Source organism: Erithacus rubecula (genome assembly GCF_903797595.1).
Source record: "Erithacus rubecula genome assembly, chromosome: 3".
In the NCBI taxonomy this organism is placed as follows: domain Eukaryota; kingdom Metazoa; phylum Chordata; class Aves; order Passeriformes; family Muscicapidae; genus Erithacus; species Erithacus rubecula.
Genome location: NC_136689.1, coordinates 54513824 through 54658002, shown reverse-complemented (window position 1 = coordinate 54658002; position 144179 = coordinate 54513824). Strand labels below are relative to the sequence as shown.

At 36.7% G+C, this 144179-nt stretch overlaps 2 protein-coding genes across 5 annotated transcripts in view; both read left to right on the top strand.

Annotated features, from left to right (window-relative positions):
* NFX1 (nuclear transcription factor, X-box binding 1) overlaps positions 1–67602 on the top strand; it is a 68441-nt gene extending 839 nt beyond the window's left edge. The window contains exons 1-24 of one of the 3 annotated variants that reach the window (XM_079301985.1): positions 5774–5878; positions 8310–9359; positions 13175–13336; positions 21258–21335; positions 23496–23601; positions 29402–29473; positions 31118–31257; positions 32190–32289; positions 32425–32642; positions 33345–33442; positions 34810–34840; positions 36025–36107; positions 36640–36748; positions 38717–38836; positions 39527–39606; positions 39940–40170; positions 40459–40532; positions 43098–43199; positions 45390–45431; positions 45796–45894; positions 48990–49056; positions 55706–55851; positions 62349–62450; positions 63784–67602. In XM_079301985.1, the coding sequence (XP_079158111.1) occupies positions 5869–5878; positions 8310–9359; positions 13175–13336; positions 21258–21335; positions 23496–23601; positions 29402–29473; positions 31118–31257; positions 32190–32289; positions 32425–32642; positions 33345–33442; positions 34810–34840; positions 36025–36107; positions 36640–36748; positions 38717–38836; positions 39527–39606; positions 39940–40170; positions 40459–40532; positions 43098–43199; positions 45390–45431; positions 45796–45894; positions 48990–49056; positions 55706–55851; positions 62349–62450; positions 63784–63859 (3396 nt within the window). In that variant the 5' untranslated portion in view covers positions 5774–5868 and the 3' untranslated portion in view covers positions 63860–67602. Of the gene's footprint in view, positions 1–5773; positions 5879–8309; positions 9360–13174; positions 13337–21257; positions 21336–23495; positions 23602–29401; positions 29474–31117; positions 31258–32189; positions 32290–32424; positions 32643–33344; positions 33443–34809; positions 34841–36024; positions 36108–36639; positions 36749–38716; positions 38837–39526; positions 39607–39939; positions 40171–40458; positions 40533–43097; positions 43200–45389; positions 45432–45795; positions 45895–48989; positions 49057–55705; positions 55852–62348; positions 62451–63783 lie in introns of those variants that run through there. The other 2 variants (XM_079301984.1, XR_013773765.1) reach the window with 2 other exon arrangements.
* Positions 67603–87127: 19525 nt separating this feature from the next.
* LOC306800142 (solute carrier family 12 member 7-like) lies at positions 87128–143869 on the top strand. Of its 2 annotated transcripts, XM_079301988.1 has the most exons (25): positions 87128–87342; positions 99860–99954; positions 102051–102173; positions 104633–104779; positions 105485–105539; positions 106443–106573; positions 108659–108900; positions 111152–111363; positions 113529–113696; positions 115091–115189; positions 115848–115905; positions 117880–118054; positions 119423–119541; positions 120225–120323; positions 121806–121925; positions 123592–123696; positions 125790–125958; positions 128563–128758; positions 131871–132040; positions 132191–132322; positions 134206–134313; positions 137269–137385; positions 139587–139768; positions 142904–143037; positions 143489–143869. In XM_079301988.1, the coding sequence occupies exons 1-25, from the start codon at positions 87228–87230 to the stop codon at positions 143578–143580; spliced, it is 3363 nt and encodes a 1120-aa protein (XP_079158114.1). In that variant the 5' UTR covers positions 87128–87227; the 3' UTR covers positions 143581–143869. The 2 variants fall into 2 exon arrangements, with proteins under 2 accessions (XP_079158114.1, XP_079158115.1); XM_079301989.1 differs by lacking the exon at positions 137269–137385 and having other exon boundaries at positions 87131–87342.
* Positions 143870–144179: the final 310 nt, after the last annotated feature.

The window sequence follows — 144179 nt, the reverse complement described above, 5'->3', positions numbered from 1 at the left end:
GAGTAGGGAGGAAACCTTTCAAGATCGATATTTCAGCCTTGCATTTAGTTATTTGTCCTGTATTCCGGGTACTTAACAATAGAAGAACCCTTATGTAATTTTGTCACGAGTATGTATCTAGAAATAACACTGTTGCTGAGAGTAATTAACGATACTTAGTTTTTTCATCATGTTACTTATTTTTGTTGTAGTCCAGGTAGACCTTCTCTGGTAATCAATGTCATACTGAGGTCAATTTATGAGCTGGCTAATTTCTTTGTTCATAGAGTTGTTGGATTTCTGTCAGGGAGAATCCTGGGCTTTTGTGTTTTTGATAAAGAAGAAAGTGTCATTCTCTACTTTTGTAGCATCCTGATGTTAATTCAGATTAAGATTATCAACAGCCAATGTCCTTAATAGCATCCCCTACTCTTGGCAGCCTGGCTATCATGATGGAGAAGTTATTTGAGTTCATTTTTTGGGGGTATGAGAATGGGTCCACAAGCTGCCTTGTCAGAAGTGAAATGATATAGGACATGGTACAGAGAGCACAGACACAGCTTCAGTAAAGCTGCTGCAGTCGAATTTCTTCTTGTCTGTTTTATCTTTCAGCTGTCAGGCTGCAGGTCAGCTCTGATTGTGAAATCTTTTTAGAGTGTATATGTATTGGAATGAAGAGTCTTAGGTACAGTGGGCTAAAAATTGCTTTACTGTAAGGCAGTAGATTAGTCTGGATGGGGCACCATTTCCACACTTGCCTTATAATACTTAAAATAACACAGATATTGTTACTTGGGATTAAGTTCTGGAGCTGGTTCATTTTTTGTGGTAATTTCTGTGCTCTCAAGAAAAATCTCATAGGTAGGTCTTGAGTTGTACATGTGCAGTATTAGAATGGTAACTGGGTTTTGCAACTTCAACTTCATGGATGGCGCAAGTGTCTGATTTTGAAAGCTTAAAATGGAAAGATGTTTCTGCTCTCAGAGTAGAATAGGGGGTCAAAGAGTGACAGTTTTGGGTCATTGCAGATGTGCTGTCCATGTAGAATATTTTGTCAATAGTGAAGAATTATTGAGACCCAGGAAATCGTTGTAAAGAGAAAGAGAAAAATAAAAGCAGCAAGGCAATTGTATAATAATTGTTCACATTGATGCATCTTTCTAGTTTTGCTCCCTGTGCCCCTAGAAGGGACAAGTGTATTGTATTTAATAACTGTTAATGGATTTTTTTTTTCCCATCAGTTGCTGTAATTACTGTTGAATGTAGTTTTGGTTTTTTGCCATCACAGTGACAGCTGGGTGTTATACATAGTACAATGCATCATTAAGCTGAAGATAATAATGGAATTGCTATAAAAAAATTGTGTAGCCCACTGTAAGGGGGAAGAGAAAAGTGAAAACTTAAAATATATTTGTTTACCATGTGCAAAATCCATAACCCATTTTGTTAGGATGACGAAACTACTTATCACAGAATCCTGCTTTTGAATTCTCTCTCATGTCGTCTTGAAATGGGCTGGCTAAAACTTTAAAGTTCCATTTAAAGTGTGGATGCACTGAACTGGACATGAAACTGGATGATAGCATAGAAAGACAATAACACTGTACACCAATATACACAGGGGACTTACTAGCTGGAAAATAGCTTTGCAGAAAAGGTGAGATGAGGCCACACCTGGAGCACTGTGTCCAGACATGTACATACTGGACTGAGTCCAGCAAAGAGCCATGAAGATGATTAAGAAATTGGAGCATCCCTCACATGAGGAGAGGTAGAGAGAGATGTATATGTTTAGTCTTAAGTCTCAAAGTGAACTTAGTGCTGTGTACAAATATTGAAAGGGTGGGAATAAAGAATATGGAAGCAGATTCTTCTTAGTGGTATTAAATTAAAGGACAAGAGGCCACAGGAACAAAACATACAAAATTCCAGGTGGAGACAAGGAAGAGTGAATGGTAATAACACTGGAACAGGTTGCTCAGAGAGGCATGGCCTCTCTGCCCTTGGAGGTACTCAAAATCCAGCTGGTCACAGTTAAGAGCAACTGACCCTTTTTGGGCAGAATTTTTGGACTAGGTGATCTGTAGAAGACTCAAAATGAGCCATTCTGTAATTCTATGGTTAGACTGATTTTGCATGTTATTCTCTAATAATTCTGGCAAGAGTTGTAGGAAGGGAACATATCTTTTATGACATGAGCTAATACAGTTGAAATAAACAATGAGTTTTGGGCATGCAGGTTTTTTTGCCTGGAAATGGGTTGTGCTGCTTGAGTTGTTAAGCCTGAAACAATGTAACACCTGTTTAGGAAGAAATTCAACGTTCTGTAAATCTGTGTCATCTTGAAAATGGTAAGATGCTGTAGGTGAATGTATGAAGTGGTCAGAGATGACAAAAAATATAAACTTGGTAGTCTGGTTTAAAGCTTCCAGTGCTATAGGGAAAGCTTCAGATTTCTAGAATGCACCATTCTTTTTTTGTTTGTTTGTGCTTTTGTTTTTTGTTTGTTTGTTTGTTTGTTTGTGGGTTTTTCTTTTGGTTTATTTTTGTTGTTGTTGTTGTTGTACTGTTTAATGCAGGCATTTTAAGAGCTGCAGGAAGTGTCTTCCATGTAACTTGCTCTTCGTGTGCAGCTGACTGAATCATCTCTTGTCTGGATGTATGTAATGCTGACACAAATAGATTGTTGTGTGCACATTGTACTGTTTTCTATCTTTAGGTGAAAGAATAGGTTATTAGAATTGCTTTAAAACTGAAGAAATCCATCCTGAAATTTGCTTTGTTGTATAGTGAGAGACAGTATATAAGTTCTATTACAAATATTATAATATAATATATATAATATTCAATCTATTCATAGAATATTCTAAGTGGAAGGGGACTCACAAGAGTCATTGAGTCAAATGCTTGACATCATACAGGGCAATGTGAAAATTAAATCAGATATCTAAGCGTATTATTAAAACAGTTCTTGAGTACTGAAGAGCTTGGGGTCATGACCACTTTCCTATAAAGCTTTTTCCAGTACTTGACCACCCTTTAATTGAAGTTTTTCCTCATACTATCCAATCTGACCTCTCTGTGACCAAGCTTTAAGCTTTCCTTCATGTCCTATCACTGGCTGCTGGGGAGGGGAAATCACTGCCACTCCACTTCTTCTCATGAGAGAACTGTAGGTCACTCTTCAATGTCCTCCAAGCTCAACAAAATATTTTCAGCTGGTCCTCATGTCATTTAGTCCTTTCACCATCTTTGTTGTTCTCCTTTGGGCACCTAATACTTTCATATTCATTTTGCATTGTGGAGCCAGGCACACAGAAACTACTGAAAAAACTATTTTTGCACACAGTGTAAGGCACTATTTTTGACTGAATTTATAGGTGTCTCATTAACAGCAGTCAGTTGAAAGATGTCTGAAGTCCATTCAGAAAGAATGGTAATCAATATTTTTTGTTTCACTCCAATTTTGTATTGATAGGAAACTTTAGAAGGAAATCAGTTCTTCCTGTCTGGGAGATAAAGCTGAGTTAATTTAAGAATAAAGTACTAACTCTAATGCCCAAGAGGCTGTTCTGTGGACTGTGTTATATTTTTTTCTGATTAAGTTTTTCATATTAACTTTTTTTTCTGATTAACTAATAGATTTTTTTCTCTTATATTCATTTTTAATTATCAACTTCATACTAATTAAAGTACATTATTTAATGGTTCTTAAAAATATAATTGAATCTAGCTTCCTGAAACTGTGAAACTGTTCTAAAATATGTCACTTAGGCATAATGTCTTTAAGTGGCACCTTCAAATGTTATCCTTAATGTATTCATAAAACAGCTACCTAAGCTATTTGCTGTACTGTTCCCAAGTATAAATTTTGTTTTTGAAGATGAGCTTGTACTTACTAAAATTAGATTATTTATTAATTTGCTTCATATTTTTAAATGTGTCCTTATCAAATTATTTTTCTGAAAGATAGTTCACAAGGACAACCTTGCCAGGGCATTCTGGCTTTGTCAGCAGTTAATGCTGAAGGGGTTTAATGCTATGGCCCAACAGGCATGAAACCATATGGCTTTCATATGCTTCATTCTAATTCAAGCCAAAGTTCCTAGGGATGTTAAAATTATAGAATCAGGTTGGCTTGGGCTAGAAGGGACCTTAAAAATCATCTAGTTTCAACCCCCTGTGATGGGCAGGAACATCTTCCATTAGACCTGCTTGTTCAGAGGCCCATCCAGTGTGGCCTTAAACATTTCCAGGGGTGAGATGTCTGCTTTAGGCAACCTGTTCCAGTGCCTTACCACTTCACAGTGAAGATTTTCTTCTTTATGTCTAACCTGAATATCTCCTCTTCCAGTTTGAAGCCGGACCCCCTTGTCCTGTCTCTACATGTCTTTGTAAAAAGTTTCTGTCCATTTTTCTTGTGGCTTCCCTTCAGGTGCAGGAAGGTTGCAGTTAGGTCACCTTGGAGCCTCTTCTCCAGGCTGAACAAATCCAATTCTCTTAGCCTTTCCTCACAGGAGATATGCTCCATCCTTCTAGCCAACCTTGTGGCCTCCTCCACACTTGCTTCAGTTCAAGTTGATGTCCTTCATGTGCCAGGGACCCCATAGCTGGATGCAACACTCCAGGTGCAGAGTACTCAGAGCAGAGTAGAGGGGATGAATGAACTCATTTGACCTGCTGGCCACACTTCTTTTGATGCAGGCCAGGATGCAGTTGGTGTTTTGGGCTGTGATCACGTGTTATCAGGTCATGCCTGCCTCTCATTCACCAAGTCCTTCTTGGCAGTGCTGTTCTTGATCTGTTCATCCCCCAGCCTTTATTGATGTTAGGGGTTGCCTTGACCCAGGTGCAGCACTTTGCCCTTGGTCTTGTTAAGCCTCATGAGATTCCTGTGGGCCCACTTCTTGAGCTTGTCCAGGTCCCTCAGGGTGTCATCCCATCCTTCAGGTGTGCCAGTTCCACCACTGAGCTTGGTGGCATCTGCAAATTTGCTGACGGTACAATGTAGCTCTTTGACTATATAATAAATGAAGATATTAAGCAGCTGCAGTGGCTGCAATAGAGACCCCTGAGGGATACTACTTGTCATTGATGTCCATCAGGGCTCTGAGCCATTTACCACTACCCTCTGGATGTGACTTCTCAGCAAAATTCTTATATGCCTAATAGTCCACCCATCTCTCTGATTGTGAGAGGAGGATATTGGGCGAGACTGTATCAAAGTCTTTACAAAAGTCCAGCTAAATAATATCTGCAGCCCTTCCTTGTCCACTTATGTAGTCACTCCATCCTAGAAAGCCACTAGGTTGGTCAGGTGGGACTTGTCCTTGGTGAAGCTGTGCTGGCTGTCCCAAATCATCTCCTTATCCTCCATGTGCCTTAGCATAACTTCTAGGAGGATCTGTTCCATGATGCTCTCAGGCACAGAGGTGAGGCAATATAGAAGTTTTTTCTAAAGGTACTATGGTATTATGTGTTTATTTTATAGAAATATGGGCTGGAATTTAGCTTTGCAGTATCCCTTTTACTTTGAATTTTTGTGTGTGTATGTGTAAACATGACAGAGACAATTTCATCCAGTGTTATATACTTATTATTACACTTGTACATTTATTTTGCAGTTTCTTGTCTTGGCAGACAGAAATCAGTTTTAGTAGAATTTACCATGCTGGAATTTTCTTCATTATTTAGAAGCTGACAGCAGGAATAGGAATCTTAGTGATGTAAAAAGTTCTAATGCATTATTCGTATTTTGGAGGTGCTTTTAAATATCTGAATCCCAGTTTCTCATTTTTTTCTGCAGACTTAATAGATTATTTGAAAAGTTCTTTCAAAGTATTACTTCCACAGTTACATTTCAAATCCTGATTAGACTTCTTGGAGGCCATGCCCAAAGGTCAGTCTGACTGTAATTCCTTCATTCGTTTTACATACCACATCTCACAACCAAAGCAACAGCAATCTTTAAAAATAGAATATGCTTTTTAGAGGCAAGCTGTGTGGGTTTTGCAAAACCTATTTATATTAAACTTAAGCTATCCATCAGACTTTAAAATTTAGAGAATACAAAAGAAAACTTAAAGCAGCTAATAAAATGGTAGTTTCAAAAAAGTTTTGCATGTAATTATAGGATTGCATTTTGTTTTCAAATAAAAACTTAAGTAGTCTATACTGAATGGCTGCTGTTAACATTATAGTGTAGAAGAACCATAGTTTATGATTGTACTGCTCTTTGTTAGTGATAGAAAAGAAACTGTCAAAACACTGGGAAAACTGAAAGGAAGCATAGCTGCAGAAAATGGACAACTTTACATTTGGAGTTCTTTGCACAGGATGCATATGCTGAGAAAAATAGATGTTTCTAGCAGAGGCTTGCAGTCCAGGTTCTTTCATATGTATAAGCCTGATGTTGGTACCTACTTGGGTTTGCACTCCTGATGATTAGTTCAACTGGAAGGCACTTAGAGTGATTGTTGAATTCAGACCTGACCACTTCAGGGTCACCAAAAGCTGAAGCATCTTGAGAGTGTTGTCCAATTGCCTCTTGGACACTGGCAGACATGGGGTATTGACCACCCTTCTGGATAGCCTGTTAAAGGTTTTGACCACATTCTTGGCAAAGAAATGTTCCCTCAGGTTGAGATAAACACCTCCCCATCCCTCCCCCTAACCCCCCTGGAGGTCACAGCTCTGAACCATTCCCACATGTGCTGGCACTGGGTAGTGGGAAGAAGAGGTCAGCACTGCATCTCTACTTTCATTTTGCCTGAGTTAAGATTGGTTCTTAACTCAGTCTCAGACTGTTTTGAAGACCAGACTTCTGTCTGGTTTTCTCATTCTGTTGTCTCAAAATCAGGTTAGTATTTCAGCTTAAAAACCCCCATATTTGTATTTGAATCTAGTTTTTTTATAACCTATAATACCAAATAGAGTAGCATGTAATAATATATAATATAGTATACTAATAACATCTACTGTCGTGTAATGTAACATTGTAATGTTAATATATATGGATATAGTAAATATAGGTAGTATGAAATTATATTATATATATTATGTAATAATATATAATGGAGTTTTTGCAAAGACAAAAATCCTCAAAGTAATTTCACCTGTTCTTTAAAACCTGAAGTATGAATTAGGCAATGTGGTTAAAACATCCTGAAATTGGATTTTAAATTCTTAATTTTTATTAAGTTTAAGGCTTCACTCCCACGAAGTTTTATGTTATATTTTTTCCTTTGGCCACCAGCTTTTACATTGCATCTATGACCATTCCTACAGATTTTAAAAAAACTTGTTTTGTTCAAAAGCAAATTAAATTCACTGGGGAAAAAAAAAGGTCCATTAGTGCCTTGAAATGTCCTGTGTTATTCTTCCTTTCAAAATGTTGATCTCCACAATCTTTGTAGAAAAAGTAGTAGGTAGTTCAGGAACCTAGATTATGTTAGCTTTTTGGGGAATCTCTTGGCCTAAGTGCTTGATTATTTGTTTCAATTGTTATGAAACCATTGTTATGTGCTCTGCCCTACCATTGTAGTTAACATACCCAACCAGTAAAATGGGCACTATTTCTATGAGATTTTATAAACTACTTTTTTTTACATTCTTGTGTGAGATTTAACCAATCTGCCACAGCAAATTAAACTATCCCTGATATTCACCTAATAATTTCTGTTGCAGGCAGGCACTACTGGCACAATGTCACAGGAAATTGAGTTACATGGGATTTCTCTTTCTTTTGTCTAGAGACATAGAAGTTACACAAGACCTCTGAAGTAGAAGCATGGTTCGTGTTGATGGCCTCAGAAAAATAATTTTGCACAGTTGCCCTGTGCCGTTTAGCATGTCTGTAGAACAGTGTAATCAGAATTGGTGCACATATTTACTACTGCTATTTTAAATTTATATTCAGAGTTCTGTATAATATCAAAATATCAGATGTAGACATTGTATTTAAAGTACCCTTTTTTTCCAGGTTCTTGTATGTATGTAAATATGCTAGAAAAAACTTTAGATATTAGTGATTATCACACTTGCGTATCTTGTACCAAAATTTTTCCTTCATCTTCTATTTTTATGTTCTTAACTCTGGGTCATCATAGTCCTTCTGTAAAGATGACAAGACAAGAAGGCTTCTGCAAATCACTGTATGATTCAATTCTAGTTTCTGGACACTTGTTTGTGGTTGTTCTGTCAAGTGTGGGATTGAGTGAGCTTCTGGACTTTTGCATGCATGGTAATTTGGTTGAAAAGAAATATTTACTGTTTAAGTTTTATGAATTTGTTTTTATTTTGTTTTATTTTGTTTTATTTTGTTTTTTTAGGTACATTGAATTTCAGTTCTGATGCTGCTGATTCTATTCCTGGAGAAAGACAACCTACAGATACAAACTGGGTAAATAAAGATAGAAAAGGCTCTAACAGCAATCCGAACAGAACTAATATACCAATTCCTAGTCTGTCTTCTGAAAGAAGTACTGATTATGAAAGCTCTTCTACAAAGCATCATGGCCTTTGCAATCCAGAAAGTCAGTATGGGAATTCTGAAGACTTCCACCAATATTTTGGTACCAGCAAAAGTTTGAAGAATCGCAGCTTGCAAAGTCAGAGATTACACAGATTAAGAAATGATAGCGCGTGTGCTAGAAATAAGATAAGGCAAAGTACTACTGATGCTGCTGCAGGTCCAGGAATTTCAGATGCTGCCCTAGTACCTGGTAGAAGAGCACCTCCTAGAGGATACAGCGATTTCCTCTCCTCAGAGAGTGACAGGGAGGTACCTAATGCGGATAGCAGAGGGGCAAAACCAAAGAAAACACATCTGATGCATACATCTGGAAGAGGTTTCAGGGAGAAGGGAAAGCAGGTACACGACCGTGATAAGCGAGTGAGCTCTAAACAGAAAGTAGAGCTGTTTGAAAGTTTTCCATCTTTGGATTTGACGCAGTCTGACTCTTCAGAATCATCTGTTGGAAAGGCATTCTGTGATGCACCTTTTGGAAGTGGGGATGAGCAAAAAGGCTACAATAATGTAAACAAAAGATATCCCCGGAAGCCTGTGTGGAATAAACCCCCAGCAGAAAAGGATTGTCAGAAAAGACATGATTCTCATCGTAGTAAAAATACAAAAGTAGGTAAGAAGTCTTCTGTTGCGTATACCCCAAAAGATAAAAATGAAAGGAAGAAAGAACTCGTTGCTCACAAAAATGATGAAAACTTGACCAGTGAAGTCAGACATCAGATGTCTGAGTCTCTCAGGTTCAGTGGAAGAAAGTTCCTGCTAAAGGGGGATCAAGTACCTTCACTTCATTTCAGCTGGACCCAGTACTGGAAAAAGCAAAGTGATGTACCAAAAAACAAAGAAACTCATACAGGTAAGTTTTTGAGACTGTTTTGGACTGCTGTATGAAAGATATGATCTTGAATAATTTAAACATAAATTCTTCACTTCAGCTTCTGCCTTGAATAGCTGAAGAGGCTTATTATTTCACATTAAATTGGTATTGGTTTACAGAGGGTAGAATTGAATGTAAGTACATGGTTTCTCAGTAGGAACATATCCTGTAAGTTTAAAGTTTTCTTCTGTTTTGCTGCCAAACTGCAGACAATAACCTAGTCAGGTACCATATTAAAATGTGTATCTTATGGGAGTAAAATTCTGAGCATTCTGAACAATGGGACTTGAGAAGGATAATGCTGAAACTGACTTTTGCAGAATGTGTCTTCTCATGTCCTCCTTTATGTAGGAGTAGGAAAATGCTTGACAGAGAAACAGTATTCTGCTGTTCTAATTGACTTTTAGGTGCTTTTTTTTTGCACCTTTGCTGCCTTAAAGAACATATAAATGAAACACATGCTTCTGAGATAATATTAGTATAGGAGATAATATAAAAGCTGGTCTTTATTGTAGGAGGCCTCCAGAGATGAATATGGAAAATGTCCACAAAAGCCCCTCCACCCCCAAGGGGAGGGTATGGTTTTCTAAGTTTAGAAAAATAGCATACTTTACAAAAATTACCAATTAGGAGCACAAATGGTGATGCAATTCCTCCCCCAGTTCAAGCCCCTTCTAAAAACTCCCACTTCAGATGGGACTGAACCTTGTTGATGAAAATGTGTCTCGAAGAGCTGTTTTTCAAGCTTGGTTTCTAAGGAGAACTAAGATAGCATAGAGGTCTTGGAATGTGTTTTGTCTTTCTGCCTGTCAGGGCAGGGAAAGGTACTGGGAAAACTAGCTATGAATGCAATAATAGTCTACAGAGTTTCAAATCTATGTGTGAAGAATACAGAGAATTATATTAAAAAAAAAAAAAGACATATGTTAGGTATCACCTCAAAAGGTAATTAGAAATAGAGGTAATATCTGGATACTATTTTTGGAAGTTTAAGGATAGAAACATGCTGTTGACAGTGTAAACCAGACCCACAGTTTTTGGCTGAGTGAATTTTATGCTGACTCATACCACTAGTGACTGAAAAACATTAAATGGAAATCAGCTCAATATTTTCAGTGCTATGATACTGATTTCTGTTTCAACAACTTAGGTAGCTTATTACTGTTTTTAAGAGGCTTAAATGTTCAGAAGGAATAAGGAGAAACAACCATTAATTATATTTATTTGTCTTTTACAAAGCATCTCAACCTTATCTTCTGCAGCACAGAATGATATAGGTAGACTAGTTCCAATTATCTTAACTGTGATATCAAATGTATTGAAGACTTTGCTTCTCAGCGTCTCCTGTTTCTCAGCTGAGAAAGCAATAGCATAATCAGGAACCATAAGACATGTCTAGTTGGAAACTTTCTTCTTTTAGGAGGATCAAGATGTTCCTTGATCCTCTCTAACCTAAGTAAATTAACTGTCATGCTCCTGGGTTCTATTTGAATCATAAAATTGAAGATACCTCAGTCTTTTCCCCAGCATTATTATTAAATGAAAAATATCACATGCACTAAGCAGAAAGATAAGTAATAGTCTTTCCTGGGGAGCTTAAGGAACTTCTCCCTCCAAAATATCTGCATGCTTTATTTGGGAACTCTTTTGGAAACACTGTCTGCCACTGTTTCCAGGGGACTAGGATTGTGGGTTTTTAACTGTTTCTGGGAGAGCTACAGTTTCTGTATGGTGTACCTTTAGTCTTCTGGAGAAAAGAAGTATGTTTTTTACATGAGAATTTTCCTTTACAGCAGATAATAATTACGGGATAACAACTAGAAATTACTCTTAATCCTAAATGTTGTGGGGCTTGATGCAGGAGAGCTAGAAAACAAACTTGAAAATCGTATTGAGGAGGGCAAGCAATGTTAACACTTGCAAGTCATAGACTTGTTTGCAGTCACATGTGGTACAAGCACATTTTGAATTGACAGTAATTTTTATCTATTATTTTCCTTTTGTATTTCCTTCATTATGAATTTGAACTTTCCTTATTGTTGTGATCCAGTCTAATCACAGAGGAGCAAAGAGAACTCTTGGAGCATACTTGGATTTGAATGTTCCTAAGAATGAGATTAAAACACATACGAGGTTAGATGTTGATACCAAAAAAGATATATTTTACTTAATAGTAAAAAAGGCAAAGAGAAAGAAAGAAATAGAAAAAGAGGGCTGGCAGGGGAGGACAGGGTGACAGAGACAGAGTGAGTAGAAACATATCACCCCTCTCTGGGTTCCAACAACATCTTGTTGTTCTCCTCCCTCTGGTCTTCTTGGTGGTGAGGGTCCCCTTCGGAAAAGTATAGAATCAAATGGATTAATCATGGGCCAGGTGGGAACACCCAGGTGCCTCCCCTGAGGGGGGCAGATTTGACATTGTCCCCTGCAAGACTGTGGATCTGTTGCATCATGTGCAGTGCTCTCTGGTGCAGGATCTGGGACCCCTAGTGGACCTTTGATGGGCCGTGACATCTCCTTTTCTGTCCTTCACACAGATGTCCATTAGATTTGGCTTTCCCGGGGCGGGGTGCCCTGTATTTGGGCAAGTCTGCACAGCAGTGGATTGGCATTCACTGCCTCTGACTAGAGGCTATGTCATGCATCCAAAGCCTCTCCTCCTTGCCTGGTTTGGTGTTGGGGTCTGTGCAAGTCTGGCAGCAGATAAAACTGGGACTGTAGCCTCCACCTCAAAGCTTCTGGACATTCCTGCATCCTGGGGGTACATGCTCTTCCAGTTTTATCCATAATTTCCCAGATGCTTTGGACAACAGTTTTCTTATCTCTATCCCTTAGGCAGTTTAACTGTCAGTTGAGGGCCTCAGCTCAGGGACTCCATTCAGAGGGCAGTGGTCTTCCGTGCAGTTTTTGTTATACAATTCGCTATAATAGGTAAAAATCCATAGAAATGTTTAAGCCATAAACAATAACATTTCAGTCTCTGACACTTGTATTGGCGCAATCTTAAAATGGTACATTTTTACACTGTACATTTGTAGTTAATATATTTTAAAATCCTATGGACATTTCTAAAGTGTGTTTGGTAGTCTTGCCTTGATGACTGATAAGTAATCTGACAGAAATTAAGCTTTATGTGGTGCCTTTTTTATGGTTGTGTATCAGGCTGTTTTGACTTTAATGTGGGGCTCTTGTGTTATATTCAAAGTACTTTTTTGCATTTGTTCATATGGCTCAAAAGACCCTGTACTTTGACTGTTGTTCCCAGTAATTCCTCTCCTAAAGCACTCATTTTATTAAGGGCTTATTCCCATAATCCAGACCCTTCACTATTAATATTTGTTGTATCTCCTGGGAGTACTTAAGGATATGAATTAAATGTAATTTTGGCAGAGTTTTCTGTATTTAAGAGCTTTCATCTCTTTGATTTAATGTGTATGCAAAGATGAATTTCCAATATTAAGTGATGAGTAAAATCTCAAACTTCTGCCAGTCTTAACACTATTAATTAATTCATTCATTTATCAATTCAAGATCAGAATAATTGCTGTTTGTTAAAGTGGAATTTGCATTGCCACTTTAACAGCAATCTTATACTCCTTCTTCCTGCTCTGAAGCTAAAAAATTGCATAGCAAGTATCAAACTAGAATCTTCCAGGAGTAAACTAGTGCCTTATTTGTAGCCACATAGGTAAAATAAGTTTTGCTATCATTTAAATGAAATCTTGATATTTAACTTGAGCTTTGTTTCTCAGCTAGCTGTTCATTTATGCACAAGTAATATATTTTATTTGCAGGTTCATTGATTGAACAGCTGACCACAGAGAAGTATGAGTGCATGGTATGCTGTGAGGTGGTCCGAATAGTAGCCCCAGTATGGAGCTGTCAGAATTGTTACCATGTATTCCACCTGAATTGCATCAAGAAGTGGGCACGATCACCAGCTTCACAAGCTGAAGGTTGGTATTTTCTCAAATATATATTTTATATATATCCTACATTATGTATATGTATTGTATATGTAATATATATTGTATATTATGAAGTATATATAATAGCCAAATTCATGTGTTGCTTATGTGGTGAAAACTATTTAGAAATATTGTTTGAGATAGCAATGTGACCCATCTCTGAGGCAAGGCAATCAATATTGTTGTTAAAGGGATCCCTGTGGGTAGATTAAAGCAAAACAATACCAACTAAGTGATGCAACAACAAATTTTGTTAGAACTGCTTTGAAACCTTAAGTGGAAAAAAAATTAATGGAGAAGGGGTATTGTACCCATTCTGAAGTTTATGATCACACTGAGAGAGGAAAATAGGAGAGGGAAAAACAGGAAAAGAGAGATCTGTCACGACCTATAGCTCCACTGACATAGCAGGGGGGAATGGGCCATGGTCATGATGTGCAGTCCAAGTCCATTGGTGATGGGGGCATTCATACACATCAAAAACTGGGGGATTTATAACCCTGGTTCTTCTAGTAAAACTCCAGTTCCTCCTCCAGGAAGTATGCAGAGTCTTCTTTCTTTCTGCAAGGTTCTGGAAGTCTGGCAGTGTCAAAGAGGGGGCCTGGAGTGTATGTGTCCAGGTGTACCTGGAAAAATTTTCTGAACAAAGATGCCAAGTTCAGAGTTCTGCGGCTGCATGGTGGTGGCTTGTGGTGCAGGAGAGAAATTGGCATAAAAAACCACCTCTATCCTGCCTCTGTAGTATCCGTTGCTTAACAGAGATTTCTCCTTTAGTTCAAAATTTCTCCTTTAGTTAAATAAGCTTACACAGCTTAAGGCAGAATTTATCCATAAGTTGCAAGTGGTTCACTACAAGCAGTAAGCTGTACACTAGTTTTAAATCAGTTTTTTTTTCATTGTCCTGTGTATGCCTTATTCAGTCCTCATAACTTATCTCTTTCCAGTGTTCTAGCTGAACCTGATTTACAGATTTGGATGTATAAGATCATTCAATGAAATCAGTGCATCAGGACACAAAATGCAGTGGCTGTGTTTTTACACACCATTTTACATCTCTCATCTCTTCTTTACTGAGCAGTCAAGCAGAAGATGCATTTCATGCATTATTTGTCTGCTTTTACTCAACCATTTTTTAGTTTGTTTCTCAGATAAAATACTCCTGAAATCCATCCCTCATGCCATGCAATGAAAGGGAATTCAAAGAAAACAGAAAGCTTCAGCCTTTTTCATCAGCTTAAACTATTTCAGATTCCTTTTATTACACTGCTTTTTGAAACTGAAACCAGTATGTATGCCCTTTGAATCCTTTGATGGAAGCTGAGGCTAAATTGCAGCTGCTGCTCAGTTTAGTTGAGTGGTGTAGACACACTCTGAAGATGATAATTCTTATTTTTTTCTATAACTTGCTTGTTCAGTATTTGCCATTCTTTGTGTGTCTTTCTGTATCTCTCTGGGCAGGCTGTGGAAATGCATCACCCAGTTCCAAATGTTTGACAGAAGTTCTTACAGACTGTAAATCTCCTTCAGAAAGGATTGGTTGCAAAGTTCTTTTTGCAGGAGATGCGTAGTCAGAATTCTGGGTAGGGCTGGTGGTGAGCCCCAGTTCTCACTTGATGAGTTTATTTTGAAGGGGCTTGAGCTACTACTTCACCTTGAGGTGAGCACACAGGAGAAATGTGGCAGCATTCTCAGTAGGTTAAAACCCAAACTTCATTGGCAAACTTTCTGAGCCAAACTCAGAGTGACTGTTGAGTGACTCACCTTAAGTGGGCTTTTATCTTTGAAGACAGTACCCTTAGATGCTTGAATCCTGAAAGCTTTTAAAATAGCAAAATTTTGGGCCATTTGCTTTTCATGTAAGAATTTGTGGACTAAATATATTATTGTATTCTGCATATGAGAGAACTAGAGCCTCATCATAAACTGAAGTTAAAGGTTGTGGCCTCAGTAGTTGGTTGTAACTGAAGTATGATTGTGGCCATAGCTCCAATAAAAACACCAGTATATATTTCTTGAGCTGCAAGGCTCTGCTCCCCTATCTTGTTTAGATTTTGTACTTCAGAGTGTATTTGTTTTACCACAGGTTGTTTCAGTGTATGTTCTACTTTTCAGACTTTGGATAATGAGGAATTCACTAGAATCCTGGTAGTTATTATTATCTACTGTAGGAGAAATGGGACACTGTAGTCTACCTAATTCCATAATTTGCTGGATTTTGGAAGGGGAAAAAATGCTTCCTTTTTTTTTGGGACACCATTTCCTTTGATTCTGCAAATGTTATAATGAATTCCAGAAAATCCTACCTAATTCTGTGACCAAACTTTTCACAGGTACGTTTCATTTCCAGCCTATTTTGCTGGTAAGATGTGTTTTGAATGTTCATTTTATGTTTCACAGGAACTGAGCGTGTCTTGGTTTGAAAGACAAGGAGAGGCAGGAACCTTCCTTGGAGTGGAAAATATGACTCCCTTCCCTCCAAATTATTATAACTTTGAAATTAAAGGGCTTTCAGGCAAACGTATGGGGAAAGGAATTACAGTTCTCTATACTAGTATGTATAACAAGGTGAACAACAACAACTGTAGCATTGACAACAATCAGAGCCCCAGGCACAGTGCCAGCCTTGTCTGGGCTGTGGGGCGCTTTCCCCTCTGGTGCAGTTCCGGTCACAGCCGCCAGGGGCGCTGGTGGCTCCCGGCCGGGCAGGGCGGGTGCGATGATTCCCCCGCTCCTGCAGGGGGCGCTGTGGCGCGGGCCCAGCTGGGTTTCCCTATTGATAATGGTCGGCAGGCTGGATGGTGAAATGGGCTGCAGCAGGAACCTTGCAGCAGCAGCTGGGATGGCAGAAACAAGCACACCCCCTGGGGTGGCAAACAAAATGTAACAGAAAACTTCACAGACTTCAAAGGGTCTGCAGGAGTTGTGTGGACACAGTGTGCTGATTAGAGTGTATAAAAAAGTGGAAGGCAGTAGCAACCACTGGGGCTGGGCAGTGGCAGCTAGACTTTTCCATAGCAGCTGTCATGGGCAGTCAGGGAGATGTACCCTCTGGGATGGAGGAGGGGATCAGGGTCCTGGATTTTTCCAAGGCACCCAAATAAATGGTGCAGGTCCTTTCCAATCAGATCAGGTGTTAGTAAGTTCCCAGTTCAATGACTGCTCTTAGGAGCAAAGGCTCACCCACAATAAGGAAGAAACAGTTCAGGGCTGAGTGCTGCAGTGGCAATGAATTCTCCCCACAGTAAGCAGCAGCTCAACTGTCCTCATCAGATGCCAAGAGTGCGAGAGAGCTAGGGGCTAAACCAGGCCACTCAGCCCCAGCCAAAATATCAAAGTATCTCTGCCCTGTCCCAAGAGAAAGGCCCTCGGGTAACAGAGCAGTCAGCTGTGCCCTTCTGCCACCTTGGCCATTTCTTTTGTCTCTTTTAGGTACCAGTTGTTATTTTCTCTTAGCAACAAATGGGACAAAATCCATGAGAGAAAGAAAATGAAAAAAGCAAGGAAAAATCCTAACCTTCAATAGTGTTTCAGTGAGAGTGGCTCTCCATGTAGGGCCTTTCACAGAGAGCAGTTCTTAACCTCTGTGATTCATAGTAGAAGGGTGAAAGTCTTTGTGTGTGTGCATAATTTCTCACTATTTTTTGTGATCACCAAATTGGATCAGAGAAATCCTGAATACTTGGATGAAGTAGATAACATCCCTCGTGGGGATCTCATATAGTCCATATTCCAGAACAATAGTGACCTGTGTCTGTTACAAGAGAAAAGTAGGTATGGATCCTTTGGGGACAAGGTACAATGCTCAGCAAGGGGAAGCTTTGGCATTAATGAAAGCAAAGTATTACCAGAATGGGAGCCCTGGAATACCAACAATAATTAAATATTGGGACACTATGCAACAGAACACTTAGTGGAACTGAAAAAAGGAGTGGACAGGTCTACTTTATAATTTGTGCATATTACACATTGTACTTATATTTTGCTCATACCAGACTCACTGATGTAATGCAGGTGTTATTGTCTGAATTTTGAGATCCACAGCAGGCCATCAGATTGGTATTGATGGGTGAGTGCAGTTGAAAAGGAAAGGGAGGTATTCTGGATTATCATGTCAGTGTGATAAAACGTGCTTAATGGCTCTATGTACTCATATGGGAGGAAGCAATGAACTGTTTTGGATCTACATTTCTAGGTTCCAGAAACCAGGTTTCTGTGTTTCTAGAACCAGGTTACTGTAACGAAGTTTTCTCACACTCTGCTGTATCTCTCTGCTTGGGCTACATTGAAGATGTTTTCCCTCAGAGAATTCTTTTCCTTCTCTTGTTTTGACAGTTGCCTCAAAAATGACAGCTGGTTTGGCCAAGGCAGGTGAAAGTGTCTCCTGATCATCTCTGGGGAGTCATAAGGCTTTGCTCTCTTCTTGGTCTGCTTGCTCTGTGGTGTGTTAAGGAACCTTCCCAGTTCTCCCATTCACAAGACCCTCTAGCAGTCGTACTCTCAACACCATGATGGGCCCAAAGCCCGTTCACCTTGGACAGCTGCAGTGAGAGCCAGTGGGTGCTTTACTTGACTCCCTACTCTGCAGAAAATCACACTGTGAAAAGCCAGTGGCCATAAAGGAGACAGAAGAGTCGTGCAGCTTTATTCAGATGGAGAGAGTCCACTAGGCCATACTCCCATAGGATCTCTTGAATTTTTGGAGGATGCAGCCTCCTTTATCCTAAACTCCCAGCTCCATGTTGCCTTCCTCCTTTTCCCATTTGATTTGAGGTGCTAAGAAGGTACAGACTTCCCAAGCTGCCTACAAAATATTCCCCCTTAAAAATGTATTCCCCCCACCCCCATCACACATTGTATGACCATTAAGATTAGCTGTAAGCCCATCCTAGGTGAAGAAGCTAATTTCTGTAAATCTATTTAGCCCGTGCATTTTTCCCCAAAGTGCAGAAGTTTAAGCTGAGCTTGGCTCTGCAACAAACTTGGGTGGCTTGATGTTTCCATGATGTGACCACCACACCCATTCTTCCAGAACCTGATTGGTCCTTTCAGATCGAGTCATTTGTGAAGACCTTAGTACTCATTTCTCATATCATTAGGTTTGTAATGACTTCCACACCCATTCGTCCAGGTGAAGTAATTTGTGAAGACATGAACACACGTTCCCCATCTTTATTTTTACAGTGTGGACTATCAACAGCACTCAGAATGAGAGAACGGATTTTTATTGTTTCTTAGAGATGTCCTGGTCAGGAGGAGGAGCTCTGCTGTGCATCACTTTGCCATCATGTGGCATGATTCTTTCCAATAAGGAAGCAAGCATTTTATAACATTTTAAATTATGTCTTGAAGGAATGTGACCTTAAGGTATCACGTAGTTAAGGTCAATCTGACAAAAATACCTGCACTGCACACAAGATCTTTGTTTATATAGGGAAAATTGTAGTTGCTTGCCCCTTTTCTTCTGCTTTTAAAAACTGATATTTAAGTAGTGTTTAACTTGTGTCCTTAATTTGGTAGGATAAAATTACTTAAATGTTTGTTCTTTCTTTGTAGAGAAGATAGTTTTACTGGTATTTTCATTTTGACTGGAAGGACTGATGATATTTGAGGTATTACACATGTCTTTTTCTGTTCTGCCCTTGGGCTCCACTTTCAAGTGTATCAGATCTGTAGGAGTCCAGTGCTGGCCTCTAACACAGCACTTCTAAACTTCTGAGTTTCAGTGCTCAAAATAGAAGTTACCAAATTTTTTGGTAAATAGTTTCAAGTAAGGAATCTTTTTATCCCAAAAGGAAGGAGCGGATAGCAATTACTAAAACAATCGCTAGTAAAAGGGAATAAGGTGTCTTGATTCTGCTTAGATGACTGTCCTTTTGGTATCTTTGGTTGGAGTTTTGCCTACTTCACTTCTGTTCATGAGAAGATTCATAGAAGTGGAATGTTCTTTCTGTAGGATTATCCTCATTCTCTCTTTAGTAATCAGGATTTGTAAGGAGTTCTTATAGGAACACTTCATACAAATATATATGTCAGGAGTCCTACCATCATTCTATACTACCGTAATTGCACCTGAATCCTGGAACAAAACTTACTACTTCTAATTTTGAGGGAGGACAACCATGCATGTCTCTTGGGGGTGAACACACATTGATTTGCTTTGAGCAAAGATAATCAGTGACAATGAAGAAGAAAATACGTCTTGCAAGACTGTTTTTAATAGGTTCCTATTTTTGGGGGACCTTCATTGTACTCTAGAGAAACTGTTGCTTGTAGAGGACTAGGCATCCAACTCCAGGGGAGTTGTTGATAGGAGAGGTCTTCTGCTGGCCTTCTGAAGCTTTTAGGGTAGACTTACTTCACAGCTTTTGAAAACATAACATGGAATAAGAATGAAAGAAATCATTAGTGCAGTAATTAAGTATAATGTACTATACTATACTGCAATCTCATAAGGAATCCTGTAGTATTTAGTGCGCTGGCTTTAGGAGGAGCCACATGAGGCACTTACAGTTTTGTCAACAAACACACCCTTAGGTGTTTACTGTCTGTTTTGCCTGTAACTTTCAACACTTCTCTTTGAATCGCTTCTTCTGAGATCCTTCAGTTTCTAGCAGTCAAAAGAAAAAAAGTCTGGGTCAGGAAATGCAGATTGGTCTTGACCATGAATATGAGAGTATGTGCCTTGTGCCACTATCCTTGAGCTGCTCACCCATAATTGTACAGATCTCTGCAGCAATCTTGGTGGCACAGTAATATGAGCTGGGATAAAGAGGGGTATGTATAAGCATGAAGTATTGGAAAGAACAGATATGCATTAGGTTTGCATTTGTGGACTCTCAAGGCAGTCTGTAATTTGACTCATTTCAGTTTGTGAAAATAATTTCCATTGTACATTATGAAGGGTAACATAAATTGTTCAATCCTATTGAAGGTGAGCTGAAGTGTGCCTCTCCTTGCACTGCAGTTCTTTTGTCTTAGAGTTTCCTATTTGCAATCCCTTCTGCTTTCATAACATGAAATGATCATGAATCTTGGTCAGAATTCTTCATAGTGAAGAGCAGTTCTAAAATCAGTTTTATTAATTTACTAGCACTGAATTGATTAAGAGAGACAGAAAGTGTTAATCAATTATTTTCTTTTTAATATCTATATATAGAAAAAACATATATCTCTTGTTTATGACCCCTTTTGTGTTTGGTAGTGCTCTCAGATTCATATTCTTAATAGCAAGATGTGCACTGAATGAAAAGTCTTCATTAGTGTCGCTTTTCTTCTACTTTACTATTCTTCCTTTACTGCTAACCAGCACCCTCCTGAAACACAGAAACAAGAAAACTTCTATCTAATAAAATAACAACTTGAAGAATAATGTCTTAGTCAATATCTAGATATTATCAACTGTAAATAAATAAATGACATTATTCTGGTTCATATAACACTAGTTTATTCTGGATGTGAAGCAGCACTAGATTAGTCTTGTACAAAACACATGAACTCATGAGAGGATAGTGAAAATGATAGTACAGGGTGTGCTTTGTGAGGTAATTATGTTTTCTTCACCAGTTTCCCTTTCTTAACAATTTTTTTTTTTCTCAGCTTTAGATATGGTGAAGACTGTCTGTATTCTAGCTGTGTGTCTTATAACAAAGCATATGATAATAGAAAAACTGGAAGTTTAAAATCTGGCTTTGCTTCAATGAAAAGTTGTAGCCTATGGAAATGAAACATCACAGCTGTGTTGATGTATAAAATGTATTTTTATTAATGTATTTTCTCACCACTTCTGAGTAAGTGGAAAAATTAATTTATTTGCAACTGTGGCAAAAAGAAAAGTAGAAGAACTTGTTCTCAGCTTGCACTTAGGTATTTTATTTACTTCAGCTATTTTTTATCTTCTTTTAATTTACAGATGGCAATAGTGGTTGGAGATGTCCAGCTTGTCAGAATGCTTCTGTGCAAGTTCCTAAAACTTACACTTGTTTCTGTGGTGAGTTTCTCACTTTCTTTTGCAAAGAAAAACAGTTTTGTCTTTTTTATTATTTTTTGTTAATATGGATTTCAGTATTGGTGCTCGTTTGCTTACTTGCCTGAAATTCAGTTTTTAAAAAATTATCTTGGTACTGGAAGGTGACTGCACAGAGAATCATGCGTATGTTGCTTGAAAAATAAAAGGAAAATACTAAGTCCCAAGTGGTAAATATTTTCATACCATTATGTAAAAATTTTTTATGATTTTTATGGAATAATGATAGATTTTGGCTGGTATCTTGTGAGTTTTTCATTCTGTAGAAATAGTAGAATAACCTGCATGTGTTATGTCTTTCTTTGTGGCAAGATACACCAAAAAAAATACGCAACTCAAGGATGCAGCTACCTAAACCTTTAAATTGATTTAGCAGTTTTGTAATTTATGTTGTTCAGAGATACATGGAGCTTAAATAGGAAAGAATATTTATATACTCTGTGTAGATATGTATTTAATAAAAAAGGTAAATGGCATGAGTAACAGCACTCACCAAGCAATAAATACAAAACAAAAAGGTGAAATGAATTATGTTACTTAATTGCTTATGCGTATAAGTTTTGTTTGGAATCTTTACTTTTATGATCTGTATTGTTTTGACATAGCTTTCTTTTCCTTGAATTATAGACAATGAAAACTTTCACCTCACTTTCTAGGAAAGTGTTCTGAAGTTGAGACAGAAACTGTCAGTAAATTTGCCCTAAAGAAGCTAGATTTGCTAAAATAGGAGAGTTTTATCTTTTTATCTGAATGTGTCAGTGAATCAGTTAGGAACAGTGCAATGCACTGTTAAGTTTTTGTATGACAATGCATGAAATCTTATGAATATAGAGACAATAATTCAGTTATTAGGAATAACAGTGCAGTCAATTAGAATAAAATTACCATGAATTAAAATTAGATCAAATGAAAATTGGACTTTTTACGACAGGACATCTTTCTGTTAAATAGGGAGGAAATTCTCCTGAGCTAAAGATAGTTTCATGGTTTAGGAGATCTACAGTAAAAACCTTAAATTGTCTGCAGAATTATTACTCACAGAGCATCATGTAGTAACATAAGAGTTTAATCTTCTGTAGATAATTTTGCATTAATGATATATAGTTTGGACATCATCAGTCACTTATGAAAAGCTATCTTCTATTTGATGCAAGGTACTGACTATGTGTGGTTAAGTGTGATTTTTTTTTTTTTTTTTTTTACCCTTTCACCCATGAGGAAATTCCTAGCTTATTTTTCTTCTGAAACTTCAGATTTTTGTGACTTTGCTGGGTATTCAATTAGTTTAATTGGAACTCAGGTGAATAAATGTTATCTGTAGTATTTACTCATATTTTCCTAACTTAATGCTGTATAATATGCAAAGGTATATTAAAAAATTAAAATTATGTAGCTATGTCACCAAAAATACATTTTCTTGCGGCTTTTGATTGCCACAACTCAAATTTGTAATGTTGGCTCAGTTGCTTCACTGTTAATTTAATTCCTCTTTTGCAGAAAGCCAAGGGAGTGGTAATGATGGCAGTTTACCCTGATGGCCATCTCATGCACTTAGAGCTATTAGAGATTTGATGACAATATACCAGATTAATAAAAATACGGTTTAGTGTTTATCTCAAATACAGAATACTTGACGCTAACATACTTCTTCTTTAAGACTTCTGCTTCTGTCATCAAAATTCATGAATCTTTAATGTTTTGATTAATGTAGAGCCTGCTTCTTTTTATAGAAGTGACTTTCATAATTTACCCATTCATTTAATTCCCAATTCCCCATCACCATACCAGGTAGATCATACTTTCTGGGATTGCTATTTTTTACTTTGTTGCTTTTTTCTACCTCCCTGCTGCATTGAGACAGAAGGGACTTTCACCTTCCAGTTTTCTTAGCCACTGTGCAGCCTAACCAGCTACAGGGGGCTTTTGGTTTTCAGTGGTACATTCTTTTAAAGAAGTTGAGTGTGCATCAGTACAGAAAAACATAAACATTTGTGCAATTTTTTTGTCAAAGAAGACTACTTGCCAGTATTTAAAATAACACTTGTCTCTTTGGTATGATGTTTTTCACAAGTGTAGTCTGGTATTCAAAGCAATAAATATCTTTTTGTCTTTGCCATGGTTTAGGTAAGGTGCAAAATCCTGAATGGAATAGAAATGAGATCCCACATAGCTGTGGGGAGCTTTGTGGAAAGAAGAGGCAGGGTTTGGACTGTCCACATCTCTGCAACATGTAAGTAAATGTTTATCATACAAACATTGAAATGATTGAGAGAAAATTTCTGAAGGACTGTATTTGCTTATTTTTTGACTCCAGGATAGAGATTTAAAACCTATAGAGGTTTATAGTTCAGCTGAAACCGGAAAGAAGTGAAAAGCCTGAAAGCCATTTGTGTTGGTATGTCTAAAGTGAGTTAATAACAGAGCATGAACAGGGGGTCTACAATAGTTGTAGCAACATTTCTATCATGTTTTAGGAACTGAACCAGCTGTCTGACTTGGTCTCAAGAATTTTCATTGAAGTAGATAAGTAATAGTATCTGAAAGACCACTTCTTTGTTTCCTTTTTTTTTTTTTTTAATTTTTTTAATTTTTTTTTTTTTTTGGCTTGCAAACTGTTGAGAATAGGAGGGCATTTTTACTTCTTTATTTGTTGAGACCATCAGGTAGTTTAACCAGAATCTCTCATGGAGATTTTAATCAGTATATCTCAGTCGGATTGGTTTTGCTAACATTTTATTAGTGTAATTCAGTGAAGAAAGGCAAAGGAGAGCTCTGTTCAATTCTGGATGTTTTACATTAGTTTTTTTTAGTAGTGTAGCATTGCTGAGATTAACACCATTACATGATCTTTTTCAATGTATAGATATGCTTGTTAATCAGAAACAAATGATATGTTGTTCCTATTGTATCTAGCTTCAATTTCCATGGAAGTTGGTCCTTAGCATCTATTCATATTTCTGGTTTTAGAAATTTGTGATAGCAGCAGTTGTTTCTGCTCTTGATACACAGTCAAAAACTTCAAATGGATTGTTGTCTGACACTTTTTCCAAGATTTGCTAAAGCTTGGGACTTTCCTGGAACTTTACTCTGAACTTTACATTTAATGTGTTCTGTTTAAAATATATTTCAGCATTTTATTGAATTTCAAAATACTTTAATACTACTTTCCTGTACATGAAGACGTTCTATTAGATTTCTTTTCAATATTCAATTTCATTTGTATTTATGCATTATGCATGCACAGAGATTTGCATTTTATTTCATTTAAGTGTCTTAGCTGTTTGCCTAATCATGCTAGATCAGATCAACTTTCAGACTACACTTGATGTAGCTGATACCCTGAACAGAACACTGATTTTCTTGGAGACCAGCTGCAGGCCTCTGTCTCAGGAGAGGCTTATGTTTATGGACATATCTTTTGCCCAGTCAGAAATAAGCAAACTTCTTAACCACTTTGAGAACTACCTGTCTGCAATTTGTTGCCTGACAAACTTTCTTGTAGGGCCTGGAAGCAGATGTTCTTCTCCTTTCCTGTCCTCGTCTACAGCAGAGGCTCAGTCTTTGGAATTCTCTTCTGGGAGTTCTTCTTGAAGAGTAGTGACAATATTGTGACATTGGGGGTGCTACAAATTCTTAATACGTGAAAGTCTGATCGCATAAAAGCTGTGAAAATTTAGTTCAAATTTGTGACCAGTTAGAGCATGTTTTAAAATGTTATCTATTCAGCTTTATGTTTGACATTAATAAAACTGTGATGAGATCATCCAGTCCAGGATTTAAGGTAACAGTAGGCATGCAGATCAAGATAATAGATGTTCTTGACACTCTCTAACTTACGATAGTGAAATGGAGGGGAATGAACTTTCAACATCAGGGTTACCCAGTTTTGGACATTCCTCAGTATATTTTGGGCACTTCTTTTTCCCATACTGGAATCTTCAGTGTCTGTGAGGACACAGGCTGCCATCATCTGCTGTATCAAAAAGCAAGTAGAAACTTGGTTCCCTCTTGCAGTATCAGTGGTGGAGTTAGAGATGCAGAGCTCTATTATTTGGATGCAGGTGATAAGTCTGGATCATGATCTATGTCTGCACAGAGATTTTCCTTAAGAGAGTGCTCAAGGTTAGATGTTGCCATCTGAAGCAGGATTCTGTTTCATAATTCTTGCTTAAATTTAAATGGTGTCAGAACTTTTTCTTGCAAGCATTTTTTTCTTTGGATTGTGGATTTGCTGTGTGCCATTTTCCCTTCCTCCCACATGTTGCCATAAGGTGATAAGGTTTGAATCAGAACTGTCATTCCGTTTGCAGATATCGTAAAAGCTGTTTTGTTTTCCTTTTCAACATCACACCCCATTTTGGTGAAAATGAGTAATTTACACTGGTGTTCTGCCAATCGAGCATTTAAAGGACACAGACAGCAATGGAAAGAATGATCTTCTTTTTTTGCAATGAATATTAGGGTAATACAAAAGTAAAATTATACATTCAATTAAATCACATGCTTGACTTTAGCATCAAGCAAAAATAAGCAAAGTAATGCACCTAGTCATTACTATATGATAGGAAAGGATAGTGATTGAGAAAGGTACATCATCAATTGCCTACATACTTTACCATCATCCAGAGTCCACAGTCACTGGGAAGTCCTGTTTCACAGCGAGGACCTGGAGAGCCTTTCCCAGCAATTCAGAAAATTCCTACATGGTGAGTCCACCTGTAGGTGAGGTTCCCCAAACTGTCCCCAAAACTGGGTCCAGCTTTTATAAGCCCAAATCGATAAGTCACAGCCACTTGATTATATTTTTAGCACAGAAGCACCTGAATCTGATGGCACAGTTCCTGGCCAGACAGAGCACAGGCCTTGGCTGGGAGGGTTTTCCACAGAAATACTCTACAAGCAAGTCTCTATTCATGTCAGTTGGGAAAATTTCTTAAAATGATACATTTCTTGCAGATAGCTACACAAGGTTATGTGGCAGTTTCTAAAGCAGGCAGTTTCGTGTTAAACAGTGAGCATGAGCTCGAGGTCATCTGGTTTTAGCTAAATAAAGCTGATAGTGTTAGTCACACAATGCTTGGGATCCAGCTGGTAAGTCAGTTCTGGCTTAGGCCTGCTGCTCAGGCCTGAGCACAACTGGTTCAATAATGAAACTAATTTACTCAGATTTATTGAAATGGTAACCATTTATACAAACAGATGATTTGGCTGTTAAGGAACAGACAAGCAGCTGTTTGAAAGGGGAATGTTTTGCAGACCTTTTGCTAGTGTCATGCTATGGCGAATTCTCTTCACATTTTTAGTCTAAAAACACTGAAATTGATTTTACAGTGTTAGGTTCTACATCAAAGAAACATCTAGTTTAGCCTTCAATAAAATGTTCCTGATAATAAACTTCATGACAAAGCAAAACTTCTCTTAAGTTCTCCTGCTAACTGGAACTAAGCAGGGCCTTGAGAGCATTTGAAAAAGGTCTTACAAAGGCAGTAAATGAAATTTTGTCTCTGATAATTTGAATTTTTGTAGCTGGAATTCCTTCAAAAGTCTTTGGTGCTGTAACCTTTTCTACAGTGGTAGAGGTGCCTTTTTTGCTCTGTTATAGTATCTAGTATTTTCACTGTCAGGCAAATGGAAGTTTAATTTTTCCTCCATCTAGATCTGTCTATCTTCACAATGTTTCTTATATGGTGGTTCTCTAGAGCAGCAGCAACAAATTGCAAAATTATCCTCCATGCTAATGATAGATAATGAAATGTCAGTTAAAAAAACCTCTGCATTCACCAAACAGAAGTTAATACTGAAGTCTTCAGCCTGTCTTTTTGAGTTTAGTTTGCAACACTGTCATTTAAATTAGCTCTTTGCTTAATCCCCTAAACCAGGATTAAGACTCTAAAGGTATCACCCATCTTTATCATCTAAGGTGCATTTTCTGCACTTTCTGTGCATATCTCTGTGCTGAATGAAGTTTGAATTTCAATCTTAATTGCTGTTGTATGGATCAAGTATATCCTAGAACTATAGCCATACTGTAGCTTCTGCCTGAGCTAAATTGTACCAGAGACTTTTGCGTGTGTATCTGTAGAGATGCATAAAGAATAATTATCTCAAAAGTCAGAAGTTTGATTTAAAAAAATTAGTTTTTGCATTACTAGAATTTTTTTTCGTACTAACAAAAGGTCAGAAAACTGTCTCAAACATGAGACGTCTGAAAATTAACTGTGCTAGCAAAATGAATTCTGCTATAAGACTGCAGCCTACTATTACCGGTGCTTACAATTTTAAAATATTTGTGATCAATATGAATTGCTATTGTGTGATACAGTGTCATCAGAAAGTGTGCTAGGAGTGGAGTTAAGGAAGAAGTCTTAACATTGCTTGTATATGAGAGTGTTGGGAGAAATAATACACCAGGTAAAAAACTTAACATGGCAAGACTAATGAAGATGATGTACCTTCTTACTTCTCCAAGTTATGATCTAGATCATAGTATTTAGAATTTATATCTAGTTTAGTCTGATTCCTACGTTCATAAGTTGGTATCTAGCTGGGTGAGGCTAGAATTCTACGTGGATCTGTGAGAAATGAAGTCAAGACAGTGATATATATGGTGCAGTCCTTTTAGAAGAGGTTTTCTTGTAAGATGGGTTTGCTTATATGTTCCAGAATGCATGTTAATTCTCGTTATTTGAAGTTCCACAATATAGTTTTAATTAATTCAGTGGTTTTGCTTTCTTCCTGCTGTACTGTATATCCATCTAGCTTTTCTTTTCGTCTCCATTTCCTTGTGCCTGCTCTGGTGCTTTTTCAACACTTCACTGTGTCATAAACCTGACCAATCAAAAGACAGAGAGTTATGGTTGTTTTGGTTGGTTGTTTTCTGGATTTGCTTTGTGATGCGGGATTTTTTATTGTTTTGATTTAGTTTATTGTGTAATTGCTTAGCTTTGCCAGTTAGAGCTGGCATAGGTTGAGTGATAGATTGGGCCTTATTGTCAACTGGGAGGAGTGGTAGAGGAAGAAGGGAAGCCAGACCACTCTTGACAAGCTGGAGGCATGACTCATCTATATTGTGTATGACTGTAATAACTGGTGTACTAATTAGTGCTTATATAGTTACTGTACTTGAGGAATTTAGTAGTTACCATGTAGGTGGGTAGTCTGTGTTTATGAGTTTTCTGTTATTTCTGGGTTTTTTCTTTTTCTTTTGGCTAGGATGTCTGTGCTGGTCAGTCCTGGCCATAATAATTGCTCAAGATGAGAGCTGCTGTTTTTGCAAATGAAGGGAACTGGGAGCTGGCTATGAAAGAGTACAGACAAGATAGTTAAGTATAATTTACAAACCTGAGCTTGCCTGTACCCAGCTAAGGTCTTACATCCAGATAGGGAGCATCTAGTGTTCAGCAGTGTTTCTTGAAGGCAAGATCTGATATGTAAAGGATTGGCGTTGATGTCACTCACAGGAAATTGCTCCTGATAGTAGGAAAAAATCTGAGGCAGAATTGCTGAGTCTCCCATGTGTTACCTTACAGAAGAGGAGCAACACCTCTTACTGGTGGCACTAGAAGTGCTGAGTTCTGAGATAAAACCACTGGCTCAAAAGAAGAAAATGTTAGAGAAGTTTTTATCTCTATTGTGTTTAAGATCACTGAAGAAGTAAATATGTTAATAGTTTGGACAAAAGATGGTTGTTTTGGGTGTTATCAATGATGAACACAGTTGAGTTGATGCACGTTTCCTGGTGAAATGAAAAACGTCCAATGTGTCAGTGGCAGAGTTGATTTGTTAGTAGTACTGCTGATTTGACAGCATCAGGAATACAGTTTTTCCTTCAACATTACTGGTCTTTGAGACTGATACAATTCTAATAATCAAATATTATTTTTCTTGTGTTAAGACTGCTTTCACACCCTTCGGGAGTGAGTGTGAGAGTCCTGTGTGATGTTCTGGTAATGCAATGGTGTTGAGTCTTGGTGGATTGTGTCTCTGGGAGTGTAATAATGTTAACTTTGCTTTTTTTACTTACTTCCAAGTCTGTGCCACCCAGGACCATGCCCTTCATGTCCAGCCTTTGTGACAAAAACGTGTGAATGTGGACAAACAAGGTAAGAATACTTCTATGCAAACAAAAGTTTAGTTATTATAAACAAACAAAAGAACAGTTTAAAGTTTTATATACTATTTTTTTTTCTTAATTTATTAAAAATATGCTGAACAAGGTTTAATCTGAGCTGTAACTATTATTTGTGATTTAAATGATTTGGAGAATTTTTATTTTGAAATAATGCAGTTACTTTAAATTTTTCAAGAAAGTAAAAGTAACAAGAGACTTGTCAATTTATGATACATGTAGCTGAATTGTCCTAGCAGTCAGTGGGTTGATTTTTGAAATCCCATACTGGTATTTATTCATTTTAATTGCTAGAAGACTCAAAGAATTTAGCATAAAAAGGTTCTCATCTTTTCTATCTGAATGAAATGATGTCTTTAATTACTTAATTTATAAAACAACATGCTTATCTCAGAAACTGTACAGAGAAGTCTGTAGTGTATTCCAGACTTGAAAGTGATCTTTTCCTTGCATGTCTGGTGCATATAGTGTCATTGCCAATAGCAGTGTGGTACTGCCTATACTATGTGTGATCTCTCATCATCATTTGGCCTGAGTCTTTAGAATCCATTTTTGAAGTTATCTAGAACTGATTCTATATAACAAATTGCTTGCCTGAGCTTTTTTACAGAACCAACCCATTCTTGCTCTGGGAAAAACATTTTTTCAGATTTTTACAATTATTTTTCAGAGTTTGAATCTAACACTACACAATCTTAATTTTTCCGAATTCAATTTCTGAATTTCTGTGGCAGTATTTGTAGATAAAAGCACTTTGTCTTCAGCAGAAAAATGGATTGCTTGTAGATTACTGAATTTTATCTTCCATAGTAATATTATCTCCTTTTATTGCTTAGGGGTGTTACTTTTTTTTGTTTTGGTTTTGTTTGTCTTGGTGTTGTTTTTCTGACTTCTTTCATTTTAAAGTTTAATAGATGCAACTTAATTTTATTTTTTTTCCCAGATATCAGTTACTCCACCAGATTGCTGATTTTGTAATAGTACTTTGATACTTAAAACCTGCTTCAAAAATAGCTTTTCATATGTACTGTATAAGCATCTAGGGTGTATGGCATGGCATCACCAAGTTTAGGATGTTTTAAAATTACTGTTTCAAGTGCACCTTTTACAGCCATTGTATGGGCCAACCAGAGTTGGAAAAAATAGGAGAATTGATTTTGTCCATGTTTTGACAAATTAATTAAAAACTCAGTTGTTTTCATAGACATCTGACCTACTGTTAAGGCCCATATCCCTATCTTCATTGCATTCAATGGATTTAGGATGTTTAAATCTTCAGAAACATGTCTGTAATGGAAATACCTCCTTTTCTGACAATGCATACATGGGTTCATATATTAGGTTCAAGTTTTAGTGTCACCTTGAGTTGTTTTCCCCTGTTTTCTTCAGGAAAAATTCTGTAGACTAACTACTGTGATAGGTGTTTACTTTAGTGAAGTGGAAGAGAGGAAGCAAAGAAAAAACTAAGGGTGTTATTTCCTAAAACTTTCGTTAATAAATTATGCCAGCATTTGAAGATTCTGGCATTTTACTGAAAATATATTTCCCTTTTTATGAAATACTGTATAGATGTTAAGGTAGCTGACATGTACATTGCTGTGGTGTCATTTCTTTACAGTCATTCCGTTCGCTGTGGCCAATCAACAAAAATCCATTGTTCTAATGTATGTGGAAATACTTTAAACTGTGGAAAGCACAGCTGTACTCAAGTGTGCCATGCAGGAAAGTGTTCACCTTGCCAGTTAACCGTACAGCAAGGTAAGTACTGAAATGCTTTGCAGATATCCACCCTTATACAATTAAAACAAGAGGGTGGAAAAGGTCAGTACCAAGAGGCAAGTGCCAGTTAACACAACCAAAATCTGTTGTTGGAATCCTGCCATGATGTTTGGGCTGTTGGAGCATGTGCCTTAGTGGACAGGCTGGTGATACTGGAGTTCCTTAGCTTGAGAGGGCTGAGTAGTGGCCTTGCAGTAGCTATTAAATAGTTTAAGAAGATAGAGGCTGGCTATGCATGTATGGAGGATGAGAGACAATGAGCTTAAATTCCTTGTAACCAGCTGTTAGGGAACTATTTTCTTGGAGTTTCCAAGACCAATTGAATAAAACACTTGAATAATGTGGTCTGATCTCATGTGCTGAGTGCTTTTGGTAAGGGTTTGGACTAACTGATCCTTTCTTACCTGAATTGTCCTCTGATCCTACAGAATCTTTTACTATAATTATAGGAATTAATTAGACAGTACATGGAAAAAAAAAACAGAAAAAAAAATAGGAAAGCATATTTCAACAAGCTTCTCATAATTTCTATTAAAAGTTTTCTAAACTTAGTCTTGAATAGAAATTAAATTTACTGAGTATGTGTGCCAGTATATAAATAACTTTATAGAATAGTTTATACAGAAAATCACAAGTTAATTATCTCAACTTTTAAGGTAATTATTAACTTGTTATGTATACTGCTTTAATAAATAAACCTTTTGTGTACATAGTACTATTTTATTAATAAAAATAATGATAGAGTTCCAGCTTCTGTGGGTCAAAAAACTTCCATTGATTGAATAGATCTAAAGAGGAGCAACAACTTCTATCCTTCTAACATTTTTTTTTACCTTTTTGTATTTGCTGGAAGTGTTTTCTCACTGATATTCTCTTATGTTGTTTTCTTATGGAACATTGCTTTCTTTCAGTGTGTTACTGTGGCAGCAACTTTAAAGAAGTATTGTGTGGGTCAAAGGAAGAATTCTCTGACGGTTTTGGCAGTTTCTCATGTCAGAATATATGTGGCAAGTAAGATCACTATAACTTAGGCTATTATAAAGAAAAAGATCATTTATTCACAATGACTTATTGTGATACTCTTAGATAATTCCCTTTTTAATTTTTTTGTGTTTTCTATTTTGTTTCTTTGATTTTTTTTTCCAGAAAATTAAATTGTGGGAGGCACAACTGTAAGCAAGTATGCCATCCTCAGCCTTGCCAGCTCTGTCCACGACTTCCACAAGTTGTATATCGTTGTCCCTGTGGTCAGACTCCTCTCAGCAAGTTACTGGAACTAGGATGTGTTGAACGTAAAATTTGCACAGATCCTATCCCATCGTGTGGAAAAACGTGTGGCAAACCTCTTTCTTGTGGTAGCTATGGTAATTAGAAATTTCAGTATCAGAGTATTCAAAGTATCTCATAGTGTCACCAAAAGTCAGGTGAATAGAACTCCTTAACAGGAATGCAGCATTAAGAAGCAGGCATTCTTTATTGTGGTGCCAGCTGCAGGGGGGATAACTTCAGCTAGTGTGCATTCCAATTCTCTGCAAGCTTACCTTAATTACATAATATGCTTCACAATTTGCAGAATTCTCATACATACTACAATTGCTCATTACCTTAAAACTCTCTTCCTGGCTCAGTCTTTTTATGGTCTTATTTTGGCTGTGGTTGCATTCCTTAGCCAGATGAACTCACTCCCCCAGTCCCTTTATCTTCCCTCTTTCTTTGCTCTGGAAGCAGGGCACACCTGTTTCTTTGTTAAAAGTACACAGACACAGTCTTTGTTCTTAGATTAACCCTTTGATGTCAGTAGTTTTGAAAACAGAACAAAAAGTGATCTTTAAATCTTTAATTTCAAGAAATAAGTATTTCACGATTTTGAGTTTCAACCAGTTATTGTAAAAACCACTGCAGAGCCTGCAGTCTGGCTGTACGTTCATAATAATGCTTCAAAATAAGGAAATGAAACCCAGCTGTGCATAAACTTAGTATCATTGACCAGTAATGCTCCTAATAAATATGAAGTTCTAGGTCATAGATTTTTAAAATTCTTAATATGTGTATTTTCATTTTGCTAGAGTTCGTTCATACGTGTGAAAGCCTTTGCCACGAAGGAGACTGTAAACCATGTTCTCACACATCGAATATTTATTGTAGGTGTGGCTTCAAAAAAAAGGTGAGTGTGTAACCATGGAAACAGGTGATCTTTGCTGCTTTTTAAACTGTGGAGACAAGGAGCTGAAGAAGCATAAAGAAGTTCATGTTCCTTAGTTACAAGAACCAATGTTGTATATTAACTGATAGATAGTATCTAGTTTATACTGTGAGGTAGTAACATGTTTTTTACTATTAAGGCAATTTTTAAAGTATTTTGGCAGAGTTTGAACAGAGTTCTATTAGTGTAAACATTCTGCAGAATCCTATATTATTCTGGAATATTTTTGTACCATAAAGAATTGGTAGTGTTGCCAAGAGTAAACTGAGAGAAGAAAGGCAGCCTAATTAAAACTTTATAGTAATAGCTTGTAGTCTCCTTGTAGAAGTTTTTGTAGAGACTATGTTGTTACTGATTCCTATTCTTTGTACATTTATACAGTCATCCTGCTGATCCTCAGCTGTTGTTATTTAGTAATTATTATATTTTTAGACTATGCTACTTTCTGTAATCATAGCTTTTTGAAATTTTTGGTTACTGTCACAGAAGCTTTGATAACTTTTCTAAACTGTTATATATCATCTGCAGGTAGAGGTTGCTTTTGAATATATAAGTCTGTAGGTGCATTGAAATGACTGAAATTTTGCTAGAGGTTGAAACAGTTTTCTCCTATGAGTTTGATGAAGGTAGTTATGGGATAGAAGACTTTAGATTGCATTTTGAATCCTGAAATAAAGTAGTGAGTTTTGAGTTTAGTTTATGAAGTTTATCACATGCCAGGAAGATCCTGCTTTAAAAAGAGTGAACTACAGTGATAATTTAAATAAATTATGAGAAATGATACTCAGAAATGACAGCTTAGGATATAAAGCTGTGGTGAATGGTTCAAATGTCAACAACATTATTTTCATCCACCACATGTTGTTTTTATGTTGAGGTCTTTAGGTATAACTTTGTAGATTGTAACATTTGGCTTCTTCCTTTCTTCTGTCAGAAGAAAGGGGCAATTTTTGGGGCAATTGGTCAAAGCACAAATTTATACACTCTTGTCAGTATTCTCTGGGAGAGCTCCTTTGGTTTCCATTATGCAGATTGCTGATTTCTTGGGACAAGCCTGATTCTTTCAGTTTACAGTGACAATTCTGCTGAATTAAGTGGAGAATACAAAACTACATTTTTTAAAATTGGTATTGTATCTTTAAGGAACGAATATGATGTTAAAAGATTTGAGGATATTTTTTTCCAGTTTTTATTTCACTTTTGTATACAGATGTGTTATACACATAGAAACTGAGTGTACTTCTTTCATGTGTCCAAGTGTTTTCTAGATAAGTATATTTCAATTGTTTAATCTATTTTAATCTAATGGCCCCTTGTTTGTTTCCTAGGAAATCCCATGTGCTCTTCTCAGAAATAAAGGTACAAGGTTTTGATACATAAGTAATGAAAAAAATGTTTAAAAATTATCACAGCCCATAGTTTGACTGACAAAGTTGGCAAACAGCTGTTCTGTACTGCATCTTTTTTCCATACTTCTATGCCAAGTTGGTTACTTCTGCTGCTCTTTAATGCTATTGATTGTGCTGCTGTGTTTGGGAAAAGGTTGGAAATAAACATATTTAGTTTTCATTCACCTTCTACATAAGGAAAGACTTTTTCACATTTGATCTCAGAGATTTCAGACAATGTCTGTTTTGTTTACTGCAGTTTGTTATGTCACCTGCCATATTCAATAGGTTGCCATCCCCCTTCTACTCCCCCATCATCTTGTATAACTTTTGGTCAACTTGCACAGCTCAGATTCAGTGTAACAGTTTTGCTCTGATCTTGCCTATGTTTCTGGGGAAATACAAGCTTTGATTCTGCTTCACATTGTACGGTGCTGATCTTTGCAGCTGGTCTTTGTTCTGACCATGGCAGAGAATTCCCATTTGATGCTTCTTGATATTCTGGATGTAACATCTTAAAATTCCCCTCAGTGAAAATTTTTACTTGATTGGCCCCTGTCTACTGAGATACTTATTTACAAGATATATAAGGAAGTAATATGTATATTTTCTAATTTGAGCTTTTGTCTATGAAGACTTTCCTCTTATGGAATCCATAAGAGTGATTCCCCATCAGAAGTGATTCCCTTTTGTTAGCTGTGTATGGTAATAGGATGTTCTTTGCTAGCAGCAGTTTCATGAGCATATAACAGTAGTTGTTTTTAGCTGACTTTTACTGCCCCACCAATTTAAGCAGTCTTAAATTGCATGTTCATGGTACTTCATTGTATCAGAATATCCTGTTTTCTTTGTTCTATTGTGCGGAGTTTATGGTGTGAAGGTTAAGGGGAAATAAACTAGCTTCATGTATTCTGCTTTCCAAAATCCTTTTGAATAAGGCTTTCTTTAAAGAAAGCCAAGTGCCCACATGGGGATAATTGTGAGAGAGAACAAGTAATTGAAAAGTTTGCTTGCTGGCTTATCCTGTGTTACTGTCTCCTAGACCATGCCCAGCAACAGCCTTCGCAGAATACCGTGATTGCAGGTTTTATCCTCTTTGCATACACAAAACCCTAAAAGTTAGGACTTTGGGGAACTTTCTTTTTTTTTTAATAGCTGCTATTACATTCATGTGTGACAAGCGATGCAACAAGAAGAGATCATGTGGACGACACAAGTGTAATGAAGTTTGCTGTGTGGTAAGTGTATCTGTCGTTTTATAAAGTTGCTTGATGTGATGTGTGTTTGATTTTGGTTGTGATGTCAACAGTCTTTTTTTCTTTTGTATCTTTCCATTTTTGTGCATCTTCATTCTCTGTTAGCTGTGTGTCATGCTCAAAAAGTTTGTGTGTGTGCAGTTATTTTGCAAGTTTTGTTTTATAGGTATCATTATAAATGTCAAACCACCTTTCAGCCTAAATGCAGTTAAATTGGTGTCAAGGTGCTTTTTGTCAATGCAGTGATTCCAGGAAGAATGGAGAGGGAAAGCATATTTAATAGAAGAAGCATAAACCTTTTAGATATGTCTGTAACAGAAGTTTTGGCAGAATCTACTTTAAAAATTGTGTATCCATACAGTAATGGGAAAACTGTATAGATCTGGCCTAAGCTATTTTTATACTATACAGTTTTGTCAATCTATTATTAGAAGTAGATTGCAATGTCAAAGAGAAAAAAATGAACCAAATGTTTATAGTTAAATTCTGCTTTTTCTTTTTTGTCATCTCTTAGGACACAGAACATAAGTGCTCTTTGGTTTGTGGTCGTAAACTCAACTGTGGGCTTCACAGATGTGAAGAACCTTGTCATCGGGGCAGTTGTCAAACATGCTGGCAAACAAGTGAGTTATGTGCAAAAATACATAATTGCTATTTATTCTACATGGATATCTCTGTCAGACTCAAACCAGTTAATGTCATGTGTTTCACACTGGCAAAAAAGAGAAAGACAGGTGATGTGGTTTGTAAGGATACTGTTTACAGCTCAAAGTGGTTTAGCTGCGGTAATACTTGTGTCTCTCCTATATTATATGCACATGACATAGTCAAAGACCTCCATTTTATGGAGACCAATGTTTCATGGAAACATCCTGGAAAAGAGAAAGTGCTAGAGCTTCTGAAGCTCACTGTGCTTGAAATGGCATTGTAGTCTGTCTTAGTAGCCTATGAATATGACGTGCATGTTGACTGCATCTCTCTTGACAAAGCAGAATAGTAATCTTAATGTCTCAGAGGTCCTGTTAGTAACTTCTGGTCTTACAGAAGTTTCATTTGGCTTAAACCTCTGTGTCCTTGAAGTTTCCCATTCTGAATCTGTCCAGAGGTTAATCAAATAAGTAGTATCTTTAAAGATTTCATTCTTGCTATCTCTGGATGCTGCTTATTGAGATTTCAGAGGCATACATTGTATGATTCTTACCCTGTAGTTGATGGTGATTCCTTCTCAGTGCTCAGAAGGCCATTGTAAACTCTGATTCACCTGTCTAACCAGCACTTTGCAGTTGGTTTATGTTAGCCATGGTATCAAATGCTGTGGTATGGTCAGCTGTAAGTCATTTGCCTACTCATTAGATTAGATTTCTTGCCCCTGCATTCTTCTTCACTGCTGTCTTTGCTAGGAATGGTGAGGGCTGACATCAAGGTGCAATACTACATTACATAGTACAATACTACATACACAGAGTGCATCTACACCTCTCTGTGCTTCCCAGGTGCTTTACTTTTCCAGTGTCATTTCCTCAGTGCTGATATGTGTGGTCCCCTTCTTGGCCAGGGACTCTTCATGCCTACACAATCTACTTCAAGACAGGAATACATCTCTTGGGGAAAAGAAATAATGCCAACCTTAGAGACAGTGCATTTAAAAAAAAAAAAAAAAAAAAAAAAAAAAAGGTTTCAGATACTGTATTTCTGCCCTTTGGATCAGACCTCTCTGCACTCTGTCCCCATTGTCCTGATTAGTGCAAGTAAGGGACTTTGCATTACAAAATTCTTCACTTGTCATTTCTCATCAATAGAAAGCAACCAGTGTAGCTGTCTAACATTCATGTCTTCAAAAAACCTTGGTGTCTACTCTTTCATCTTCCTGGACTAAAGAAGATTTTTAGCTTTGAAGCATAAAGTGTTATAGGTTATTTCCTCTAGTGAGGGACAACAAAGCACTACTCCTTCCCATGCTTCCTTCCCACAGGAAGTCCATAGACATTCTGAACCTTTTCTACTTTTGCTTTCTACTTTTTTCTTCTAACCCATAACAATTTGTTCTCCCTAGCATTCTTATTTGCTGTAATTTATTGTAATTTAGTCTCCTTAGACAAAAATTTCAGTTCTTTTCACTGGCTGCTGTACTTCAAGATACATGGGCAAATAACTAGGATCTGGCCTGAGATTTAACTGATGGAACAAATCACAAAAAAATAACCAGACTTGAGAAATTTCTGAACATAACAAAAAACATTGAAAGCTGGAAAAGTTTCAGATAGGAAATTTCACATCTGTTCCTCACCCAAACGGGTGAGAGATATCTGAGCAAAGGTAAAATAGCAAGGCTTTCAACTTGACAGGAGCATTTTGTTTGCTCTGGTTTAAAATATTGATGTGAAAGAGCCACTCTAAAAGGCAAAGCATAATTCCTAACCAAGTCATCATAGTTTTCTTGTAGGAACATGAAAGCTATTTTCAAATATTAGTCCTTAATATTAAAAAAAATGAAGCTGGAGTAAATCATCTGCATGTTATGTAAAGATTTCTCATAGACAAAACATGCAAGTAGATGTAGCTATTAGGATCTTTTTGACTTTTTTTTCCAGGTTTTGACGAGTTAACTTGTTATTGTGGTGAATCTGTGATTTACCCCCCTGTTCCCTGTGGCACTCAGCCACCAGAGTGTAAAAAAACATGCACCAGGCCACATGATTGTGATCATCCAGGTAAGTCAAGTTATTCAGTTTTGATTGGGGTTTTTTTGGGTTTTGGTTTTTTTTGTTATTTGTTTGGGTTTTTTGTTTTTTTGGGTTTTTTTGTTTGGTTGGTTGGTAGTGGGTATTTTTTATTATTTTTTTAATTTGGGGTTCTTTGAATTAAAATGTAGAAAAGTGTACATAGGTGTATTTGAAAATATATATCCAAGGGTCTACACTTAAAAGCCAACCAGCTAAAGAATGAATACTACTAGTGGTACTTCTCACTGGTAAAAGCACTGGCTTTTTCTCTTTTATTAGTCACACATTAAATGCTGTATTCCAAAGATCAAGTGCTCTGTTGAAACAGTAGGACAATCTAGGGAACAGTTACTTTCTATGTTCCTTGGAATTACGTTGGCTGATCACAAAATATATAGTATGGGTCAGTTTCTGTGCCTGAGAGTTTAACCCTACTCATAAGCTAAAAGATTGCCTGCTTTTTAACTTAGACTGTGTAGAGAATATTCCCCTAAACACTTGGCATCATAATTTTAAAAGAATACATTATTGTTTCATGATGCATCATCCTTCCCATAAATTGTATAGTTTTGAAATTGCACACTCACATTTAATGTGAGTCTTTACTGCCGCCTTTTATGCATTCAACTGAAATATGCTAATAAAACTGTTATGACTTTCATATTTCTGTGACTGCAGTGTACCATTCGTGTCACAGTGAGGAGAAATGTCCCCCCTGTACCTATCTCACTCAGAAATGGTGTATGGGCAAACATGAAGTAAGTCTGGACAAGTAATGTTTTTGAATACTAAACAATTTTTAGCACTGTAAGCTTAGATTTTTGTGTTTTCTTTGAAATGGAATATGCTTCTGGAGTTGGTGTTTAATGTGATTAAATTGGAGAAGTGTGTCTTTTATTCCATATGCGTTTAAACCAACTGCTGTATTGGACTATAGTATAAAACAAAACTCATTCTTTGACCTAAGATTGTTTAGAATTAAGTTTCTTATGTGGACAGTGCCAAATGAAGATGTGAACAGTAAAAGCACTTCGACATGTTCATTGATAATTTTTACTGTTAGTTGTCATCTTCTTCCGTTCACTTTTCAGCTGCGAAGTAATATTCCTTGTCATCTCACTGACATTTCCTGTGGACTTCGCTGCAATCAGATGTTAAAATGTGGGATGCACAAATGTAAAAGAATCTGTCACAAAGGAGAATGTCTTATAGATGAAGAGTGTAAACAGCCATGTATTATTCCAAGGCTATATTGTAATCATCCGTGTATGGCTCCGTGTCATCCTTCTTCACCCTGCCCAACAACAGCCTGCTCTGCAAAGGTTAGATACCCAAAGAAAATTCACTGCAAGGTCACAGGTGAATTGTATGGTATAATTAGCAGCCAGTAACAGTTGTGACATGTTTATATATTGATAGCATTATATTTTTTCTGTGAACTTAAAATACTGATTTTTTTGAAAAATAAAACTATTCTTCATATTCAGTTAGTCATTATGCCACTAAAGTAGGACTTCTAAAATGAATAAGTATAAACTTACCCTTCACACCTCTCCATGGCCATAAAAAGACAAAACTTTAAAAAGCTGCTCACTTGTGTGATATGGCAGGTTGATCTTCAGTGTGAATGTGGAAGAAGGAAGGAAAGTATGATTTGCTCAGAAGCATCCAATACATATCAAAGGTTGGTACAGTAATAATTCTTTCAATTCCTTACTGGACTTACTGCTTTGCAGTTTGATTAAATTGCAAACTTGACTGAATATATTTAGTTCACAAGCTTTTTCATGGTTTTTTTTTGTACTTTGACATATGGTGATTTTGGTGGGGGAGGGTTGGTATTTGCCTGAGCTTTTGTGCTAGCTATGCTGTATTAGAACACATTTATTTTTTTTCACTGTTGTTAGTCTAACTGTGGTGGTGTGTCAAAGTTTGACTCTCCCACATGTGGGACTCTATTCTACCCACAAAGAGCAATTAGATACAGATGAATTTGTCAAGTCCAGATTCAGGCTCCTGAGTATAGGTGGTTGCAGTCCATGTGTGACTTGCTGTCCAAGTTTCCAATCATATGTGATAGAAGCTAGTCAATAGAGATGAGAGATGCTGAAGAGTGATTTAAAGTAATTCTGAAATAGGTAAATTTAGGCAAGAGAGCTTAAATCTTGGGTCTTAATATGCAAACTGAGCCCTACCCAACTCTATTTATAGTAACAATCTCCAGATCCTATGTTGAAACTTCCTTTTCACTCCCATAGGAGAGAGAACAAGGAATGGACAAGAAAAAGAAGAAAAATGGGGCTTTGGAACTTTTGAAATGAATATAGCAAAACACTAGTAATAATAATAATAATAATAATAATAGTATTCTGAGGCTGTGATTGAAAGGGAGTAAAAAAAGTTAGTCTAGAGAGTTGGTATGTGGTCAGAGTTCTGCTCTGTTTCCTACTTGTTAGGCAACAAAGTCTGAGATTCTTCTTGTCTTTCAAAGAAAGCTTCTTAATGATGGTTTTATTTGGAACTGGTATCTGAGGGCCTTTTTTTTAATCCTAGCCCAGCTTAGGGTATGATGCTTGGTTTCTGCTGAATACTGTCCATATGTAAGTTCTGACAGAAAACAGCTTAGCTTAGGTACTTAATATTACCTAATGAAAACAAGGATAAAAATGTGCTAATTAGAAACAAACAAGTACAGTTTAGGCAGTACTAAGTTGAATGCAAGATACATGTACAGAAGTTTGGTATTTTTGGTATTTTCACGATGAATACAAATCAGATAATTACCTGAACTTTAAAATGCCAGTTTAAATTGACAAATGCATGTCATTAATGATAAGTTCAGAAGATAATGTACGAGTCCAGATTTTTGAAGGCTGTTATTTCTCTGCTGTTTTATAGCTCAGGCACTGCAAAAATATTCATGCAGGGAAAATGGTTCTTTGAAGCCAGTGAGAATTCTTGCATGTGTAAGGTGAATACATACGTATTTATTTCTCTAATCAGAGCCCAAATCTAAAGGAAGGGAAAGAAACTGTTCTGTTTAAAGCAAGTGTTTGTATCAGTTAAAATGCATTCGTATGTTCTTACAAGTTAGTCTTGACTTGTCATGGTAATGTGCCAGCTCAATTTGGTAACTCCAGCAGTTCAGGTTCCTGAAAGATTATTCTGATTTCATAGAGATAAGTTTGCCCTTTCTTTCCAACCTATCACCAGACCAAAACAACAACAAAAAACCATAAACAAAAAAAAAAAAAAACTGCGGTAAAGATCAGCAAATTAGGGGAGTATCCAAGTTTTTCCAGAGATTTTACAGAATTTGTCAAACAGCTTTGGGCTTTGTCAGTGAATAAACGGTGAAAGAATGTCCAAAGGTACAGGAAATATCTGTGCTGCTATTTTTGTACATGTGGCACAAATGGTAATGTCATATCATCTAATGTCCCATTACCTAGACTTTGGCATCAGATGATTAGTATGAAGTACCTCTCAATGATTTTTTTTTTTTATGTAGTGTGATTAGCCTCCTTCCTGATAGGTGGTTGGTTCTTTGAATGTGATGAAAAGCATAAACATATAGAAACAAACATATCATTTTATGTGAATGGAAAAGAAGAGAGAGTTAAAAGAGGATACAGTGTTTCATTTTTAGGAGTTTGTTTGACAGTTATGTGGCATATTTCCATTAAAAATTCCTTTATATTTTAATTATACAATTTTTAACATGCAAAGAGACTGGAAAGACTTATTGAAGAGAATTGGGAAGAATTTTTATTAAGAAAATAGTAATGATCTCTGTAGGCATTTTGTCCTTTCCTTGTGGATTCTGTTAACCGTATTTTCCAAGCAAATTTCTAAGTACTTTATGAATTCACTTTACAGGTTTTAGTTACACACAGTTAAGGAAGAATCAGATAAAAGGGTAGTTAAAGCTGTATGATCAGCAGTCATTTGTATAATTAACAAGTGAGGAGAAAAAGTATTTGCTTTGCATAATTTCAACTCGCATAAGAAGCATGTCCATTTGTTAGTGTTACTCCTAGTTGAGGGAGATGAGAGTAAACTCTTGATTTGTGTAACTAGATTAGACTGCTGAAACTTGGTGATGTAGAAATAGAGTTCCATTCTGTAATCTAATGTGAAAACCATCAATCTGTCTTACTTCTTCCACCTAGAGGTTAAATCTGCACCCCTGTATACCTTTTTAGAAGTTTGTGTTGCCTCAAACGAAATCTACCACATTCTTTTTCAGAATAGCTGCTATATCTATAGCAACTAAGCTAACAGACCTTCAGCTTGGGGATTCAGTGGAAATCAGTAGGCTTATTACGAAAAAAGAAATGAAGCAGGCCAGGTAAGGAGATACATGTAGTAATGTACTTGAAGCCTTTGTGTGTACCTGAAGCATAGGTGACATGTAAAATACATTAATGTAGTGATAAAAATGCCAGACTGTAAGTCTTCCTATGCAGCCTGACTCTACTTTAGCAATATTGCTAAAGAGTATATTGCAGCTCCGTGCTGGTCATGGTTTTGCTTTCACGTAGAATGAGTTCTCTGTCATTGTATAATTACTTGTTATAATTAAGTATGGAACAATAGAACAGTGGTTTCAGAGTTTCTTCCTACTCAGCCAACTCATTGGAGTTCCTCTGGGGTTTTTATTCAGACTTCTAGGCAGGACAACAGACTTTATCTTTGTGTTCCTTTCTGGATTATTGATAGGCCATATTTTCTCCTAGTCATCATCTTACTATTTACAATATTTTTGTGTTTCCCCTTTTAGAATTTTTGTATTTTGGTTTGATTGGTGTTTTGGTGTTGTCATCCTGGTTGGCACCACAATCTGATGTTAATTTTGTAACATAATTTTTTGTGATGTTCCTCAGGATTGAAATAGCCTGTCCTTTTACTTTTCATATAATTTCTTGATGAAGTTGTCAACTTTCTGCAACATCCTTCTGTCAGAACCTTGACTTACTGAAGTCTTTGCCTTTGAAGTCCCTAATCTCTGGTTTTAGTTTATTTCTATTACCATTTCTTCTTTTTTTTTATATTGAATTTGATTATTTCAAAGTCAGTCTATTATGTTTGTTAAAATTGAATGTTCCTTTATCTTGTGTAAAGTCAAAATAATGGCATTTCCCATATAGTTGCTTCATGACTTCCTGAATCAGAAGCTAGTGCCAGCATACTCAAGAACTTTTGCGGTTGTGTTGTAGTCACTAACACATACCTTTCTGTGTGGGCAGACACTGCCCTTTCCTTGAACAGTTGAAATTACTAGAGATGACTTTTTTTTGTACAAGTCTTTCCTAATATGATACCTAAACTGTGGTAGATAGCCTTTATTCAAGGACTGTCAGAGGAAGTATTCTCCCTTCCCTCTTTTTGTCTGCCGAATACTGAGGGAAAAGAAATGGTGGCACATAAAATATTTAGTCTGAAATTTCTAGTTTATTGTCAAACTCCAGTATTTTCAACATCATGTACAAATCTGCTTATTCATTTGCAATAACAGAATGTTTTCTGCAAGCTGCAGGAATTTTCTTTCTTTGTTTCACTGTCTTTTCCTGTCTGTAGACATTTCATACTTCACCTTAGGTTTCTTACTAGAGCTTGGGATTTGACAAATTTCATTCGACCTAGAGTAGCTCCTCTAAGTTGGCTACATTCCTCTTTTAGTAGAGGAGAAAATTCTTCAAGTGAAGGAATTTAAACAGTACCAGGTTGATGTTAAGAGTGCAATTATGTTAGTTTTCCTCTGTCTCCTTCAAGAAAGCAATCAGAAGTTCTGGATCCAGGAACTATTTATGTCCAAAGATAATACATGCCACTGAATAAACCAGTTTGAACCAGTTTCCCCTGTAGTTTTGTTTTGGGATTGTTTTTTTGTTTTAATGTAAGGAATTACTATAAAGATGATTAATTAACTTATGCAGTCTGGAGGAATCAGATTGTAGCTGCCACTGAAATTCTGGGAAACTCCTCACTCTCTTATATTTTAATCCCTCAAAGTAAAATTATGAAATACCTTTCAAAGATGAGACAGAAATCTGAAGTTCATAACTCTGCTGACACTAGAAATTAGGGGTTCAGTTGAAATACTGGTGTTTATGGTTCACTGTAATCCTCCATAGACATGTCTGATTTTCCTCTTTTTCCTGATTCATAGGAGTGACATCTTCTATTGCTGATTTCCAGTCCTTCTTAGCATCCCCTCAGTGTTCCTATCAACTTCATTCTTCTCTTAATTGATAAAATTTGCCAGTATAACATCTAGTTTAGAACACTTTTTTCTCAGTTCCTGTACGACTTTGGTTATTGCTGCTCCTGTTCAAGACCTAGAGAAGGGATTGGGTACTCAAAGATCTTTGCTTGTTGCTTATTTGTTTATTTTTATCTCTGTCTGTGCCAATATGATAAAATATTTTTAGATATTTTTGTTAGTCTTTTAGACTGTGATAATGACACCAACAAGCTACAGCTTGATAAGTATGAGTAGCAGCAGTGATTCTAATTGTATTTTTCTTTCATAATTCAGGTTGCAATGTGACGAAGAATGCTTAGCTCTTCAGAGGAACAGGTGGGAAATTAACTGGCTTTTTTTTTTTATTTAACAGAAGTACTCGGGATTTGGAAAGTTAATATATGGAGGAGAAATCTTTTTCTACATGACCTAGAGAACAGATAAATGTGGAGATGGTTCCTGTTATAAAGATCTATATTTAGTGATCAGAAATCTTGCTAGAATATTTTAGTTCTAAATGAGTGGTTTCAAATGTAGAGACCATATCTTTTGCAAAGTTATTAATTTGTATTAGTAACCTGTAACTTTATTCTTTGATGACATATGTGGAAGGTTTGGGGGATTTCTTTGGGTTTTTTTTTTTTCTTTGCCTATGTTTTTGTTATATTTTGGTTTTTTTTCATGCTACCCTCAAATTTAGGCGCCTTGCTGAAGCTCTTGAAATAGATGATAATTCAGATCCTTTTAATATCCGTTCTTCTGGACCAAAGTACAGTGACCTTTTAAAAGAAGATGCAAGGTATGTGTTTTAATGATGGCAGGTGTCATGAGTCAACTATGTTGAGGGCAAGATGGGAAATGCAGAACAGTTCTATTTACTCTTCTAAAAAAAGCTGCCTTGGCAGTAGATGGCAGTTGAGGCAAAGGAGTTGATGTGCACTTCTCAGGATCTCCCAAATGAGAACCTGAAAAGTAAAAAGTGCCTGACAGGTTGCTTTTTTCTGTAATCAGACTAGATTTAGAATGGCAACATCATTTTACACCATTCTCATTGGGAATCAGTACCTGTACTTCTTGCTTTTCTACTGCTTTTACTCAGAGCCAACTTCCACCTCAGTGCTCCTTATCAACATTTTGAAACAAAGACAAGAGTGATGGCTAAATAATGAAATATGCTCTCATAGCTGGCTGTTCTTTCTGCCAGTAGCATTTATTTTTTTGCCTTACTGCTTTTATTTTAAAAATAAAGAGATGGAATTAGTAAAAGATTGGATGCAGAGTAAAGCCTGTGCCAATGTGACTGCATAGAGGGTTGATAGACTAAAACATCCTAAAATGAATAAATATTTTGCAATCTGGAATGACAGGGAAGGGTCAAACACATTTTTTAAAATATATTTAGATGATGTGTCATTTAAGAGTTTTTACTCCTGTATGTGTGTGTAGGCATGACATTAGTTTTTACCAGGTCTAAGTTTTTTAGAACATCTGAGTATGTTTTGTTCTTGTTACAGTATTCTAATACTGCATAAATTACATGGTTCTGTAAGGCTATTTGCTGCTTGAAAATGCTTTATTTGATTTGCTGATATGTTGAGATAAGTGAAAATTTTACATTACCAGCCATTCAGAATATGAGTAAGTTATGTCTTCTTTACTTCCAACTGATGAGCCTACTGCAAGATAGGACCTGAATGTTTTCATTGTGGAGCTACTGTTTTATAAGTATTTGCATTTAAAAGGGCTATTTTATAAGGACTATCTCTTAGTTGTGTGTGGAATATGTTTTACTTCATCTTTTTCAGAAAACACAGCACACACTTTCAGTACAATAAGAAGGTGAAAATTTTGCATAATTTATGTAGTCTGCTGTGACTTTTGGAGTACAATTCTGTCTTGCCTTTCTGCCAGCCACTACCCAATAGTGCACTGTTTATCTTTCTTGTACAGAACTGACCAGGGTCATGCACTGTACTGCAGATGGCAAAAAGATATCTTGAAAAGTAGCCTTAATGCTTCCACACTCCTCCACTTCTCATTCTTTCAGTGTTTTTACTTGTGTTCTCTTTGCAGCCACTTTACACTGATAGTTTACAATAAACTAATACACCGAGATGATTCTTACTGATTCATAGCTGAAGCAAAAGATCAGGTCTATTATTTTGTACTTTGAATTACTGGATTACATTTATGTGATTTTAAAGATAAGTGAGTTTCTCCTTATAGTACCAGCTCTCTTTACAAGAGCTGCAATCTGCAATTTGTGAATCTATGACTTTATAAATGCTTCACTACTTCACAGATTAATTTATTTTTGCATGAGTGCATCACTCCAGTAATGCAGGAGTTCAGGGCTTGTGGCTTTCTGCAGAGCATAAGTTACATATGGGATCTTAGAACAGTTGAGGAACATGACAGCTGCCTCCCTGTGCTTTCAGTCACTGCCTCAAGAAGGTAGCACCTGCCAAAGTCATTACTAGGATGCCATATTATTTTCTTTAGGCAGTTAATTTATCTGTATAGCTGATATACTGTCAAGAGCTGACAATGAAGAAAATTTGAGGTATAATCTTTAATGACAAAACCCTAAAGCTCCCAAAATGCAGTATAACTCCAGGTAACAGGAAGAAGATAAGCAAGTGTTAGCATGCCAGGATAATATGTCTCCTTTGTACTACAGTGACAGGAGAAGGGGGCACCAGGAATAGTGTGGTAATGCTTCTGCATGCTAACCCAGCTGATGTGTCAGGATCTGATAAGGAGTCAAAAGAAGTCTCTCCACCATATAGCTTTACATGAGGAGATTTTCTGCTGCCAAGGGGAATCCATCTTGTAGTATGGAGATGACTACCAACTGAGCATGGATCGGGGGGGTACAGATGCACTGGCTGGTCACCTTAGCACTGACCTTTCTAAGAAGCTCCAGAAATACACACAGAGAGTAAGAAAATGCTCAAGTTAATCTGTTGACTGGAAATTGGAAGATAGACCAGCACAAGTATCACTGTCCAATTAGACATTGATGATGTTGAGGCTGCTATTTGATGAATTAAAACTACTGGAGAAAGAACATCTGGAGTTTCTAGCCACAGAAGAGGCGTTTCTTATTTTGTCACTGGCTGTGCAGGACCTCTCTGTATGGACTATGAAAATCTCTTGTAAATTTCTTGTTTTATAGGCTCTTGAAGGGCTTTTTCTTTTTAATGCATCCCCCAGTGTCTTAGCTGGTTCCTTAGTGTGCTTTTAAAGATTATGCATCAGATATTTGAGGATCCTCTGATTGGATTGTTGATACATTTTTTTTTAATCTGCCATGATCACTTCACCTTGAAATTTGGGTGTTCATAGTTGTCATACTGTGTAGTATGTGCTTTTTAACCCTCTGAATCCTGAAGGCATCAGTGGGTTTGGTTGAATTTTTTGTCGAAAAAATTTGGGTTTTTTTGTTTGGGGATTGGGTTTTTTTGCTTCTTGCATTCTTAATAATTTGTTATGCTAAGTGAGCCAAACCCCAAAATCAGTCAACTTTGTCTTGGAAAAGAATTCCACTTTGTTTACCCTATCCCATTTTGTGTCACGTTATATATTGTAATTAAGTAAATTAATGATAAGTAATTTAAAAATGTCAACATGGTAACTTTAAAATCTACATTATTCATTTGTAAGTGTAGAATTGTCTGACAGTAGAACCATATCATAGAATTTTATTCTTGGTTCCAGTTGTTGAAGAGGAAATAATTATTTTTGTAATAGTGATGACATGCTATTTTAATGTGAATGAAGCTTCTGCTTCAGTCAGTTGTGTTCTTTAATTTTGTTCTTGTTGAGAAATATGAAGATATTTTATCTTTGTACACTCTCTTGCCTTGTTAACCTAGAATGCTGTTCTTGCAGGAAAGATATAAAATTTGTCAGTGACATTGAGAAGGAAATGAGAATGCTTGTGGAAGCTGTGAATAAGGTCAGTATACAAGTTATTACTAAACATTACTAATATTACTAAACATTATTAATACTCATAGTTATGAGTTGACAATAGATCTGCTTGGGCTCCAATATAGTGCACAGTTCATTGTAAACTGAACAAAAGTTTTGGGAGACCTAGTAATTCAGGATCACTTTGGTGCCAAATAGCTTTTAAGGATTTAAGCAGTGCTAGGATCTCTATTAATAAAATATTGTCAAAGATGTTATTTAAATATTCAGACTTTTAGAAGGATAGCCTAGGTACTTTTGATCCCTCTAGTGGAACTTGCTCACAAATTTTTTTATACCTTCCTATATTTGCCAGTGCATGAGTTATTTTATTTATTATTGTCTTCTGTAAGAAAACCTGGATTCAACCACAGTGTTTGAGAGACTCCAGTATACTTAGAGAGGCTGATACCACAGATGCAATTATATGTTTTTCAGTGATACCACCTTCAGGTATCGGGTTAGCTTGCTGCTGCTTCATAAAAGACCCAATATATGTGGTTCAAAGGACCATGTAAACTATAATATTCGCAGTTGCCCTTAGCTCAGGAAGGAGCTAATATTCTGTAAAAAGCATAATTTTGATACCCCTAGGCCCTAAAGACACTTACCTAACTTTATTCCTTCCAAAAATCATGGATGATGTTTCTTTAACAATCTTGGTGCTTGTCTATCTGCCTAATGTTCTTGCTCATTGTTTTCGTCATTAGAATGAAAGACTGAAATGAGTCAGTATGTGTCTAGTTATCAAAGGGGCCCCATTAGGGTCATCCAGTCCAAGCTCCCTGCTCAAGCAGGGTCATCCTAGAGCACATTGCATGGGATTGCATCCAGACAGTTTTCTGTAATATCTCCAGTGAGAGAGACTCCACAACCTCTCTAGGCAATCTGTTTCAGTCCTCAGTCACCTGCACAGTAAAGAAGTTCTTTCTCATGTTCATGTGGAACTTCCTGTGCATCAGTTTCTACCTAATGCCTCTTCTCCTGTTGGTGGCACTATTAAGTGGCCAACTATTAAGTTGCTGGTTCCATCCTCCTGACATCCTATTTTCAGATACTTATTGACAAAAGAAATAATAAAAAGTGAAATCCTATTTGTCATCTCTTCTTGAGGCACAATAGACCCAACTGTCTCAGCCTATCCTTGTGAGATGGTCCAGTTCCCTATCATTTTTGTAGCTTTCTGATGGACTTGCTCCAGGAACTCCATTCCTCTCTTGTACTGAGGAGCACAGTACTGGATATAGAATTCCAGGTGAGGCCTCATGAGGGCTGAGTAGAGGAGCAGGATCACCTCTCATGACCTCCTGGTCACACTCTTCCTGGTGTACCATGTTATTGGTCTTGCACCACAAGGGCATAATGCTGTCTCATGACAGCTGGTTGCCTACCAGAGCCTCCAGATCCTTGTCTGAAGATCTGCTTTCCAGCAGGTCAGCCTATACTGGTGCATGAGGTTCTTCCCCAAGTGCAGGTCTCTGTACTTGCCTTTAAAGAATTTCAGGAGATTCCTCTCTGCCCATCCCTTCCACTTGTTGAGATATTTTTGAAGGGTTGCACAATGTTGGCCCCTCCTTCCAGCTTTGGGTCATCAGTGAACTTGCTGAGGAGGTATCTGCCCCTTCATCCAAGTCACTGATGAGTAAGTTAAAACAATATTATAGCCAGTACTGACCACTGGGGAGCTCCACTAGTTACAGCCCTCCAGCTTGACTCTCTGCCACTGATCACAGTTCTCTGAGATCTGCGGTTCAGCCTGTTCTCAATACCCCTCACTGTCTAATCATACAGGCTGCACTTCCTGACTTAACCTATGAGGATGTCATAAGACAATGTCAAAAATCTTCCTGAAGTCCAGGCAGACAATATTCAGTGCTCACACCTTATCTGTCCAGCAGATAGATAGTTGTTTTGTCATACAGACAGATTAGTTAAGCATGATTTTCCTTTGGTGAATCCATAATAACTAACCTGATCACCTTCATGTCTTCCCACAATGACCTTGAGGGTGAACCATTCCCATCACCTCTCCAGAGACTGATGTGAGACTGTGTGTTGGTTTTGCATGCCCTGGTTTTTGGTAGTGGTGGGGGACCACAGAAGTGTCTTCTGTGAGAAACTGCTACAAACTTGTGCCATGCCCAGCAGAGCCAATCCTTGGTGGCTCTGAAGATGCCACTGGCCAAGGCTGGCCAATTAAAAATGATGGTAATATCTCTGTGATAACATATTTAAGAAGAAATCAAAACAAAGGTGGTGGCACAGTGTTAATTCCAGCTAGAGGAGAGGAGGAGGAGATGAGAGCTTGTGAGAGAAACAACATGGAGACACCAAGGTCAGTGGAGAAGGAGGGGCAGGAGGTGCTCCAGGTGCCAGAGCTGAGATTCCTCAGCAGGCCGTAGTGATGACCATGGTGAAGCAGGTGTGCCCCTGCAGCCCATGGAGTTCCATGGGTGATGCAGAGATCCATCTGCAACCTGTGTGATGGGTGCCCACGCCAGAGTAGGTGGATGCCTGGAGGAGGCTGTGATCCAGTGGGAGACCTGGTGGAGAGAGGGGTCCCTGCTGCCAGGCTGGAGCAGTCTGTCCTTGGAAGACTGCACCCTGTGGAAGAGTGGCCTCAATTTTGGAAGAACTGTTTGCCTGCATGAGGAATTTACATTGAGGACTGCTGCTCATGAGAGCAGCCATGCTGGAGAAATTCGTAGAGAGATGTCTACGTGGAAAGAGACTCCACAGTTTTACAGGGGAGCAACTTCTCTCCCTGAGCCAAGCGGAAGAAAAGCTTGTTTCTGAAGTTGAGCCTGTTATACCCTTGGAATGCTTTCTTCTGGTCCTTAACTTATGGACCCTTTGTTAAATTTTCTCTCCTCTGCCCAGCTGTTGCGGGCAGGTGATGCATCAGGATAGTGAATGAGTGGCTTTTCATAGGTGCCTGGCATTTGGCCAGGGTCAAACCATGACAGACTGACTGGCCTTTAGTTCCTCAGAGTCCTTCTTGCCCTTTAAGAAAGGATAAGACATCATTGGGGTGATGTTTGGTTTCTTTCTGTTTTCATGCACCCCTCCTGACCACCATGACCTTTCAAATATGATCATAAACAACCTCACTATGATGTGTCTCAGCACTCTTGGATGCATTCCATCAGGGCCCATGGATTTGCGAACATCAAATTTGCCTAGATGTTCTCTAACTCCAGTACTTGACCAACAGAAACTCCTCCTTCTCGTATTCCTTTACATTGGTCTCCTGAGTCAGAGGTTCTTGAGGGCTTGTCAGTGAAGACTGATGCAAAGAAGGTGTTCACATACTCCATCTTCTCTATGTCCTCTTACAAGGGTCCCCCCTCTGTTTGGTAATAGGTCCACATTATCCTTAGTTTGTCTTTTGTTTTTGTTTATATATGTGAAGCCCTTATTTCTGTCCTTGGCCAGATGTAATTCCAGATGGGCCTTGGCCTTTACGGAGTAATTTCTTCTTACTCTTAAAACTGATATTCATTCCAAGTAGCCTGACTGACACTCCTTGAGTCTCCTGTGTATTTACTGCATGAGTATTAATAGGAGTTCCTAGTTCATTTGTCTTTTGTCCCTGTGCTCAGTTTCTTGTTCATTGGGGTGCAGATTATGCTAATTGTACTCAGGTTGCTCCAATGTCAGACACTTGGAAGTAGATGCATAGAATAGTTGTTTGTTATCTATATCATTTTACCTATATTGTTTCACACTTGCCTAATGTTGCATTGCCTGTGGTTATCCTATTTTACATATTCCTTTATACATTACTTTTATCATACACACAAGTGTGTACACATATATCTTTCTATATATAATTGCATATACCAAATATATGCTTATTCTAATATCAAACCAAGAGATGTAATTATATTAAAAAAGGGGCAGCTGTAAGTCTTGAATCTGCAATTGAATTGCAACATGAAATATGCCAGAACCAGAGTACCAGAGAGCTCAAGAGCATCTCCAGTGCTTTAGTTTTCAGTGTACACCAGCTATTTGTTCAATTATGATTCTACAAAGCAGACAAATAGTGTCTGTTAAGGAGCATCTACATTGCCAAAGACAAGGTAAATATGAAAACAAACCGCATGTCAGTCTTTTCCTTGTCTGACCAAAGTGGGGCATGACTCAGTATACCCAGCTTTTGTCATTATCAGGATGAACCATTTAGGACCACATGACAGTTGAGTACCTCAAGGATCAGTTCCTTACCATCCTACTCATCAGGCTGTAGAGAATTGCTGTTCCATAAAGGTGTGAGAAGTTTCCAGAAAGCTCCCAGAAATCAAGTTATATTTCAGAAGGGAGGAGATTTCCCAGGGACACTGAGGTGAGGCTGACCAACCTGAAGTTCCCTGTGTCTTCCTAGCCTGTTTTGAAGCTCAAGTGACAGTGTGTGGAGGCTGTGTTCTGACTCTCTCAAAATTGTGGCATATAGTGTGTAAAATGGGGTATTTCCCATGCACTGTAGAGTTAACTTGCCCTAGAACTCAATTCTTCTTGCATAACTTTTCTTTATATTTCTGTGGAAGACTCAGAGGCTTTCTTCTTCATCTTACGAGAGTCAGGTTTCATCTTCCCACCCATGGGTTTATGTAGCTAAAGACTGAATTAACATGTGCAACATGGCATTATGCAGGGAGACCGGTTTTAGTTGCTCTTCTGCTGTGATCTTCAAGTCCTCTTTATTTGTGAGTCTGTTTGTTATTATGATTCCTAAATTTCTCTGACTTGATATGTGGCTTGTTTTCTTTGTTTCTAGATGTAGAACTTTCTTGCATTAAAAGTATTTTGCATGCTAATCTAGCAAGCATTCATGTAGCTCTGCCTGTATCAGTACTATATCTTTCACACTGATTACTGTTACTTAGGCTTATACGTTTTGCTTCTGCTTTTTAATCCATCTTAACTGGATAAATGAATAAGAAAAAGGATTTTGGTACTGAAAAGTTTTAGCATTAACATGATTCCACTCTATCACATATGACCTTGCTTGCCTCATCTCTTGCCCTACACTTACCAGTATGTATTCTATCTAGGATAGCAGAATTTTCATGGTTAATATATGTAAACAGAAAAGACAGAGGATATATATATCCAGCTCTGTCTTCATAGGGACAAGAATTTTAGAGCATGGAACCATCACCACTTTTAAAAGCAAGCATACTAGTTATCATAAATAGGTACAGAATGAGTTCTTCAAATTCTTGTATCTATGCTGGAAGTGTTGTAATAGCTGGGAGGTTTATTACTGTTAGTTGCAGAGTAAATATAATCTGTCATCATGTGATTACCCTGAAGACTTATAGAAATGGTGTACCAGTTTCTGATCCAGTTGTTATTTGTAACTTAGCAATTTCATAATCTAAGAGACAGATATTAAGCCTCTATTTTCAGGGTAGCTGCAATGTACCCCTGGTGACTTGTTCTATTACATGTGGTTGTTTTTACATTAATTTTGGAGGGTGACCTTTTGTAAATCGATGCTGATTGTTCTCAGGCACTTTTCTCCTCCATGTAGCTAAAAACAGATTTGAATTTTAGCTAATCAGACAATAGTTCTTGGGTTCTTCCTGTTTGTTTGTCTGTTTATATATATATATATATATATATATATATATATATATATATATCTCAACAATTACCTTTCTCTAGTCATTGGGTTCCTGCCCCATTCTTACAATCTTTCAGAGGTGATAGAGAAGTGGGATATCATCCTGGTCTCTCAGTGACCTTAAATGTACTGCCTGCAGTCCTAGGAACCTGTATAGGTTGGGATTTCTCTAGAAGTCACTGACTCAAACTTATTCTACTATGGGCAGTTTGTTTTCCCCTTGAATCCCTTCTATTGACCCAGAGACCTAGAAGACTTAACTGATGATCATGAAGGCAAAAGTTGAACCAGTGTCCTGAATCTATGAAAGCACTGACTGACATCTTTATATGCATTTGTTGTTAAAAATTCATCCAACCTGTTAAAGGCATGAGCTCATAGGGCTCTGCTTTTTTTGTTTATTCTTTTACTGTTGATTTAATAATCAGTTTTGAATCAAGCATTATCAGTCTTTGTTAACTGATTAAAAATAGAACTTTGTGGTTTTATTTAATAAAGAATCTACATGAGGGACTTGGAGATAAATAGCTTCTTTGGTAGAGGGAAATTATTTATAAATTTGGTATCTTTGTAGCTATCTGAAATAGGTGAATTGCTAAGCAGTCTGCAAAATAGAATTGGATCTGATGTGAACTTGGCAGATAATTTTGAAAAATACAAATTCTGATAAAAATAATTTTGTATTGCTTTTTGGGATTGAAGTAGAATGACTGTAATCACGATTAGTATTTCAAACTAAAAATACCCCTATGTGGGTGTGTGTGAAATTCGAGGTGATGAAAATATACAGTTTAATTTTGGAAATTTAAATGAATAATTTCAGATTAGCTTAATGTCAGTAGTGAAGTCTTAGCAATTTTTGGTTTTGATTTTGTTATACTAGCAAAATTTTAGATGTAGAAACACTTTTTTAACTTGTTTTGTTCCCCCTGGCTCTCATGAAGGAAAACTTCACCTTTTTTTTTTTTTCTTCTTCTTTCTTAACCTCTTCTGTTGAATTCAGGGCAAGCATACAAAGAAGAGTCATTGTTACCCACCAATGAACAGAGATCACCGCAGAATCATCCATGAATTAGCTCAGGTTTATGGCATTGAAAGTGTGAGCTATGACAACGAACCAAAGCGCAATGTTGTTATCACTGCAGTGAAGTATGTAATTCATTGTTGTTTTCAAATCTTTACAGTACAGTTTAAAGAATTGGATGGGTTTTATCACTTACCAGAAGGAGTTTATTTACAGTGCAATTTGCAAAATGTGGTAATTTCCGGTAGAAAAATTTTTAAAGCAATTTTTGAATTTATAGTTTCATGGGGTCATTTACTCAAGTAAATCTTTAGAGAAGAAAACACTATTAGAAGTAAAAAAGCTAGGAAAATACTTTGCAAGATTGTTTTCCATTCATCTTAGCAGTGATTTTTTGTCATCAGCTAGATTTGATAGAGGTATCAAAAATAATGTATGTGATAAAATTTTGTGAAAACTGATTGTTGAGAAATCATACTTAAATTTACACCACCTTTGGAAAAAATGTGGTTATTTTAACATGTTTCTCCATCTGTGTGAACCTCTTCCCTCTTTAGTTAATGGACAGAGAGGGAGCTGGAATTACTGCAAATGGAAGAGATTTCATAGCAAAAATGAAATGTTTTGGAGAACACTCACAGAAGGCAGTTCATAGTAGAGAAGAAAATGAAGGGAACGTAGGTAGGGAAGAAACAAGGTGATTGCCCTGGAGACATAGTGTAGGAAAGCTTCTGATGTCAGGGCTTCATTGATTGTGCTCCTTATTCAGCAACATTTAGTTTAGTGCTGTCAAATTGTGATTATTTGACAACCAGTTGTTTCTAACTGTAAATATTGACTGCAGTCATAAGAAATCTTTCATCTATCATGCTATTAGAGTGCCATGAGCTATTCCTGAACTTGTTCATCAGTTGGTATGTTAGCTACAATCTTGATTTCTTCCAAGAGTGACAGAATATTACTTTGATCTTAAAATATAAGATACTTTTGGTTTCAGATGAGCAAAGAGTTTATATTTGGCAAAGCTTATTTAAGAAAAATAAAGAAATAGGGGGAGAGGGGCAGATGAGAAATTAGTAAGGAAGATAAAAGGAGCAGGGCAGATGATTATGCTTTAAAAGTGAAGGGATATTCTGCAACTTGAGGATGGGAGGCCTTCCTCTATATGGTTTTAGGACAGATGGTGCACTTGCTCCTTCCCTTGTGTTTTTCAGGGAATAGCATACTGTGTAGAATGCATATGCTTCTATTTCAATACTGCCACTCTAAAAGGACACTTGAGACTGTTCTTCAGCTGCATAACAGTATTTCTTATTTTAATGGATTCCTCCAAAGCTTATTTGAATTTTCTTTTGATTTGCCACTTATTCAAGATACAAAAAACGTATCCTCACATGAGTAATAGTTCAAGTTCTAGGATGATATTTTTTGAGTATTTCACAATGGCTTCTTCAACTTGAGGAGCTAGTAATCACCAGAAGGTCAAAGTGCTACTGTTTCATTCTGTCTCAGAAATGCCTTTGGATTTCTCTTATGGGCTCTTTCACATATAAATGAAAAAAAAAAAAAAAAAATATATATATATATAAATGAAAATCAGGCAAAAAGACCATTCCTTCTCTTCACACTCACTATTGTGTCATTCAAATGTTAACATCCCTATACAGGTCCATTAGAAGGGTGAGAAAGTCTCCTTGGTGCTAAGAAAGCTTCCTCCAACCAGGCTTTGTCCTATTGCAGAGACCTAGGGGCAAACTTTGCCCTCTGCCTCTGTCACCATGAGTAAAAGTTGGTCATATTACCTGCATTGGAATCACTCAATCATTGATTAGCATTGCCCATATATAACCACAGAGAAGATCATTCCCAGTATTGACTGTTAAGCTTAATCTGAATTATAGTTCTGGTGTCATTTGAAATGTAAGCCCCAGAGTGAATACTTGCAAGTGCCTTTCTCTGTGCTTACCTGTTGGTCAGCTGTGCAGTCACCATCCTTTGAAAGGTTGCAACACCAGATTTTTTCTGAACTAGGTTCAGACTGCTATGATGAGAAGGGTAAAGCCTTCCTTTCAAAGTACACACTTGTGTTTCACTGTACCTTTCAGTAGTTTTTTACTCATGTGAATAAAAATTTCCTCCTTCTCCAAAAGACTCCGGATTCCAGAGCCTGTTAATAGGGTGTCTGCTTGTTTTTATGTAGTAGCCAGTGTTTAAGCAGCTTGTATGGATTTGAGACACCCTAGAAGTGATTTTGAGGCCAGTCATCCCTGAAAGACCCATCCTTTTCCTGTAATTTTCAGGAAGAACATTAGGCTCAGTTTTTCCTCATGAACAAGGGGAGGACTTCTCAAGAACGTGACAAAGTCCCACATGGTTCTCACTGAGAAAGTCACATGCTGCCATAATTCTTTTGACGTGCCCTGTGTAATTTTTTTTTTCACCAAGGATTTTATTTCCTTTCAGTGAAGTCAGTCTGAAAATGGTTCAGAAATGGTTGCTAAATGTAGGCTATACAACATTAGCTGGATCAAAGACCTAAAGAAATGAAACCCCCTGTAACCACATGGAACCTCCTTATTAGATCATGACAGTTGCATCACAGAAAGAAAATACTGCACATCCCAGTACTTTTAACTACAAATACTGCTGTAAGGTCACCAGCCAAGGTGGTTTTAGCAGCAGTCCTACTTCAGGAGAAAGCTACATCTTTTACTCACTGTTTTTTTTCTTAAATATTGACGCTGTTTGCCCTGAGAATAGTATGTGCTGCTTCTGGGAAGCTTATGGCATAGAATATATGAAGTTTAAACAAGCAGGAGATTGTCGAAGAACCATTATTGCACCTCTTGGAGATATTTTTCACAAAAATCTGCTCTGTCTGAAAGATGGTGGTGCATTATTGCAAGACTGCATGGAATAAGTCTGGACAGATTGGTGGACAAAGAATTTTGTAGTAGTTCATACCAAAACAGTTCAATGCTGATCAAACAAAAACTGAGCTTGAAGTCTTGAAGAAGATCAATTGATTCATGATTTCCACATTTCTGTTTTTATACAACAGGCCATCCTGTCAGTACTAGCACTGCCTTAAAATCAACAGATAGTTTATGTTCATGCTTTTCCCTGCACTGCTGTTAAAAATGTGTCATCTCAACTTTTGCTTGAGGCAGACACTTGACTTTTCCTTACTGCGAGAATAAGTTAATGAAATGAAGAATGGCAATGGCAACTTTGATATCAAAATGTCCAAAATGCTTGCAGAGCCTTTGGTTTTCATACCAACAGTTCTTTCACTGTTGATATGATAGATAACCATGGCTGGTAAGGTAGGGTCTGCTTTCCTTCTTACTTCTGGTAATTAATTAATCAAAGGCTTTTTTCCCCATTGTACGTCTGTTTAGTTGAGTTCAGTTGTTTGAGGTTTTTCCACATGGGCTAAATGTGAGTGACTGTTTTCATCTCTTTTTTTTTGTCTAACCAGTCAATGTACCACCAATGTATACAGAAAGTGGTGTTAATTTTTCTGGAGTGTAAGTTGATAGATTTTTGTCTCTAAATCTCCTGTGGTTTCATGGCATACCAGTTTGCTGGTATCTCTTCTGCTTTTTTGTTGTTGTTGTTGTTTGGGATGCTAAATTTTGTCAAAGCTAAAACAGGTCTAGGCCTTGGACCAAAGCAGATTTGGTTCTAGGTTCATCTCTAATTGTTCACAAGGCTTTGATCCCTTCTGATTTTTAAAGGTTTGCTATATTAACTCTCTGTGTCCTGGGACCATTTTGAGAGCAGAACTGCTGATTTACTTTCTTGAAATGCAGGAACATTATCTTTTTTCAGCAAATTTTTTTTTTTTTAAGCTAATTAGTATAAAATTACTGCACATGTATTTTTCCAAGTATTCTGTTTCTAGCTCTGATTTATTTTCCTTTTTACTATATGAGCAAGATTTAGTCTCATATTCTAGGGTAAAGACAGACACTTACTTTAGTTGTTGAAGGCCTTTCCAGCCTTTCTCTCTTTTTTTTTTTTTTTTTTTTTGGCTTAATTACCTTCAGGCAATTTACTTTCCATGTTTTTGCATATCACAGTTGATAAAAATGAAAGAAGACAACAGAATACCCTCCCATCTACCACTGATGTCTTTTTCCAGTTGGAAGCCTGCAGTTGAGTTGTAACTGAAGTAGTGTTGTGAGCATTTGGCTTTTTATGGCAGGCTTAGAGCTCAGGGAGAGAAGGACTTTTTAACCATTTTAGACAGGAGAGGAAAATCAGCTGTTCTCAACTGATAGGACTGTAAAATTCTTGTTGTTAGAGTGTACATGTAAACATCATATAACCTTGAAAAAATTATGGCCCGTGACAAGTAACCTTTTTTCCAAATAATGAAAACTTTCACTGTTGGGGGGATGGGAATGTTTTTTTACTTGGTGGCCTATGTTTGTAAGATTTTAGTTTTTAGTTCATTGGAAAAGACTATCAGTACTGTTTAAAACAATACTGAAAGAGGATCAGGAATCATCACTTAATATTTTAGTGGACTTATGACCTACCTTGAAAATGTTGTGGAGATTTTCAAGTGTGTTGCCAAAATATCACAAGAATTTGCCTTTAAATATGGACTGATAGAAACAAGATGTTTTAAAATAAAAACGATAAAGATAATGGAAATAAGATAAATGCATAATTTTTGTGAGCTCTGAAATAGAAGTGGTGATCATTTGTGTGCTGATGTAAGATTTCAACTGCTTAGAGCTCTTGGGGAAATAGGAAAAAGTATGAATTATCAAGTATGTGACAGAACATGGAACTCACCATGTGCACATTTATGGAATTGCACCAATATGGAACCCATAGCTTTGCAGCGTTGTTCCTATTCAATATGTAATTTTGAAAGAAAAAAGAGGCATGTGTTGAGTAGGAATTTAATGTAATTAGCAAATACAGAGAATCTCATGATCTGGAGGAGTATATTTAAAAATACACAAATAAAATAAATAAGGAGGAAGCATGTTTATTTAGTGCTCAACATAAAGTCACGTAGGTTGGGAAAAGACCCTTGAGATTATTAAGTCCAGTGGTATTGTCAAGTCTACCATTAAACCAAGTCCCTAAATACCATATCTATGCAAATTTTTAATACCTCCAGGGATGGTGACTCAACCACTTCCCAGGACAGCCTGTTCCAATGCTTGGCAACTCCCTGAGTGAAGAATCTTTTGCTAAAACCCAATAAAAACCATTAATGAATGCAGTTTAATTTAGTGTACAAGGAGTACTTTGGTCTGAATATGTCAGTACCAAAAGAAATTGACCTTGATGAGGTCTAAGATTTTTAATTTATTCAGCTTTGCTGTCTCCAGATAAGATGAGTAAGAAACTGTGAATGGGAAAGATGAACAGTGGAAGCTCTTTCAGTCTTGCAGTTAAATCGTCCAAGTGAAATTAGACAAACTCACTCTTGAAAGTGGCTCATGAATTTAGAGGAAATTTTAAGACATCTCCACAACCTATTTTTTGGTTTTTTTGGGGTTTGTTTGTTTGGGTTTTTTTGTTTGTTTGTTGTTTTTTTTTGTTGTTGTTATTGTTTTTGGTTTTTTGTTTCATTTTGTTTTTAATTTTTTGTTGTTGTTGTTGTTAGATGCCTTTTTGGAACAATCTTTCTAGGACATGGTTTTTTTCCTTGGTGTTGGGGGTTATTTCCAAAATTTACATATATATATATAAATGTATGTATATGGATATATTTACATCCTTCCTCTTTCTCCAGCGATTGCAGCCTTTGGGCACAGACTGCCAACTGAAGTTGAGCATGATTCACTTACATAAAATATATAAGTATACATGCTAAAGTACAGTGTCCTGCTATACTGGAGAGCATACTGTAACCATAGCCATGGAGTGACCCTTACACTGCAGATGGGACAGGCTCAAGTGTGATTATTTGGTGGCAATACCATTTGTGAGGAGGACAGAAGCTGATTTTTTAATTTCCCCACTCTAATGCATAATGTTTTTCTCTGATCTGATTCACCTGGAAGTGCTTACAAGGAAGAGGCAGTGTTGTTTGAGAGAGTGCCTCTTATAGTACTGTGATCAACGAGTTTAATGTGATTCACTGCCAGCATTTGAGAAGGTGCTTCCAAAATTTTAGATACTATGTTGTAAAGATTCAGTGAACTTTGTTCTTGTGGTGCTGAGTTAAGCTATTAAGTTGTTCCTTCTGATTTATATTTTTTTCTTTGAAAGAACAGATAGAGTGTAAGTATTCCAGTTTTGCTATTTTAACAGCTGATTTAGGGCACTTCATAGTAGAAAGGAGTTGTGGACTTCACATGCAGAAAAGGAGTTTGGGTGCCAATGCTCAAATCTAGTAACCTGTTTCTGCATCTTTTATAGACAGCAGTGAAGAGACATTTAGAATACTGGATAGATTTTTGGTAATGAAAATGTACTTTTTTCAGTGTTGGTCTCCATGGTTGGACAATTAAATATTTGAATAGATGATTTAAGAATACAAGTGTGAGCTCTGACACCAAAACTGCTACTTACAAATATTACTTATTCTCAACTTCTTAATGAGTATGACTTCCTATTGAACTAAATAATTTTTCTTTTATTTCTTTAGAGGGAAATCCATTTGTCCAAGCAATACCTTAACTTCTGTGCTAGATAAAGAAATGCAGAGCAGGCCTGCACCTCCTCTTCCTCATTACAAACAAACAGATAAGTAAGGAATTTGGATTTAAAACCATATTCTTTAATTTTGTGCTGAGTTCTCAAGAAACATATTCCTGAGCTTCAACTTCATATGCCCAGTTTCTTCTTTTTTTGCTAACCCACACACAGCTTTGGAGCTTGCAGCATGCACTAAGATGTTCTTTCCACAGAAGTAAGCCTGAAATTAAGTGATAAGAAAATGTGGGATTGGCTGTGTGGTATAGGAGTAGTACTGTAAAAAATATTATGGTATTTTAAAATTATGAAATATTAGATATTTGGGATGAGACTGCTGCTTTGGAGGTTTGGGGATGCTTTTTTTGTTAACCTTTAACCAAGAGTAATGTCCTGCTGGCATAAAATGATTTATTTGAATGGATATTAACTGTATTTTTTCTTGTGAGGATATGACTACACAGTTGATTAAAGGTGAACTACCTATTTTTGTCAGATAGTGAGAATTACTGAAGATGGGATATATAAGGGATATTTGAGAATGGTTTTAAAAGGACAGTGTTTATGTTGTATGACCTGCCAGCTTCAGATACTTGTAGTTATCTCATAGTTGTTATTTTTTTTAAATTGATGGTTTATTATTAGGTGGTCCTAGAATACAAAGTAGGCTGTTCTGAGAAAATTTAAATTGTTTCAGAGCTAGGCATCTAGAGCAAAACACATTTCTAAAAGGATTGCTTAAGGTGTAATTCAATGTACAGTTAATAGGTTGCTACTCTTCATTTCCAGTTCTGTGGGATTGCTGTCTTCAGCAACCCTAGTTAATACCAAGGAGTTATGTAGCAAAATTAAATAAAGGGCTTTAGCCATTTATTTTTCATTACTAGAAATAAAGTTTCTTTAGAAATTTTTATTTCTTCAAAATCTTTTGGAGGCTGTTTTACTTTAAAAAAATCTTTACAGTGTTTGGATTTGCTATGACCATATATTTTTTGTTACTCTTGCTTTTGAAAGCAAGGAAATTTGATCATCAGGTCTCTTTAACAGTGTTTCTTTTGCTGTTTCCTTTAAAAAGACATTTTGAACATTAAATCTTCAGTACAGTATCATTTTTGTATAAATATTACTGGTAAATTACATTTTCTGGTAAAACTCCAAAAGAAATTTTATCCATTCAGACACATGTTGATGAACATGAGTTAACCGAATGTATGTTTTTGTCAAAAGCTTTCTGGGGTATTGAGGTACTTCAAATAAAACTTAATTTATAAGTGCATGCTATTGACCAATTCAGTGTGTATATGCACACTGAGACATTACAGGAGTTTGTGATTCTGTTTGTATCTTGTTTTTCATGCATGTAATATCTAATATTCTTATAATTTCAGGAGTAGTGGAAACAGTGGTTTATCCAAACCATTAAAGGAAGAACCAGTAATTGACTACTTTGATGTCCAGGACTGAAGTGATTGATGTAGAATCATTCAGATGAATCAAAATCACATAGATTATGATACAGAAGCTTAGAGGTGCAAATACTAAGTTATTGTGTGAGGTGCTTTTTGATTATCTGTCAAATGATCAGTTGTTCAACATATTCATAATCTAACATCTAAAGTTAGATTGATATGCTAGTTTAAAAAGTTAAGCATTTGAACAGTTTATGTAACTACACAATACCTAACAGTAGTATGGCTTTTTAAATCTGGGTTTGGTGCAATTTTGTATCTAATGTGCTGTCAGAATAATGTAGATTTTCATTGATGACTTTGAAGCAAGGAACTGGTGGTAAGCAAATATATTTTTGGAATATTAAGAACAACAATAAATCTCAAATATTTATTTTGATGTATCTCACACAACTTAAAATGGACTGGAAATAATCTGTGATAAAAACACTGGTTGGGATATTCTTAAAGTATTTTCATGTTTTAGTAATTCACTTTTGTGTTATTGTGGTAAATTTGGGAATTTGAGTTACTCTTCTACATGGAAAGAAATACAAAATTTAAGTATAAATATATACATAAATGCCTATTATTGCTTTGGAGTCTGAAGAACCAGTATTTGGGGAAGGTGGGGAATTAAAACTTACTCTTGCTTATCTCAAATGTGATGTGTTTAAAAAGAGAAACAAGCAAAACAAAGGAAAAAACCCAAACCAAAAAACAACAAAACCAACCCCACAACATGACATTACTAATACTACTACTACTACAACTACTTTTTTATTCAAGTCCTTGAACAAAATCAGACTTCATATATTATTTTGGTGTTCTCTGCATGGTTTTGTTGTGGTTTATATTTTTTTCTGTATTATGCAAGCTTAAGATAAATGTGTAAAGTTTGGTTTAAGTATGTTTTGGATTTGAGGTAATACTTGTAAAATTTATAAGACCATCTACATAAACTCTTTGGCAATGAAAGATCATTCTTTTATGGGAAATGCCATTAACAAAATGGGATGACAGTTTAAACACTGAAAGACACTGGAATGGTCTCATGATGGTAAATTGCTTCCAGATCTTGATTTAAGATAGGTGAGTAGCTCTCTGGGAGAGGAGATTGTAGGTCTGATCAGAAGAGGGTGTTACAGCTCTGAATTTGAATAATATCTGTTCTCCTGAGGAGAAGGTTTTTTGTATTAATAGCTTTAGGATCTCTGACACTGATGCACTCTCTTTCTTGTTCCTTGTGGCTGCTACGAGTAGTACTAGAGGTGAGTCCCCTGTCCAGCATCACAGACTGCTGCTGTAAAGGGATTCATTACATTGCAGTGTGAGATTTGTTGCCAAAAAATGGAAGGCATTTACTCATGCTTACATTCACTTAAAGTTATCATATGACCCTGAGCCTTAACTATGAAGCATTCCATGGCTACATTTCAACTGTACAGCTCATGAAACATGGAAAAACAAGGAGAAAGCTCATAAACCACATCTATCCCACCAAATATTTTGAATATTAAAATGCATGCTATTATTGTATATTTTTGTAGGAGTTTATCATTTCACACTTTTAAAAATGCAGTCTTAAATGTTACTCAACATTTGAAGTGTTTCAGGTAAAGTAGGTACCTTCATGAGTGTTCAGGCTTTCAATTTGTATGTAGTGATTTAAATTTGTTTTACTTTCTTTGTCTGATCCTTTGTGAAGAGATATGAAAAATAAACCAATGTCTTACATTGCCCTTAACTTCTTAAGCAAATTATGGTTTGATCCTACATGGTGTACTGCTAAGTTCAGCTGAAGAAATGTTACCTACAGGAATGTATTTCTTCAATCCCTTTCTTGTGAGGACTGTATCTGTACCAGTACTTGCAGAGAAGTGCTGACTCAATGTGGCCAAACCAAGGCTATTCCTGGTTTTGAAATTCAGAGCTATGTTAACATAGCGCTGAGTTAAAGCTAGTAAGACCTCCAGGAAGAATGTAGGTAGTTAGGCTGCAAAGGTAGGTTCTAGACAGGAGCTGGCACATGTCCAGTGAACTGAGTCAGATGCATGTATACTGGAGCACACACAGTTGGTTTACTATAGGTAGACCTAACATTACAGAAAACCAAAGTGGTTTAGTTGATAATAAATAGAATAAGCCTGAAGCCTATTAACTATTTGCAGTTTCACATGATTATAGCCAAACCCATCCCATTTGCACCTCTGATTTGAAATTTAAAACCTAAAACATTTTCATAACATTATTTTCAGCTCTGTTTAGTGGAATTTTTATCAGATTATGGCATTAACTTATAAATGAGAGCTTTGGTGAGATGCACTTCAGGATTAAAGTTGCCACTTCTTATAATAAGAAAATGGTGGTAATCTCAGTCTCTCAAGATAAGATTAAAAATTGTTACTGAATCTGTTCATACTGAGAAGTCATACTTCTTATCACTTGCCTCTTAACTATGTGAATGTTAAAATATTTTTATAGATCTGTATGTTGCACATCTCTAAATCATGGCTATTGGAGCCATACCTGTACTTATGAAGCGATTCACAAGTACCAAATCTTTTTTTTTTAATGCATTTTAGTAACTTGGTTAAAAATATAATACCATATGTTTACCCATGAAAGTGATTTTTCCCTGGAGCTCAGCTGCATAGCCTTAAGAAAGAATTCAGCAAAGGCTAACAGTGGTGCTGTTCTCTCTGTTTTGTTTTGCTTTTGCTGCAATGTATCAGTGACTTTCATATGGAATAGTAATAAAGGCTGGAGTTTTGATATCTGTGGTAACTTAGCTTCATATTGCACGTGTGCCTTGTGGAAATACTTCTCAAATAGCTATTTTTTAAATCTGAGCTGCTGTTTACACCTTTTATCTGATCGAAAAATAAATAGATAAAAAAAATCTTTGCATCAGTGAAGTCGTGGCAAAAATCATTGTGACATCACTGTAATTTATGACTTCAGCTTCAGTATGCTAGCAATTTTCCACAGCCCTAAGGATAATATTGTCTCCTGTAAATATATTTGAAGAAAGTACTTTTCAGTAAGCGTCTTTTGAAATAAATTGTGATACCAGTTGGAATTCATGCAACTTCATGAAGTGCTTTCAAAATTGTGTTTAAAATAGGCAGATTGTTTGGCATTTGGGCTGTGCTGTTGCCTGTCTGTATAGTTTAACATATTTAAAGTGCTCTGAATGTTCAGTATTTGGGTTTAACCTAAAATTGTATAAGATGCATAAGTAGACTTCAAGATTGCTGTTTCTGTGGCAGTTTTTACAGTATCTGCCTTGAAATAAGCTAAGTTTTTCTACAACACTTGTCATTTGTTGAAAGATTTATATTTAACTTGATTTTGTCAAGTTACTGATGTAAAATTACTTTCTTTATAAACCCAAAATAAATCTAAATTTAAAGTTCAGTGCTTTGGAATTGTTTGCAAACTTCATCTGGGTATTTAAGAGTTGGAAGACTGAGACGTCACAGAGAAATAAGAGTAAAGATTTAAATGGACATTTAGGAAGTTTCTTTTCCTCAAATTTTTAAATAAAGTATGTGGTTTCCTGGATTTGAAGTGATTTTTGAATGAATGCTATGTGGAGAATGAAGCAAATAAAGAGGGCTCCCCAGAAAATGGAGAATTCTTGGAATTCAGAGCTACAGGAGAGATGATTCTGGATAGAAATGTACATTTTGGTTATATGAAAAACTTTATTATGTCAGCCTAAATGCTACTTGGCAATAAAATATATGATTTTAACTTATGGTCCCTTCATTGTTGTTTGTTCACCATTAAGTTGTATGGTGACTGTAAGGCAGGTGGGGGGAAGGGGAAGTGAGGACTAATGTAACATTAAAATCCTATGGGCATTAGATACAACTAATTCAGAATGATATATGGGGGGTGGAGGGATGTTGTAAAAACCTTGCCATCACAGTTCAGTAAGTTCAAAAAGCAAGCAGTCTGAAAATCAGAAATTTGAAATAATTTGAACTGACTCCTCCCAAAACTTTTAACCCAGGTCTTGCATTTTCAGCAAAAAGCCTGACCTGATATTTCAGATGAAGTGCAAGATGGCTCATAGAAATTCAGGAAGTGATCTGAGATTGAAGAGTCTTGAAAGGGATTAAAACCTTTTGTCTTTCTACTTAACTGCCTATAAGTTTGGACTTTATTTCAGGATATTTTTGGAAGATGAGGATGGCATGTTGCAGGTGTACAAGCTCTGGAAAACATATTAACTGGAAATCTTTGCCTGAAAAAACCACTTCTACTTTGGATAGGCCTGTCTTGGACTAGAGGGAGACCGAATACATCGTCCTTGTCAGGGTGTGCAAATGGCAGCAAAAGAGACTATCAGTTTTGCTTTCTGTCCACTTTTCCATGTTTGGAAATCAGCTTAGATAAATACTATTGTTCAAATGTTGAGTTTCAAGTATTTTAGCCTTTGTAGATACTGAATTCTAGCAGTAGCCTTCATATTTAACAAATACTGTTCTCACCCTTTACTAAAATGCTGGATTCCTAAGATGATTGATGTGCAAATTTTTAGGTCTATGTATGTGCTACTTAACCACAAACCAGAATATTTGAGCCATTTGAAAGGGTTATGTGGAGAGGCTCTGGCTGTGCTCCTGAGCTTTAAACAGGTTTCTTAGTCTTTGTCATCTCAAGATTTTTGAAGGAAGTAGTGCAGTAACTTGAGCAGATGGAGAGACCATGTTGATACTGTCCTGCAGGAAGCAGGACACATTTTGGGTGTTTATGGGAACATAGATCCTAGGAATCTTTTGGTATTATCCATTGAGCTGCTGTTTCAAGCACTGTATTTTTATTATGCTTTAAAGTCATGATGTCTAAAGTTTCTGTGGGAAGTACACATCTCTTTCAAAACAAAGGTTTTTTTATCACTGAAAGAATCTTTTTAATAGCACAGATCAAGGCATATCACCTTTCTGGTATTTCACACAATCCTTTTGCCAATTCAGGTGCTATTATGAGCTACTGTTGCCTTCTTTGGAGCTTATTTCAGTGAAAGGAATAGGGGCAAAATATATCTGTTGTGTTGAGCTCTGCTATGCTTGCCCTTCTCAACTTCACTTTCTGTGACATGTTCAAGAACTGCCCCCTAGTAAATGATTTGTTTTTTGGATGGATCTAATATGTGCTTACTCTGGCATCCAGTCATCCTACTATATTCACATTTATTCCCTTAAAGTGTAGAAAATGTGTTCTAGTCAGAGAACTAGAGGACTTGATTTGTAAGGAGATATAAGAAGCTAAACTAAAAGCATCAGCATAAAGAAAAAATAATAGAACACATTTTCTGTGCTAGTCAAAAGGCTGTCTTTCAATATGTGTATGTAGGGTAAGTTAACATGTTTGATTTACTAGGGAGTATTACTTACAAATCTAAGCTCTAGGAAGTAAAAGCTGTGGTGAGAACTGTTGTATAGACACCTATCAAACAGTACAGTCAGGAAAGTACATTCTGTTCATTCTAGGCACCTAGACACATTTTTTTTAACAAGCAATTCAAGGAATTTTCAGAATTTACTGCTGTCACAGATATTTGTTATAAAGAAATGCTTTTTCAGGAAGTATTAATTAAAATCTTTGGTCAGTGCAGTAACTTGTGGTAAGAATGGACTCAGGTTGGTGTTTAAATTCAGTATGTTGGCATCAAATATATAGGTGCCAAAGTTTCTAGTTAAGTGTGATTGCTTAGGAAAGACAGTTTAGCAGCTTCAGTTGAAGTCTGCAATTTTAATTCTATTCTATTGACATAGGCAATGATTAAACAGGAATTGGATTGAAATATCATTAATTTTTCTGTAAGGTGTATTTTTGATAACTATTAGGCATTTAAGGAGTGTATGTTTTGGCTGTCTGCTGATATTGAATTACTTAGTAATATACTTACAGGAACTGATAAAGCCCCATATGAAGCTAATTTTTTAGTCCATGATTTTCCTGTTTTTTCTAGTTCTGGCCATGAGAAATTATTTTAATCTTCTGCTTGGTAGCAGCTTTATGTAAAAAGAACTGTGTGCCTGGGGATCCTGGTGGACAGTGAGTTAACTGGGAGTTAGCAGTGCACCCTTGTAGCAAAACCACACATGTACTCTGCCCTGGGTGAGTAAGCACAAACACAGCAGGTCAAAGGAAGTCATTACTCCCCCTGTTCAGCACTTGTGAGATGACTTGTGTAATACTGAGTCCAGCTAAAGCTCCCCAGTACAAGAAAGACCTGGACTGAAACAACTCAAACAGAAGACCACAGAGTTGGTCAGGAGGCAGGAGGACATGTGACATAATGGAGAGGTTGAAGGCACTGGATTTGTTCAGCCTCAGAAGGAACACTGAAATGTTACTTCTGTCCACAAACACCTAATGGGATATATAGAGAAGACAGAGCCAGAGTTGTACTGTAAAAGGATGAGAGGAAATAGAAGTTGAAACATGAGACATTATGACTTGATACCCACTTTCATGAGGAAGGCAGAAAAATACAGGATGAGTTTACTCAGATATGTTACAGAATTACCTTCTGTGAAGACATTAAGAACTATATAGCATAACTATATGATGGCCTGAACAACCTTTAACTGGACATGCTTGGAGCAGGAAATTAGACTACATCACCTCCCTGAAATCTCTTCCAACCAATATGATCCTACAACTCGTGGCCAACGTAAAGAAGCTGTGCTTTCGACTCGGTTTTGTCCTTGAGCTTTAGCAGTTCTTTTTCTGCATACAATGTTAGCTGTCAAAGGTGTGTGTAGAGATGTATGGATAAAATTCTATGTCTTTGCTGGGTTGTCTTGATCTCCCTGAGTTCCCTTTTGACCAGGCTGTTGATTATCATCTTAGTGTTTTTATTCACCTTTTTGAATGTAGCATACAGTCTCCAGAAATTATTAGCAGTTCTAATAATATGCTAATATCTGTGCTACATTTTTCTAAAAGATCGTGATTGGTTAATTGATGAAAGAGGTTATTGTTCAGTCACATTGAAGAGTTCAATGCTAATAGCTCCTTGATGGTTGTTTTGTTCCAAAATTGATAGCTTCTAGTCTTTTGTTGTTTATTCTGATACAGCTTTTGTACTCTTCTAATGTTTACCTTCAGTAGTTTTACATTATGGGTAAAATAGAACAGAAAGGAGTGAATGAAGGGAAATAAAATTTTCACATTTTCCTAGGATCTTATAAACTGTATATGCAACATTGTAACTCAAGCATGGTAAGGCTGTAATTTTTCAGTTGCTACAGTGTTTGCAGATTCTGACTGTTATAGTTAAATTCAAATATTAATTTTGGGGATAGCAATAAGAGCAACAAATTTAAACATTCATTCATTCTAAGTAAATGAAAAAATTATTTTAGTGCTTCATAGCATTTCTTTTGCATCAAAGAATGTATAAAATTGAAATAATTTAGAAACACATTGGCTCGAAGAGAAAACTCTTGGTATTCTGATATTAATGAAGCATTATTTAAGTGTTGGCTGATTTTTAATTCCTTAATAAGGACATACTTTTAATGGCCAAGCAGCATCAAAAGCTTACTGAAGCAAGTCCAGTTTATTGTGGAATGGACATCTTACCATCTATATCAAGAAGTTATAAAAATGCTTGTTTTCAGAAGCAAAGGGATTTGCAATTAATGTAGTGATAGATGTTTTCCTCTTCACATAAATATAAATTAAAAACTGCTACCCTGTACAATATTTTTCAAAGCATTATCCAGGTCTATATATTGAAAATATAATTATGTGAAAGAAATTACTATCAATAAAAACTACTTTAAAACTATGCACATTTAGAGATAAAACTTCCCCTTTTTTCTACTGATATCACAGCTAAAGAGTGCACTTTTGGAATTACTCCATAGCACACTGGCTCTAATCAGCTACTGATTCCTCCTTGGTTGTTCAGTTCAAATTCAGTCCACCAGTAATGTCAGTAATGTCTTTTACCTGCTCTAGATATTAGGCTCCCTGGTTGTTACTAGATGGGAAGTTTGGCCATTGCAGGTGCAGAGTGGGGAGTAATGGACCTGTATGAATCTGTGACAGGAATAGTTTTTGAAAAACAAATTGGGAAAGAGAGAGAAAAAGATATGGACTCCGGTCATGACTGGTGGTTTTAATTCCAGGGTTACTGGAAGATTTTGCTATACTTGGCAGTCTTTTTGTCATACAGATTGCCAAAAAGATGGAGAACACTGGAAGGGTATAGGGATTATTGATTTCTTTATGCTTGAAGATAAGAAGGTAGTAAGGAAGGCAGCATACATCTATACCACTGTAGATGAATTAAATTAGAAACTAGTCTGGAGTCATATGCATGGTACTGTTGAGCTTGGCTTCTCCAGAATAGGTCTAAGGGTATAAGACAGACAGGAAAAAGCAGTTTGGGCTGAGATAAGGCAGTAAGAAAGGAGGGACAGCATATGTTCTCAGGAACAAAGGCATTGTCATTCCAGCAGCCCAGGAGTTCATGAAGTATTCGGAGGAGGTAGTGACATGGAATGCAGAAAATGTTGCTCTGGCATTTTCTGCTAAAAGGGCAGAAAAGCAGGCTTTGCTCTGTTACTGGGAGGAAATGGTCTCACAGTGATGAGAAAAGAGCAGGACAAAGTGAGGAAAGGGATGCATAGTCAGTAGTATTCCTGAGCATTTTGCAGCCAGGACAGCAGCCAACGATTGCAAAAGAAATTAAGCTGGCCCAGGCATTTGGGAAGTGTGGGCAGATATTCTGAGGGACAAAACTCCTTGAAATAAGAAGGGGAGATTTAGGCAAGCATGTGCTAATGACTGAAGATTTTGATGAATGGAGAAATATAATTGAGTTATGCTTGAAGTTTGTAGTTGCACCAAAGGTGAAGAAGTTTTGCATGGTAGACAGTGGAAGAGGGGAGAGATTGGAATGATCTATTTCTACAGACTCTACATGATGTTTGTCACACTTTGATAACATACCATTGGTAAAACCTCCCTTCCTTGCCAAGTGTAAGGTGGACGCTCAACCAGAGCCTGTCCTGCTTTAAAGTGTAAACTAAATCACAGAGAAGTGGATGGGAATGTGATATGCTAACAGTTTAGGGGATTTTAGAAGTTCATTTCACATGGGGCTCTGAGTTCTGACAGATAAGCCCAGGAGAGGCAGAAAATACTTTGCAGGTCAAGTACCAGAAAACTTCCTGTTTTTAAGGTGGACAGTGTGTCAGGTAATAGCATGAAGTTACAACCTGTCAAGAAACAGAAAAAAAAAGTTTAAAATTCGTCATTTACAGGGAAAATTTTGTTTATCCTTAAGATCCATGAGTATTACATGGACCAGTGAATTCTGGCTGATTTTCACTTGTCCTGTCACTGTGGATATAAATTCCATGCTATTTTTGCAGAGCAGCCAGGGATGACAGAATGGATCCTCTGTTATCTCTGTGAGATACTGTTACTTTCACTAAACATCTTCATTCATACATTCCTGTGGTTATAGAATATTGCTTACAATAGCTGGTAACTTACTGTTTTCACTACTATTGATAAACCCCATGTGATTTTAATCTATTGAGATTTAAGTTCTAAGGCCAGGCTAGTGGTTGCTCAACAGCCTGTGCAGTTTTCAATGCAGATGAACCAATGCTAGAATTAACAAATTCAAAAGACTGCTCATGTTCTGGATTGTCGTAATGACATTCTATTTGTTGAGCAGCACAGTAGAATTGTGGCTGAACTTCTGATATTTACAAGGCAACAGGAACAAGACAAGTAGTATTGTTTGAATACACAGGGAGGGGAACCCCAGGACAAATTCCTCACTCTTATTACTGGAAGGAGAGAACAGACATTTGCACTCAATTAACAACCCTATGAAATTCTTCAGTTTGCTGCCTGCCCCGGGTAGTTACCCTAGTAACTATGTAGTATATGCTGCAGCATTGGTCTGGGCCATCTGGGGGCTGAAAAGCCAGACTGTCACAGAAGGAGAGCTGTATGTGTTACAGAAGTCCTTATGAGACACGAGTGGACAGTCTGAGCCTGAAGAGCTTTCCATAAAAGACCACATGAGCCGAGGGCTTGAACTGAATTTCATGTTTCATTCTGAGAATGTTGGTTGTGGAGGGAAGCAGCTTTTACACACAGCTATGGGGGAGATGACAGCTTGTAGGACTAATAATGGTTGTGCTGGAAGCTTGTGATTTTGTTTGATGTCTGACTCAGAATGAAATAAAGACTATACTGTTAGACCATAATTACTAATTATCATAGCATAATTACTATGGAAGCAGCAAGACCAAGGCTGCGGGTTGCAGTCTACAGACACATGGTCTTGAGACTACAGTGGCAGCTGAAAACCCAAGGGTGCCAAAAAAAATGTTGGGGTTTTTGCAGAGCTGAAGACCATGGTTGTTACTGGGCATGGAGGAGTAGCTCGCAAGGTAGAAGGCATAAAAATGCTGGTGTTGCAAATACTCTTAGCCCAGCAAAACATATAACACTGTTCCAACTAAGACTGCTCATTAGTTAAGGCTAAAAAAATCTGCATCTTGCAAGAGAGTGTTTGTGGCCACTCTAAGTCCCACAGGTGTAAACTGCTTTTCTGAGTCTGCTGGGCAGTGGACATATGTTCTTCTGGAGAAAGAGTTCCTGGAAGGAACACCCTGGATACTGTGCTCACCTTATAGAACAAGGGGCTATGCCCAATGTAGACAAGTTTGCAATGACTGTGTCTGCCAGGAGAGGCCAGTAGTTCTTAGTGGGTATTTAAAAGCTCAGTGTTACTTTTACACCCAAATGTAGCAGAGGAGGTAGAGCTGGACTCATCCATGGAGGATGTACAGCATAGTTAATGGCACATCCAGGTGTTTGGAGCTAGGCAATATGTAGAAGAATACAGATTTGTAAATTTAGGCTATCATTTAGATATCAATATTGGAATTATATTAAATGTTTTAACCACTGATCCCAACTGTTCAAACCTGGTGATTATGTTCAGCTTCATCTTGAAACTGTCAACATGTACAATCCTCCATATTCTTCCACTAATAAATTAAGCAGTGTGAAACAGAGAGAATTTTAGACTGCATTAGTACCTCTCCTACAGAGCAAATGAGTTGTGGTTTTGATCAGATTTTCCTCTTGGCTATCATTACTATAAAAGCAGTTGGAAGTATAGGGCATAGAACTGTAGTTCATCTGCTTCTTTAACTTTAGACAAAAGAGGTGCTTTTTAATTGAACTAAGTAATGGTAACAATAACCTTTGTTTTGCTGAGAGTCTCACAGGACTTACAGAAGTGAGGGATCTGATGTACATATGTTAATTCATGCAAAAGAACTGCCTCACAAATTGGGGTAGTCTGTGCATAGGAAGGTCATATTGATTGAGATCTCCTTGCCTGAAGACCCACTGCATGTTCTATCATAGGGGGAAAAAGTGTTGGGGTATTTTTAAAGCCAAACAATCACCATAGATATCCCAAGACCTCCTTCCTCCTTTCACATGATCAAAATTATCAGAGGGTTAGGGATGTCAGAAAGTTACTTAGGGCAGGAAATTTTTGTGCTGTATTTCTATTGCAGGTGGTAACTTGTCTATAAAGACTTATTGCCAGCTGTGCTTATCACATGACTCTGCAGCTAATGTGAACGTGAAAGTAACTTGCCCAAGCTGAAGACTGATGTCTGGGAATATTGAATATTTGCAGAAGCACAAAGCCGTGGCTGCTAGAAAACAAAATGTTAATTTGCTATGATTTTTTTCATGAGAAATGCAAAGTTTGCATGGAAAACATGAAAGATAAAAAAGCTAAAAAAGTGAAACATGTTCTGGATAGATCTGTAACCTAAACAAAACCTATGCTTCATTCCCATGTCAAAAGAAACAAGAGGCAGGGAAGTGTTATGTTTTTGATGACATAAGGTATATGCAGAAAAATGGGACTTCCAACCCTTATTTTAGTACCATTTACATCATACTCAGGTCCTGCACTCTTCCATACAACCTCATTAACCACCTTCCCCTTCCCATTCTTTGATATAATACAAAAATATTGTTCCCTTTGCCTATAGACCACCCCTGCAGAATGTCTATAAAATGTGTTCAAAATGTCTGTTGAATTAATTTAGTCCATTACTTTGGGTTCTATTTCTTGCTGCCTGTTACTGTGCACCAAAGCCAGCTCAGGTCAAGTCACTGCTTCCTGTAAGTGAAGTCACTGCTTCCTCCATTGTCTCAAGTGGTTTCTGCTGTACTAATCCCTCTATCACACAATTCAAATAGTAGTTTACAACAATTTAAAGGTATATCCATTACAGTCTCCATCCCTAGTCCTTTTGGGTCAGGTTATATTGTTTAACATTGCAATGAACTCCTCCCCTTGTCTCCAGCCTAATAATGAAGGGCTCCCACTGGAGTCCACTGTTAGTGTAGTCCATATCACAGTCCTGGGCTGCTTCACCATAGTCTTCATCATGGGCTGTGAGGGAATCTCTGCTGTTCCTGCTCCAGTGTGGGGTCACACCAGTCCTTGAACTTCTCCAGTGTGGGGCCTTTGCACTCTGTGTCTTTGAAACTGCAGGGCCTCCCATGGGGTCACAAGGCTTTGTCAGCAAACCTGCTCCAATCACAGCATCTTGGGGGGTACAGCCTTCTTCAGGCACTCACCTACTCAACCACAGGGTTCTCCATGGGCTGCAGGTGGGTCTGTACTCCATCATCAGCTTACTCATGTCATAGTCCATTCACCTCAAGGTCACACTGGAACTCCACCTGTCCAGGACACAGCAGCACAGAAACAGCAGCAACACCCTGCCAGCAGCCTGCTAGCCCAGGCACATCCCCAGGGCTGTTACCAAAATGTTCCAGGCACAATACAGGGAGGTGATAAGCAGTACAGCAATACAGCAGCAAAAGCAAAAAACAACCATGAGCACTAGTCTAATACATTGTCATGGAAGGGAGCCCCATGGCAAGCACAGGAGCTGCTGATTACCAGCTAAACAGCACTAATAGCTATAAATTCAATTTAGCACATCCCAATCAAATCTGTCATTATCTTAAACACTTTGTGCTCCACAGTGGGTGCCAAAAAGGACTGTGTAGCTTAACCCTAGCCAGTATCCAAGCCCCACACAGCCTCTTGCTCACTCCCCTACCAGTGGGATCAGGGAGAGAACTGGACAGGTAAAAGCCAGAAAACTCCTGGGTTGACATAAAAACAGTTTAATAGGGAAAGCAAAAGCCATGTACACAAGTAAAACAAGTAATTAATTCACTGCTTCCCAAGGGAAGGCAGGTGTTCAGCCATCTCCAAGAGAGCAGGGTGCCATCATGCATGACAGTCACTTGGGAAGACAAACATCATCACTAAAAACATCCCCCTCTCTGCCTTCTCCCCCTGCTTTATATAATAAGCATTATGTCATATGGTCTGGAATGTCCAGATCAGTTTTGGGTCACCTGTCCTGGCTGTGTCTCCTCACAGTTTCCCATGTGAGAGAAACTGTTTCCCAGCTTCCTTGCCAGCGTGGCAGTATGAAAAGCAGAAAAGACCTTGGCTCTGTGTAAGCACTGCTAAGCAATAACAAAAACATCTCCATTATCTAATCACTCTATTCAGCATAAATCTAAAACATAGTCCTATACCAGACACTCTAAAAAGAGTTAAGTCTATCCCAGCCAAAGCAGCACACTAGACATGTGCTTTCATACCCAGGTTAAAAGAAACTAGAGGCAGGAAAGTGCCAGGTAATGATATAAAGTGTATGCAAAGAAGTGGGATATATGTTCCAAATTATACTTTTGCACTGGAGTTAGCAGCAGGACCACAGTAGGATCCTGTCTGCCCTGCCTCTGCCCCTCTCTACCCCAGCTTCTAGTCTGCTAAGAACTTGCAAACTTAGCCAGCACCAAAATGCCCATGGGTCCCCACCTCTACATTCTCCCAAAGCAGGCCTTTGTCTTCTGTTTTTCTGTCTTGGTGTGCAATGTGGCATGTATCCTGCTGGCACAGGAACTGCCATGGTCATCCTGGCATCTTGGGTCAGGGTACAAAAGGTCACTTGATCAGACTCATAGGACAAACCTCTCTGCATGGGGCAGAGCTTGCTCAAGGATTTCTTGGTGGCCTTCTAAAATTGGGGCATAGTCTTGCATGTTCTAACTTGTTACTGTTCCATTATGTTTTTAAGGTTAGGGGAACTACCTCCTATACTTATATTATTACTGCTAATATTACACTAATTTAACAGTGTCAAATCTGGAGACAGTGTTTTTGCAACAGTGTTACAAAAAAAAAATAAATTATGGAATCGAAAAATTTCAGGAATGCCAGAGGAAAGGCATTGGTGCAACTCTTCTCCCTTTCTTCCCTGCCCACAGTTAGATCAATGCTTCATCCATTCCCTGGCTTTTCCCAGTCTCTCAGCTAGAAAATCACTAATTTCTGTCCATTCAAACCCAAATACATGCGATATAATTATGAGAATTGTTTCCTCCCAGCCTAAATCTGTGTATTCTTTCTTGTGGACAGTTTATTTCATCTATGCACTTTTATCCCATTGTGAGGCTATGTCTTCTTCACAATGTTTCTATTTGAAGTGGAATCTTGCAGTGGTTTCTGAGCTATTTGTGCAATTTCTGACTCCTTTCTCTGATATGACTTGTGTGGATTTAACAGGATGAACAATCAACTCTGACTACAGAGGTATTCCACTGTCATTGAAATTCTACAGGAACTGTAATTAGATTCACATATCAGGATGTGTGTATATACACACTTTACAACTTTATAAATTATATACATCAGGTAATTAAGTTTACCATAACAGTAATTTTATATATTTAAGCCCTTAATATTTAAAGAAGAAATGTATTCTTACAGACAACAATATATCTAGAGTGGGAGTGACTTAAGACATTTTTTCTCTCTGGATGTATGGTTTTTATGTAGCAACATGATGAGCTGGAAATCAGCACATCCTAGTTCAAAATTATGCATAATTTCCTTGATTGGGGCCATTTTCTTGGTATTTCATGATGAGTTACAAGGCTTGTCTCAGCCCACAGCCTTATCACACAGTTTCCCAAACTTCCACTTAGAAGACAGCTCTAAGTGTAGTGATTTAAAGGATGCTACAACTCAAGTTAGGACTTTCTTTTGCATTACAGCAAAAGCTTTATTCCTGAAGGGCAAAACTGACTGATATTGAGAGCTTATCTCTAAAGAAAAGCTGAGAAAACACGTTATTGTAGAGATGTAGACAGTTTTCCTAAAATCAGTTAGCATTTCTTAGTCAGTTAGCTTGCAGCACAGTCTCTAGATAAGTGTGATCAAAGTCCATGTAGCAGGCACAACCTAGCCTGTTTTCCTGGGATCCACCACAGTAGTGTGTGTCACTGAATGACAATTAAATTAAAAAAAAAAAATATATATCTTCTATAGCCTGGCTCTTTTTCCTATGTTCTTTGGTCACCAAAAGATGCAATTTCACCACCAGTTGCTTCTCTGCTTCAAACCTGGGTGAAAAGTTTCTCTTGGTTCTTAGCTGGAAAGGTGCTATCAAATCATGCTTTACTTCCTCAGGCTATTTGAGAGGCACTGTCCAACTATATTCCACTGGGTGATAGTATACAACAGCATGGAGACACTGAGGCAAAATTTAAAAAAAAAAAATCACTGAGATTACATATTTCCAAATATTGCGAAAATTACAATTTTTAATGATCAGTAAATCGATTACAAGTTTTTACATCTATTTAGTTGAACACAATTCTACAAAATAATAAAGTTGTGCTAATTAGTATTTCAGCATGACAAGGTATATCACAATTTTAGTCAATATTACAATTTGAAGCTGTAACTGTAGCTATTACAGTTTACAGAAAGATTAACAGTTTTCTATTGGTTTGCAAGATCATTATGTTGGCTAGCTTCTCTGATATATAAAAGATATTTGCTCTCTTTATTGAGAAGTAATTGGTCAGAATCAGCTCGTTTGTGTAGATTCACTTCAGACAAAACAAAGAAGGTCCTAATTTTGCCCATGTCCTCTGAGGGTCCTCATTCAGCAGACATATTAAAGAATATGTGATTTAACAGTCACCAGTCAGTTAATTAAAAACAGAAGGTGAAGTGCCAAGTTTTAGCATAATAACATGATGTTTGGAGTGCTCCAGGAAGATTCTAAGCATTTATTACCTAACGGGATTCAACTGCTATTTGTCATGTCCCAAAATAACATCCTTAATGAGTGTGCAAGAAACTACTTCCCACCCTTTCCACTGAAAACATTGTACTGTCCAGAAGGGAACTCACTCTTCCAAGGAGTGCATATCCATGTTGCTGCTCAGTGATGAGGCTCTCACTGAGCAGAGGGACTCCTAGACTTCCCTCTGGAAGAAAAGCAATGTAATTGGATTATGCAGGGTTTTTTCTGCCAAGTACTCTATGTCAGCAGAATAATAAAACACACTTAAAGCGCAGTCACATTAAAGCAAAAATAATATTGACTTCTATTGTATCATCTTAGTGTTTTTACCTGCCACTCATTTGACAAAGTATTGTTCTTAAAGGAACTCTTTACATTTTTTATATTTATAACATATTCTATGTTGTCCTCACTTATTTGGCATTATGAAACTAGTTTCACAATTCATTTAAATCTTGGCAATGATTAACCTACAGTGCTTATGTTGCAAGTCAGCTCAATTGTGTCTGCTAACAGATGCCATTGAGAGGACAGAGAGGGCATTCATTTTGTCAGAGAACAACTTCAAGAGATACAATTGTTTTAAATTCTTTCATTATGTTTTCCCTCCCTCAGTTCTCCCTCTCTCAGAGTCGTGGTTCAGCAAGGATGAAGAGGAGCAGGTGTATGTGAAGGTCATGCTGGTGTAAGCAGTCTTTTTTTTCCTACTCCAGCCTAAAGAGAGGTTTGCACTTTTTTAGTAAAAGAGGTTTATTTCATTACTTCTGTAACTCATAAAAATTGCTCCAGCTGGCACAGACTGTGCAAGTCAGAAAAATTGACTGCATACTCTAAGGGTGCATCTCCACAGTTTTGGCATCTTCTCCACACAACAGCCTCTCAGCTCAAGGAGTAAGTGAAACAGTATGTCAAGTGGACAGAGAGGGAAAGTATGGAAAAGTTAATTCTTTGAATGAATAGAAATTAGAGCTCACAGAGTTCTAAGACATCAGTGCTGTTATAGGCACCATAACACAGGCTTAGCCTTTTTCTTAGCAAGAGATTCTGTTTTATTGCCAGGAAAGACAGAACCTGTTTTTATTAATATTCTATTAGTGTTTCCTATATTGCATGGCAAACTACAGGATCTAGGTTTCACAACATCCCCATACCACATGATACTGACACAGTGAGGCAAAAGTAGAAAACAGAGAGCAGAAGTAGAGGCTGGAGGCAACAGATATTTTACCAAGTTTTCTAGTTTCCTTCTGTTTTTCTTCTTTGTTAAAAAGCAAATTCTGTTGTACCTAATTGTTGTGGGCTAGTGGTTGCAGTTTTACAAAATCAGAAAGAAGCAGTGTGTGAAGAACTTTTGGAGGTCATTTAGTGCAGCCTCTTACACTGATGGTGAACTTCAAGGGTAGAGCAAGTTATTCAGGGCCTCATTTGGAGGAACATCAAGGAGCACTCAGGCCTGTCTGCTGCTTTTGGGAGAGAAGCCAAACCACAATAACAAAAGCTCCTACAGCAGGAGATTCTCCAGCCACTGTTTCCACAGTGAGACAAGCAGGCCAGGCTCTGCATAACAAAGCTCATGGTGAAGCAGAGCTCTGGTGGAACTTCAGGCAAGTACATCTATGCCATAGATCACACAGGGACAGAAGGCCCAGGCTTAAAATTAAAGGGAATCCCTAGATCCAGGGGCAGAGAATGTGAAGGTACAAGTGTCTCAGGTGAGGCTGGTCAGTGCAACTATGGCCTATTAGTACATTTAGGATCTCTGAGAACAAGTTTTAAATATCACTAAGATAGAGAAGGATAGAAGCAATACCTTTATTTGCTAGGTTTCTTCATAAATGAGGATGCTACATCACATGAGATTGCTCTCCAAATAGAGGAAATTCAGATCTGTTGGTTGGAACAAATCAATCTGAAGTCACATTCAACAATCCTGATGCACAATTAAGCAACATCATATGACATTCCTGGAGTTAAAATACATAATGTGGTTTCTTTGCATCGATTTTTTCTGTACCTTCTAATCATTGATTATTGGTACTGGTCCTTGGGACAATATTTATCCCTTACCTTTTGGGGAGTTTGCCAGCTTGCTTGCCTGCTATCTTGCATTTTGGAAACTCCTTCTGTTGACCACTGTAAGTTACTGTCTAGAAAGACAGAATTCTTATTGCAGGTGCCAATGTCAGAGAGGCCCATGTACACACCTTTTTGCTTTGTTGTTTATCCATCTCATCTTTACAACAAAATAGACAATATGCAGGTTTTCATAGAGTAAATTGAAGCCACAAATTTAAGAAATGCAGCTCTGTCACAGCACCTCAGGACTCAACCCAATCTCATGGACTAAAAAGCACCACAAACTATCACCATGTAAACTTATGACAGGCCCAGCTCAGTCTGAAGATTTCTACAAAGCTCAGCCATGAGTTTTTTGCTTTAACAAACCAATACAACTCTTGAGTTTCACTCATTTTACAGAAGCCACAGGAATTTACTGAAAGATAAAATTTTAATGCAAAGCCTGCCCATGAGCCAACAGCATTGCTCTGCTAGCAACTTTAGTACAATCAAGTATGTGCATTTAATGAAAAGTGGCTCACTAAAGGATTACAAAGCCAATCTCAATTTCACAGAAAGCTGTGTGGTGATAACAGCATGTGCTCTGGCATATCATTACTCAGCAAACATTGTAAATATATGTGATATCCCTAGTTTCCTCAGCCTTTGGTTAGCAAAGATTCATATATCTGCTGAATGGAGATAGAGTTGTTGAATCCAGTTGTGTTCCAAGCCTTTTATAAATAAAAAATACTTGGCACTAGCTTTGCAAATACTGTTCAATAATTACACATATATGAGCTTTAGCTTTGTGATGGTATGCTAATACTCTTCATACTGTAGTGGGTACAACATCCTAGATATCCCATGAAAGGATCCTCCAGTGTTCTCTTATCAACATGTTTATTATTTAAACAAGGAGTCAGCAACACTGCTGGATGTTATTATTTCAGCAGCATTCCACCTTCATACCAGTTTGTGCTCTTCTATCAGCATGCTGTAATCCTGGAAGACTGAACCAATTTCTTTAATAATGGAGAGGTTACACAGTGTTTCTGGAGCTGCTGCTGGGTATTCAAGTTCACAAAAGAGTGTGAAAACACCACTGTGGTCTTGTTTAACCTGCCTAAAAAGTAACAGTTCACTACTTGAATTGACCGGGTTGGCAAGTACAAATTTAATCAGGTTTTCATAGAATACTATTTCCATGTGCTCTGAATGCAAGACTGACATGCAATCTGATACTTTGCTTCAGGTGTGTCTTGATAAAGGCACTGCAGCATCTCTGCATGTCCTAGGCATGAACACTTGGGCAATTGACACTCTTAAGCTCTCACAAAGTTAGTCCACTGCAATGTGTTAGGATGAACTGTGTTTTGGAAAACAGAAATAAGAGACTGTAAGGAATCAGGTAACAGGAGGTTATGATGCCTCTCTTCTCTCGTTAGGAGGCACAAGGAGCTAACAAACTAAGCCTTAAAACAGTATCACTTGGCATGTGCATAGGACTCTGAAAAACACTTGTTAGACAGAAAATAAAAAGCACAATGCAGCTGGCTTGCATTTTAGTCACAGGAAAAGACACAAATTCCTGAAGAGTCAGGAAGATTAGGGGAAGGTCAAACTGAAAAGGTGTCAGACTCACTTTGGGTTACACTGTATCCTTTTTCTGAGTTACTACTTCCCAAGATGAATTTTCACCTGTTGTAGTCCTCATCTTCAGATGTATTTATGACTGCATTACAAAACCTGAATTTTTTTCAATTCAGATTACAAACATTTTCTGCCATTACTTACTGCAATCCTTGTGACCCATAGACTTTACAAGAAAATCTAATGGCTGATGATAAAAGGATCTGAGAAAATCCTAATCTTCCTCACTCCCTGTCTTTTCTTTCTGCTTCTGCTTCTGCTGAGAGCTTGAGATCTTTCAGAAAGCAGTTTTTAAATACATGGGAACGATATGCATTTAATTCCATAGAAATTTCCAACCAATTTTCTGTTGGTACCAAATTAAATAAATGCCTTGGCTATTTTTTATGTGGACTGTAACACTTCAACTATTCAGACAAATTATCTTGTCCCCCAAAATATACCAATCATGATCATCTTTCCTCAAAATGAAATTATCATTAAGCCAGTTAACTTGACTTTACTGAGCCACTCTTTTCCTTCTTTTTAAGTACTGATGGCTCAATATTGACAAGGACAATCATTCCATCTCATAGAACTTTCCCTATTTTTTCAATATTTCTAAAGATTTTGAGGTTTCTAAAAATGCAATGTTCCTGAGTCAAAGAAGTCAATGTCTGCTAAGGATTCTTCTTTCCTTCTTTGCTATTTCCGACTTGAATTTTTCTGTGCCAATAAATATATTTTTTTCCTTCTAATGATTTACTTCTATCTTAATAACAGCAAAGATAGTACATATTTTTAAGGTATTGGTGTTTTAGTGACATCATTAACTTCCTTAGATAGATATCTTGTTTTAAATCACAATCTTAGTGTTAGCATTAATTCTATCCATTTACTATTCTTGGTATACAAACTAGTTTCCTATACAGATCTTCATGTGTTCCAGTTTTACTTTATTGTTTAGAGGGTATTGTAGAATATTCATCAAAATCTACTTTTGTTAACAAGAGGAATGACTTCTAAAGGTCCATCTGGATATTTCGGTTTGAATTGGTGCTGTCCTGCTGCATTCCTATCTTTCCAAACAGAAAGATGGTGATGGCACAGAACTCTGTGTTTTCAGGGAATGTCAAACAAACTGAAAGGTTTTCCCATTTTATTTTTTTAACAAAATACTCATGTAATATTGTGATACCATCATTGTACTTTTTAGACACAGTCTTAATCTTATTCTACTTTGCTCTTTTATATTTCATATGCCAAGAAGCCCACCATCAGAGTAGTGTGTTGTTAGACCTGGCAGGCATTACAACACTACTTACCTCATGCTATTTAAAAGGAAATGATAAATAAATGGAAGAAGTGAGTTACTTTTCCCAGTTAAAGGTCATCATTCTGCAATAATTTTTGAAGAGGTTCAAACTGCACAGCTCTCACATTACAGGGTATGATTCCCTGTAATGGGGAACAACCCACAAGCCCATAAGAATTTATTACATTTGCTCCATTGAACTGTGCCTATTTTTCATCAGACAGTTCTCCATGGTTATGAGAGGAAACAGAAGAAAGTTGGAAGTTAAATATGTGCCTCTGATCATTAAAAAGTGGTTTGGCTTAAAACTCATTCTTTGGCTCATAGCTATTTCAAACAAAAAATAATTGTATCAAGTTGGAGTAAAACGAAGGCTGCAGTCCTAATGTGTCCACACTCAACCTTTTGTACATGCAGTATGATGTAGTTCTCATCTTTATTGTACACAAGTTTCTTTCAATAGACTTCTCAAGGCACCAGATAAATGCTCCTTTAAAAATGATCAGCTATTGAAAATTTTCTTCTCAATGCTCATTCATTCGTGACCTCATACCAAAAACACTGCATGCTGTTGTCATGGTTTAGGAATGGTATTCCCAATTTAGTAATCTCACTAAGAGATTACTTAAGAAAACCACAAGCTGCTCCACTCCCTCCCTCTTCTGTGGCAAATACAAAAAAAAGCAGAGATTACCCGTTTACTGAAATCAGCAAGGAGATCAGAGAATGAAGAGTAACAGAAAAAAACCTAATAACAAAAATGTACAAAGAAAGAGTGATTAACATGCAAATAGGCTCACCAAACCTGGGACAGACCCTCCAGTCATCAAGCACACCTTCTTAGAATTGGGAATCCCTAAATTATTATTTTGTGTATATGTTTCAAAATCACATTTACTATTCTAATTTAGCATTGTATCTTATTCCTTCACGGTATTCATTTTCATAATAGTTTGTACCATAACAAAATGGACTTTAACATTAAAAACTGCCCCAAAGCATCTTTACCTCTGCAGATAACATTAATACTGGAGATCAGCTATCATTAGCAATGAAACCATTCCTGTTGCTTTTTTAACCTTGGAAAAAGACTGAGGGAGGCTGAAGAAAATCTTTTTTCATGCAGCTGCTCTTCTCATTACTGTAGTGACACCACAGTTTCAATGGGAAGCCCATTACCAGATACCAAAATGTTACCATGCATCTCTCCATGTCCTTTTCTTGCTCCACATCTGCCAGCTCACTGCCAGCTCTGGTGGCCAGAATCACTTTGCCTACCCCTTTCTCTGAAGGCCTTTAAGCTATGGGACAGACTGTAGTGTTACATAGACATCTGCCATCCCAATGAGGTATGGGACCCACAAAACCACCAGAGTCCTCTTCCAAAAGACACAGATACAGACTGACTGATTTATTCTAGCGCTTGGCTGGGAAGGTAGAAGAAGAGGAAACCAAAAAAATGCCCTTGGCTTCTAAACATGTTTTCTCTACTTTTGGAGTGGAGATGTTACAACCTCCTTTAAGATGGAAGTTGGAGGTAACCAAGAGCTATATCTCACCACTAATGCTACATCATTAATATTTAATTTGATACACTGCTCATCCCCTGACCCTTTGAATCCCCTGCACTGCCGGTCTGTTTAAATGCTGACTCCATCCCGAATGCCAGGACCTTCACCCGTCCACTGCAAACCATGGCTGCTGCGTAGGAGAGCAGATCTTTATGTCCTGGTGGTCCAAAGGCACACAGTCACTTTCTCCACTTGTCCAAAAAGTGATGGTGAATCTCCTGCTTGGGCCTTCCAGATGCTGTCATGCGCTCAGTGATGGAGGATTCAGGTCCTACAGCCCGGCTGTGGTTTCCTCTGGAGGGCAGTTTCTGTCTGCCTCAGCGGACAGCAGCCGGGCGGTCTGAGCGCCGCGGGCACAGCCGCCGGGCCGGGTGCGAGGCCGAGGGGCGCCCCCGGGCCGTGCCCGTGCCCCGGAGCCGCGCCCGGCCCGTCGCTGCCCGGCGGGGCCGTGAGGGGAGGTGGCGCGGAGCCGCCCCCCCCGCCGCGTGAGGAAATGGCTCTCACGTGAGGGAGGCGGCAGCGCCCGGCTCACCCTGCCCGCTGCCCGCCGAGGAGGGAGGCGCCAGCGGGCCCGGGGCCGCCTGCACCATGCCGACCAGCTTCACCGTGGTGCCGGTGGAGGCGCAGGGCGAGGGCCGGCAGCGGGATGGGCAGCAGCGAGACGAGGAGGAGGATGAAAGCGACGAGAGGGAGCGGGGCGCCGGTGAGAGAGCGGGGGAGCGTCGGGGGTCAAGGCGCGCAGACAGCGCGGGCTCCGTGCGTGCGGAGGAGCGGGTCTGCCGGCCGGGGCGAGCCGGCGGGCCGCCGGAGAGCCCCGAACACTGCGGAGGGGCCGCATCGCCGCTGGGCAGCCAGCGATGCCGGGGCTACCTGCCCAGGTGGAGAAGCGCGCTTCGGGAAAGAGCGAAAGTCTGGCGCCTGGGGTGACTGAGAGCTTGTTTCTCTTTGTTTCCATTAGTCAGCGCCGCCGGCCCGAAGGAGGAAGTTCTCCTGGGCGGCTCCAGCCGGGGAGCGGAGCAGCCCGCGGACGGGCGCGGCGCCTGCCCGGGGCGGCGCGGGGCGCGCAGTCCGCCTCCCGCCGCCACCGGAGCGGCGCCGCCCACGGCGCGGCAACAGGCCGGGAGAACACCCACGGTCTGTCGCCTGAGCTGGGAGAGACCTCTGAGATCGGATCATCCACTCCGACCATTAGGCTCCCTTAAAAGCTAACTGCTGTTGGAGCCCACTGGAGGGAGGGCTAAGAGGGAAGATTCAGACTGTGGAGAAGAGCGCAGTTTCACCTGGCTTGCCCCAGGTGTTTGTCCAGCCATGTGCTTTTGCATCAGATACATTCTCTAGGGTTACGGAGGTGTTTGCTACGGGATGCGGTCGCGTTGGGAGCCTTGCTTCCCGCTAGGCCTCGCTCCTGGAGCTCCTGCGGGGGTAGGACGAAGCCGGAGGTGGAGCCCGGGCATCCGAGTGAGGGTCTGCTCGGGACAGCCCCTCTGCGGGCTGCCGGTGCTTCTCCACCCCCTGTGCTGGGCAAATGAGTGATTTGTCACTTGGATGACAAGGCGCTGCTCGGAAAGCATTAATTCTTGTGGTTCTTAACACTTCCTTTTTCCGAAGCGCGTTGCAGCAGCAATACCAAGTATGGTGTGTGAATCAATGCTAGCACTACGAGAACTAGTTCACGTCTTGCACTTTATTTTGGATGCTCTGTTACAACCGATACTTCTGTAAAGGCGTGGGTGGGGGGGATTAACTTTGTTAGATGATAACAGGTGAATAGATGGGAGGTTGTAAAAGGCATCTTATTTTTGTGGTACAGATGACAGATAAATCAGGCTAATTCTGTGGGATGTGAATGTAGAGATAAAAACAGATATTTGACAAACTTAATATATTTACATTATTTTAGGAAGCTAATATAATAAAATACCAAGCTGAAAAAGTTGGGTTATTTTCTTTCAAAGCTTTCTATTCTTAAACCTTATTTACCCATAAGAAGATATATACTGCGTGTAGTTGCCTTTCCCTCAGTATATGCAAATGATGAGTAAGTGTTCTAGTTGCTAGTGACTAGTAAGTGCCTCTTCTTTTACCAAACTAAATGCAATAGAAAAAACAAAATGTGAGCTGTGGCAACAGTTTGTTTCTTGTACTTGATGAATGGCTAGCAGTACAGCCATTAATACAGTACATTAGTCTAGACAAATTTTCTTTTGGCAGTAGAAGAGCTAGTCAGAGAGGCATGGTGTATGGTGTTTAGGCAGATGGCATCTCAAAATACTGGATGTACATACAGGCATAGTTAGACAGGATTTGTTAGACTGTATGTATATATGAAGCATCTGAAAAGCTTGGAACCTTTTAAAATCCTGGGAAGGTGAGAGGAAGAATGGATAGAGTGGTTTATCACGACCCTGAAGGTCAGAGATAAAAAAAAAATCATGTGATTAGGTAGTGTTTTGGGGACTTGTAGTTGCAGTTGCAAGATATGTTTAAATAATTTATGTATGACTCTTCCTGTGTGTCTGCAAAATTGGAGGTAGAGAGGAAAAATTGAAAAGGGAAGACATTGATTTGTACATTAATTCGAGGCAAAGAGCTCTGACTTTGTGAAGAGATTAAATGTTATCCTCTGACAGAGAGTTTTGGGAATGAAAGATGCACTGTTGCTTTGGGTATCATATGGAATTGTTAAGTTAATGCTGTGTAATCAAATAATTGTTCTTGAGTTATTCTTCTGAAAACTAAAGAATTTTGGAATGTTAGTACAGCTAAAAGCTGTTGTAGTTATGCCCGTCTAAATGCCTGCTGCTCAGAGAAGAACTTCTCTTGCCCTTCTCACTGCTCCAGCCTTGAGAAAAAGGTTAAGAAGTAAATGATTTCTTTCCTTGTCCTCCTCTGCGTCATTGGGTTTGTTTCCTTTTTCCTGCACTTGATCATCAGACACTTCACTGGCCTAGTTCAGCTTGCTAAACTGAGCAAATTAAACTGCTGCAGAGGTCAAAGGCATGCCTTCCATGTTTTTGGGCTGAGGGGAGTGCCATGAAAAGTGAGAATGATTAGGGTTGTGTCAAGATGAGAGCAGAAATGAAAATAAAAAAAAGGAGAATGGGAACTTCCCATTTGATTCATCCTCAGCCTTTATAGCTCATCATGCTATTTCATGCCAGTTGTTTAGAAATCTAGCATGTTATCAGTTTTGATTGAACTGTCTGTCTTAAAAACCAAGTAGTTTTTCCTTGACTGCACTAGTACCTTTTAAAAAAAACCTCCAACCTGCCAAACACACAAAAACCTGACAAACCTGTCCCATCAAACTCAATGCTAATTTTTTTGAGAGAATCAGCTGTATGTTGTCTAGTCATTAGCTCAACAATAAAGTAGTTTTGATTCACATTAGCAAGGCACTTATCAATTAGTGCACAAGTTTGTGCATTTATCCCCTTTCACACATTCTTGCCTGATAATCATCTTTGTGGTGAAGGAGTAACCTGGGTTGTTCTTACTCCGTGATCTGCACTCCTTCATAATAATCTGAAATTCCATACTTCGTGTTTTCTGACTATATGATACTTGGCTGTATGTGAAGGAGGGGAAGACATTTGTGAGTGGCTGTGGGGCTGGACTGCAGCACTAGTCACAGCAGTACTTCAGAAGAGGCAGAACAGAAACTAATACTGCAAGTGAACAGCATAGTTAAGGGTGCAGCCTGCTGACTCAAATATTCACAAAGTAGCAGAAAGCAGATGAGTCTTTTAATGTGTTTATATTATAACACAAAGAAAGGGTAGTCAGGGGATAGTAAATGGTTGAAAGAAGAGAAGGAAATACAAGTCTGTAGGCAGCAAGGTATGAAATTTTATAGGAAATTTTTTGTTTGATTGGTGTTGGGTATTTTGTTTATTTTCTCCACACATATTTGTAGTGACTGTCTAGATAGACCTGTAAAAATTTTGTAAAGTTGATCAGCTTTCTGTTCCTTAGCAGCTCTGTGTATCAGGTGTTTCAAGGCATAGCTAGTATTTTTAGCATCCTGTAGTATTATTTACCTCACCACAGGAGTTTCGCATTTAGAAACTAACGTGAGAACTAACTCCTGCAAAATCTTTTAAAAATTAAGGACCCTCAAATGCAAGGAATAGTAACGACAAATGTGATCATTTACCAAGAAGTCATCTTATAACTAATGAAGCATGGATGCTGGGAATTGCTGTAAAATGTTATTTATTGGAAAATGAGAGAATAGTCGGCACAGGGGTGTGTGTGTATGTGCAAAGGAGGAGCATAGGTTAATCTCACTGAGAAGTCTAGAGTATTTACAGTCAACCCTTCAACCTTTACAGCCTTTCCACAGTTGACCATGCTTGTGGCAGAGATGTTTTGATCAGAGAAAAATAGATTTTGGATGTTATTCAAAGATTTAATCCCAGGAACTAGTCTGTTCCTATCACTAACATCTACTTAACAAAATTGAAGCACTTTGTATGAAGTTAAGACTGGTATATAATGTGTAATATATTAATGCATAAACTAGAAAACAGTGGCATATTTAATTTTAAAGAGAATGAACAAATTCTGATGCCAATCTTAAAAATAAACCTTTATAATTACAAAATATATTTTTTTAAAAAGAGCTTACAAAATTTCTAGAATTATATTTTAAAGTGTTTATTGCTGCATCTTAAGTAGAACAAATGCCAACTGTTTCTACATAAAATCCATGGTTAAAAACTGACTTGATTAAGGTCTGCTAATATGTGCTCGGTATATATACATTTACTTAAATATGTACTTAAAATAGTCTTTTAATAGTAGATTGGTCTTTGGAATAGGTTAATACTACATGTTGCTAATCTCTACTGATCTGTTTAGTGAAGGTATTTTTAAGTGAATTTATTTGATAGAAATAAAACTTTAAAAGTACTTACTAGATGAAGATGTGGGCTATTTCAGTGACTCGATCCTTCCCATTTCACTAAGCAGGGTGTTAATTGCTGATGAAAATCCTTCAGCTTAATTCTCTTTAGAGAGTTCTAAATGAGAGTTCTACATAACATGACTGTCATGTAGTTTGTGTCATGTGGGTGCTTCATGCTGCCTGAAGCCTTAATGGCTTGTTTCAGGATTAATCCAATGCTAGTAAGAAACAGGATTTGAGGTCTTACACTAAGCTGGGAGGAAGGAACTGTTGGTTTCCTGTTTCAATTCTTGATACCTGAAGAATCAGCAGAGGAGACCGACTTAATTTTCTTTAATCATGAGAGAACAAGATTATGAAGAAAATGGGCCAAATCCAAGTGAGTCTCTTTAAAAGACAGTACTGTGGTTCTAATATTTTTCTTACTGAAATAGGAGATTTCTGTACTTACAGCCATATTTAAAAGAATTTATAAAGAGCTTTTGCAGTGTTTTCATTAGAAGTAAGATGTGCTTGATTATAATAGTAGCCTAAGTAAAGAAAATCTAAAACTTGGCAATGTTGATAACATAGATGATGGATGTAATATTAGAATTGTCCATTATGTAAAGAGGTTTATTTACAAAGGACTTAAATACACTTTGTTCTGCATATCGAGAACATATAGATTATGTAATCATTACTAAAAATTCTGCAAGAAATTTGTGATGTAGTAAATATATTTAGACATTTCATTACTAAAAAGAACCCAATAACATGAAACTTTGAGTTAGGTTGCACTGAATTCTTAAACCAATATGACACAAAAATTGAGGCAAGATGTGTTCAAACAAGTTTATTGATGCCTTTTTCATGGTTTGCATTATAGCTAGGTAGTGGCTTTTAAAAACTTGACTATATAGTGCTTCAATATGTGGATTTAGGTTGGAAGTGTTAAAACATTTAATTATAAGATTCTATGACTTCTCTTTACTTGGCTGCCAATCAAAAACTTGAACATACAGGAAGTAAATATGCATGATAGAGAAGATAGAATTGCAGGTTTTGCCACAGTCAGCTTTCTTGGATGCAGCACTCATATACATCAGCTTTATTGACTTTTGAACTTTATGTATTTTTACCTTAAAAACTTTTGTTACATTAGCATTAAATAGTTGTTGTCTCTTGTGCAAACAGGCTCTCATTTTCATATTCTCAGTTTGCAGTTGTTTCTTCTTAATGTGACCTAATACTATCTGAATGAAAATGTTATTACTAAAAACTGATACATTTCACCTGTATGTGGCTAACCAGAACCTGCCTCAAGGTACATGGACTGTGATTAGGCATTGCCCTTTGCAAACTATGAAGACTTAGGGCTTTTCTGTGAAGGATTAATCTCCCACTGCAGTTCCGCTTTGGAAGAACAGCATATAAAATTAGCAATTTCTAGTGGGAATCAAAGCTTTTCTAGTTTTGCACATGTACTTGTTTGGAGAACCGTCAGACATAATCATAGCTGAGATATTTTCATGTGGTTCAAAATTTTATATAATTCTCACTCCTTTGAACAAACACCTGTATTCCTTTGTCATATGAAAGCAATCTGCTTTTATTCTTTACATAGATGTTAAACTCTTACAGGACGTCAGGAGAAAAAAGTGCTTGCTTCTTTGGACAAAATGTGTTTGAATACAAAAGTAAATAGCAGCATTAGGAGCATTACTTGGATATGGATAATGATGGCAGGCACAGTGTGGGACAGTAAGGAAGCAATGAATCTGGGAAGGATTTAGGGGTCAGACTGGAATAGAATATCATGAGCTTGGTTTAATGCTGTGGTAAAGAGGGCTAGCCTGATCCTTGGAGTAGAGAGGTGACGATTATACTCCTGTAAATAGCATTACTGAGACTGGTGTTAGAAGACTGTATTTGATTTTCAAAGTTTGAATTTTTTTGGTTTTGTGTAACTTAAAACCTGTACAGAATGTTTCCATAGAAAGAATTTAAAAGTTAGAAAAATGCTTTAGCAACTTAACTTTTACGAGAGAGATAGGTTGAGATTATTTGAATAAGTATGGTTACCTTCACAGGGAGAAAATACTGTAAGTGGTTAAATTTGGAAGCAGTTACTAGGATGTTATAGCTAGAAGTTTGAAAGACCCAAATTTAAATAGAAATATGGAACAATTTGAAATGTTTTCTTTATTAAAAAATTCTTAATCTTTAGATAAATTAATAGGGTTTGGGTTTTTTTCTTATTTTAGTTCTGAAAACATCAAGAGATGCACTACTTAAATTTCAATATGAATTTTTTTCAAAATTATAGAGCTTAATGCTCAAATTAAATTTCGCAGCCTGTGGAAAGGTGGGAAATCAGATTAGGTAGTCAAATGTTTTTGTCCTAATCTCTTGAACGCATCATAGTGCAAATTTAGGATCTCTTAGATGGTTGTTTCCTTGTATACCTCTAGCCTTTCTCTGCCACTTTCTCTATAACAAGACAGCTGTAACATGTTTTTTTCATACTTTACTACTTGTGTTTCAGTGGTGAGGAAAGAAGCAGAGGTGGGAGTTTCGTGTGATTGTCATGAATGCTAAGGAAGTTGTTTCTCTTTGAGTAATTCCTTATTCCTGTGCCAATTGTCTCTAGTGGCAGCATAGGCATTTATAATTAATAGTTCAGTTCCTGTGAGGAACAATATGATATGGGGGTGCAGATGGGTGAGTAATAAGCGTAAGAGGGGAATTGTAAAATTGTTGTGTTTGTAGGGACTTCTGGAGATCATTGGGTCCAACCCCTGAATAAGAGGGTGACCTCTTTTGTGAAGGTGGCATCTGCATGTTTAAGCTATCCTGTTGGGTTCTGTTTTACACTATATAAATTGGGTCAGTTTGAATCAGCTTAGAAATTTTTGATTGTTAACATACCTTAAAAGTAATCTGCTTGTTGGTATTTGTGATGATCACTACTCTGAAATTTCTGAAGGATATGAATTTGGACACTGTGCTGTCTTTTGCCTCTGTGAGCAACACTGAATTGTTGCAAAATGATATGCAAAAATTTTTATCTGAGTTTTGCTAGGTGTGTGGAAGTGTTAATAAGCAATCATCTAAAGACATTGTCAGAAAATTTAAGGCCAGCACAGCCCTGGGATAGCGTGTGATTGTTTGTGTGGGTTATACAGCATTGGCATTTGTGGGACGGGAGCGTGTGGGAGTGCAGATTGTGGTGATCTGCATCAACACACTGAATATTACCTTGAGACATATCTCTTACCTTCTCTTCATGCAGCTGTATGTCTTGTTTACAAAAGAAAATGTCACTGTTGCAGCTAATTTCCATGTAACCACTCATCACAGTGCTTGAGTATCTGTAGATATCAAGTGTAGGACTTTTTTCATGTCCCATCAACACAGCAAATATCGCATTAGCTTTTAGGAAAGGTACATTAGTTATGGCTTTAGTTTGTCTACTGGTCCAGCAGTAAGCACAGAATTGTGCTAGGTTATATGAACATTCTGTATCAGATTAAAAATTGTCAATCATTTTTAAAAATAGGTATGGAGTATAAATATTTTTAAAACTTAGGCTTTGATGACTTGTGTTGGGTGACAGGGAGTATGACATCAACAGGCAATTTTTTTTGGTGTCAGAAGTCAGATGAAACATAGCATAAACAAACCCAAAGAAGGATTTCTTTTTATTCTGTCTTTCTTGTGGTCCAAAATGAAATACTAGTCTAGATTTAAGATTTTTTGCCTGTAAATCCTCTTAAACTGAGTTACTTTCAGAAATCAAGCAACAGGAAGTATACATTTTTGGAGTGCTTCAGTTGCAGCAATGGCAAGAAGAAATGCAGCCTAAAGGCATGTCTGAAACTACATCAGAAGTTATAATTTTTATTTTATGTTTCACTCACCTCGCACTTGAGAATTGTTTGAACAGACACAATTTCAAAGAAACCGAAGGAAAAGGTGATTTGCTTGGCAGGCATTGGAATGGGCTGCCCAAGGAAGTGGCTGAGTCACCATCCCTGGTGGTGTTTAAAATAGGTGTGGTGCTTAGGGATGTTGTTTCGTGGTAAATTTGGCATTGTTAGGTGAATGGTTGGGCTCAATGGCTCTTTCCCCACCTACATGATTCTATTATTTGACTATCTTAAAGTTTCCTCATAGAATTCAAAGGGATAGGATTAAGATAAACCATAGGTGGCTTGAGACTTATTAGTGAAATGAAATATTTAATCCTTTTGTGTTCCATTTTACCTCAGTAGAAATAATTGAAATAGCTTTTTCTATTGTCCACTTGATGCATGAGGGGCAAGATTTACAGCATTTTTGAAGTGTTAATCCTGTCTTTATTTAGTTCTGGTTTTTTAATGAATCATTTATTTTCTATTGAATCTTCTTTTAAATAAAGGATGAGCTAAAGATTGAGATAGTTTGTTTGGTTAATTTCACTGTAGATGTTGTCTCTGTGTTGAGATTCTGAAACTAGTTCTTTCTAGTTAATGATATAATACATGTCAATTTGTCTTACAAATTAGTAAGTTAATAAGGCTCACTGTATATCTAAACATATTAAATAAGCATACTTCAAAAGGTGGTGTTTTAAAATTGAAATTAAGATGATATTGTTGACATCAGTGATGAAAACTCAAAAGTTTTCCTAGATGGTTTTATGAATATATTAGCAACGAAAAGAGGACCAAGGAAAATCTATCCTTTATTGGATGTGAAGAGTAACATTCTAACAAAGGATGAGGAAGTGTGAGGTGCCTTCTTTGCCTCAGTCTTCAACAGAAAGAAGCTTTGTCGTTTGGCAGCCAGCCCCCAGAGCTGGTAGAGAGAGATGGGGAGCAGAACTGGCCCCTGTAGTCCAGAAAAAGTAATCAGTGATCTGTTGAGCCACTTAGACACTCATAAGTGTATGGGGCAGGATGGGACCCACCAGAGGGTACTGAGGGAGCTGGCAGAAGAGCTTCCCAAGCCCTTCTCTGTTATGATTGTTAGTCCTGATAAACTGGGGAGGTTCCAGACAGCTGGAGGTTAGCCACTGTGGTACAGGTATGAGGTTCAACAAGGCAAAGGTCCTGGTCATACACAACAGTGGCTCATCAAAATAGGACCTTGGGTTGCAAGTCAACAGCTGGTTGAATATGAGCCAGCAGTGTGTCCAGGTGGACAAGAAGGCCAAGGACATCCTGGCCTCTACTGAAAAGAGTGTGGCCAGCAGGACTAGGGAAGTGTTTTCTGCTCTGTGCTTGGCACTGTTAAGGCTATACCTCGAGTTTTGTGTCCGATTTTGGGCCCCTCTCTTCAAGAAAGATGTTGAATTGCCAACTGTGTCCAGGGAAGAGCAATGAAACTGGTGAAGGGTCTGGAGCACAAGTCTGATGAGAAGTGACTGAGGGAGCTGGGGTCATTCAGCCTGAAGAAAAGGAAGCTCTGGGGATGCCTTATCACTCTCTGTAAGTAGCTGGAAGGAGTTGTGGCAAGGTGAGGGTTGGCCTCTTCTTCCAGGCAGCTGGCAATCAGCTAGAGGAAATCAGCACCAGGGGAGGCTCAGGTTGGACATGAGGAAGAATTTTTTTACTGAAAAGGTGGTTAAACATTGGAATGGACCGCCCAGGGAGGTGGTAGAGCTACTGTCCCTGGGGTTGTTCAAGAAATGCCTGGATGTTGCACATAGTGCTGTGTTAATTTGGCATGGTAGTGTTCAGCCGAAGTTTAGACCTGATCTTAGGGCTCTTTTCCAATCTTAATGCTTTTATGATTCTATGGTTCTAATGATTTTTTGATAATCGTAGTAGTCAGCAAACTGCAGATGACAGAGTACTTGTCAGTTTGCTTTTGTGTTCACTTTTTAATCATTGATTCTCTTTCAAGTGAAGCTAAAATAATATTTGACATGATCAGCATTAACTATCAGAATGCTGTGCCAAACATACACAAATCAAAAAGAGAGCTGTATTAGAGAAACAGGACTTTATTGCAATCTGTCACTACCAGACTGTTTTGAAGACTGTCATTAGAAAGCTTTGAAATAGGCAGAATATTGGTTGTAAGCACTGAAAAAGGTTTCCTGTTCTTCAGATCCTAAGTTCTGCTTTTTCGTTTGAAGCCTGTTAGGTGTGTTTGACAAGACTTGTGTGTTAGAGACAATGTGCTCTGAGCTTTTTCCTTTTGGAGCAAAGCCAAGTAACTCTTTGCTTAGAAATGCAAACATATAAAGGACAGCTTCACTATTCTCCTGCCTACAATTTAAAGTACTTACTATGTAGTTCTGAGATACTGATTTTTATGTCCAGAACTGGTTAGCCAAAACTATAGTCTTTAACCTCAGAATGATGAATACTGATTCACTTTTTATTTTGCTACCCTTTTGGTGTTTAGATTAGTCTAATGATACTCACTGAAGGAGTTACTCCAGTGGCATTATACTCTGTATGAATGCAAAACAGTAATTGAAAGCTCATTTTTTGAAGAGTAATCCTTTCTGAAGGGATTGGAAGTACTTTGAAAGAAGCATTAATATTTAGTTAATAATTACAGGTACCAGCAGTCGGTTGGTGAGAAAGTTGGTAGAAGTGTGGTCTCAGCAAGACTGAAATCAAGCAACCTTATTTTTATTTTAACTTGGGAATCCACCTTTTAATGTACCTTTAACTTGTGAATGTAACTTTTAATGGTTTATAAAAGCTTCAGCAGAAATAATGGGATAATTTCAGGAATGGAGCTAAAAGAAAAACAATGTTCAAAAATCTTGGAAAGAAAATGCAATGTCTTAAGCAAGAAGTCCTAGTGCTCACATACTTGAGCAAAATGATAAGAAGCTGCAGAATGTATTTTCTTCAGGACAGAACTGCTTTTTGTTGTCTATGAAAAAGCTAATTGAACCTTTCTCTAAGCACAGTGGAGCCCATTAAAGGACAAATGCCAATTTCTCAGATAATCTGGTGTGAAACCAGCGTATTCCATATACTGTGAAACATCCCAAGGTGTTAGTTCATTAGGGAGATTCTTCTGTGTTCACAGTGCTCCTTCTGCTGGCCTTGCATTAACCTTTGTTGGAGGAGGGGCACCTAACCAGGCTGTAGGACTTGAAGTAGTGAGAGACCAAATATGAACTGTAGAGAAACAGAAAAATGAAAGTTGGAGGATATGGATAGAAGTAGATAAATTGGATATGTGAATTCATCTCCATTTCTTCTCTGGATTGAGGAACTAATTTTAGAGCCCTAATTTTTAGGAAAATTGTAATCTTACGTGGTTTCTATGTGATTTCTGTGTCATGATACCAGCAAGTATAGTGATAGTGTGAGAGTGATAGGAAATTAGTGGTGGGAAATCCATAGACCCTCTTATATTTGAGGTACTGAGATCTATTTCTGTTTGGTTTACAACCAAGATAATATGTTGTGCTGACACTAGTGTACACATTTGCTAGGGCTTTCTTCTGGGATTTCATGTAGAGATAAGTATCCTGTAGGAAGTAGAGAGAGGAGATGGGGAAAAGAGTACAACTTGTTCTCCAGCAGTTCCTTAATTCTGTAGTGAAGAGACTGTGTAGGTGCTATTGCTGTAATCTATGGATATAAGGGCAAAAGAGCAGACAGGCAAAGTGGGACAGGTAAGGACTTGAGATTATTTGGAAATGCCAGTGTTGTGACAGTATCAGCATGTAATAGTTTTTGTAGTTCGTGGGCTGAAAGGCAGTGAAAGTAATGCTGTATTTTTTGAGAGGTGTACCCAGAGCAGGTCAGTAGTGCTACAGGTTAATACAATTTATATTTCAATAAGGAATAGATTAAGTATAACCTGTCATGGAAGAGTTCCCACAACCTTTACAAAATAATTCCTTTTGCATTGTATTTAATAAATTCCTGCCTCAACTACTGGAGGCTTTTTGAGGGAGTCAGTAAAGTAATAGAAAGGTTAGCTGGGGGATTATTTTATTCTATACCCAAAACCTTTATGTGAAGTGAAGTTATCAAGTGTTTTCAGGAAAACTAGAAAGGGTAGGGGAGAAAGAAATGTTAAAGAAAAATTCTAGTTAAGAGTTAAGAGATGGAACACTATACAAAAACTAGACTGTTAAGCTGAAGTTAATTTCCTTAAACGTTTAGCATGCACGTGTCTGAGATTAAAAATTGGGTTTGCAGCCACCTATGGTGTTATTTAGAACCAGTTCTTAAACCAGAGCCTTCTGACTATTTCTTTTATGGTATGATGTAGACTTCCCAATCCCCTTTCTCTTTTATGGTATATTTCCCATCCCTCCTCACCACTCTTTCTGTTTTTTTAAATTGTGTTATTTTTCCACTAGGGGATGGGAATGCCAGAGAAAGTAGTCCATTTATTAACAATGCAGAATTGGGCAGAGGAAACGTGTATGAAGGAAAGAATATGGCTCTCTTTGAGGTAAGTTAAATACTCCAAAAACATATTGTACCTTTAATGGAGATGAGCAATCACCTGTTTTGTTCCTGTCTTAAAATTTGGTGGGGGTGTAAATGAGTTTTAATAACATGCTTATAGTTTGGGTCTGCTAACATTCCATTTCAGTGGATTTGAATAATATATAGGTAAGAACAGTGAATATTGTTGTGCATTAATGTGGAGATATGAAATAAGTATTCATGCATTAAAATATTTTGGACTAGGATCTAGACATTGTTAGAGAAAGCTGCTGGAAGTTAAACCTATTTTTTAAAGAAAACAGCATTCTGTTTTAAAATGATTAGCAAAATAATTTGTTCAACAGAGGAATTACAGACTTTCTGTAAAGCAGCAAAGCTATAAAACTTATAAGCCATGACTTTGTTGTATTGTTCAACTACAATGTAGAGCACACCATAGCAATCGTTAATGTAAACATCTACTTTGTGATGGATATTTCATACCTTCTTACTCAACTGAATGATTGCAATCAATTAGTGAAAAAGGTGTATTAAAAGTACTTTTAAGGGCCACTTTTGCAATTAAGTAGTATTTGTAGTAAAAGCCTTAGTTGTTCTGCTCTAGCAGCATCAACTGGTCTTGCCCTGATGCTTGCTGTTAACAAAAACAAGGTCCTTCCAACATTGTTTAGCCACCATGCTGTTGCATTCTTGATGTTTTCTTGTTGTTTTCTTACATTTCTCTCTTCTTCCTTTCAAATATTTTTGCACAGAGGACATGGTCTTTCATCTCACTCTGTGCATGACCCAAATAATGTATATTTACTATTTTTCACTGTTTTAGAGAAAATTGTAATGTTGATTTCTTAATTGTCTTTTTGTCACATGTACAATACCTTTTGACAGGAATGATGGTATCAAAGTTCTGTCATTGAATTTCTCTCCTTCTAGCTCTATTCCATTAAGTAATTTCCTAAACTTGATGTGGTTCAAATCAATCGTTATACTCCTCAGTGTTGATAATTAGGCCATAGCTGCCTTTTGTCCCAGATCTGTTATTTTGAATCATGGCTTACATTAAATCAGCTGATATAAAACAATTGCTTTTAGGTATCTCAAGTTGTAGATATTGCTGTTAACAGTATCATGTTGAAAGCTTTCTAGTTACGTAGTCACCACTGTGTAGTTGTGGTGAATCTTTTTTGATACTGTGTATGTTTCACAGTAATTTTCCTACGATCTTGTTTTCCTCATGTTTTCAGGTATTAGAGTTGTTATATAAACTGTATAAACTCTGTATAAACTGTTAAAAGGAAGTTTGACTATTATGACTATTATCATTACCTAATCTCCCAGGCAGAGGTACTTTACTTCTTGTCTGTGTCTGTTGCCCCATCTCGTCTTCTTTCCAGTGTTCAAGTTTTTTGTATTTAATTGAATTCTTCTGGATCCATTTTTCTTTGAATTCTTGTGTTGTGTATTCTTCTGGACTTTCTTACTTGTTTTTGCTTGTCTTTGTTTTGTAGCAGATAATTGGCTGAAGAAAAATGGGCTGACTTCTGTGTCAGGTGCTATTTCATATGTGCAATTATATGTGATATGCATATGTGTGGGTATTTTCAACAAGTTAACACTTTTCAATTAGTATGCCCAGTGTGAGATAAAATATGTAAGCCTTCAGCAGTAGAGAGATACTTAAGCAGTTTAGTGCTTGAGAAATCATTTGAAGTCACCCTCTAAACACAAGCAAGATGCTGGAAAAACACCCTAATGACTCAACCCTGCCAGTACAATCCACTAAAGACTGTGTTGTGATAGACCACTGTAATTTTAAAAATCTATTTTTTTCTCTAGGTTTTCCTTATATTCGAGCTGCATAATATAAGAGTGTAAAAATATGAAAGAAATGGTGCAACATAGCCATGTAGAGTTAAACTTCTAGAAAAAATACAACTATCTTATTGTTTGGAAGGTGATTGGTATTTTTTCATGCTGATTTTTTTTATTTGGCTGAATCAGGGCTGACCTGTTGCATATGTGTTTGAAGTAATATCATAAAATGATGACTTAAAAAAATCTATTCAATGAATAAATACAGTATTCTTCAAAATCCAACAGGAAGAAATGGATAGTAACCCCATGGTGTCATCTCTTCTGAACAAACTAGCAAACTACACTAATCTGACCCAAGGAGTAGTGGAACATGAAGAAGATGATGACAGCAAACGAAAGGAAGTCAAGGTATTTATATTTCTGATAATCCATCAAGATAAAGCTAGCTCTAAGAGATGCATTTTTCAGCCTGGAAAGAGAATATGTGAACCTAAAAATGGGAGTAAGATTTGTAATACCATGTTTAGAACTGAAGCATTTGCAGCAGCACTTGTGTTAATTTGGTGTTCTTATTAGCATATTTTAGCAAGACTTGGCTGTAAAACCTCTAGATAAAATATGTGCAAAGCTAAGATCTGATATATGGAGTATACCCAGTTTCTTCTTCTTTCCTTGTCTTCTTCCTTATGAACTTGTGCAAGCATCAGTACCTGTTATCTACCTCTAGTGAGCATATAGAAGGACTTTTTGCAGGTTTATTAATATATTTTAACTGCTTAGGTTCTTAGGTAGTTATATTAAGGCAAATTTGAGATGAAGCAGGTCACTCTTTTAAATCTGTAAGCATATTTGCACCTCTTAACATGATAGCAGTTTTTTTTAACAGCTTTCTTTGTTTTTTATGTTTAAAACTTAATCGATACATTCTGAGAAAATGCTTTGATGCAAACATCAAAAATATACTTGGGGGAAGGGAAGGCAAGGCATGTGCTCTGACAGACTGCTAAACACAGTTGCTAAAAGTGAAGTGAATTAATCAAAGGTTGTCTGTCTACTGGATACCCAAAGTGTGTGTATTTGTGTCTGTAGAAGTGAAATGTGTGCCACAATTGGAGTCTGCAGTGTCATGTTGGATTGATCCCTCTGGGAGCAGGGGCTGTTTCAGGAGAAAGCTTGGATCAAAGCATGTGACCTGACAGAGTAAAAGAACGTATGGCAAAGCAGGGATGATGAGCTGCATGGTGAACATAGTGACTAAAACTAGGAAAATTAAGGTAGATTCTGGGAAGGGACAGTGCTAGGAGTCATCTGTCTGTGTAGGGGAAGGGGTACTGCCACTGAATTTATCTGCTGAGCTATGAAGAGGAGAAGCACATGAGGATGAGTAAAAGGAAAATGAGCACAGAGCAGAAAAGGCAGAGTTGAAAATATGTTTGAAAATAAGCTTAGGCAGTTCATTTTAAGCTCCCTTAAGACAGGAAGGAGGATTTTGAGTGGAAGCTGGACAGTGGGCAAGGGTCAGGAATAAAGTCCAGCTGTTAGTTTAACTTTTTACTTATCCTGCATTAGCTTATGAGCGTGCTTTCTTTCTGTTTGTCTAGTTGTGCTTGACCTACATTAGTTTCATTTCATCTGAAGATAAACTTCAGATGTGAGAAAAGTAACACTGATCTTCTCATACTTTCCTTAGTGTGAACCCTGTTGTCCAATCAGCTGCTGTGTAGAGGTTTTTGTCAATGCAGCACAGTATTACTCCCTCTGGAGCTGACTAGCCAAATGAACATTGTGTCCTCACTTGCACTTGATCTTGTTAGTGTGCCATGTGGTGGCCTGATAACACAGTTTTTATGTATGTGTCTTAATTTCACTCCTGAAATTGTGATAGTTAAGTAGCAGCCTGTCAGAATATCATTTCTAATGGTGGGATTGAGTCATTAGTGTTGATGCTGCACATGGATAATTCCCAAGATGGTAAAAATAAAAAATATAGTTTAAATGGCATTCTATCATTCCTTCTACGTACTTCGAAATTTAGTATTTTCTTAATAATTTTGATAACTTCTAAAGCATCAATGGTTGTTTATTTATTTTAATTGCTTGCCGTTTTTCACAGCTCAAGTTGTGATTTAAGACCATCTTGTGTAACAGGAAAGCTACTGTGCATAACTTGATTCTAACTAGACTATTTCAAAGCCTGATTTCTCTTCATAAGTGTAGGAGATTGAAACTTTATTGATGAAGCCTGAAGGCTTTTGTGTGTATCTTGACCTATGATGATCACTATCAAATTAAAAGTACACATATACTGTGTCATGGCAGGTTCTACAATTTTTGAAAAAAGAAATTGTAGTCAGCTCTGCATTACTTCTTGCTCTGTCTTAATACCTTGTCTGTAATTGAAAATACTATTGAATATAGTATTGAATATAATTTATAGTATTGAATATAATTTTTTTTGTGACAGCTGTGTGGCAATTTGTGATCAACTTTTTGCAGAATACAAATGATATTTTTATTATGGCAGTAATTTATCTTCAACCTGTAACTTTAGCGTGTAACTGGTATTTCAGAAAAAGCTTGTAAAGTGTTACAATCAATAAATAAAGGGCCATCCTATCCCTATCAAGGTTTCATCCTAATTCTTGTGAAACAAGAGAGTTTGCTATCAGAAATAGTTTTCTCTCTTTTCAGGAATTTCTCTTCATAAATAGCATGTGAATATTTGCAAAACTGGGCACTCTGAAGCTTCCATTCAGCTTCACTTGGCATTTGTTCAATGAGCATTTGTGATAAGTGTTTATGGAACAAAGTGCTTATGGATTTAAATTTTTAGTGCAAAGGAATTGATGTTCTCACTTTGTTTCCAGGGTCCACGAATGGGCACTTTTATTGGTGTGTATCTTCCCTGTTTGCAAAACATCTTGGGAGTAATCCTTTTCCTGCGTTTAACATGGATTGTAGGAACAGCTGGAGTTCTTGAGTCTTTCATCATTGTGTTCATGTGTTGTGCTTGTGTAAGTTAACCTTATTTTGCTTCTTTTTTAAACTCTTGGCCAAATCCTCTGTAGGAAGGTACTGATACCTTCTAATATATGAATATCAGGGAAAGATAACCATATTTAATTGTATTTGTTAAATTGAAGTGATATTTAACCAGTATGGTTGAATTGAAAGCAGTGAGTGTCAAGTGTCAGTCTAACCAGTATGGACATTCTTTTGAGTTGATCAAAGGAAGCTTTGTATCTAGTATTATATGAGTTTTATTAAATTGGCCTTTAGCAAATATTTCATTTTTTGCTTTGAGATCTGAACTGTTCTGCTTTTTACAACTTCAGAAAAAACTGAATAATAAAGTACAAATCAAACCACAGCATTGCATCCATAGACTAATTTTTTAGAATGTGAGACCACTACTAGATGTTATCATAACAATGTTACAATTAGTTTTCACTGCTTTTTAATTGCAATAATGAAAATATATTTTAATATATTCGATGGTCTCTATTCTTCCAGTTATTTTTTAAAGACTGTGTCAAATATCTAAGTTAACTAAATCTTCTGCTAAAAAGATGAGTAATTGAGTTGCATGGATATCCCAAATGAAACATCTTGGGGAAGAAACAGTCTAGCTCCATTTGATTACTGTTTTGCTCAATCTTTCAAAAAAACACCTCCAAAATTCTGGTAATTTAAATTTCCTCTATTTCATCTTTCCACAGACTATGCTAACTGCAATTTCAATGAGTGCTATAGCAACAAATGGTGTAGTTCCAGGTAATGAAGAATTTTATCTTGCATGGCAAATTCTCTAATGATGGAAGTTTAAATCCGGGATAAGAAATTCTTACAGTTCTCAAATATCAGAAGTAATGCTTTTGTGTCAAATGCATGTTTTCTTTTAATTGATTTTATAAATATCTTTCTAATGTGAGATGCAATCTTTAACTGGGCCTTCTGGGAATTACTATCTGCAGCACATCTTTGTCATCAATCATTTGATGCGGTTTTAATCGAAGATAAGATAAATGATACATATGGGAGGGAAAGTAAGAGTGAGAAGAATTGAAGAACTTAGGGTAAAAGTGAATAGTATGTAAGTGAACAAAGCAATCCATCCCTACCCAACACCTTTAAACACCACTAAAAACATGTGCTCTGTATTGAAAGGGGCAATGGTTTCATACACAGAAAATAGAAATAACCAGTAGAAAATATTCTGTTTTGTCCTTGTCTCATAAAGAAAAAAAATTTATTGTTTGATGGCTTAAGGTTAGAAGCTAAAAGTTCATTCACATCTATTTATACCTGTATATCCTTTTCTAATTTACCTCTGTTGAGCTGGTAGAATTTTTCCAATTCTTTCTTTAGTCTTCACTTTCTGTTCCACAGAAAATGCACATGGGGATATTATTCTTGAAACATACATTCTAACTGCACAGATAGTATAGATATTGGTTACAGTCTTGGCATGAGCATGTCAGTGGAGACACATGGAGTGGTAATCTTGATTGTGTTGATTGAATGATTCAAATATTTGTTCTCTACTGCCATTTTTAATCTGAAGACCTGGAGGTGTTTGTTTTGTTTCTTCTTTTTTTTTTTTTTTTTTTGTTTTGTTTTGTTTTGTTTTGTTTTGTTTGTTTTGTTTTGTTTTGTTTTGTTCTGTTAAATTCACAGCTGGAGGCTCTTACTACATGATTTCAAGATCTTTAGGGCCAGAGTTTGGTGGAGCAGTGGGACTTTGTTTCTACTTGGGCACAACCTTTGCAGGAGCAATGTACATTCTTGGTACCATTGAAATTTTATTGGTGAGTACTAGTTTCTATTAAGACTAAATGTATTTGGGCTGTTCTGGGATATTGCTGATGAATGTTTTTAATGGTCTAAAATGCATTCTAGTTTGGTGATTGTTAATGTTTTGATGCTCCATTTTCAGGATGTTGATATATATTCTTACTCTACTCAGGACTATTTGAGGAAGTTAAATTTTTACCAGTAATATGAAAATAAATTAAAGGCTATTTGATGTATATTTATTCTACTTAATGTTCAAACCAAGAGGAAATCCTCTTTTTCCAAATGATAGTCTGCAAGCCTAGATCAACAAGCATTACCACAATAACTCACTGCTGCCCAATGAAAAGTTGTGAAGAACATGAAGAGCATATCTCTGATGGGGCAATAATAATCTATCCCACTTCCTCATTTCCAAACTACTGGCTTTGAATTTTCATGTATTTGCAAAGATGCAGTGGAAGGCTGCCTGTATGGCAGTGGCCTGGCTACTGTGGCTTTGTTTCATCCAGGAGGGTCCAATAATTGGTCATCATATCAGAAATTGAAGATATGCACAGGAGTTACTCAGAATCTTTCTTGTTACTTACTATGATCCATGTCATCAAATCCAGTCTTTTAAAAATGTAAATTAGAGATAGTCTTCACTAATGCTTGCTTGTGGGATCTGATCTGGCATATCTGATCTACAATAGTAACACGAGCATATGTTGAATTGTGGGGCACTGCTCTCCCTATTAGAGCCATGCTGGGTTTGTGTTGCTAATAACAATGGATGGGGTTCAGCTACAGAATTTGAAGTAAAATGATGCCCAGGATCTCACAAAGACCTCAGAATAGACCCCTGACATAGCCACAGGCTGTAAGTGGTTTTTTTTTTTTTTTTCCCCTCAACTGGGTTATTTGGAGAAATAGGAATCAGTCATCTGCCTGTGGTTTTCCCTGGCAAAGGCTGTGAACAGAAGGAGAACAAAATCCACAAGAAAATCTTCTGGAGTACCTCCATAAGGAGCCTGAAACTTCTGCAGTGTCACAGTGTAGGGTTTTCTAGCAATATATACTCTATCTCTAATAAGTTTTTAGCTTGCTTTCTTTTTCTTCCATGATGATGTCACAATTTTAATTTCTTCCAGCATTCTTGTCAATATTAATTTATTAAACTTAAATGTAATCTAAGAAAACTCTGGTAAATAATTGTCTATGCCTATTTTTGGGTTTTGCTTATGAATGTATCCTGGTAGTCTCCTGCTCAAAGTTTCTTCTTGCCTTTAGAAATAATATTATTGAAAAATAGTAATTTTAGTAGTTTTTTGAAGGACTAGAGTTGCCTCAAGCCTTAATATTCAAGTCCTAGCAGCTGAGCAGAGAAGAGGTTTTTTTTGCTAGAAGGAATATAGATATTGTTATGTAGTGTAGTACACTAGTGTCTCAGAACTACAGATCAGTTTGTCTTCTCACATGCATTTATCAGTATAAGTGCTGTAAACAGTTTCCAACTTCTTTTTGGGTAGAACACACCAAAATTTAAGAGAGATCTGTAAGAGAATCTTGTTTGAAATTGCAGTTGTTTGAAATGTGTTTTAGCACATTACTAAGCTTTTTCACACTAAACTTACATTGTGCTGTTGCAACTTTAGATTAAACTGTTATGAAGATAATATAGGGTCTGTAATACTGAGAACACTTTTGGTTTGTTATACTTTTGTTTGATTCTTCATACTTTGTTTCAATCAATGGAAGTCTAGTTTATGGTTTGGGGTTTTTTCTTTTGTTTTTGTCATGTGCTACTTCCTTTCCCCCCCAAATTCCTTAGCAGTTTTTCCAGTTTGGCAGACAGATGAAATTGAGGAGTGGAAGCTCTTTAACAGGAAACAAGAAGCTGGAGCAAAAGGTGTATCCTATTCTCAAAACTTGTTTTTCTTCACCCTTGGCTTTTCCTCCCTTTTATCTCTACAGTTTCTAAATGCCTGAATTATATGGCTGAACTCATCCGTGAAAGTAAAACTGGTATAGAGGGTTAGATTTTGTGGTTCAAGTAAATGATTTCTTAGTAAAATGTTCATTATTACACGCATGATAGTTTACCCTATCTCTTGCAGACCTATATTACTCCAAATGCTGCTATATTTAAAGTGACAGATGTTGCTGATGAACCAGAGGCTATGCTGAACAACATGAGAGTCTATGGAACGTGTATTATCATTTTGATGGCAATAGTGGTTTTTGTGGGAGTAAAGTATGTCAACAAACTTGCACTGGTCTTCCTTGCCTGTGTGATTCTTTCCATCATTGCCATATATGCTGGAGTTATTAAGAGTGCTTTTGACCCTCCTGACTTTCCGTAAGTGCAATATCGAAGTTGTATGGATTATTTAAAAGAAAAAAAAGTGTGGGGAGGGAACAGTTACTGTAACCATTTCATGCTTTAAGTTAAAAATACAACCATATTGGCTTTAGTGGTAGGTTTGTGTTGTTTGAATACCAATGTGCTCATTTGTTATTCTGAGTTACATATCTGAATATTTCTCTCATTTTTCATAAGATATGATAACTCTAGAAAATGTTCTTTGAAGTTTAAAATTACTGGCTGTTATTCCATCCACACCTAAAGAATAAAAAGGTCAGTTTTGCTGACAGTAAATGTAACTGCTTTATCTAAAGATTAAAAAAAATGACCTATGGAATAAAGATAAAAGGTCAAAAAATTGTAGCTATGAACTGTAGTTATGAAAGAAACATGCTTTTAAACTTTGTGTTATGAAAGTTTAAAAGAAAAAAGAAATTTTGAAAACTTCTGTTTCTCCCTACTTAAAATTGAAACACTGAAGTGTTTAAATTCACTTGTGTTTAAGACTTTCCCATTAATAAAATAAAATGTAATTGTTATGCATGGCACATTGCTTCTCAAAGTCCTCAATGTACTTAATTCTTAGCTCAATAAGAGTTATTTCTTTACTCCAGTTATTGGTTGCATTTTACCCAGTTATGTGAGTAGCATTTTTGTGCATCTTTTTCTGTTGAAAGAGGAAACAAAATTATATTGCTTAGGAAATGATCAGAATAGGCTGATAACTTTATAATAAGTTATCCTTTGCTGTTTGATTATTACAAATGCAGTATTGCTTTGAAGTGTTGGTAATTACATTACAAATTCAGCATTAGAACAGTACTTGTGGACTGTTCTGAAACATGATTTTACATGTATAATGTTGACATATTTCTGAATAAAACTCCTGTTTCTTACAGTAACTTCCAATGGGGAAATAGTAGTATGTTTTTATCACCTGTATAGGTAAAAGAGGGTTTATGTGGATATGTAGCATAGGTAAGACTCTACCTGGAAACCTTAAATGTGGCTGCTACTGTTTCATTATTCTATTGGGGGGAAAAATTTAAAGAGTTTATTTTCTACAAATATAATGGTTTACATTTAGAGTCTGCCTCAAAATGAGAAACTCAAGTGCAGTTTTATGTAATGATAAGACTGATCTGATGGTAGTTGTTAAAAAACCTCAAAAAAACCCAGCTTCCACATAGCTGGTTAGTTAGGTTGATATCACTAACCTCCATTAAGTTTGTCCATTGTATAGGTGGTAGAATAGTTTACCTCAAGATCTCCCAGTTGAATGAAACGGAAGGAAGTTTCCATTGTTTTTATCATTTGACCCTGCTGCTATTGAGTCATCAAATCAGTAGCAATTAAAAAGAGAAATAAGCAAGGGAAGTGGCAAGATGATCTGTTTAGCAACAGTTTTCTGTTAAATCTTTTCAATTTCCATGTGATGCAATACCTTGAAGCTGCACTGGTGTATCTGCCTAATCTGCATGTTTTATTTGATGTTCCTTCTTTTGTCTTCATAGATATGTATCATTCCATTTTAAAACAAACCTGGAATCCTAAGCATCTTTTGTATAGTTTAGCAAAGGAATATACCTAGACCCTTAATATTCTGTGCTGGTATGAATTTGCTTTTGACAACTGTTCGGGCTTTTCTAATTTTCTTTCATTCCTGAAAGAAATAATTTGCTTCCCAAATATATGATTCTTTAATTTGTACTCCCATCACTGTTGTTAAATTTTGCTGTTTAACTTTATTTGCTTATTTCCTACCTTTTGGATTGTAATATTTTTGAGGATAATCTAAAATTTTTAGTTGCTAGAAAAGGGATGGCACGATTTACTTGATTAATCTTACTTTTGTATTTTCTTCATCAGACTTGTCTTTTAATTAAGTTAATTAAGTATTACTTAAATTTTACTTCTTCTACTAAAATTTTATTCTTTCTTGTAGGACTGAATGCTTCATGATCACTGTTAGTAGTCAAGCTGCTTAAATTGATTGTACTTTCTAAAGAACAAATCAGGAGGCAAAATAGCTGCCAATATCATAAAGTAGAAATATTTTACCCATGTTTTGAAGACTATTGATGATAGTTTTAGATGTAGAAACTATATACTGTTTTAGTAGATGTAGTATAGGCCTTAAGATAGTGTAAATACTAGGTTTCTGAAGAAGTCTGATGGACAAAAAATGGCTTAATCCACAGCCTTGTATTGCAGGAACACTGATTTTATTTTTTTTTGTTTATAGTATCTGTCTCCTTGGAAACCGTACATTGTCAAAACGCAACTTTGAGGTGTGTGCCAAATTTACAGAAAGCAATAATGAAACAAAGACTACACCTTTGTGGCGCCTGTTCTGTGATAGTCCTTTGCTTAATGCTACGTGTGATGACTACTTTATTCGCAATAATGTAACAGAAATTCAAGGAATTCCAGGAGTAATGAGTGGAGTTCTAGCTGGTGAGTTGGAAAGTTCAGTGATTTGAAAGTTTTTGGACATTATTAATTTGGCCAATGGCCGTTCAGTAATATAGTGATCTAGTCTGCCACTATTTCTTTACCCCTAATCTGTGTGAATGATTGCTACCTTAAGCATACTTCTATAAAAATTTCATCTGGCTTTAGCATCTTAGTATCAAGTGCTTTAATTTGGGGGTAATTGGAGTTTTATAGATACTCTTTCCAATGCTATTGTTTGATCAAAAAGGTTATAAAGTGCTTATTGCAACTTTTTTTTTTTTCAATGTGTATGCACACATTTCAATAAGCCATTCATTAATATATTTTCAAACTCTCCTGAAGGAGAACTTGTTTCCAGTTCACAGGTGTAATAAGAATAAAGTTCTGTGGATTGTCCAATGTTTACAAGTTAGTGATTAAAACCAAGAAAACTACAAAATCTTTTCTTTACAGATCTGTATGGTTGTGGCAGCTTGGAATTCAAATTGCATTGAGTCAAATGGTTAATCTTAAATATGTATTAATTTGTACTGTACACACACAAATAATGTTTCTGGGATGAAGTGGATACTCTGCTACCTCTCCTTTTCATCCCTGAAAATAAAGTTTGGTTTATATAAATATGCTACATAGGGATGCTAGATAATTGTTGCTGCTATAGTACTCCTGTTTAAAATATCACAATTAAAGTATACAAATACATTAAGAGATACTAAAAGAAACATAGGCTTCTCTGAATCTGAATGTGTGTTTTTTAAAAATAAGTAATTTTCTCAATGAAAAATGAAATTATTTGCTTGTTACAAGAAATATAACTTAGAGTTTGTTCTCTGATTTTTATAATTTACCATATTCATATTATCTACAATTTTTCATGATTTTACATTTCCTGCCCCAGCTCACAAATCAGCTATATGTTAAAATTGTTGGATTTAAATTGTTCTTTTACTTTTTGGAAGTTTCAGGCTGAGAACTATTTTTTTTTTTTTTGAAAGATGTACTTGTGTTCCATTCACTGTTTAATGTTTCATTGGGCAAGCAATCCTGTATGAAAGGATATTTTGCTGATTTATTCTTACATAATGCTAAGATATCTAAAGACCAGGAATCAGCTGAAAGCTCAGTGTGAGTGACATGCTTTTCAGTATTCATTGCTCTTAGCTGTAGTGAATTTCATCAATTCCATTATGTTTACTCACTGAATCTTTTTTTTGTGGGGGTTATTTTTTTGGTGTTGTTTTCTTTTGTTGAGTTTATTTTTAAGATCATTGCAGTTTTTTTCCTTCTACAGCTTTGAATTAACTACAAATTGCCAGCAGGCTCTCATCTTGGTGCTGGCTCCTATTTTTGGGCTGTTTAAGTGTCCTGGATAGCACTGGTTACATCCTGATGGTCGTTCTTGTGGAAGCTTACTTTGTTTTCTCATATATGATAGGACAACTTGTCTCATTTTCAAATAAAGATCAGTGTGGTCTGTTCTCACGTTCTTATCAAGGCACACAAATCATTGTTTTCCACAAATGTAAGCTCTCAAAAGTTACTGGCTCTTTGACCTATCAGTCTTCAAACATACTTGGTTTGTTGGGGAATTCAAGCTATATTCTGCTGGGTTTTTTTTGCTTATCAGTGATTTTTCTGGAGTCTGGTTATCCTGCTTGTCTTACCATATGGAATTTTTTTGCCATGAACAGCTGAATCCTGAACTGTTATCCAGGATTATTCTGTATAGAAGGTCTCAAAGAACTCAAATTACTGTTAAGTACCATTTATTTTTCATAATGCTCCTCAAAATAGAAGAACAAGAAGTATTAGTATATACTAAGATTCCCTGAACCTGGAGATAAGTTTTGTTATTTTTTCACAATACAATACATCTGTGTGCCTGTGCAATATAAGTGTTCATTCTACAGACATGTTAGAATTTAATTCTATAACTATATTTTCCTTTAATGGAAGAGAAAACTTTGCAGGACACATCTTGCACTACTGCATTTTTATGCAAGGACTGGAATGCCCACCTGTTGCAATTGGTATTAATCATACTTGGAAATGTCATGGGTTTTGTGTAAGAAAAAGGCATGTGATTCCTAGGAGTACTGCATTCTTACTAGTTGATATCCTGAAACAGAGATGACACTGGTTTTGCTTTTTCCCCCACCTTGCAGATAATCTCTGGAGTGCCTATTCAGAAAAAGGATCAATAGTTGAGAAGAAAGATCAGCCATCAGTTGCTGGATCAGAAGACTCAAAAATGGCTGGACTTCCTTATGTTTTCACAGACATCATGACCTACTTCACAATGCTTGTAGGGATTTATTTCCCATCTGTGACAGGTAGATGCAACTATTTTTCTTGTGTGAGGATGTGTACTTATATCTGGGAAAAAAGAATTCCTGTGAAATTTTTTCATTTTCATCAATCTCATAGGTGATTCATGCTGTTGCTAGTTTCTGTGTCTGAGGTTATATACCTAAATCCTTCTGGTGCTAGGGAGACATAGGTCATGGCTGATGACTTTTGGAGGTTATAGGACTTAAGAAATCTGTTTAAGGGTCATTTCTATGCCTGCAAAGAAAGCAAAACCCTTATGTGTTACTGAGTGCTTATTCAAAATAAGGTGCATATCTTTATAACACCTTAATCTTCAAAGGCATGAGAGAACAGTTTATATTAAAATGAATCTTCCAGTGTCCAAGTTGCCCAGTTAACTGCCTGGGATGTGTTTACATGTCCAATATTATTTTGCCACATGAACTGTGTAGACTTTTTTGCCAAGAGTAGACTATTTCATTTTCCTCAAATCATGCTTGACTGAAAAAACCAGACATTTTTCTTCAGAAGTCCCAGCTGAAGTAATTGTAGTGTCAAGTAACAGAATAGAACTCCAATAGGAAGTTGCATCACTTTTTGCTAGTTCATTTTGAAGTGGAAGCATCCCTATTCACTGTTTGAACCCCACTGTTCCCATTTCTTTACTTCAGATTCTTACCAGCATTTTATCATATCTGAACCTATGGTTAATGTTTCGTTCCATGGAGTTTGACAATGTTCTTGCACTGGAACATCTTGACATTAGCTTCCATGTTTTTGCTTCCAGTGGACAGGTCAATTCTAGGAGAGATGGCAGAATCAATTATAGTGTAGGTTTCTTCCTCTCCTGTCACAGTATGTGCTACAAAATAATTCTGTTCTCTTTTTTGATTCATATGCCTGCATACATGTGATTTTTCTAACCATTCTTTTTCTTACCTTCTCTATTTTTTTTTGCTTCTAAGCCTTTACTTATTAGTTTATTGATTTGCTTGCTTATGTTTTATTGTCATTATGATGGTCTGTTTAGTAGAAAGTTAGTGCATCAGGTCACACTGCCTAAAATTGCAAAAATAAGTCCCTATTAATTTATAACATCCATCTCCAGTAGCAAAATTACTACTCCTTGTATTTCTTCAAGAATGATTCTGGGGTAATGCTTAAAATATATTTTTTTAAATCTATCTTTTTACTGACTTTTATATGATTTGATTATTCAAGTGGGTAACAACAGAGATTCCTGAATAAAATGAAGGTATAAATTAAGGATTTGTGTGGGATTATAATATACTTCTGTAGCCTGCTCCATTGCTAATAGTTGAGTTAAATTGGGCTAAAAATTTGATATTCTTATTCTATTAGTTATTATCATGGAGTTATTATTGATTTTATGACATAGATTTTGTCTCTTTTTAAGGTATTATGGCAGGTTCAAACAGATCTGGAGATTTAAAGGATGCTCAGAAATCTATCCCTACTGGAACCATTTTAGCTATTTCAACTACATCTTTTATTTGTATCCTTTTTATGGTGACTTTTTTTCTAGTCTGCATTCTGTAGATTCTGTAGGTATAACAGGCTTTTCACTGGAAAGTCATTAGAGTTCCCTGAGTATAAAATGAATGAAATCTAAACTGAAAAGAAATATTTTATATTTGTTGAAAATATCAGTATTATTTATAAGTTTTATCTCAAATTTTATTAACAAATATATATTCTACTAGTGCTTCAAATTTAAATTGATGTCTTTGGTCAAGTGATCCAAAGGTTTTTAGCTTTAGGCTTCAGTTGACAGATTGTTACCTTACTCAGTATAACCACATTTTACACCAAACAACCTGCAATACAAGTTGTGGGTCCTTCAAAACCTAGAGTACACAAGTACTTGCTTCTTTGTATGAGAAAATACCTGTTCTGTTGCATGAAAAATGAACTGGCTACTTCCAATACTTCACAAATCACTGTGAATCAAATACAGTCATAAAGAACATAAACTAAAAAATCATAGCAAGGAAGAACAAAAAAAAAAAAAAAACCAACCAAAAAAAACCCAAAAAAGCAACCAGGAAATATACACATATACTTCATTGTCATGGACATACCTTGGTGAAATATTGTGGGATTTCCTCTACGTGATTTTTTAGAGAGTAATCTTCCTTCAGTCTAAGTAACAGATCTCTCCTGTATAGTGTTGTTTGGTGCCTGTATAGAAGGTGTAATATTAAGAGATAAGTAAGTATATTCAACTTCTAATATTGCATGGAGTATATGTAATCATAGGTTATATTAATAGGACTTATCAATGGCTCTTCTGTGAAATATCCGTATTTCTTTTGTGTAGCTTAAAACTGGAGGGAAAGCTTGTCTGTTAAACTTAGATGGGTACAAAAACTGGTCAGGTTATTAGACTATATGCCTTCAAGAAGCAGAAGCAGAATCTAACATAAATGTCTGCAGTTGAACTAGCCTAACAAAATGTTCTTGATGAAGAAAATCATAATTAGTATTTGCAGAGCTTATGGATGGGGATAAGGGGATATTACTTTGGGAGAAGTAATAGGTTTTTGAGGAACAAATTTAAAAATTTGAGAGTTGCATGACAAGGGGTGTTTATAAGACTTCAGTGCTCCATTAGATCTATGATTTCCACTAGACATGATTTCCATGTTATCTTTTGGTTTGAAATCTCAGCAGTACATCAGGAGTCATGTCGATTTTCAATCATGTTAATTACCTGAATGAAGGGAATAAATGGGATGGACATAAGTATGAAGAGAATCTCCAGATTCTGATCAATTTCTCCATTAGGAGAAGTTGGTTAATATGAAACCATTGTCACCTTTCACAATTGTTTTCTTGTTGGTGTTTTGTTCTCTTTTCTGCTGAGACCCATGTTTGCTTATGGTGATAAAACAGTGTCATTGGGGTATGGTTTAAAAGGTGGTGAAGTTGATGCTGAGACAACTTAATTCATTAGTCTAGAAGGAAAACCATAATTTAGAAGCTGGATTCTAAGGAAACTAATATAGGAAGCAGCAGGGGATCCATGAAAGGCTTTTGACAGTGTCTCTCACAGTATCCTTATAGGCAAACTCAAGAACTGTGGACAGTGAGGTGGATTGAGAAGTGGCTGACTGGCAAATCCCAGAGGGTCATGATCAGTGACAGACAGTTGGATAGTTACTAGGCTGTAACTAGTGGTGTCCCCCAGGGTTCTGTATTGGACCAGTGGTATGTCCTTGTGGCCAAGAAGACCAGTGTAATCCTGATTTGCTTTAGGAGGAAGAACATTGGCAGCAGGTCAAGGGAGGTGATTCTGCCCCTCTATTCAGCTCTGGTAAGGCCAGGGCCATTTGGAGTGCTGTGTTCATTTCTGGGTTCTTCAGAACATGAGAGACTTGGAGCCTCTGGAGGCCCAGTGGAGGGCTATGAAGGTGATAAAGGTATTGGAGCATCTTCTTATGAAGAAAGGCTGAGGGAACTGAGCCTGCTCAGCCTTAAGAAGAGACAGCTGAGAGGGGACCTCTTCAATATATTTAAGTAACTGAAGTTAGGTATCTAAAAAAAAAAAGTGGAGGTAGTATTGGATGGGACACTCATGACTGTAATGAAAGCACGTCTTCCTGATTTCTACCCACTTGTTTGCTGTAGTAAATTAAAAATTGCATCAGGTTGCACAACAGCCATAAGATGTGGAAAACTCAATATGGTTGTGTCTAGTAATTTCTCTGTTTACTTGTTGCATGTCAGTGCCACATTTTTAAAAGGAAAGGCTAATACTTTTTGTGAATCTCCTGCTTATGCCTCAGAGTTTACTTGTATTTGTAGTGGAACTGATTTCTGCAAACTAGTTCCTAGCTGTCATAAGGATCTGTAAGGTACATATGTACATACTCCTGCTATTGCTGTTAATTCAGAAAAATTTGCCAATATATCTGATAATTACTGCATATCTACTTAGAGGCAGCACTTAATGTGAATTGATTAAAATGTCTTCTTTAGAACAGCACAATAAAGAGAGATTGCTTGACAGGGAAATCCTATAGTGTGTACTGTAGCATAGTGTTTATTGTTAAAAAGCACTGTTGTCCAGAAGGATTGAAATGTGGGTGTTAAAGCTATAATAAAAGTGATTTTAGTGCTTACTGATTATTATTATTTTTATTATTTTTTAAATTATTTTGGTTTTCCCTGTTCTTTCCTAAGGTTTGGAGAAGCAGTTAAAGGAAATCTGGTGGTTGGTACACTGGCCTGGCCTTCTCCATGGGTTATTGTGATTGGTTCATTCTTTTCAACTTGTGGTGCTGGTCTCCAGAGTCTCACTGGTGCACCCCGGCTGCTGCAGGCCATTGCAAGAGATGGCATTGTACCCTTTATTCAAGTGAGATTTTTTTTGCTCTTGTTGTTACAGTACTTCTAATGTAGCTTCTATTTTGACAAAAAAAAAAAAACCAACCAAAAACACCAACAAAAGACACGTTATTTCTCTGTGCATGTTTTAAGAAGAAATAAATTATTTTTCTCAAAATAAGGAGCTGGCAAACAGAAGATGATGAGAGAATTCTTGCTGGGCTGCTTCTGCAAGACCTAGGCAACTACGCTTGAGTTAAAAATAAGTAAATAAAACTCCAAAATATAATAGTATCTGTAGAGCAAAGCTGTGATCTTTATGGTGAAGTTTGGAATTTGAAAGCTTGCCTCAAGACTTCAAGACTATCTGTATCTGTAACAGGAAATAAATACACTAAGTATGCTAGGGCTGAGTAGTGGTGGAGTTAGATTTGTCAACGGAAAAGGGTTATAATGCAATAAGTCATAATTTCTGGGTAGTAGAGAGAAGGAGAAACAAGAAAAATCTACTTTTGCCTGAAGCAAAAATTTGGTAGAGAGAGGGTGACATTTTGATTACATGTCTTCAGAGTTAAACTTGAAAGGAATGAAGAATTGAAAGGAATGATTTTTGGTTTGAGAAGTGAATGAGAATTGAATAGAAGTAGGATATTTTAGAGAGGGATTTGACACTTCAGGATGCACTTGCTGTATTGCAGTGATATGGCATGGACAATCAAGGAAATGCAAGGAGATTATTAGAGTAGCAAGAGTATGACATATTTAAGAAAAAAACCCAAAAGACTTGAAACTTGAGTAGAAAAAAATGGAATTTTAATGTAATAGGAAAATTGATGGATCACAGGAAGCTAAAAGAAGAAGACAGCATGGAAAGTGAATGAGGACTTAATTTCTGTAATTGAATGGAAGAATATGGAAGAGAATAAATATCACTGGAACCTCAGGCAAAGTATTTTGCCATCTGTCACCAGTACAGTTGTACAGAATTCTCAACAAAGGCAACTACCACATGTAAAAGGGTTTTTGGTAGGGCTCTGTGCAGAATCATAGTCTTATCTAATTTCTCTTTAAGGGTCAATATTATATTGATAAGTACTGAATTGTCACCTAATTTCTGTGTTACGAAAAGTGCTTGATTTAAGAATATTTCAACAACAGCTGCTGTAGGACTTTAATGTTATGTAGTCGTTGCTTACTTTAGTAAGCATATTTCATATGTGTGTTTCGCAATTTTAGTTTTGGCTTTTCATAGAATAGATTGCATGATTTTCCTTTGTAACTAATAACTACTTTTAGTTCCAGTTAGAACTGAATAAGTTAGTTCATGATTTGCACCATAGTTTATTACTGTATAATGAACAGCTTTCCCTGGTCTTACTGTAAACTTGAATTGAACTAGATATTTGGTCATGGAAAAGCAAATGGAGAACCAACTTGGGCTCTGCTCCTCACTGCTGGTATTTGTGAAATAGGAATTTTGATAGCTTCATTGGACAGTGTAGCACCGATTCTTTCAATGTAAGTATGAGCGTGGTGTTTTGTATTCTTAAGTTAAATAGTATTTTCTTTTAAAATTACTAGGTAATTACTTTTCTTTTTGCAATAATACATGTTGGACTTTGTTTTCTAGCAGATTATATTCCTACTACATCCTGGATATAACATGAATGAACAAAATGTTATGGCTAAACTAATTTCTAGGTACAAAAAAATTTTTCCATGACAGAGGTCTGGAATGCTAATAAAAATATGTTCAACTTTTAAAAAACTTGGATTTAAAAATAGCAATTACTGCTATTTTGGGTCAAGCACATCTAACAGAGACAGACATACAGTATTTTAGAATATGAATAGAATTTAATTTTCTTGACTTTGTCTAGAACATGATATTATCTGAGCTACTATAGAAAGAGAAGAAAATGAACTCTATCTCAGCCAAAAATGATGCACCATGTTTGTCAGTTATTTGCCATATTTTGTCTCAAAATTTTTATGTTTGAGGCTCTATATTGTGGTAATGCCATATTTTGAGGACTAATATTCTGTAAATAATCTTAATGTTTATCTTTGTATTCTCTTGACCACTGGGAACATAGTGTACAAGAAAATGGACACCTTCCTTCCCTTTTTTGGACTGTGTTTATATTTTTATGCACATCTAGTACATTTCTCATTAGGAAATGCTCTTCCTTTCTTAACAGGTTTTTCCTTATGTGCTATATGTTTGTAAATCTGGCTTGTGCAGTTCAGACGCTTTTGCGAACTCCCAACTGGAGACCTCGTTTCAAGTATTACCACTGGTAGGGAATATTTCTGCACTCAGAAGGGTTAAAACTAACTATGCAGCCTTAAATTGTTTATTTTATTGCAATAATGAAACAAATCTCCTTTCTGATTTAAATGAATTATGATTCATGCACTATATAAGAGCATCAATTGTTTTCCTGTGTTTAGAATAGCTCCATAGTAATAACAGTGATCATGAAAACATGTGGCTAACATAGATAGTTTGGAAAGGGGTTGCAGGATGAGTTTTAATACCTCAAACTAAGATTGGGAAGCTTCTTGATTTTTTTAAACTGTATGTTAAAAGTACATAATTTAATTAAAAATAATTTTATTGAGAAATTTTAATGCTGAAGTAACTTTAAATACTAGAGCATTTAGTAGGTAAGCTGGAGTGCTTCTAGGATTTAAGAGTTCCTTATGATTTTTGCTTTTAAAGAGTTAAGTGAAAATAAAATGTTGCAGTTTTAGCTTTGAAAAAAACTTGTCAAATCTGCTCAGTAATTGTGTGCTAGTTTGACACCTAACCCTCCAAATACATATATTTGGCAGCAATTCAATTTTATATTTTTCTCAGAGACATCAGTGAGGCAGCTGACTCACTGTGTGACTACTTCTAGCCAAAGCAGCTGTTGGAATGTTCAGCTGGAATTGGGATGGCATTTTATTTTTTGAGTGAAAGTTAAGTAACTACAAAACTGATGTCCTCAGAACTGGTACAAAGCATTGCCTTAGTTTAAAATTGAACTTGGTGCACTAAAGTACCAGACTAAAGGTACCAAGCCAAAGCTGACTATATTGACACTGTCAATATAGGCAAAGTTAGCTCTAACTTGGAAATTGGGTGAAAATGAATTTGGGAGATTTTATATGACTAGAAGTATCCACAAAACTGTGCATTTTGAGATGATTTACATTTATATTTGTTAAGTGTGGATAAACCAGACATATAGACTTAAGTTTGGAACTACTTTTGTAATGTTTTTCAGCTTACAGTCAATTCTTCTTTGTAACCTTTAGAAGATTGTTTTCTGTATTCTATTTGCTTGTGTTACTGGCCAAGGGACAGGCCACAACAGAAGTGAAGAATAGAATTGATGAGTCAAATTGAATTTAAACTAATCGACTATTTTTGCTGCAAGTAACAAAGTTGTTTATTATTATTTGAATTTTTTTAGCTTAAATTCAAATCAACAGTAATAAGTGATAATGTGTTTTGTAACTGACCTTACTTGCTGAAATTTCAATACTGACAAATGTAGTAAATTTTTTGTTATATCTAATTTAGATGCATTATTTATTTCACGCAAAGGTTCTGAATGCAATTTTTTCATATTGGCTAAAATTGGGACAATGTATTTTTTTATTTTATAGTAGCTAAAAAAATAGCCTTTGAAGGTGAAAGGCCTTTCTGGAAGTTAGCTTAAATAAGAAATTATCATTGTAGAACATTTGCATGCCTATTTAAAAAAATGGAAAAAAATGGTTTCTTTTAGGACTCTTTCATTCGTGGGGATGAGTTTATGTCTTGCCTTGATGTTCATTTGCTCTTGGTACTATGCTTTGATTGCCATGCTAATCGCAGGATGTATATACAAATACATAGAATATAGAGGGTAAGACCATATATCTTATTTATTCTATATTTAATATCTTTACCATTCAGCAAAAACCTCTCTTGTGTAAAATAGATACAACTGAAGTAATAAAGTTCATAGTATTCTTTGAAACAAGGTAAGATCCGATTTCTGTTAAGGGTTGTAAGTTTCCAGATTTGAATTTCTCTGGAAGCTCTGTCACAAACTTTTCAACAGTGAGAACTTACAGAAATTAAAAACAATAAATCTGGGAAACTTATTGGAGCAGAGATGAGGGTGTTTTGGTACTTCAGCAACATTACTGCTGAATATCAAGCAGCAGCTATTACAGAACTGTAAATTATTATTACCTTGTGCAGAAGCTCAAACTCTATTTTTTATGTGTGTGGACTTGGTTACTTTCTAGAATTAGTCTTTAAATTGCAACATACTTTACATTGTGTGCATTTGTCAAGAGATAGTCATACCTGTAGGACATGCTGAGCAGCTGTGAGTCTTAAACAGCATGCTGTGTTCATAAAAAAAGTCCAGAAAATTAAACCAGCAAACAACACAAAAAAGACCCTGACTCAACAACATATACAAACACTACCGGTAGTTATGACCAGTCAATGTGCATGCTATCCCTTTCTAAGAAAAGATATCCTATGCTGAAAGAAAATAGTAAGATCTTGTAGCAGGAAATTGAAGCTAGGCCACTTGTCTTGATGAGTGATTAGGCACAGTTCTTAAGTGGATCAGCTGGTATAAAGTGTTCCACCCTGTGGATTCTCCATCTCTTAATAACTCCATTTCCAGATTAGATGCTTTCCTGGATTATAACAACTCCATTTACTGGGCTAAAGATAAGGAAATTAATTTCCTGATTTTAGTGAAGGCAGATTAGATGGTAACAGTTCTGCGTGCATGCATATATATATATATATATATATATATATATATATATGTGCACACTTAAAATGATCCATAACTTCAAATTCACATGTAAGTTCTACAAATGTTGGCACATAACCAGGACATTTAACTTATTGAAGGAGATGCTTTAATAGAGGTAGCAAAGTTCAGAGAAAATTAATGAGTGAAAATTAGAGGGAGGGAGGGTAGGTGGGCAAGGGAGATGGACCCCTTGCCATTTATAGAATCCTTTCTCCTGACCACTTTTAATCACCAATACTGTATATTGGAATTAAAAGGACTGGAAAATGTAGGAAGAGTGAAAATGGTCAGGAGAATGGATGTAGCTTTAGGCTTTCTGAGAGAGAAGCTGTGAAGGAAAGAAAGTGGAGAAGGCTATAGCTGTAGGGTTGAGGGCAAGATAGGCTATACTAGTCCATGTGAAGTCAAGTTTCACTTGCTAATTTTGTTGCTTTAAAATAATTCCCTTTAAGTATCCTTCACTTATTCATTCTAGTGCTAAAAAGCAACTTAAATCGCTCTCACCATTGCAAAAATGCTTCTGAAGAATAAATAAACTAGACCATAGTAAACATTTATAAATACAGAAAAAATTACCTTGAAGGGGTCTGGAACTGTTTCACCTTAGTTAGTCTTCAATCTTGCTTTAAGTCTATAAGACAAGGTGTTTTCATACAAAAAAAGAGTGAGCATTTTTTACATAAGAAAAAGTACTTGATTTGTATGAATAAATGCGACCCTGTTAATTGAATCCTTTTGTGTCCTGAAGAGCGGAAAAGGAATGGGGCGATGGAATCCGAGGACTGTCCCTGAATGCAGCTCGCTATGCTTTGCTTCGTGTTGAAGATGGTCCTCCTCACACCAAGAACTGGAGGTAGAGTCCTGTGTCTTTTGGGGTCAATTATTTCTTGAAATATTTGGTATATATTTGGAATACTGCTGGAAAAGCAGTGAAGTAAAGATAAAGTGGAATTCACCTTTAAAATAATGTTTTAACTTGGGCATGGCAGTGATGTCATTGCGATACTACTGTTTCACTGAAATGGAATATGTCTTGTGGTCAGCATCTAATCAACTTTGAACTTAAATCCATATGGTGTTGACATGGTTTTTAAAAGTGCAGAAGAATTGTAATGTTTGATTATTTACAGGCTTTTCAGATTCAAAGAAACAGTTATTTTGAATCTTACTGTCTCTACAGAAGGAACACTGCAATTCCATAAGTGCATTTTTTTTTTTTAAATTTTATATATGTTCCTTCTGATATATATTGTACAAGTCTACAGAGGACTCTTTATTTGTTTAAATTCATTTTTGTGATATTCATTTTTATATAGCTTCATTCAATAGTAGCACTTTCTAAATTGCGTAGATGCCATTAAAACAAAATCTCACATTTCACTGTAGTGGAGTTAGATGTCCACTACTGTTTTTACAATGTATTTTTTTTTCACTTGTAAAATTTAATTTTCCTCAAAACCAACATTAAAAAATTACTTACCATTTAAAAATTAAGGACATTTCCACATTATCACTTCTGATGTATGTAATGTGATATTTAATTCTAGTCGCTGCTCAGTGATAGTATCATGGGGTGCATGCACATGCAGTGTTCTGTTGTCCTTCAGTATGATGGCATTATTTTACCATTTTTCCTGGGACTGATGAACTTGGCATCTCAGATACACCAATATAATATGGTGTTGACAATCCTGTTAAATATTTGACTGCTTCAGTTCCAAATGAGGTATCTTTCTACTGTGTCAATGTAATTGCTGGAACTGAACCATCTTGTTGCATCTTAAACTGTGCTAGTTCTGAGGTAAGAAGTATGATCCAACTTGTAATCAGTCTTCTAAATTTGTAGCAATGACAGGAAAAGTATTAAATGGTTATTTGGGAAAAGTAATTCAATTGCATATTGATTAAAGGAAATAGAGTGCATCCTTATCTAGTATACAGTTGAAACTGAACTTTGGGTACTCTTGGCATGATTAAGGGGTTGACTGTCCTTTTGTATGGACCTACACATGTAGAGGGATGGGTCATTAAGAAAATAATGAAAATCCAGAAGGATTAACTGCAAGTTCAGTACCTGCACAGGCATATTCAGAGCAGTGATACAAGACTGGGAAGCTGCTCTGGTAGAAAAAACCTGCTGGTTCCCAATAGACAGAAATTCAACAGTGTGTCTGGGCAATGGCATGCTGGACATTATTGACAGGAGGATAGGTAATACATTGAGAAGTAAATACACTGGGAGATATTTCTTTTTGTTTAGCACTCATTAGAATACATCTAGAATATTTCTTCCATGTTTATGTACCGTGATGTAGGAATGACAAACTTGAGTAGATACGACCACAGATGATGGTTGGAGCACAGGAGCATCTCTCCTCTGGGGACAGACTGAGGGGAGCTGTGGTTATTCAGCTTGGAGAAGGATGAAGAGGAGCCTAAAAGCTGTTACAACTAGCTTATAAACGTGCAAAACTTAAAAGAGGGTTACTAAGAAGATGGGGTCAGATTTCTTACAGCAGGTTAGGGTAGGAGAATAAGAGAACATGATAAAATAATTAGGCATTGAAGAGGTGACCCAGAGGTCTGTTCGTAGAGGTTTTCCAAATCCAGCTGAATAAAGCAGTAAACAATGTGGTGGCATTCAGTGTCAAGTAATTTCAAGCAGAAGATTGCACCAGATGACATTGGAAGAGTGACTTTATAATTTTCTTGGTAAAACAGGTCTTTTAGGGAGCTTTCCAAAATGACATTGTGATGGGTTATGTATTTCATACCTGAACTTTTGTTGCTATTGCAAATTATGGCTTACCTACTTAGGAGTTGGCTGTTTGCCATTGAATTAAGCAATTAATCCCCATTTTATTAATTGTTAATTTTAATTTTCCAGTTCTTCTTAATGTGTATGTGTGCACTAAATGGTTTTTTTTTCCTCCCTTTGTTTGGCAGACCTCAACTCTTGGTCTTGTTAAACTTGGATAATGAGCAGTTAGTGAAACACCCTAGATTGCTTTCTTTTACCTCTCAGTTGAAGGCTGGTAAAGGACTGACTATTGTGGGTTCTGTGCTTCAGGGAATCTACTTAGATAAATGTACAGAAACTCAGAAAGCTGAACAGGTATGTAAAAGAGAGCTTGCAAATACTTGTAATTTACATTAGTATTTAAATATTGAATCTGGAGCTGGATAACTCTTACGTTGAATGAGAACAGACTTGTAAAATATTGGATAAAACATCTATTTTCGCTTTGAACACAATCAGTGATTATATAAAAAGAATAAATTGGTGTATGTAGCAAAATGTTTTAAAATATTTTTGTAATAGGATGAGACAATGCTGATACTTCCTAGCTTTTTCTTTAGTATCGAGAGCCCTGGGCTTACAATTAAATTACATTAAAAAAAACAACAAACAAACCCTGATCCCCAAAACAAAACCAAAAACCAACAAAACAAACAAACAAAAGAAAAATCCCTCAAATCCACAACAAAACAAAAATGCACACAAAAACCAACATCAACATCAAAACACCAAACCCACCAAGTTTTAACAAAATTACCTTATAAAGAAAAAAGCGTTTATTTAACAAAAAAAATAAAATGTTTAAGTAACAAATGCAAATGTTTGGTAAAATATCATCCTCATGATGTGATTTTTGCATCCTTCTAGAAATACATAGGAGAATTAGGATTTGCTGGAAAACTGTGAACAGGATTCTTCTTGAGATCCTTTATTTTATTTTTTGATTTATACCATATCTCCAGAGAAATTAGGATAGGTAGGAAAAAATAGTAAGTTTTCATATAATTTAAAATTACATCCAGCTATGATTACAAACACAAGTGAATTTAGTTATAGTATTTCTTTAATAATACTACTTGTATTTACTTACCTATGCAAATTCTCGTACTCCTATCTTTATAGAGTGGGGAAGTTTGGAGAAAATATCATGTTTCCTGTATTTTATTGAAATGTCCAAAAGTAGGTTTTGATTGTTGTTACATCTTCCATATTGGTTAATTTCTGCAGTGTTGTTCAAAAGAGTACCAGTTATGTCTACTTTTTTGACCCAAGCAGTCTTCAAAGCTGTGTAAAAACCCCTGTGATTTTTTTCAGACCTGGTATCTCTTAAATAGATGAGCATTTATAGTCTTGAAATGGACTAGCAAAATAGCTAACTGCCCATTTCCTCAGAGTTTTCTTTTTTCTTCCTCTTGGTACTCAGGCTTATCCATAGTGGTTTTTAAAATAACAAAATAACAAAAAATAACAGATGGCCTATTTGATATCATATGAAAAGGTTCTAAGAGACCAGTGAAAAGTCCAGCTATGGTATATTGTGAAAATAGTTGTTATTAAGCTGTTGCTATCAACATGTATGAGTAGACAACAAGACAAAGAATACAAAATCAGGCCTATGAAATGAAACAGGAAAAAAAAAAAAACCCTTTAAAGAAAAACTATTTATCCACAAGAATTTGTTATTTGTAGATTGCCTAACTTAGCTGTTTTTCTGGGAGAGGGAAAATGAATGAGTTTAAGGGAGGCCTAATCCATGGCTTCTCTAGAAAGGCAGACCTGGCGTTAAGATTCAGGAAACTATTGCTTTTAAAATGGAGATGAAGATGAATTGTAAAAGTTTCAGCATCTGGAGGCCTCATTGATTCTGGAAAATTGAAACTAAAATGTGTTTCTAGGAGACCTGTAGGAAATAAAGATTTCTTCTGTCTTTTAAAAAAACCCATCTATTTAAACTGATAAATCCTCACAGATATTATTTGCACAGACTCACTATCTTTGCTAGCAAATTCTCTGAAGACTCTTTTTTTCTCTGTCAAATAGAGTTTCTAATGTGAAGGCACACTGAGGCAGTGCCTGGCACTCTGTGATTCAATCTGTTCCTGATGATTTTTGACAAATTTTGTTTTTTGTAAAATTCAAAATATTTATGTGTTAGTTCTTCGTTCTGAAACGTGTTGATCTCCCACATAAGTCACTGATGATGATGGGGGATTTTAAAGTTATTTAATCAGAAAATAATAAATGCCAAAGCTCATATTCCCTCATCAAGCTTGATACTGGTTTGAATGCTTCTTTTAAGTTATCTGAAAATGTGTCTTCATGTTTGTCAGTGTTTAAGCAGAGGAGAGCCATTCTGAATTCAAGGGGCATGGGATATTTAATCTGTTTATCTTGTCATTATTTGGACAGTGCTTCCAATTTTCTCCTGCACATCTGTTTTTCCATGATGGAAGCTGATAAATAATCATCCTCTTAATGTCAAAGGTATTTAAGGAACTTTGGCAGCCTCTTCTTAAGTACTTGGCATCACACTTCCAAATTCTTCCAATTCTAAAAGAAAGGACTGATCATTCCAACCATATGTTGTTTTGTCAGTCACTGGTTTTGACTTTACCTGAAGCAGTGTTACTTCATTTATATTCATGTGTTTTTACTCATGTCTTGTTCATTCTTCTTTGGAAATGAAAGGCTGAATAACTAAAATAAAGAAAAAAACTGTGTGTGCCTTTTGGGGTGGTAGCAATTTGGGGTCTAGTTTTCACAGGATCATGCTCAGTCTTTTGGAATTAGTGATTTCTTCATGTTGGTTATACATTGTTGATAAAGTTTTGCTGTTATTTAATGTTGTTACTTCCTCTGGTGTTAATTATCAGTGTTGATGATTTGTATTTCCCTATATGTGTAATTTTCCTATTGCAGAATGTTAAGGCCTTAATGAGTGTAGAAAAGACTAAAGGATTTTGCCAGATTGTGGTATCTCCCAGCTTCAGAGATGGAATATCCTATTTGATTCAGTCAGCTGGTCTAGGAGGTATGAAACACAACACAGTCCTGATGGCATGGCCACAGTCGTGGAAGCAGACAGAAAATCGTTTCTCATGGAAAAATTTTGTTGGTATGTGTTTATTGACTTTCTCATTTGCATTTGCAATTCAACTCTGTAACTAGTGTATTTGCTGTGTGGAGGAAAGTGCTACTGACAACTGAGTATTTATTCATATCTGGTTTTAACTGGAGTGGGTTTTCTCAGCCCTCTCTAACCATGGGTTTGTTTTTTCTTCTAAGCAGGTTGGTAGGTTGGTCACTAAAATCAGTGTCATGATTTAGGAATGCTACTCAGCGGTTTAGTGCTCCCACTGAGACTTTCCAAACCACTGCTAATTGCTTGCCCCCCCTTCCTCCTCCCCCACTCGCCTTGAGCTGGGTTGGAGAGAAAAATTTGAGGCACAAAAGGTACAGATCACAGTTTGAGATAAGAACAATTTACTGGAAACAGCAATGAGATAAGAAAATGAGCACTAAGAGCAATAGTGTTAATAACAAAAAGTATACAAAAGAATGATTCACATGTGAAAATGTCACTCTGGAGCACAACTACAGCTGTGCCACACCAACCACTCCCTCTGTCACAGAACTGGTGCCACTTTGCCATTCCTTCTGGATTTGAATTGCTTATTTAACCAGAAGAAACCTCTTCTCCTTGGAAGAAACTTCCTTATCCCTGTCCCTGGTAATGACCTGAGATGGTATAGAATAACTTCTGGGTCCTAGCCATGCCCCCTCCTGGTTGCAAAAACTAACCCTGTCCTGGCCCATTTATATCATTCCCAGATCCTACTCATATATGTGTATATATGTATGTGTATATATGTGTGTATATGTATGTGTATATATGTGCATATATGTATGTGTATGTATATACACAAACAAGTATAATTTCTGTTGTTGAGATCCAATCCTCCAAGTTGTCTCTCTAAGAGTTCATTTAGTCCATGATTGCAGGTTCTATCAAAGTGTCTTCCAGAGCAGGAGGGCTGGTTGTAAACTGCATCAGGAGCTCACAGTGGTGTATTTGTTATAGTCCATACTCATTCTCTGTGATTAAGTCCACTTCTTGATCACAAGCCCATCAGTATGTTGCATCACTTTCCTGATGATCAGAGATACCATTGGCCCACTGAGCCAGAAATAATTCAGCCTATGTTGCCAGTCCACACCCACCTGAGAGACTTCATTCTTGGCTGCCCAATGCACTTGTACATTGTTGCAATGTTCTTCAATATCCTGATTTTTGGGAATGTGTGCATCTACATGGCATGCTTTTACAGCTAACTTCTCTATCCAGGCAGTGATGTCTTGCCACAATCCAGCAGCCCAGGTGCCTTTACCTCTGTGCTGCCAATAGGTCTTTTCCCATAGTTCTAGCTATCCCCACAGAGCATTTGCTACCATCCCTGAGGCAGTGTACAGCTAGAGTATTGGCCATTTCTTTTGTTCAGTGATACTTAAAGCCAGCTGGAAGGCATTCAGCTCTGCAACCTGCTTGGGTCCACCTTGTCCCTCAATAGCTTCTGTGACTCACTACATAGGACTCCATACAGCAGCTTTCCATTTTCTATGTATCCATACAATATGATAGGAACTATCAGTAAAGAGAGCTTAACACTTTTCTTTTTCAGATAGCTGATTATATGGTGGGGCCTCCTCAGCATGTGTCAACTTTTCTTCATCTGATGTTAGTATGAAATTTTTACCTTTGGGCTAGTTCATGATGTCTTCCAAAATCCCTGTGTAATTGGGGTTTCCTGTTCAAGCTTATTGTGTGACCCACTTACTCCACATAACATCAGCAGCATGATGTGTGGAAGGGATTTTCCCCTAGAACATTCAGCCCAGAACTGGCAGTCAGGATGCCAGGAGGAGCTGTGCTTTGGTGCCAATCACTTCTGAAGAAGCTTGAACCACTTTATAATATCCAGTTATAATGCCAGTAGCCCTTTCTCAGTAGGGGTGTAACAGGCTTCAGATCCTTTCTATCCCAGATTCCTGAACCCCAGGAGTCATTGTAGAGTCTCCCCAGGTACTGTTTGCCATAAACTCCAGGAAAAACTAATTTCCCTAGCTGCAGTGTAGAGCCTATTTTTCATATCTTGTCTCATCCTGACTGGCCAAGGGCTACTGCATGAACAGTCTTCTGTTTGGCCTTTTGTTGTTCAGGACCACACTTAAATCATTCTTCTTCAGAGTCATATGATAGAGATTATCATGTGATTTATGACTTACAGTTTATATGACTTATAGTCAACTTATGATTTGACTTATTCTGGAATATGTGTCTTCCAAAAACCCACACTGCCTGGGAAAGCCTGTGCTTCCTTCTTCCTGGTTGGTGAGGTCATAGCTGATGTTTTGTTGATCACATCCATGGCAATCTGATTATATCCATCTTGCAACTTTATTCCTAAAATCTGAGGTTCCTGGGAAGGTCCCTTGATCCTACTTTGCTTTATGGCAAAACTGGTCTCCAAGATTATTTGGGGTATCTTCTCCCCTTTCTCAAAAACTTCTGCTGTGTTGCCGCACAAGATGATGTAATCAATGTATTCCAAGTGTTCTGGAGCCTTGCCCTTTTCCAGTGCAGTCTTGTTTCTTAATTTAGTGTTGCAATTGACACACTCCAAATCATGCTGCTGCTCACTCACTTTTTTTCCTCCCCTGTGTCTATTTAGAGAGGAGAATTGAAAGCACAAAAGGTAAATATCACAGGTTAAGAACAGTTTACTGGAAACAGCAACGATGTTAGTAGCAAAAAATGTACAAAAGAGAGAATGATGCACAATGATGCAAAAATACTCACCATGAAGCTCCACCTGATCACAGCCATGCCACCCCAATCTCTCCCTCTGCCTTGGAAATGGTGCCAGCCAACCACTCCTTCCAACTCGGAGCCAGCACCATGATTATTCCACCAGAAGGAGCCTCTTCAGAAGATACCCCCCCCTGCTTGTGGCAATGGCATGGAGTAGTGTAGAGTAACCTCTGGATCCTAGCCACACCCTTCACTATTGCAACTATTAACCTTGTCTCAGTGGAACCAAAATACCTAGGATATTCCTCTTTTGCCTCGAAGAGTCTGGGGGGATTTAAACTTCTGATTTTAAAACCAAAGTGAAATTTGCATATGAAAGCTAGGAGTTCATGATTAAATAGCTTGTTTTCCCTTACAGATACTGTACGAGAAACAACTGCAGCTCAACAAGCGCTTTTGGTGGCTAAAAACATTGACTTGTTTCCAACAAATCAAGAACGTTTTACTGAAGGAAATATAGATGTGTGGTGGATTGTTCATGATGGTGGTATGCTGATGTTGCTGCCTTTTCTCCTTCGACAGCACAAGGCAAGGACAACAGGAAATGGCTGGGATTTAATTTTCTAGCACTGAATGGTTCTAAGCATGTCTAATTAAACACTCCTTCACCTTCTTCAAATTATGCATGGTAATAGAGATCACAGTGTTACAAACTGTAACAATGTATCTTTTTGGTAGGTTTGGAGAAAATGTAAAATGCGTATCTTCACCGTCGCTCAAATGGATGACAATAGCATTCAAATGAAGAAGGACCTTCAGATGTTCTTATACCACCTTAGACTGAATGCACAAGTGGAAGTTGTTGAAATGGTTTGTTACTATATATTTTTAAGGTGCACCTGGGGCTAAACCTGGGAAAACAGATTTAGCTTTTTTCAAATAAAGGGATATTAGCCCAAATATAGAAATTGAAAGATTGCATTCCCGTAAAGAACAAGAAGTTAAGCATCATTATCTTATCATGTTACAATGCTAGTGTACGAGGTGGTGAGTTTAATGGGTTTGTCAAGGAGCATTTGAGATGTTTTATGTGTTAATTCTTACTTTATTTATGAGGACTAGTCCATAGAGCTGGTTCATTCGGGAAGGAAAAAGCTTGAATTTTTAGCAAGCAGAGAAATGGAAGGCTGAATGTGCTTAATCTAATAAGCTATGATGTATGGTATAAGACAGGACGGACTTGTCTATGTCTCCAACTGCTGTAAGAATACCTCTCTGGAATAAGGAATCCCTAGGCTCAAATGACAGTTGTTTTTGGCATCGCCAGCCTCAGCCAGCACTGGACAGCAGGACAGTATAGCTACAGTTTCACAAGTCAAGGTAGTGACAAAATGCATTTTGTAAGTTTTTTCCTCTTTAAAATATGGGTCATAAACTGTTTAGGAGAAAGTACAAAAGCTATACTCTGTCTAGGCCCACTTTTTTTGGAAACTAAGGATGTAATTTCCAGCACTAAAAGGTGACTAGCATAATATCCAAACTAAGATTTGTGAGGGAAAAAAAAACCCAACCAAATCTTTTACTCGTTCTGAAGTTGGATGAAGATGAGTAAACTGGTTCAAATCTTTTACCACCTCTAGTTTCTAGAATCACCAAAACTTATTAAAAGATTTATTATGCTAATCAATCATAAAACATTTTTAAGAATTACTTAGGAAAAAATTACTTTTGAAAAATTTACTGTTCTTAGACTACTAAATATGAAAATCTCAAATGCTGTGGCATGTACAGTTGAAAGAATACAAAGTGCCATGAAAAGACGTAGCCTTGGTTGACTTTTGAGCAGAAAACAGTATAAAAAGTTGTGCTTGTTTCAGCTGTGGTAGAGTTAATTTTCTTCATGGTGGTTGGTATGGGACTGTGTTTTGGATTTGTGCTGAGCACAGGGTTGAAATACAGAGATGTTGTTGTTATTGTGAAGTAGGGCTTACACAGAGCCAAGATCTTTCCTGCTTTTCATACTGCCACACTGGCAAGGAAGTTGAGGGAGGTTGGGAGGAGACATGCTTGGGACAGGTGACCCAAACTGACCAGAGAGATATTCCAGACCATATGACATCATGCTCAGTATATAAGTTGGGGAGAAGAGGGAAGAAGGGGGGAAAGTTTGGAGTGATGCCCTTTCTATTCTCAAATAACCATTATGCATGATGGGCACCTGCCCAAGAAAAGCAGTGAATTAATTCCTTGTTTTGCTTTGCTTGTGTGCACCATTTCTGCTTTTCCTATTAAACTGTCTTTATGTCAACCCATGAGTGCTCTAGTTTTTATCCTTCTGATTCTCTCCCAAATGCACTTGTGAGGGAGTGAAAGTCTGCATGGGCCTTGGCTGCTGGCTGGGGTTAAGCCACTACATAAATAAAATTAATTCTTTTCTTCCATGGGGAATATTTAATTCTGAGAATCTACCAGAAGATAAGTGATAAGTTCCAAGTCAGTGACAATACAGGTGACTGCTGTAGATTTTTATGCTGCAGTAGGATAGTTCACTGTATGAAACTGCTGTTTGAAGATTAGATTTTAAGAACGAGGACAGAAGTGATTGATTAATTATATGCTTAGGATTACTCTAATGCCATGAATATATCCAGGACCACCAAATGAATACAGGTGTGAGAGAATACACTGTCTAAATGTTGTTCTTCTAAATGGTACTTTTCTTCTGGTGTTTCTAATGCTAATTTCTTTTTCAGTTTGAAAATGATATTTCTGCATTCACATATGAGAAGACACTTATGATGGAACAGCGATCTCAGATGTTAAAACAGATGCAGCTATCAAAGAATGAAAGAGAAAGGGAGGTAGGAACTTCAACTTGACAGGATGTTCTGTGAAAAATCAGAAAGTATTGTCTTTTGACTGTATCTTCCAATCAGTTTCTAACTAGTCAAAAACTTTCATAACTGCATTGTGTTTTTCTCTGCAATCAGTTTTACTTGCAAGATTAAAGTTATGTGGGGAAAGAAATAATTTCTTATTTAAATAGATTTTAAGAGTTTTTCTGTTTTTGTTGAGTGCAAGTGTTGATCAGCAAAACATCTGAGCATCAGTGTGGAATATGTTCAGAGCCTTTCCAAACTTGGCATCAGTAGCTAAGGTTCATGATTATGCAACTAGACTGATTATCTTTGTGATTAAGTCTTAGGATCATAGAATCATTTAGGTTGAAAGAGACCTTTAAGTCAAGTCTGACTAACCTAACCCTGCCAAATCCACCACTAAACCATGTCCCTATGTTCCATATCTACATGTTGTTTAAATACCTCCAGAGACTCAACTTCAGCCACCTCCCTGGACAGCCCATTCAAATTCTTGACAACCCCATCCCTGATGAAATTATTCCTAATGTCCAGTCTAAACATCTTCTGGTACTACTTACAGTCATTTCCTCGTCCTGTCATTTGTTACTGGGGAAAAGAGACTAATCCCCACCTCACCACAACTGTCTTCCAAGTAGTGGAATAGAGTGAGAAAGTCCTTCCTGAGCCTCCTTTTCTCCATGCTAGAAAACCCTACCTCCTTCAGCCACTCCTCATATGACTTGCAAATACACCATATTCCACAATATAATACAAATTTGTTTCTGTATTATTTTGAATGTTTTATGGTTCAACTAATTTTTTTTTTAACCAAAATTAGGCCAACAAACTATAATCCTATAATATCCAAGTCCTTTTCTTTTGGCTTGTGCTTCTACTCCCTCATCAATTCTGCTAACTCTTTCAGTATTATCAAGAATTTTTAGTGATGAAGATAATAAGTGCTCTGGCTTTCCAATCACATAAATGATTTCCATCCCATGGCAAACAAGAGAACTCTACTGTGTTTAATTGCTCATTTGTAGAACAGCTAGATTATTTCCTTAAGGCTTTTCTTTTTTGGTGTTAATTGTACAAGTCCAAGCAGTTAGGGATTTTAATGTGTGTTTTCCTTTTATTCTTCCTCTTCCCTCTATTAATTTTTCCACCTCACAGGATTTTTTAAAGGTACCTAAAGATGCCTGCTATTATTACAGTTTATTGCTGTAACTTCCCTTCTTATCCATGTCATGGATAGTTTTTTTTTCAATTTGAGCCTGCCTAACATCTTTCCAGTAAAGAACCCCAAATTTCTCTGTACATTCTATTCAGTCTCATTGTTTCTTTACTGAATGGTAGTATTTTTTCAGTGGACTTTGAGTGATTTATCTGTTATAGATTTTGAAGGATTTAACTTCCACATAATTAGTAGGAGCTAGTGCTCTGTATTCTATAGCACATAAATTGCAGTGGAGATGAAAGAATTCCTCTCAGCTCTGAATTGGTTGGAATCTGGACTACACTTCAGAGTATTGTTTGCTTGGAAGTTTGTATGTCTTTATATTCCCTCCATATAATTTTCTTTTTTTATTATTCACTCTTATCTGAACTTTACCATCACCATTATAGCATCAGTTTCTTCCTTCTTATCAAGCAGGGTAAACTCTGATACATTCAAAATACCACTGAATTTATTTCAGAGTCTGAAGTAAAACCCTTGATGATTCCAAGAACCTTTAATACTTACTGTCTTGTCCAAAAATGAAAGTCATGTCCATCTACTGTTTCTGATTAGGATATCTAAATCTACCTTGTTCTTTTGTATTTCCAAGAAAATGTGGTTTGTCTTCACTTCCTCTGGAGCTACAAGATTAGTATATGCACTCAGTGTACCCAGCCCATTCTTACTCTGATCATCTTTTCTTAAATGAGCCATTCTTTTCAATTTTTTGCCAATGGCCAAAACATTTCTTTTATTAGTATTACTAGTTCAAATTAGCATTGCTTTTCTTTTTAATATCTGTCTTCAGATATTCAAATACAACCTGGTATTCCAGCTTTGAATAGTGAGTGTAATTTGTTTTCCTGTTACCACCAAGATTAGTACTTTAACTTTGGCTTTTATCCCTGAGCAATCACCTCACCCTCCCTTCTCTTGTCACTTTTTTAAAACAGAACTGATTTGATTTTGCCTCTGGGTTTTCTTGTAAAACTGGGGATTGAGGACTCAGATTTTTGTTTACTTTTTTGGAAAACTTTGTCAATTTGCTTCTATTTGGGTGTAAATATAATACATGCCTGCAAAGCATAACATAGGCAACTTAGGTGTAACTGACACACCTTTATTTGACTTAGTCAATAGTGCTACAAAGGAGAAAGAAAATGTAGAGCCTCATTCACTTTCTTGCTTCCCTTTTTGGTGGTTGTTGGCTCCTTTCTCTGGTTAATTCTCACTAAGGACCCTTGGGCAAGGTGGTGATAATGGGACCAGTGAGAAGATAATAATCCTTTCCAACAACAAATTGTGTTGGGTTGTGCTGTTAGGTAAGATTGGCAAAAATCTGGGTGCATGCAGGTGAGCGGCACAATTATAGTTTGTGAATAATTTGATTTTTAGGTTTTTACAGTTGAAAAGTAGCTTTCTCACGTGCTTTTTTTATTTTGTCTTTGTTCTTTTAATTGTAATTCAGTGCAAATATTCACCTGAATATATACATATATGAAAAGATGTGATACCCAAAAACAAATGAATATTTGGGCTTTCCATAGAGACTGAAGGATTCAGCTGGCTTCATGTTTTCACTTATGTTTGTGAAGGGACTTCATAACTAACTACAAAGCATTTTAAAAGAGCCTTACAAGCTGATACTACATCTCATCTATTAAAGTGAAGAATAATATGATATCTGCTTTTTTCTGTAGACTTTTTTTTTGTCATTGGTAACCTTTTTGTCCCAGATTCAGAGCATCAGAGATGAGTCTCGAGGCTCAATTAGAAGAGAAAGCTACTCCAGTCCATTGTCCATTGTTCAAGATGCTCAGGCACTGCTGACTAATGATTATCAAGAGGAAGAGGTAGTTAGACATAGTGCTGACTATGACTAGACATATTTTCCATTGCAACACTTCAAGTACCACTACTGCAAACTCAACTACACATGAACAACCTAATCATTCATTGTTACAGAACAGTTTTAATAATTTTTTCTAAACTAATTGTCTTACCTTGTATTTCTTGTCTCTAGATGATGCTTCTGTGACATGAACTATATTCTCTTTCTCACTTATTTTCTGAAAAAGAAACACATTTCTGAGGCTGCCTGTTTTTTTAAGAGCCAGAAGCAGGGTGTTACATTAATAAATGTATTTCATGCTTTCACAAATCACTGACTTCCTTTGTAGTTCCTCTGCTGAAGTATTGAAGATTTTCAGAGATTGTATTGCTATGCTAGGTCTTTTAAGGAGTGCAAGACATTTTTACTTGCAAGCCATTATTAACGCATATATGTCATTACTGCAGTCTGTGTGGTGACATTGAGAGGAAATGGACTGATGTAATCAATGAGTTTAGAGTGCACTTGAAGTGTTGATCATATGCAAAATGTGTAGCCTAGTTTGTAGAAGTGCCGTGCACCTTCGTATTTCCCTTTTGTCATGGAGTGAGAGAGCAACGTGTTGTGTTCCTTTAATTGAATTTAGTATCAAAATAGCACTACCAAAAATGTGCTTTTGTTGTGTTTGCATTTTTATAAACATGTATTATAGTTCCAGAATTCTTCTTGGTCTCACTGTCTTTCTAAAAATGGCAAATTTTCTTCCATTGAAGCATAGTTATACTGAACTCATCTTACAGTTGTTTCTCTGAAATTTGGTTCATTGGATACTGCATGGTGTTTACAATATTGGCATGTATTTGTTAGCTTTTTTAATTCTCATGATAGAACTGTATTTTATTCTGCTTTGTGGTCTTGACTCATCATTTAACCATCTGTGAATGTAGGAAGACCATTGTACTAAGAGATATTTACATGAACCTCAGAACTGAACTCCAGAATCTGGAAATCCTGAAGGATAGGGACTAGGAAATAATTTAGGGAATATACTGAAGCTCAAAGGTATTTAAAACCACCTGAAATTACAGTTTGTGAACCACTAGAGGAATTACTTTGCTGAGAACAAAAGTAGTACTCTCATCTGCTTGGATTTTATTCATGGCTTTTTATAGAATTTTATTATGCTTTTTGTTGACCTGCATGAAACTCTTAATTATCAGGTATGTAGGGGGGACCATGACCATGTCCAACATGTGAATGATTAAGGTTTCGAAATGGAGCAGGAACTTCAACTCAGGGCTTAACAAGTCTCTGAATAGCTTTCAGAATTGTTAAATATCATAAACAAAAAGCAACCAAAAAAAAACCAATCACAGGAAAAAAGAAACACCACCTCCAAAACAGAAAACTCTAAAGCACAAAAAGAATCCTGCCCCCAAATAGCAATTCACTTATAATTTTTAGAGTCTAAGGTACTGTATTTTTTTTGCATTTGATGGAAATAGAGAAGTCTATGGACAAAGTATTATGAGGGAAAGTAAGTAAATAATGTGTTAAATATTTAATCTTTTTTTCCTCCAAAGAAGCAAGGGGAATGAAAAATAGAAAACACAATATTCTTTTGAAATGCATATGTGCTTTTATGTTTTTGAAGTTGATTTGAGTTTCTACTGTTAAAAGAGAAGACCCCTTCATGGCTAGATTGGTTGGATTTGTTATGTAATATGCTCTTGCTCACATAAATAATCTAATTTAATAATCTAAATCTATAGCTAGCCTTCAATTCAGCCAGTCTCATACTGGTATCATGAGAGTCGTGGTAGTTCAGCTAAAGGCATGTGAAATGGATGTTTGCAGCAGTATCTGAGAAAATAATGTAACTTGTGAATGTTACAATGAAGGTACTAGCTTTCAAGTTTTTCATTGGAAAACCACCCTAAGTTAATTGAATTCTGGTGGAATTCAACCTCATTTTAGTTAATTATTACGTAAGTAATGTTCCAATGTTTGCAGTCTTGCAAATATAAACAAATATTTTTCCAAGCAATTTCACTTCATACTGAAGTCACAATAGCCTTGTATTTGTTCACAAAGTAAGGTGCATTTTTCCTTAGCTTCTTTGGTTCTACCGCTGTGAAACTCCTTTTCAAAATTTTAATAAGGTGTAATTTACAAATGCTGGTTTTGGCTGAATCGTGGGGTGATTATTTGTTTTGTGGCCAGGCCCAGCTGATCCATGATAAAAACACGGCCTCACGCTCTGCTCCAGCAGCTGAAGCAAGTGCGGCTGCTGCTGTGCCAGAGAAAGTGCATATGACCTGGACTAAAGAAAAGTTTGTAGCAGAAAAACATAAGAACAAGGATTCCAATGTGTCTGGCTTTAAAGATATTTTCAACATGAAGCCGTAAGTATGCACATGGTATTTGGAGCTTTTTATTTCATTGTGTGTATTTTAAGATGTGTGGAAGGGGATGGGGTTTTAGTTGGTTGTTGTATCTGAGTTTTGTTTTTTTAAGGGATTCTGCTTTATTTAAAATTGAATATAAAAATAATCTTTTCATGTACTTAAATGGCATCCTTGTAAAAATAGCATGGACTTGGGTGGAATGACTGTAAAGGTCATTCACAAGAATGTTGTGAGTGAAGCTTAAATATGACAGACTTCAATCTGAAAACTCAACTTCTGGATTATACCAGAAAGCATGTATATTAGAACTTTTAATGATAACTTTTTTCCTGTAGGTGAAAAATTAGTGTTTTTATTGTGTTTGGTATTAGAGGCAGTACCAAAGAAGCAAGCAGTCTTTCAAGATGTTTAGCTTGTGTTTTTGATTTTGGGTGCAGGGGGTGTTTTGTTGGGAAGAGAGGGAGGTTGGGTTTTTGTTTGGTTTTTTTCTTTGTATGGCTTTTTTAGTGGACATTCAGCCAATGTAAATTCAAGAAATATAAAACTTGTGTAAATATATATGTCTTTCTATATTAAGTATTTCCTGTTTAAATATTCCTTAATGCATTTTTCTTAAAATAGATAAGAGCTACTCACTATGTCAAACTAATGTAGTAGACACAAAAACAATGACAGAGGAAAATCAGCTTGTTTGTTTCCTCATGTTGTGGTTTTAAGCACTCACATTCATCTTTTCTTAGTTCTGGAAGAATGTGCTTAGAAGCAGAGCTTAAATTATTTTCTGTGCATGACCAAACTAAAACTGTGGATATCAAGGGAAATCTTAATATCTAAATGAAACACATCTTAAATCTAGGACTTGTAGGCAATGCAGTTAGACAGCATATTTAAAATTAGTACCTTAAAGTCCTAAGTTGTTTTATGGATTTGCTTTGAGCTCTTTAGAAAGAGCCTTCTGCACATTCTGAAAATTATTGTGCTCATGCTCTAAAGCATTGCCCTAGGCTGCATCTAATCATTAAGGGTTTTAAAAATTTGTATCTTTGAAACATTTCTTATTACTATTTAAAATTTGATTTCAGATATTATTATTTTAATATTACTATGTGTAGTTTGGTAGAAATTACAGTTCAAACTTTGTGTGCCTGTACAGTATATTGATATTGTTGACATAAAAATGTACCTGATGGCATCATTTTTCTTTCTATGCATTTGCTTCCCTTTCACATAGAGAATGGGAAAATCTGTAAGTCTAAATTTCACTTCATTTAAACAACATAGACTGAGTTCTCTGGTTCTTGTGATCTTGTACATTGTATGCATGCCTGTATATAGTTTTGCAATGCATGTATTCTTTTGTTCCTTGTTTAATATACTGTGGTTTAGAACATCACTGAAAAAATCTTCATCATTATAACATGTTAATATTCTCTTAAATATGATCAGCTTCTATTCAAGGTAAGTCACAAAACATGTTTTATAGTTTCTGCAAGAATATAGATGTGCTATATATGTGCTGTAACTACTTGGACAATAGGGAATATTTGTTCACAAAGGGAACTTTCATATTTCATGAAAAGTCAGTTCTTGCCTGCCTTCTACCAACCCATGCATGTGTAGAAATAATATAAGTTTGGACATACATTGGGTATGACAGCACACAACAATGGAATAGATCTCTTGAGTGGAACTCACTTTAATGTTCTGCTTTTTTTCCATAGTTCAGCATTTTTAAAATTTTTGTCTGTTTAAAAAATTGAGTTTCTTATGAAAATTTTGGAAGTTTACTTTGTCCACCATGTATGATTTCAGTTCTACCAGTGCGTGAAGGATAAGTGATGAATTTTTGCGCACTATGTCACAAAGTTACATTCTGCATTTTTAGTTTAACAATATTTCAGTTTCATTATTTATGCCTCTGAGTTAGACAACCTTGCCTCTCTTCATAGTTCTTGCTTGGTCTTCTCAAAATGCATCTCTGCTTCTGAAAAGTGGAGCTTCAAGCATTCCTTTGTTCCATATATAGTTTTCATATAGTTGGTTCTTAGGATAGATGTCCACCATGACAGAAAATCCCCCAGGAGGGATTGATAAGCTCAGTTTAAGAAATGTCATTGTCTTGTAGGGGGAAGATGGGAGGTGGCAGAGCATGAAGAATTAATTTAATTGATAGGGCTGATTTCCACTGGCCACTAAATTTCAGGCCAAATGTCTTTAAACTATTTATTAAAAAAACCAAACCAAAACAAAAACCAAAAAAAAAAAAAACTTTTTGGCTGCAGATCTTTTGGATAAATGGACTAAGGTAGAGTCTGAATATTTTGGTCACACTGTAGCATATGATTAATTTCCAGCCTTGGCTAACTTTACACAGATAGCTGTTTCTCAGGATCTGTAAGGAAACTCTTCTTTATTTTGTTCTGAAAAACCATTAAACCATCCAGAACAGATACTAAAATAAGGACATTTTAAAAATCGTAGCAGTTTTTTCCTTCTTTTGCATAGATCTACAACAATTATATTTGTAGATGCAACAAGTAGAATATTAGGTAATGTCGATGATGTAAAGGGATAAGCTCAATTTCATTTCACTGCTTACTGCCTTCCTGTTAGAACATGAGAAGCTATCATTTTTTTCAAAATTCCATGGTGTTTCTGAATTTTCTTCCTCATAGAAGCTTATAAAATTTTGTAATGCTTCCAAATGAGTGTGAGTAAAATCTTTTACTGTGCAAAATAAATACTGTCATCTTTCCATTGTATTCCTGTAATTTTGTTGTTTGGAAATTCTTGTATAAATCCAGTTACTTTTTAATTTAAGTCAATAAACGGGATTCTTAGTGGTTCTTTTCTGACTTTCAATATCTTTGAAACCAAGTTTTTGATTAATCTTGATAAAAGATAATTGACAATGGAAAATTTGTGCATTCTGACAATTTACTTAGAACTGCTTGAATTTCAGAGTTGACTGTTCTTGTAAAAGATATTGCATTTTATTTATTTAGAGTATGTACAAATACTAGTATCCATGAAAATAGTTAGTTTTACATGCTTATAATTTCAAATAAATAAGATATTATTCAATTATGTAAGTATTATGACAATGCTTAAAAATGTTTCTTCGTATGCTAGGAATCAGTCAAATGTGAGAAGAATGCACACTGCTGTGAAGCTCAATGGAGTAGTGCTTAATAAATCACAGGATGCTCAGCTAGTTCTCCTGAATATGCCTGGACCTCCTAAAAACAGAAAAGGAGATGAAAACTGTATCCTCTACTATATTGATTCCATATATCTTGAAATTGAGAATTACATTTTTGTGGTTCTTGTCATTATCTGTTGGGATAACCATTACTAAGTATGGTAAGCATAAGTCTACCTGTAAGAAAATGACACAAAGAGAATTTAAAATACAAATCTTGTTAATGGGGGGTGGTTATTGATGTAAAGGATTTCTTTACTTTGAACTAATTTAAAAATTTTTTATTCTTAGCCTTTTTTTTGTAGGTGTGTAGGGCAAAACTAGGAATTTCCCCAAAGTTAGGCCTCACTTCCATTTGAATAACCGGATAACAGGACAGTAAAGGGTGACATAAAAAAAGCTCTTTGATGAAATTGTTGAACTCTATTTTTGCATTATATGGTCAGACTTTTTGAAAGATTGCTAGATATTTTGTTTTACTTCTGAATAAGTTCCTTGACCAAATGGTATTTCAGACATGGAATTTCTGGAAGTTTTGACAGAAGGTCTAGATAGAGTTCTCCTAGTCCGAGGCAGTGGACGTGAAGTGATCACCATTTATTCTTAATCTGTTTGCATGTGTTTTTCAAACACAACACATCCCTACCATAAGAAAACAAAGTTTTTTGCCATAATTTGAGCAGCTTCATTGTGTTCTAGTGCATTGAAAATTAGCTGCAAGCTGAATCTTCTGATGATGTGTTTTGTTTTTTTTTAATCTACTAAGATGTTATATTTAAATAATATTTTAAGCAGATTTATGTAGAAAATGAATCAATGGTGAATTAATAAATGGTGGATGGCTTAGGATATTTATATGTAGCCTATTCTGACACTTCTTAAGCTGTGGTAAAACATTGGCAAAAAAATTGGTAATGCAATTGTATTTTTAAAGATGCAGAAATGTAAGCAACTTTTGATTATTTTAATCTTTGTTCTTCATCTAAATAAAAGGGAAGGGTTTTAGGAAAGATTGTCTTTTTTTCTAACCAAAATGCTGCTATGTTGCTTCTGTTGGAATTATTCATGGTTCAGGGACCTTCCTTCAGAGATGTATACAGCCAGTCAAATTTGTTTATGATGCATTTGTCTATGATGTGCATGTTTCCCAGAAGTTCATTATTTGCCACACCTGTTAAAAATAACATTTCTGTATTTAAAATACTT

What these genes read in the sequence shown, in the direction of transcription:
- LOC306800142 (XM_079301988.1), top strand. Translation starts at nt 87,228, where the DNA reads ATGCCGACCAGCTTCACCGTGGTGCCGGTGGAGGCGCAGGGCGAGGGC. An exon ending in TTTGACCCTCCTGACTTTCC is followed by an intron (nt 108,901 to 111,151) that starts GTAAGTGCAATA and finishes TTTTGTTTATAG; the next exon opens with TATCTGTCTCCTTGGAAACC. An exon ending in TTCAACTACATCTTTTATTT is followed by an intron (nt 115,190 to 115,847) that starts GTATCCTTTTTA and finishes TCTAAGTAACAG; the next exon opens with ATCTCTCCTGTATAGTGTTG.